Source organism: Lepidochelys olivacea (assembly GCF_965140295.1).
Source record: "Lepidochelys olivacea isolate rLepOli2 genome assembly, chromosome: 1".
Classification (NCBI taxonomy): domain Eukaryota; kingdom Metazoa; phylum Chordata; order Testudines; family Cheloniidae; genus Lepidochelys; species Lepidochelys olivacea.
The window spans coordinates 84,235,667-84,379,845 of NC_140411.1; the positions used below are offsets into that span (position 1 = coordinate 84,235,667).

The 144,179-nt window shown below is 42.1% G+C and overlaps 1 protein-coding gene across 1 annotated transcript; it reads right to left on the minus strand.

Annotated features, from left to right (window-relative positions):
• Positions 1 to 9,559: 9,559 nt before the first annotated feature.
• RBM26 (RNA binding motif protein 26) lies at positions 9,560 to 112,541 on the minus strand. The gene is made up of 22 exons (XM_084646432.1): positions 112,223 to 112,541; positions 86,944 to 87,062; positions 80,179 to 80,315; positions 79,119 to 79,207; positions 77,991 to 78,208; positions 76,444 to 76,704; positions 73,912 to 74,151; positions 72,577 to 72,717; positions 72,015 to 72,155; positions 70,851 to 70,962; positions 70,037 to 70,196; positions 64,306 to 64,470; positions 63,268 to 63,399; positions 60,549 to 60,620; positions 59,005 to 59,133; positions 53,027 to 53,101; positions 47,861 to 48,031; positions 43,802 to 43,906; positions 33,214 to 33,423; positions 28,944 to 29,030; positions 24,409 to 24,522; positions 9,560 to 9,910 (listed from the first exon to the last, which is right to left on the minus strand). The coding sequence occupies exons 1-22, from the start codon at positions 112,291 to 112,293 to the stop codon at positions 9,821 to 9,823; spliced, it is 3,039 nt and encodes a 1,012-aa protein (XP_084502558.1). The 5' UTR covers positions 112,294 to 112,541; the 3' UTR covers positions 9,560 to 9,820.
• Positions 112,542 to 144,179: the final 31,638 nt, after the last annotated feature.

Sequence of the window (144,179 nt, forward strand, 5' to 3'; positions counted from 1 at the left end):
ATGCCCTGAAGCTCCAGCATGTTGATATGCAGTGAGGCCTCCTGTTCTGACCATGACCCTGAACTTTCAGCAACCCCAGGTGTGCTCTCCAGCCCATCAAGGAGGCATTGGTGACAACAGACCTAGTTGGTAAGGGCTGGACGAAAATAGGTGTCCTTAAGGCCCAGAACAGCAAAACAGTCATTTTGAGGCAATGTTGGGAGGACAGTCAGAATCTCATGTATCTGATATATTTGTTGAGGCCGTGAAGGTCAAAAGTTGGTCTTATACTTCCCTTGGATTTGGGCACCAGAAAATACCAGGAATAGAAGCTGTGACCCTGGTGTTCCAGCAGAACCTCCTCCACTGCTCCCAAAGCCAGTAGAGAGCAGACCTGCTTGAAGAGAAGTATCTCATGAGCGGGGTCCCTGAAGAGGGACAGGGAGGGAAGGAAAGGAACTGGATGGCATAGCCCAATCTGATGGTGTTTAGGACCTAGCTGTCCGTGGAGACTGAGACCCAAGCACTGTGAAAGCAAGCAAGCCAGCCTGTCCCCAAACAGAGGGGATGGGGAAAAAAGGAGCCACGACTAGACCACTGCTCTGGATCAGGGAGTCAAAATGGGCACTTGGGGAGTGCCGGTGGGGAAAGCATGTCAATTGGCCAAACCCTGTACCCAAATGCCTCTTCAGCTGGGACCTATGCACCTTTCTGGGATAGTCCCATTGTCTTGAGGGAGGGAAATGCTGCCCAAATACCATAATGCTGCTGCTGACCACTATAGGGGCATCTCTGCACTCCTGGCATGGACACATCTAAGGACTGTAGGGTAGCCCTAGAATCCCTGAAGGAATGCAGAGTCCTATCTATCTTGTCCAAAAAAGCATTCAGACATCAAAGGGCAAATACTATCTATTTTGCTGCACATCAGGAGCAATACTCAAATTTTGCAGCCAGGATGCCCTTCTCTTGGTCATTGCTGAGGCCATCATTCTGGCCAAAGTATACACGATGTCCAGCGTAGACTGCAATGACGTTAGCCACCAAGCAGCAATTGGCGATAACCATCCGATATTCCTCCCTCAAGGTTTTGGACAGCTGGTCTGCAAAGTTAGACACTGCTGTCCAGTTCACAAAGCTGTATTTGGATAGCAATGCCTGGTTATTTACAATCTGCATCTGAAAAGAAGAGGTGGTGTACATCTTCTTACCTATCAGGTCCATCTGTTTAGAGGCTTTATACTAAGAAGTTGACTTAAATTTTCATTGCTGGGCTCTATTGTTCACCATTATTACAGTCAGGGAATCTGGGGTTGGGTGCACCAGAACGAAGTAGTGTTTCTCCAACTGCTTCACAGTAGATGGTATTGAAGCCAGCACGCTCCACAGAACCTTAGCAGGCTCTAGGAGCATATTGTTAATAGGGAGGACGACTCTTCCAGGACAGATGGCTGCAGGATACCCAATAATGTACGGGTATTGTCCTGCAGGAACTCCACTTGAATACTCAGGGAAGCAGTCACATGCTGCAAATGGTCTTCATATGCCTTGAAATCCTCCTGTACGGAAGGAGAGGAAGAGCCAGCCATTGCAGAATTGTCTAGGGATGAAGACAAAGCTGTTAACTGTGCCTGAGCTGGATCCTGGTCCAGGACTGACAGATCTGGACAGGAAGACTCTGAAGACTCGATGAGGGAAGGTTCAGCAGTGCCTGGGCCTGCAGCAAATTGACAGACACAGACCTGCTCGGAGATCTCGCCTTAGAGCAAGATGAGGAGTGGGACTTCCACAACCAAGGAGTGTCCCCTGGATGCCATGGAGATCACTAGTAGTGGCCATTAGGCACTGGGCCAGGGACCCCTGTCCCAAATGCTAGACGACTGTCAATGCTGGTACTCACAGAGCTCCATGAATAGCCCTCAATGTGGGTCAGGTGACGGAGAGCAGAAGGAGGAAGATCCCAACCTGGACACCAAGGAATCCGACGCTTCAGAGGATAAAGAGTGGAGCCAGCTCTGCGGGTATGAGCAACTGGTCTGCCTCATCCATAGCCTAGAATGGAGAGATCCGGCACTGATGGTGGAACTGGTACTCCCGGCACCAAGTACACAACCATTGTTTCTGGTGCCAGAAGCAGTTGACCCCGAAATCAGCAGTGGTACTGACGTGACTTGATGTCAAAATGGTAGGTGGTAAGTGCTGTCACAGTAACATCAGCAGCACGAACAGCAGGGTGCTGAGGAAGTTCCTGGTGCTAAGGTGGTCCTTTGGGCCTGGCATCGGCATCACTTTCACTGACTGGAAGGGAAACACTGGTGTGCAGTGCTGACAGACCCACTGGTTCAACAGTCCATCCAGACAATGGCGCTACAAATGACACCGCCCTGGAAAACTCCTGGGCCCAGGGAGGGGTTAGGACATAAAAGCAGAGTACCATTGCTTCCTGATACACTGCTAGCACAGAAACAGCCAGTGCTGGCATGGCCCTCGTTGGTACGGGACTGAACGGACACCCCAGAGCCGGAACCAGAGACCACATTGATGGAGATTTCCCTTATATCAGTAGCCTGGCTCGTTGTTCCTTCTGTGTGGTTTATATAAATACTTTGCACAAAGCAATCATTGTATATGTGACCTCTCAGTCCTCATCCTCAAAAGAAACCTGCACACCTTCAAAAGATGAGCCAGGGAGCCTAAATTCATAACTTTGCTAGCCACCAAAAATCAGGGACTGAATAAAGACGCTGGATTTATGGTTTATTACAATCTATAATCTCCTTTCCCAGCCTTCCCCGCAACCTTTTTCTCCTCTCCCCCCTATGACTGGAGAGATGTTAACTGGCCACTTCACCTGGAATGATCCCTTGAAATGTGTGTTAATTACTTAGCTGAACAATCTGTTCCACCTTGTATATAGCTGTGGTTCTGAGCACATTCCCCAGAGCTGATGAAGAGCTCTGTGTAAACTCAAAAGCTTGTCTCTCTCACCAACAGAAGTTGGTCCAATGAAAGTTATCACCTCATCCACTTTGATTCTTTAATATCCTGAGACCACCAGGGCTACAACAAAACTGCACAGACAGACAGATCGTACTTCTGGTTGGGATGTGACTTTTAGTTCTGTACTCACTGCATATGTATCTACTCCAGGGCGGGCTTACAGCTGATTAAATAATTAGTTTACAAAAAGCCTTGACTAACTGGAGGCAATTGCCTAGCCTATTATCTTACTGCAGTTTTCATCATGGTCTCTTCAGAAAAAGACAAATTCATTTACAGAAAGGAAGAGGGTAAGTGTCCTGCAAGATGGGAATATTTCTCAATCTTATCCAGATTTAAATATGTGGGGCCACATTTGATCACTGGTGTTTAAATAGAAGCAGATGTAACCAGTGTCCATTCACAAAAATAGAATTTCTGTTTCCCTGGTAGCAACGGACACTATCTTCTGCAAGAACTGCAAATATTAGTATGAGCAGGAATAGCTTGAAATGACAGCATATTACTTCCAATTTTTGGCAGTTTCACTTGTGTACCTATAGTGCCCTCTAGCATTCAAATGAGAAAACACTGTGCCTTATCCGAGCCTTAATAAAAAAAAAGTTTCACAACCTCAGAGGAAGGAAACTTGAAAATGTTTTGAAAGGACATTCTTCCCATGTTAAAAACAGGGTGCTGTAATGGAAATACTTTCCCAGCTTTTATACAGCACTGTCCTGCAGAGTTTAGAAGCTCTGCAGGATGAATTCTTGTGCCCTTAAGGCATTTCTGCACTTTTCTACACCCCACTTATAGCAAATGTGAATTAAGATGATGCATTCTCTTGGCACGAGACTATGGACTTTTACATGCAATCCAAATGGACTGCATATCAAGATACATATTTGTCAAATGTCTTCTATTTCCACACACAGAAAACAGAATTTGGCTCAAATATTTTTTATTAAATAGAATTCTATATAAACTGAAGAATAATTTGTGGTCTTTAGTGAGATAAGACAAGTTTCATAGATTGTAGAGAGCAAATTTTTGTACAGAGAGAAGTCTTAGTTTGCCTCAGAGAAAAGAGACCTTCCACTTAGCTGAAGATTAGGAAAACATTTTGGAGAAATCTCACAGCACTTCCTTCTTCCTTTACAGTTCGAAGGGCACTATGGAAGTCTATGAAAAGCATAAGTCACCATGTACTGATAAAACAGAGGAACTGCTTTGATGCCCATCCAAGACCTGAAAAGAACCAGCATCCAAATGATTGAATATTACACGTGAAATCCACTTCAAAGTGAGTTGTTAAAGATAGTCCTACCATTGCTTATCAAGAGGGGCAATACCTCTAGTTTAATGTCCTCCTTTTTCTTAATAGATTTGGTGAAATAAACAGATCTACTTTTTATAATAAAATTAATTGCTGACAAGCTTCCAACAAAAATTCACATGTGAGTCAGCAACCTACAACAGAGGGGTGGTCTGAGGATTAGTCTTTGTAAAATGGATTGAATAAATGAAGTATTATTAGCGACTTCATGAGAAACATTTTTTCAATATATGTTCCAAAAAAGGCTGAAGAATGAGGGAAATTGCTGCAATAGATACTTCCTTCTTAAAAGAGAAATCATGTCTGAAGAATGACTTCCTCAATTTTGTCTCTCCCCATCTGCTGATAGGAAAGGGTAATATACTGTTCATACACCTGTGCAGCTAATCTTGCACAACCTTGGTCAGAGAAAGGCAAAAAGCTGAATTACTCTATTGGAGTACGGTGGAAGTCAGGAACATGTGACCACGTCAGTAACAAAGTAATACAGGATGAGGTAATATGCAGTTCCAAAGACATCAATAGGCTCTCAGCAGTACAAGACCACTGGAAAAATGAAATCCTGACTCATCTGAACAAAGAAAAGAAAAAAATTCAGTATTAACATTCAAATAACTTCTGATTATCTAATAAATGCTAAAAGCTCAGACAGCATGAATTTCAAAGCAATTATCTATTGGGAAAAATATACAAAGATAAATGACTTGCAAAATGTTTGCTTGACAATTAGGTCTAAATGATTAAAGTGAAATTTATAAATGCAAAATCCATGATACTTGGTGGATACAAATTCAAAATGTGTTTAAAAATAAAATGAAGGATGCAGAAAAAGACATTAAGGATAAAAGCTGAAAAATTATCTATAATACTTATATAGCACCAATAAACATAGTATCCAGGCAGCAATCCTGCTGAGCATATTAAAAATCCTATGAAGATACATGCATAAGCCATACCAGGGGTTCACAATGCTTAAAGAGCTAATTTCCACAAAGAATCAGATAATCAGTTTGATTTTTCAAAGAAAAGCTAGTAAACCATATTGATCTTGAAATTTGTTCTGAAGAACTACAAAAAGAAATCTTTTTTCTTTGTCTTAATAAAATAGCTGCATGTGAAGATGATAATGGAGATGCTACAGCAGCAGCACACTTGCTGTAAAAATCAACATCATTCCAACTCAAGAAACAGAAGGCTAAATATCAACCAAAATTAGGGTAATGATCTCTAAATTAACTCCTGTATTTTCTGAAGAAACTTCAAATTCCTGTGCTATTTATTCCATTTGTTTTAACCACAGTAATTTAACTGGTTAACAAGAGTAACCTAGGATCTGCTGTACTGGGTTACATCTAATATGCTGCCTTCTCCAGTGGCCAGTAGCTGATGGTGGAAGGTGGAAAAAAAAAATCAATGCACCTGGACAATTCAGTAATACATCAAATGAGGTGTACTGATGGAAACTTATGCCAGTTCCTGCGATCACTTTGTGGCCGAAGCGGGAGAAAATCTGAAAATCCCAGTCAATGATATCAAGTGAGCTAACTATAAAGAAAACAAAAGCAAATTAACAAGAGGTTTTGGAATAATTTTTATTAGATCCTTAGTGGGATTAAAAGGATCAGGGAACTGGTAATAAACTGTGTGACATTTCACTTCCAGGTCATTGATTCACATCAGGGCCATATCAGTGGAGAATGAAAATTCTTTGTATCTGATGGCTTTTTGACGTGCTTTGCCTCGTGGACAAATATCCATGTTACAAAACCAACAACACAACTGACTAGAGGAGCATTATTGTTTGCAACCAGAGCAAAGATGCAAAAGGCCAATCTATGAAGATTAAGCTACCACTTCACCTTTAGAAGTGGGTCCTTCACAACAAGGTTAAGATATATTAGCAGATCTGTACAAAGAGGCTTCCTCTGATGTAGCTCATGCTGTACATACAAGATCTTAGAGGATAAATATGTTCATTAAACATTAAAATGTTTAAATACTGAAAAGATTTCAAAAGGTCATTCTTCAACATCAACTATGTTTTCTCCCCGATGCTTTAAACCAAGTTTTCACTTGTTAATTTTACTCCCCTTCTGTGACTCAATTTTTATAACCCTGGCTTTAAGAGCTATTTAAAAGAAACTCTCACTGGAGGTCTTTTGTACATGGCTTGTGAGACAAAGACAAGTTACAATTTCTTGGATTTTCTCTTCCTGCTAGGAAACCTATTGAAGTTGTGGGGTATTTTCTTTTAAATCAACGTTTTCAATGAGTTATAGCTTTGTATTTTTCTGTCTTAAGTCCTTCGTCATTGAACATCTAACAAAAGAGCACCTTAAAGAAAGAAAAATTTACCTTTTTCCTTAGAAGTTGGGAAAAGCTTTCTGGAAAAAACAAGGTAACCTTTCTCGGTGTTTCAGATTAGCAAAATTCATTTGCAGAACTGTTGGATACAAAACAGAGCAATTTAGCTAAGCACACGTGCATACATGAGCAGAATCACATTCAGGAGGATCAACTCATAGGGGAATGAAAGTTGTGAGATGTATGGCTTGTTAGATAAAAACAGAAGGATGCTCCACCAGAGAGAGACTTCAAGTGATGACTCTTTCAACAGTATTCAGACGGTGTGAAAGGAAAGGACAAAGAGGACACTGGTGCTAGGCAACAGGAAGGAACCAGAAGGATGGCAGACATACACAGCATGTCGGTTGGAGCAAACCATAAGGTGTCAAAAAGCAAAAAGGGCAGCTTGAAAATGGTTTAGAAATAAATGGGAAACTAGTTTAGATTGTGAAAGGGTCTATATTCTTTTATGCTGCACAGAACTCAATCATTACTATTATAACTGGGGGGGGGGTCTCTGGGCACTGAACACAAACAGTGGCACACTGGTTGCAGGATGAAATGGCTGTGCTTCTTTCTTTAATGTGTGAGAAAGTGAGCTGAAGCATTGTGACTCTGGTATCCTTCAGTAACTGGAAGAGATACGACAAACAGAGTACAAAATATACTACAGCAACAATTTTTTCATTTTCACCCTAATTTTGGAGGCACATAATCCTAAATTTTTCATAGGATGACCACAGGGATCAACAGGAAATGGAATCTCACACAGCTGTGTCACTAGTTTGAAGTCAGTCCAACTGAGCAACCACCAAAAGTTGCGACCATTTGATATCTAGGTGAAGTGACCTAGTTTCAGCTTCTTTGGACATGGACCCATATAAAAACCTACACCCTAACAAGTGTCACTAACTTTCACTTAATCTGGAAGTCAGTGAAGAGGAAGATTATATCATCACAGAACAAACTACTCAGTCTAGGGAGCATGCACAGTCCTCATCTGCAGTACCTGATATGTGGAAAAACACAAAACTTCAGTCTCCAACATTTCAGTCTGGCAACCTTCAAACTGGCACCCTTCAGAAGTACTAAATAATTAAAAAATAAAAGTTGAAAAGTTTTTATTTATTCAATGAACCAGAATAGCTCATCTAGAACACTGGAGAAATAGGATCTAAAATTAATTTATTTTGCCTGAAATTCAGTGTAAAAAAGTCAATTTCCCTAATAAACAGTTCAAGTCCCTATGATAAACACTAGAAGTTGCCATACAAGCAGACAATTGTGAAATTTCAATATAAAACTAAGCTCTATACAAAAACAGAGCACATTTTTGCAACAAGGTGTGAGCACACACAGAGAGAAAGAGAGCACACATACATAAACTGCAAAAGAACTGGGATTCAGGTCTACAGAACTAACACGAGAAAAACCTCATACCACAGATTTAGAAAGCTGAGGGACACTATAACCTCAGGGATGATACTACTTCCATTTCCCTTCATCTGTTATCTTATGAATAAAAAGCCTGCCAGCAGAGTAATGATGTTCCAAGCAAAGACTTAAGGGGTGGCGGTAATTTGCTCCCAAATAAATGAAGAGTGCACAGTGAAAAATATTACGAGATCCAACTACCACCTCTGCTCCTGTCTGATGAGAGGTGTATTGGATTTATATTACATTTATTTGTGGGTTAGGGGATACACCAGGCTCCAACAGCTGATATGCCTACAAAAGACCTGAGGAGGAGACAGAATGCTACTTCAAGGGATATGAAACACTTTCTTTTGGGCATAGGAGTTTCCATATTTCTACAGGGCTAAGTCTTAGGGTTTTTTCCCTGCTAAGAAGAGAACCACCACAAACCTAGGAAACCAATGCAGAACATAGTTTCCTGTGAAAAAGTGCATATTTAGTATTTTTGCAAGCTCACAGTTCGATTAGCATTTCCCACATTTATACATGTTAAGAACTAAATGAACAGACCATAGTATGGACTGATCATTTTGCCAAATGTAGCTTTAAAATGGAAAAAAAAAATCTTTGCAAGGACAAAGGAGATATATTAATATATAGGCTCAAAGTTCTTAAGACTATAATACCTACCATTCACTTTTCTTAATATATTCTTCTGTTACGTTTCTTTAGTGCATATATCTTCGTGGGATCACGTTTTCTTCTATAGGTCCACAGTATATGCATACAAATGCTCTTCTTATTCATTAAATGTTATTCTATTTGAAGCAGTTTTGATTTAAATTACGTTATGAGTTTTAAAATATGTTTCCAAGGCTTTTATGCAGCAAAACCATACACTAAAATACAATTGTATATCACCTAAAAATGAGACTTCACAGTTCAAGTTATCAGTTTTTTATATATTCAGTATGACACTGATGTAAAAAAAAAAAAAAGACAGTGATTATAGCTCCTTTTGTGAGTATGGGGGTGGGGGGGTCACCATTTGGAATGGTCTTTTTTCTTTCCTTTTTTATTTTTTTCCATTTTCAAGGACCATTGTCTTAGCTTTTTTGGTTATTGCTTTTTTTCTTTTTTTTTTCTTTTTTTTTTTTAAGACCATTCCATTTCTTTATTTTTTTAAACATCTTAAAGTCATAAGGACTTATATGCAAAGCAGTCATACACTGTATCATTAAAACCCATACGTAAAATACGTACACAAATCCAACAAAAGGCTAGTACATAGTAAAGCCTAAGCATACTACTATGCAATATTATGAATACATAACTTTAGAGACTTCAGTTTAGTACTGTTATCTATTCATTTCTGAAAACATTCACAAAGATTTTAAATGCAAATTTTCATTCCATATCTGGAATAGAACAAAAATTATCTATGTTATAACAACTCTTGGTCTTTTTTTTTTTTTGACCAATTCATTAAATTACAAAGAATCCAAAGAATTCTCTAACTTTCAGGAGAAGTATGTAATAAAAACATTGCATATGTTCCTAATAAGATGTCTTTAGCAATCATTTACTGAAACTCAAACATGAATCTGGCAAAATACAGGATTGATCAGCTGCTTTTTAGTCTATTTCTGAAATCCAACTTCATCACATTTACCAAAAAACTTTTTAGTACAAACAAGCAAAAGTACATTAGGTAATACTAATGCAATGTAGGTACAGTTCCAGCACTTTCTCTGATCAGTTGAATCATCTTCTCCATGAACGAGATTCATTATCCTCTTCCTCTTCATCATCATCTTGAAGCAATGAATCATCCACCAAGGATTCTTCCTGAAACTTCAAAAGAAAAATGTTAGGCTCCATTTCAGAAAAGTCAGAGAATGTAAAAGATCAAAACAAAAAGTAGACTTCTGCTACACAGACTTAAATGAGGAGAAAGATTATATGTGGACATTCCCTTTTATACGTGAAACAGAAAATGAAAGTTACTTCTAATCTGAGTTCTTCAAGATTGACTTCATATTCACACTTATGGTACTGTACCACTTGGTGGCACCAAACGGTAGAACTTTTTGATACAGTATCCCGCAGTATTCTTCCCAACAAGTTAAAGAAGTATGGGCTGGATGAATGGACTATAAGGTGGATAGAAAGCTGGCTAGATCATCGGGCTCAACGGGTAGTGATCAATGGCTCCATGACTAGTTGGCAGCAGGTATCACGCGGAGTGCCTCAAGAGTCAGTTCTTGGGCCGATTTTGTTCAATATCTTCATTAACGATCTGCAGGATGGCGTGGATTGCACCCTCAGCAAGTTTGCAGATGACACTAAACTGGGAGGAGTGGTAGATACACTGGAGAGTAGGGATAAGATACAGAGGGACCTAGACAAATTAGAGGATTGGGCCAAAAGAAATCTGATGAGGTTCAACAAGGATAAGTGCAGAGTCCTGCACTTAGGACAGAAGAATCCCATGCACCGCTACAGACTAGGGACCGAGCGGCTAGGCAGCACTTCTGCAGAAAAGGACCTAAGGTTACAGTGGACGAGAAGCTGGATGTGAGTCAACAGCTTGCCCTTGTTGCCAAGAAGGCCAATGGCATTTTGGGATGTATAAGTAGGGGCATTGCCAGCAGATCGAGGGACGTGATCATTCCCCTCTATTAGGCATTGGTGAGGCCTCATCTGGAATACTGTGTCCCATTTTGGTCTCCACACTACAAGAAGGATGTGAAAAAATTGGAAAACGTCCAGCAGAGGGCAACAAAAATGATTGGGGGGCTGGAGCACATGACTTATGAGGAGAGGCTGAGGGAACTGGGATTGTTTAGTCTGCGGAAGAGAAGAATGAGGGGGAATTGAAAGCTGCTTTCAACTACTTGAAAGGGGGTTCCAAAGAGGATGGATCTAGACTATTCTCAGTGGTACCAGATGACAGAACAAGGAGTAATGGTCTCAAGTTGCAGTGGGGGAGGTTTAGGTTGGATATTAGGAAAAAGTTTTTCACTAGGAGGATGGTGAAGCACTGGAATGGGTTACCTAAGGAGGTGGTGGAATCTCCTTCCTTTGAGGTTTTTAAGGTTAGGCTTGACAAAGTCCTGGCTAGGATGGGTTTCAGAGTAACAGCCGTGTTAGTCTGTATTCGCAAAAAGAAAAGGAGTACTTGTGGCACCTTAGAGACTAAACAATTTATTTGAGCATGAGCTTTCGTGAGCTACAGCTCACTTCATCGGATGCATACCGTGGAAACTGCAGCAGACATTATATACACACAGAGATCATGAAACAATACATCCTCCCATCCCACTGTCCTGCTGGTAATAGCTTATCTAAAGTGGTCATCAAGTTGGGCCATTTCCAGCACAAATCCAGGTTTTCTCACCCTCCACCTCCCCACACACAAACTCACTCTCCTGCTGGTAATAGCCCATCCAAAGTGACAACTCTCTTCACAATGTGTATGATAATCAAGGTGGGCCATGTCCAGCACAAATCCAGGTTCTCTCACCCCCTCCAAAAACCACACACACAAACTCACTCTCCTGCTGGCAATAGCTCATCCAAACTGACCACTCTCCAAGTTTAAATCCAAGTTTAACCAGAACGTCTGGTAAGTTCTTGGGTTAGTGGTTCTGTTGTGTGGTATGTGGTTGTTGGTGCTCGGCAGCTCTCCAACACCATTTTCTACGAGCCATTACCCTATCATCCCACTGAGAGTTACCAAAAGCAACTACAGCATTTGCTCAAGAAACTTCCTGAAAAAGCACAAGATCAAATCCGCACAGACACACCCCTGGAACTCTGACCTGGGGTATTCTATCTACTACCCAAGATCCATAAACCTGGAAATCCTGGGCGCCCCATCATCTCAGGCATTGGCATCCTGACAGCAGGATTGTCTGGCTATGTAGACTCCCTCCTCAGGCCCTACGCTACCAGCACTCCCAGCTACCTTCAAGACACCACTGACTTCCTGAGGAAACTTCAATCCATCCAACCACTAACCCAGGAACTTATCCTTGCAACAAAGCCCGTTGCCAACTGTGCCCACATATCTATTCAGGGGACACCATCACAGGGCCTAATAACATCAGCCACACTATCAGAGGCTCGTTCACCTGCACATCCACCAATGTGATATATGCCATCGTGTGCCAGCAATGCCCCTCTGCCATTTACATTGGTCAAACTGGACAGTCTCTACGTAAAAGAATAAATGGACACAAATCAGATGTCAAGAATTATAACATTCATAAACCAGTCAGAGAACACTTCAATCTCTCTGGTCATGCAATCACCGACATGAAGGTCGCTATCTTAAAACAAAAAAACCTTCAAATCCAGACTCCAGCGAGAAACTGCTGAATTGGAATTCATTTGCAAATTGGATACTATTAATTTAGGCTTAAATAGAGACTGGGAGTGGCTAAGCTATTATGCAAGGTAGCCTATTTCCCCTTGTTTTTTCCTACCCCCCCCCCCCAGACGTTCTGGTTAAACTTGGATTTAAACTTGGAGAGTGGTCAGTTTGGATGAGCTATTGCCAGCAGGAGAGTGAGTTTGTGTGTGTGTGTGTGTGTCCCGGAAAAAAAAAGGGGGGGGGGGTGAGAAAGCCTGGATTTGTGCTGGACATGACCCACCTTGATTACCATGCACATTGTAGGGAGAGTGGTCACTTTGGATAAGCTATTACCAGCAGGAGAGAGAGTTTGTGTGTGTGGTTTTTGGAGGGGGGTGAGAGAACCTGGATTTGTGCAGGAAATGGCCCACCTTGATTATCATACACATTGTGAAGGGAGTTGTCACTTTGGATGGGCTATTACCAGCAGGAGAGTGAGTTTGTGTGTGGGGGGGTGGAGGGTGAGAAAACCGGATTTGTGCTGGAAATGGCCCAACTTGATGATCACTTTAGATAAGCTATTACCAGCAGGACAGTGGGGTGGGAGGAGGTATTGTTTCATGATCTCTGTGTGTATATATTGTCTGCTGCAGTTTCCACGGTATGCATCCGATGAAGTGAGCTGTAGCTCATGAAAGCTCATGCTCAAATAAATTGGTTAGTCTCTAAGGTGCCACAAGTACTCCTTTTCTTCTGGCTAGGATGATTTAGTTGGGGATTGGTCCTGCTTTGAGCAGGGGGTTGGACTAGATGACCTCCTGAGGTCCCTTCCAACCCTCATATTCTATAAGCCTTCTCTAAGCAGTGCCTGCTGAAGCACACGTGCACCCCTCCCCCACTTCTATCCCACCCATTGGTGTCTCTGATCATTGAGACAGTGAGGCCACATAAAGTGCATTCAGCCCTCTACTACCGCAGTTCCTTCCACCACCAACCCAAACAACCGTAACAGGACTCTGAGGATATGACTACACTGCAATGTAAGCCCAGAGTTCAAACTCAGGATCAAGCCTAACCCCTTTTATCATCAACACACAAATTGTGCTAATCCAGGGCTTGGACTCAAGGTCGCAAGACCCCATGAGGGTGGAGGGGTCGAGCCTCATTCAAGCCAGGTCCCAGGGTTCAAGTCCTACTGCTTTGCAGTGTAGACAAAGACCCACTGGACTTGCGCTATGACAGTCTGCCAAAAACATCCCACAATCCCACGGGCCAACTTTATTTGTCCTTTGGACAGTGAAGTTTGGGGGACGGTCAAGTCTTCTCACACTAAACCATGAACAAAAGGCTAGAATAGCCACCTTTTTGGAGGGTACTAGGAAGTCTTGGATATGGGTGGCTGACCTAGGGTCCCAACCTGGGGCTCCCACCTCTGCACTATGTTTTGGGGACCCAGAGTTCAACATTTCCTAACTTGGGATTACCAACGAATATAAAACAGTCAAACCCTAAAACAACAAATCCAGGGTCTACTAACTCTAATTCTACTAACCTTGGGTTTACATTGCAGTGTAGACATACCCTGAAAAAGAGGAAAGGTGGGCAAGAATTGTGAATAAGCAGACTCATCTCATAGAAGTCTGGTAACAAGTAACCAACCTTCATTTCTTTTTTGAATGGCTCTGCATATTACTACTTAGCAGAAGTTTAACAAGTAACGCTGAGAAATCCTAGACATAGGAATGGAGTCTTAATCAAACAACGATTGCAACACTGCTCTGCCATATTTGGCATGTGCTCCAGAAGAAAGATTCAGCATGTTTAGTGAAAGTGTGCACTGACTTCCAAGTGGCAGCCTTACAAATTTCCCTGATAAGAAGATGTCTGAGTGATGCAAAAAGACATTGCTACAGCTCTAGCAGAACGAGACTGCACAGAGGGATCAGGAATTTCAAGTAACTCATAACACTGCACAATGCATTGTTTAACTCATCTGGAAACCCAACTGAATGGACACACTATGGCCCATATGATAATTTGCATAAGAAACGGTCTAGATGGCCTCTTAACACTTTTAGGTCTATCTAAATAGTATGCAAGAGCCCATGTAGCATATAAAGCATGTAACAGACTCCCATTTATTAGCATGAGGTTTCAGAAAGAAACTGTCTCATTGAAATGGATCTCAGACACTTCCATAAAAATCTGGGAGCAAGTTTAAGAACTGCCCTATCTTTGTGAAAATTTGTAAATGGCAGCTCAGCTATCAGGGCATGCAATTCACTCGCCTTCTGGCTGTGATATCAGTGATGAAGACCATGTTAGTAGATAAGCATAATAAAGAACACTTCGTCATGGTTCGAAGAATGACCTCACAGGCATAGATGAACAAGGAGTAATGGTCTCAATTTGCAGTGGGGGAGGTTTAGGATGGATATTAGGAAAAACTTTTTCACTAGGAGGGTGGTGAAACATTGGAATGCGTTACTTAGGGAGGTGGTGGAATCTCCTTCCTTAGAAGTTTTTAAGGTCAGGCTTGACAAAGCCCTGGCTGGGATGATTTAGTTGGGGATTGGTCCTGCTTTGAGCAGGGGGTTGGACTAGATGACCTCCTGAGGTCCCTTCCAACCCTGATATTCTATGATTCTATTGTCTCGGCCAAGCTGGAACAATCAATGTAATTTTTTTCCTCTCTTGTCTAATCTTCACTACTTTCTGAATCAATGGAAAGGAGAGAAAAGTATACAGAAGGCCCTTTCCCCAATGTAGAAGAAAGGCTTTTTGTTGATTTCTGTCACAAACAAGTCTATTTCAGGTTGATCCTAATGGGAAAAGATGTCATGACAACCTGATCCTTCAGGGACTGTTGTGAATCTGACAGCTGTCCCTGCTGAGATGATCTGCTAGCACACAGCCTTCCCCTGCTAAATGTGGGGCTACTGGATAGCACTCGTGACAAATGCATCAATCCTATAACCTAACTGCTTCAGCACATAACTGAAGTGAGTGAGCTCCCTCTTGTTCAGTCATGTAAGACAAAGCGGTTGTATTGTCCATTGCTACCTAGACTACCTTCCCTTGTATATGAAGAAAGAATGACTTGAGAGATGAATGGCTCTTAATTCCAACACGCTGATGTGCAAACTTTTCTCTTGAAAAACACAGAGTGCCCTTGGATTGTACACTGAGCTGTATATGGGCTCCCCCATCCAGTGTTGGAAGCATCTGTTATTGTCAATGAAAGCGAAGGAGGACTGAACAGAGCACCTATGAAAAGACTTGTTCCTCCATCACCTTCTGGTACGGACAGGCTTGAATTTAGGAAATCACTTGTTCTATTTTTAAAAACCTGTCTTCTGGAAGAAAAGCTTTTCCTGCTACTGAGATGTTGTCTACACTGAAAATTGGGTCAGACTCGAGTGTGAAAAATCCACAACCCTGAATGACACAGTTAAACCAACTAAAACTTTGTCATAGACAGCTCTAGGTCAACGGAAGAATTCCCCTGTTGATCCAGCCACCGCCTCTCGGGAAGGCAGATTACCTAAGCCACTGCTGTGCCATTGCAGCATTTTAAGTGTAGACAAGCCCCGAATCCAGTACGGAACCTATAAAGGTAATCAGCCTCCCTCAGTTGATAAGTTGGGCTAGTCAGTGTCTGAACCACAGAGGAGAATGATCCTCACTGACTAGTCAACAACTCTTGATCCTCATAAAATCTGAGGCATGGTGTTAGCTGAAGATGAAGAAAAGAGATCTGGTTGCCTCATCTTAGGTCTAGATCTGAAAGACCTTCTTATGCTCAGTCTGAAACAAAGACTGGGATTGCTGCTGCTGACACCTCTGGCTACATGCAAAATAAAAATGATGACTGTGGGTAATACTGTCTCTAGTATCTAAATGATGGAGTAGATGGTCTCTTCCTGATCGTGAGACTCAGACCCAGAGTGCGAACACTAGAGCTAGTCTCCTTCAATTTTTCCAAAAGGTCATCTGTCTCAAGTACTGAAAATACAAAAGTCCTGTTGCAGCCACGCTGGTCTCAGAACTCTGGACACACACGGTGGGTGAGGTAATATCTTTTATTGGAACAACCTCTGTTAGAGAGAGAGAGAGAAGCTTTCAAGCTTATACGTTCTTCTTCAGATCCAACGTAGATACCTCACCCACCATAAGCTCTGCCTCAGAGCAGTTAGCTTATAGCACTGAACATAAATGCAACTTTTAATAGTGTGTAACTTCTAAAGTTGTTTAATATCCTTCATTTTGTACTCTAAAAATCTTCTTTTAAAAATATGGTGAAAATATAAAAATCAGCACCTTGCTCTGTACAGCAACTCCATTCTGCAACATTAATGTGACATCTGCATAGTTCATGAACAGAAACTTCATGAGATTTAAATTACCTTTCCTTTTCATCTAAGTGTATTATGCTTAATGCTCACCTTTTTTGGTGTTACCAAATGCATTTTAAAAAAAACAGCTAAAGATTCCCTTTAAATTGATAATGTATCAAAAAACATTACACATGAAGTGCATTCTGGCAAGGTAATTGGAACAGTGTACAGAAATTGAAATAGGTTGTCAAGTTAGACTTGTGTTACAGAAAGTAAAAATGAATTTGGGATAATTAGACACTGTAAACAGAGAGAATCGGTTGAAGAATGAAGAAACAATGAAAGAAAGTAAGCTTGCGGTAAACATAAAGACAATAGGTGGTTTGGGACATATGTTCATTCCTTCCCCATAATTTTTCTCTAGTGTTGAATTCATTTGTCTCAACTGCAAAAAATACATAATTCTTAAAGGAAAAGCTTTTTAGACATCCTAGTAATTATTTTTAGGTATAGACATATTTACCATGCCTATCTAGTTCAATTTTGAACTTGATTGTAAATTGTTGAAGTGTAAAGTCTCATTTTAGACACATTGATTTGAGGGAGGAAAAATATAAAATGGGATAGATTAAGTACCTTTTGTTGTAAAGAGGCAAAGTGACTATGAACATATGAGTTAACAGATTATTTTTCAGTATACTGTCTTAAAGCTCATGGCAGCATAATACAGTAACTCCTCACTTAAAGTCGTCCCACTTAACGTTGTTTCGTTGTGACGCTGCTGATCAATTAGGGAACATGCTCGTTTAAAGTTGTGCAACGCTCCCTTACAACGTCTTTTTGGCAGCCGCCTGATTTGTCCACTGCTTGCAGGAAGAGCATCCCGTTGCAGCTAGCCAGGCTGGACCCGGTGACCTGGCAGTCCCCCATCAGCTCCCTGCTCCCCTAAGTTCCCTGTGCAGCAGCCACCCAGAAGGCTATCAACTGCCCGCACTTGAGCCGTCCCTCCCGCCACTGCCATGTGCTGCTCCCGCCCTCTGCCTTGGAGCTGCTCCCAGGAGTCTCCTGCTTGCTGGGGGGGGGAGGGGCGGAGGGGGCTAATGTCAGGGTGTGCCCCTCCCCTCTGCACCCCACTTACCCATCTCCATAGAGCGGGGGGCACACACGACAGGGCTCAGGACAGAGGGACCTTCCTGGCAGCAGCTGCTCTGGTCTTAGTCTCAGCTTGCTGATTAACCTAACAAGGTAGTGTACTTAAGAGTGGTATCAATGTACTTAAAGGGGAAATGCAAATCTCTCTCTCTCTCACACACACGGTGTGTCTCTGTCTCCCCTCCCTCCATTCGTGCTGCCTTATAGAGTGTGAGATTACATTAACAACGAGTCAACCCTTGAGGGCTCAGCTAATTGTTAGTTCATCATTTAGCAGTAAGGCATTCCCTGGGAAATATCCCACCCTCTGACTCCACCACCTCAACCAAGCTTCACAATCATCATCACTGTATACAGTATTAAATTGTTTAAAACTTATAGTGTGCGTCTGTCTGGTTTTTTGTCAGGCAAAAAAAAGTTTCCCTGGAACCTAACCCCCCGCCCCCATTTACATTAATTCTTATGGGGAAATTGGATTCGTTTAACATCATTTTGCTTAAAGTCGCATTTTTCAGGAACATAACTACAACATTAAGTGAGGAGTTACTATAGTTTGGACACATGTAATATGTTGAAGAATCATAAGAACTATTAAAACACGAGATGTACATCATCTGGTCCTCAGAGAGTCTCCCATTTTTATGTTGCCCCAACAGAGAATAAAGTTCAACTTCATTTGCGCCTCCCCCCCCCCCTTTTTTTTTTTAAATAAATTACATTGGAAAGCTTTTGTTCAAGTGGCTCTGCACATTTCCATGTATGGATATTTCTCCATACAGTGCCTGCTGGAGTGCACATGTGCTCCATCCTACCGCTCCTCTCGGTGTTTGTGAACGTTCTGAGAGGGAGGCTATGTGAGCAGCACTGTGCCCTCTAGCAACTCAGTTCCTTCCAACCACCATGGAAAACAGAAGTAAGCTGCCCTGGTCCTTTAGATATGGGGCATTTGAAGTGCCTTGTTAGATTTATAGTAGTTTATTTCTAGTACAGTTAGTACAAGGTAAGTGTATAAACTATCTGTATATAATACTATTAAGGTAGCTTCTTTTGTGTTATGGCAGAACCTCAGAAGAAAAACAACTTGAGCTTTGAGATTTTCTGGGTGTCAGACAAGCATGAGAGACTTTTGAAATGTCTGTACGAGGTACATTTGCCTCTGGGTGTTCCGTTTGCCAGACTAGCTTCCTGAATGTGTAAGGATAGGTAGACCAGGCTTCAGGTACTCTGGCTCAAAGAAGGTCTGGCTGCTAAACTAAGTTCCGGAGGTTCATCGTGACTGCAAATGAAGAGGACTGATTTGGCTTCAGTAGCTTCCTTAAGTAAGGAAACCTCAAAGTAGTGCAGATTGCTATCTGTGCAGGGTTCTGATCTTTGGAGAAAGCTACCAATGCTTCAAAAGGCACTGGAGAGAGCCTGTCAGGAAAGTCACAGAACCTAAAGCTATGTTGGTTCCAGCTACATGAGAACAGAAGTAGCAGTTGTGGGAGAAGGCAGCCACTGTTAGCAGTGCCAGATCCCACTTGTCAGACTTATCAGACCCCTCCATTGCTACTCCAGTTACAACAGTAAGCTTAAGTCTGTTCCAGGCTCTTTCAAGCCCAGTGCTGAGCGATGGAGTGTTTTCCCGGATCAGTTAGTTTCCAAGTTTGTGGAGCTGGGCCAATCCTCTGCTCCGGTTCCCAGGGCCACCATCAGATCAGAAGAGGATAATAGTAGTGGCTGATGTCCATTTTCCTCTGCCTGAGAGTCCCTTAACTTTGACTGGCAGGAACTTGGCAGGGGAAGAAATTATCTTTATCAGTTCCACAATCTGCTTCATCTGTATCTAAATCTCAGCCAACAGACTAGGACTATTAGAAACTACTGCCTATTGCCATTGTGGGGTGTTGGTTCAGTACTGCCTCAGAGGAAAGAGTGTAATCTACTGAATTATCTACCCACCCTCTTTGTCTCTTAGGGTATTACTTGTGCCCATCCAAACACACACCCTGCCTGACCCTGTTTAGCCTAGACTTCCTTAGATGAGCTGAAGTGAGTCATGAGGAAAAAAGGGGGATTCTCCATATCTGTTATGGATAATGAAGCTTGTAAACAAAAAGTCAAATACTTAGGTGAATTTAGTGGCCATAGACACTACTAAGGCAGTCAGGTATTTTCAGTTTATAAGAGATAACAAGCATAAAAGTCAGAACCATTTATTACAGAAACAATGAAAAATTTTTGATATTGGCTGGGATAAAAGCAAAACTGAAAGGAAGAAGCTGTGGACTTCATGCAGTTTGATGACCACTGCATTTTCTGAAATGTTACTCTAGACCAGGGGTCGGCAACCTTCGGCACACAGCCCATCAGGGTAATCTGCTGGCGGGCCGCGAGACATTTTGTTCATGTTGACTGTCCACAGGCACGAACCCTGGAACTCCAAGTGGCTGCAGTTCGCCATTCCTGGCCAATGGGCGCTGCAGGAAGTGGTGGCCAGCACATCCCTGCGGCCCGCCACTTCCATTGGCTGGGAACTGCGAACTGTGGCCACTAGGAGCTATGGGGGGGCCGTGCCTGCAGACAATCAACGTAAACAAAATGTCTCGTAGCCCAACAGCGGATTACCCTGATGGGCTGCGTGCCAAAGATTGCCAACCCCATTCTAGAATTTGTCTACTTAAGATCAGCGTATATGTTTCAAATACTCAGGAGTGCATGGGCTAGAAGTAATACAGAAGTTCTCTTCAAGGAAAAGCTGACATTTAAGAAATGCAAAATGCTCTTAAGGAACTTTGATTAGAAATTCATTATGTATGGGAATTTATTGAAGGAAAGAGGGGACTAGTTCAGTAATCATTAGAGAGAATGTAAATTAATGCAACCTGGTTAAATAAACAAGATAAAAGGGAAAGATAAGCCTGTATGGTTGAGAATATGACAGGAAAAAATAGCATAAGAAGTTAGATTGCTTGAACATACATATACCAAAATCATCCTGGTAAGAAGATAATTAGGAAATTTATAAAAGATCCACCCAGTTGGAAAAATTATGAACAACAGAAGACACAATGTAAAATTTCAGAGAATATTTCAGCAATGTATAGCATAAAGATTTTAGGAAGCATACAAGAGCAATGATCCACTAGAACTTATGAAAGAACAGATTTGATCCAAAACCTGCTGCTACCCTCCCTCCCACAAGCGCCACCATTGTACTGATGGCCACAACAGGACTCAAACAAAAGTCAGACCCGAAGGGGCAATTGGGGGGAAAAAAAAAAGTTAACTCCCAAGCTACAGTTTCAGTTCCAGAGAAACAAATATTCTGCATCACACCCTCTTCACTTTCAACTATGAAAAGTCAGGGAGAGTCTCACCCATTCACCAGGGTTTCACACAGTTTGTGAATTATGTTCACAGGGAAAATGCCAACATGTAGCTAGCTGGTCCCTAAACTTTTTCCCCCTTACATTAAGGAAACCTGACCAGTATTCCCACTCGTTATGTGGATAAAAGTCTGTAGACAGAGCTTCTCTTCCCCACAAGGAAGCCCCATCTGAGGTCCCTTTTCCAGGCAGGCAGCGGTTCTCTGGTACCTAGTTCTTTCCAGGACTATGAAGGGTTTTTCCCTCTACCAAGGCATTTACCACATCCAAAAACCTTCTTCTTTGCTCCCAACTTGTGTTTTCCTCCAACCCCACATCACTCTCGAGAGCTGAAGGCCCTGATTTCCAGGCTTGATGTTTCAGCAGGAGTTGTAGAATGAAACTGACTGCAGCCCATCTACAGGACAGATAATTAATCATTTTCCTGCCTCTGCTCCAGTGTTTGTAAAACCTCATTACACCCCCTCACTATGTAAACTGTAGATTACTTTACTTGCCTTTATTCTTTTTCTCAGAAGCGACTAAAATTACTGTTGATCTACAGGGTAATATATCCAGACAACTTCAGATTTCACTTTTCCTCCTTCAAGAAATTTCCTCAGCAGATCCCCACTAATAAACTAGCAAGCACTGATTGCTTTCAGAAAGAAGACAGAGACCAAGACTGAAGCCTTGCTTTCCATATTCAAGCATCTGATCTGGCTTTAAGAATCAAGAAAACAATGCTTCATTAAAATATAAATTGAAATCTAAGTGGCTATTTGCAAATTTCAATTTTGGAGGCTCCAAGAAAACACAGTCTGAACTGAAGTGGTCTCGCCTACCCCTTTTTCTAAACCTCAAAAGATTTCATCTGTTTAAGTAATGAGTACATGGGGAGACACCAATATGATATGTAAATCTGACTTCTCCTGGAAATGGAGAGATAAATGAATTAGTATCTGTCAAACATACAGCTAAGAGTAGCATAAAATTCCTCCTTTACCTATAAGGGGTTAAGAAGCTCAAATAACCTGGTTGGCACCTGACCAAAAGGACCAATAAGGGAAGTAGATCCTTTCAAATCTGTGGGGTGAGGTTTTGTTTTGTGCTCTCTTTGTTCTCTCTTGAACATAGAAGGACCAGGGTAGGAAAAACCATCTCCTAAAATTCTACCTGAAATAAACATCCAAGATTACAAAAATTGTAAGTAATAGCAAGGAAATGCGTTCGCTTATCTTTTGTTTTAGCTTGTGAATTTTCCCTAGGCTAAGAGGAAGGTTTATTCCTGTTTTTTTGTAACTTTAAAGTTTTGCCAAGAGGGAAATCCTCTGTGTTTTAAATTTTAGTACCCTGTAAAATTACCTTCCATCCTGATTTTACAGAGGTCGTTCTTTTACTTTTTCTTTATAATAAAGTTCAGTTTTTAAGAATCTGATTGGTTTTTAGTGTCCTAAAAACCCAAGGGTCTGGTCTGTGCTCATCTTGTTTACCTATTTGGTTGGTATAGGATTCTCAAGCCTCCCCAAGAAAGGGGGTGAAGGGGCTTGGGGGGCGGGATATTTTGGGGAAACAGGAACTCCAAGCGGTCCTTTTCCTGAATCTCTGTCTAGCTCACTTGGTGGTGGCAGCAGTACCATCCAAGGACAAAGTAGGATTTGAGCCTTGGGAAAGTTTTTAACCTGAGCTGGTAGAAATAAGCTTAGGGGGTCTTTCCTGCAGGTCCCCCAGAGTTCAGAGTGGGGAGGAAACCCTGACAGTATCAAATGAAAATAGTAGAAATGCTGGGTACAGCCATAACTATGAAACAGTTTATAAGAAGGTCTAGCCATGAGAGCTTCGATCTCAGACTGCCCTAGCTTAAGTTCAATTTACTTGGAAACACAGATCTTGTGGAATCTTTGAGAAATATTTCTTACTAAGGTCTTAGGCCTATGAAAAAAAATCTAAACCTAGAAAACAACCATAAGCTGATTCTGTGATTGTACTGGTTGATAGAAAAAGGAACCACCTGATATCTAGGGAGCAGGATCTTTCTTTTATCCTCTAGGTCCCAGAAGCAACGTGCATTTGGGCATACCTACTGCTCAACAAGTTTATTGCTATCAATGGTTCTATGACCCATGAAACAGAACACATGACTCAAGAAGGTGCTTTTTATCCTTTAGATTAGTTGGATTAGATTTAAAACTGAACCAGGAAATTAAGTGGAATTAAGAAGGAAACTGTTACAACCACAGTGAAAACCGCTGCACAGCAATTGTGTAGACCTGGAAGTACATAATGCAGGAGGAAGGGTCACGAAGTATGGATATGTGACAGTCGATTGGACTGAAGAGAGGAGATTAGGTAACAGCTTACTGACTGTTACAAGTCCTTTACGTGGAGAAAGATCATATTAATGTTAACAAATGAGCTAGCTATTGGTCACGATGTAGGTAAAAAAACATTTACGGAAAAAAAGTACACCTTTACGGTAGGTAAAATTCTAGCTCTGCACAATAAATGAGTTCTGTAGGAAAGAAATTAGTCAAGTCTCAAATAGTCATTTTTAGTTGTGATTGTAAATCCACTGAATTATAAAATATCAGAATACTAAAGAAAAGAAATGGGAAATATCCAAGACAAAAATACCTGAGTTTGTGGAACTGTTGAGACTGATTCAATTTGAAGGGAAAAAAAGTGTTGCAGCTTAAAAAAAAAAAACCCAAAACATTGGAAAGCCAAGGAATTTACAAGAGACTACTTAATTGTAAATACACTGAATTATAAAATAATCTCCATTGATTGTCCTGGGCATGACCCCTGGGTTTCCCCCGCACCTTAGTATGAGACACTCCTGTTTTGATAAATTACTAAATGGACCATCGAAGTTTTGTTTTTTGCTGTGAAAGAGGTACAATGCTCCTGATAGGATGTGATGGAAGATTTGAACCAATAATAGGTTCACAGTGGCAGAATGGAGAAAGCAAGCTTAGTAGTAGCACAGACAAGAAAGTACACATTATGTAATCAAACTACAAATTCACGCCCCAATGTCAAGTCACCGAAAGTATATGGTACGGGAACAAGTGGGAATCAACAGATGTTACCTACTTTTAGAAAAAAAAAAATCTATATTCTTTCATCTCGCCAGAAAATCAAAAGAAACAAACTTACTTCCTCTTCATCTGGTTCAGCTTCTTCTGTTTCAACAGCAGACATATTAATAACTGGCTTATTCCATGCCAACTTCAAATCCTGTCCTTTGAATCGAGATCCGTGAACAGCAGCCTGAAGCAAGTTAGAAAGTTCTTAGTTTCACATTTCTTTGTGAAAGGGAAATAAAATAATCAACAGTTGATCAGAGACCAAAAGTAAACCGATACTAAGCTTTTACTGGGGGGGAAAAAGGTGATTTTTACACATTTGTGAAACAGATTTATGAGTTATTACGAATAGCTTAAAATTAAATAGATTTACTGAATATACCATTTCAGCATATAATAGTTCAGGACTTGATAATCAAATGTATTTACCTAGCTGTTCAGGTAAGAGTTTACAAAAAGTAGTAGATACAGTATTAATCAAAATGCAAGAAAAGAAAATAAGCTTAGCAAGTCATGGATCAATTCATGACATGGATAACATACGGTCATGAACACCTTATTGAATTTTGGTCAGTGTTTCACACCCTTGAAAGATTGACACAAATTGAAACAACACTTAATACATTTACTTACTGCAAAAACCCAAGCATCCCCCAAATACAAATGATTCAGTGTAACAAAAATTAAACTTTGTGATTATAAAACTTATTCTACTGGAAAATGCTCCACTTCCTGCAAACCCTTTGTAATTGAAATGTAAAAATTTTAACTTATGGGATATTCATGCCTTTCTAAGTACCAGATGCATTAAGTGGCTGCTTTGGAAATAGTATGTTCAAATTAAAGTAACATGAACTAGCATAAATCAGCGTTAGCAACATTTCGAAATAACTGTCACAGTCACAAAAGATTTATAGTACAATCTGAAAGTACAGCATAATGTGAAATGTAGAAACAATTACATGTTCAATGACATCTGAACATGAATTGTGTGATATTAAAGTCCCCAGGTATAAATTTTAAATCTGTACATATAAATTTATGATAAATTTAAAAGATTCCATGCCTATTAAAATGCAGCTCAGGAGTTTTTGGTTCATGGTCTCATCACAATGTCACACAACTAGAATTTTTATAAGTACTTATACATGACATTTAGGTTCAGAAACAACTTGTAATCTTTTGAAGAAATTACTGCTACATAAAAGTGCAACATTTTATAGCTAGGGAATCCTCCTCTCCCTTCCAGACTAAAATGTCCACCATCATAAAACTTAAGCTTTTTTCAGCCAAAGGTAAAATATTACATTTTCTTCTGAATAAGCCCCAAAGAAAGCTTTCATGATTCAACTAGTTCTGCAACTAATCTTCATTACCAATTACTATTCTTAAAATCTGATTTACTAGCAAGCACCAAACAATTTGTAATCCAACATGTTTTGAATTATAAAATGAATCTGATTTCTTTGAAAGTTCTACATTTAGTTTTACAAGTCATACTAGAATGTGTGAGGGAAACCATGTAATAGCAAATTCCTATTTCATCTTAAGTCCAAATGTCTTCTCTCCATCATTATGAAAAAATATTGCCATATGAGCGTGGAGTGAAAAAGGCGCCCTCATGACGTTTACTGTATAGGTGGAGTTTCTCTTCAGTTAACATTATATATACTTCGTATTGCTTACATGTAAAAGTTGTGTTAAAAGAACATTAACATTGCAAAGTCAAGCACTCAAAAGTTATGAAATGCCAAAATTAAGGCTGCAAACAATTCGGCTCCCTTGTGAGTATGCTTTATGATACAGTCTTTAGTTACAAGATGATGTGTTTCCCCTCCCCCCCCACAGAACACATGACTTGTTCAGTGGACAGCTTGGAGGGCACTCAATACATGGATAACCATTCAATATTTACTTTTATTTGAATCAAGTGGTTGTACACACTGTTATTGTGCATAAAAATATATCAAGGTCCTTTATGAAAGCTTGTAATGTTCTGACCTTGGTGGTCATTAGGAGATATGTATACAGACTGTGGTATGAATTTATCTTATTGTGTATATATAAAGCTGTGCTCATAATCTATGCTGCAACATTCAGTTCCACCTCACAACGGGGAGGGAAGCACAGACTACCTTTTAAACTAAGCTAAAAACAAGTGATGGGCCATTACATTAATGGGAAAACACTGAAACAACTTGCAACTGAAAAGAAAACCCCAGTCTTGAAAACTAAGAAAGGAAGGAATTTCCCCCATTATGAATCACCATAGTCTGAGAAATTTAACAAACAAACAACCACCCACCCCTGCAAACATTGTTAAAAGAAAAGGTATTTGAAGTGAAAAATATCCAGAACTGAGGGACAGTCTCAAAGGTGGGGGACTGTCTATGAACTCTAGATCCCTCCTCAGGGCTATGGGATAAACCGGGAATCTGAGCAAAGGCAATAGGTAACTTGTCTTAAAAGGGATTCAAATGTGCAAGTGTAAAACCTGACGTTGCACCTATGTTTATTTTCTCCGTAACTTGTATGGTGTTTGCTTTCCTTATTAATTCGTCTTTGAATCTGTGATTTTTCCCTCAAACAAACCTTTTATTTATTTTTACCCCGAACAGGTCTCTGTTGTGCAAATGGTGTGTAGTGTTGTCCCCCGCAAAATGAAGTAATAACTGGGGTGCAGGTTTCATTACTTTGGGAGTGACAAACCAAAAGGGAAAAGTCAGAGTGTCTGGTACTTAAGAGCTCAGGGTAGATGAATTTGGGGAGACCTGAGACTGGAAAGGCTGTTGAAATCATCCTGCAATGAGTATTTAGGCAGGCGGAAGCCAGGATGAGACCTTTATGCTTGTAAACTGGCTACTGGTGTCAAGGTTCTGAGTCTTGAGAGCATAACATTAAGGTACACAAAGTTATACGGCAGATGGTAAGAGTGCCCCGATCCCCAAAACATCACAAATTGCATATACCAAAGGGTCCAAATCCAAGGGTAATCTTAATGCTGGCATTTCCCAATTTTTGAGTGCCTGACTTTGCTTAAAGTTATTTTGTAGGCAATTTCCTAAATTTTTGAAAAAAGTTAAATCCCATCACATGGAACCATATTGACACTACACGGATCATTACTCTGAGTAAGCGTGAGTTTCCTATACATTCTAACATACTTACCTGTCCTATGTATTTATATGACCCCCATTATAGCATCTAAATGCCTCACAATCTTTAACGTATTTATCTTCAAAACCTGTTAGGTAAGCATCCTGCTCAGCATGCTGTACTGGATCCACTGGAAGGTGTTCACCAGCGAGTAGAGGCTGAACATGGCCAGCCCGGGCAGCCTGCGCCAGGAGAGGAGCCCATTGGGCTGCGGGGCATTTCCCCCTTTTCATCTTCCTCCTCCACCCCGTCCCCAGCCATGGCCATGCCTTCCCCACCCAGCTTCCCACGCCTTATGCCCACTGTGCCACTCACACAGCCCAGGCCCCACCAGCTTGCTAGGAAGGATGAAGTGAGCTGTAGCTCACAAAAGCTTATGCTCAAATAAATTTGTTAGTCTCTAAGGGGCCACAAGTCCTCCTTTTCTTTTTGTGGATACAGACTAACACGGCGGCTACTCTGAAACCTAGGTAAGGAAGTGTCATTCTCATTTTACATTGGGGAACTGAGGCACAGACCACTTGTTCAAGGGCAAACTGGAAGTTTGTGACAAAGCAGGGAATTGAACCCAAGTTTCCCTGAGTCCCACTTATTAAAGCACTGCACTGGCATGCTTCCTCCCATTTAATTAACAAATTAACATTTAATAGTTTCATTAAATGTTTAGAAAGCAGTAATATTTAGGGAAAAGTTTCATACTGATACATTATACCTTAAGCAAGCACTCTAATTTCATTTCAAAGTGAACTTGATGCTCTGAATGTATTAAATGTAACTGCCTAGTAAACACAAAGAATAATGAATTAGTTCCCAAATTAAATTTCAGTAATCACAACCTGTATCATCTGTTAGAAATGTTGGTGAATTGAGAAATTAAAGATACGTAGTCAAAACAAACTTCTAGAACCTACAAATTCCCAAGAAATCAAATGTCTATAAAAATAAGGGACATGGAAAAATACATAAAAAAAACCCTTTGAATAACTTGTTTCATGATTCTGCATTTCTGATGTAAACTACAACGAAAGGGAAAACAATCAAGCCGTGGGGTACTGAGGTAACTCTTATGGGCAAAAATAAGGAACAATGAACAGGTAGGGGGGTCCTGCCAAAGCCAGACATCCATTCATGAAATACCACTGGGGGGATGTCTTGTTTTGACTCATGCAAGATATACTTTAAACTAGCTCAGAATTTCCTCCCTTTTAAGGATTTCAGTTAATAGGCTGGTTTGAAAGATTTTTTGGGAAAAAGAAAAGGTTACTCAGTAATCTAATTTAATCTAAAATCAAACTTATTCCTCTTTGATAATCAACTCAAAAGCAGTCAACATAAGATTTAACTGTTCTGAAATTATACTTAATTCTTAAATTTAAATTTAGTTCAGTTTACATATGACTAATAGGAGATATCCTCTTAAAGTACTTTTAATATGAAGAATATACTTACAGCTTCAGCTTCTGCTCTTGTCTTAAAAGTAATCACTGCATGGAGAGAAGAGTCGTCTATCTGGCAATCTTCAATTTCACCATATTGCTTTCAATAAGAGAAAAATGTAAACTAAACTGAAAGATTCCTCTTCTATGCAAATGCTGTACTAAGGGCTAGTCTACACAGGCAACACTAAAGAGCTGCCGCAGCAGCGCTTTAATGTGGCTTGTGTGGTTGCGGCGCTATGAAAAAAAAAAACCTCCAAGAGGGGCGTAGCTCCCAGTGCTGGTGCACTGTCTACACTGTCGCTTTACAGCGCTGAAACTTGCTGCGCTCTGGGGAGTGTTTTTTCACACCCCTGAGCAAGAAAGTTGCAGCGCTGTAAATTGCCAGTGTAGACAAGCCCTAAAGAATCACACGGACTTGAAAATTATATAGAACTGGAAATGATGCACGCTAAAGAGACCTTAATGGTTAACTTGTCTTTGTGAGAAATACTATAGAATTTTTATATGCACTTTAAAACACTGAACACTATAGTATTTGGACTCCCCTTATAAAAATTTACTAGTGCATACTTTAAGGATGAATCATGGCTCTCCTCTTCTCCTTCAGAGCCACTGACTCCATCAGTCTGTCAGGAAAATGTCTGCACAAAGACTAATCTTGCAATGTGCCAAGACTCAAATTCAGTCTTATCTCCAGTGACAGCAAGTTCCAGAGCTGAAGGTCCTCTACCAAGAAAGCTCTGCTCTGGTCCCTGTGGAGCATACTTGGGCTACATCACCTACAACAACCCTGACAATCACATCTGTGTAGTTAGAGTGCCGAAAGATGTGGTCTCAGAGCTCACAATTAGCTAGAGCTCATGAGGTCTAGCTAATTCAGGGTTTTACAGAAGTGGACCATAAAATATTTTAAACTGTAGTAGATAATATACATATTAATACAAACTGCAAGACAAACTTTTTTCAAATTGCTGTGCAAGAGAAATCTGATCTCACCATTTTTTTCCTCAACTGGAAGTATTTTGGTCTAAAATATAGTTGCAAACACAGTAAGAGCAAAGCTACTAAAAACAAACACTGATGTAGAACTCCATAGGCTACTGACAAAGTACCAGAGGACTCTGCACCAATTTTTTGATGTGTCATAATATTGATGTTTATGTTCAAGGTGTGGTTGGTTTTTTTTTCTATTTTTATCCATATTCAGTTGCACAAAAGTATATATTTTAATCTTTTCCCCCAAATTGTTATCAATTTGAATTGTCACAGTTGCAGGAAACTACAGATGGGGAGGTTGTCAGAAAATTATTTATTGACAGTGGATGTTGAGGTTCAAAAAATTAAAATGTTATAACCTTAAAATACAAACTGTCAACATTGCTTGTTAAAATATACAAAGTAAATATCCTTATATCAAACAAATTCTCAAGCAGTATTTTTCTTACTTTGCCTATTTGTACATTTTTATTACTATCGAGGGAAGTTTCCCCCCCCACATTGGTTTGCGCATATATGATGAAATCGGCATTTACCACCATTTACAGATAATAATCGAATCCTTCCAATCATATGTCATCATGGGCTGCCAACCCAGCACCCACCAGCCAGCACCTGCACATTAAACTCAGCAACCAAAATTAGACCAAAGTATTCTAGTCCACAGGAGACTAACCTATTATGTGTGACAGGCAGAGAATAGTAGGGCCCAAGGTGCACCAATACCAGAGACTTCTGCAATGGCTGGGAACTGGATAAGTGAGATATATCAAGACGATCTCGGCAAGTTACTCACACCCCATGCCGCGAAAGGAGAAAAAACATCCAAAGTCACTGCCAATCTGACGTGGGGAGAAATTCCTTCCCAACCCCGCAGAGTCCCCAACCACACTTATTAAGAAAATAAAATTAGTTAAATGCAACATTATCCTCAATTAAACCCTTTGAAACAGGGAATAGCCAAGTTATGGGAGATGTCATAACCATAAACCAATGCCCACACAGCACGTTTCCACTGACAGATGGAGACTCTGCCTCTTCACAAGGAACTTCCTTCTGTCTCCAGATAAGAGACAATAAACACAATATATTAACTTCCCTCATACTAGAATGCAAAATCTTAAAGGTGACCTTGCAAAATTTTTTGGAAATTTTTTTTAATGATGTTTTTAAATCCTAAAAGGTATTTACAAAAAAAAGTTGGTGTTTTTGAACACACACCTTTGCTTCTGCAGTTTGTGTAATTAATTTCTGTGAAAGTGACATGCCAAACCCAGATTTAAAGACATGTTAATTACTGACTGCAGTCTGAGTTCACCCCCTCTCAGTCTCTCTGTACAAAGAGGCAGCTATTTAGCTGTATTAACAATATAATCTAGCATCATATAAATTAAAGGAGATTATTATTTGCATCCACTTGCCATGCAAATAGCACTGATATCAGAAAGGTTGGAGCTCAAGTTCTTCTCACCCTGGTTTCTTCAGAGGAAGGGGGCAGAGCCACTATTTAGTTTTTTTAAATATGATGAAAACAGAGATTGTCAAAAGCAAAAGCAAAAGCAGCTCTTCATGGATCATAAATTAGTTGAAAAAGTAAACTCAAAAAAGCTTTAGAGGTCCACTTTAATTACAACTTCAGTAATATCAGCAAATATTCAGCCTTGACATATATGCACAGATTAAATGTGAGGTCTAACTTTCCAGAAACTTAACTCTTTACACTAAAAGTGGTATAATTATTATGAATTCTGATTTACATTTATTTTAATGCCTAGCAGAGGAGTTTAAAATATTGTTTTAACTGAAAATCTAAATGTAATGTTGGCTGAAGAGTCTTACCAATATCCTTATAATAACTAGACAAGTTTCCCAATAATAATAAAAAGTCATTTCAATACACCTATTTGTATAGCCATATTCTGCTGCTGGAAATGTGACTGCTATAGAAGAATAAAAACTGACATAAGACGATATGTCTTATCCTCTAAGTCAACCACATCTTGAGAATTGTTGGACCACAGTTTGCTCCTGTTCCTGGTACACAGGCTGTACCTGTTGTGGTGAATGTTCAAAGGCAAACAGAAGGCAGACCTGACTGACTGCTCCACAATCTCACTTGTGACACTGCCTCAATATATCTTTGAGAGCTCTGTACCATCACCAGTATCCACGCTACAAATTCAATAGGTTTCTCCTTCATTGTAGGCTTCAAGAGAAAACACATAGATCAGACAATTTTCCCCTCGTTTGATTTTCAGTCCAACTAAATTATATGCTGATATTACGGACTGCTGACAAATATAATCCCAGTACCAAATTTTGAACTGCAGCCCTAACATTAAGAAGTTAGGAAAAGGGAATTCTGTTTAAAGGGAATTCTGGCTTTGCGTGTGCGCCATTTTGGGGACGCACAGACTTCTGGGAGTGGTATTAAGATCCTGCAGTTGTTGTACAGTTCTGGCCTCTACTCTCAAACTCAAAAAAGTGGGTATAACTCATTGAGACAGGACTGTCAGGCATAAAGAAAGTTGAAGCAAGCGTATCTCCAAAAAGGCAGTTTGTTCACACATTATCCTGTTTTGTTACAGGATAACAATATGGTATTCTGTGGTTTAGAAGAGTGGTCCAAGATTTCTTTTCGTTCTTATACTCCTCCAGTTCTGGCAAAAGCCCATTACCAGTTGTTCTGCATGATTTCTACCCAAGGACTTTCTACTACCACCACTTTAACAGTAGCTTGCTAGGATATTGAATAACGGACGATAGGAAATTTTACCTGCAGATTCTCTCCCTGGTGTACACAACATCCATGTAAACACATAGGGAACAATTTAGCATCACTTATGGTTCTTTCACCCTTTTGCCATGCTCCTTTTCTTTGGCAATGACTTTGGATGATTTTTCTCCTTCTACAGCATGGAGTGTTAGTCACTTTGCAAGATCATCTTAATACATCTCACTTAATCAGTTCCCTGCAATTTAAGAGGCCTTGGGCATTGGCGTACCTTGGTCTGTATCATTTTCTGTCCGTCAAACAGCTGTTTCTAAAGAATGCCACTAGAGTTAAGTAAAAGTTCACTTTTTTCCTTTCCCTACCTTGTATGAAGTCCTTCTATAGTTTAGAAACAGAAAGCTCTTTTTAAAGGTAGAGAACCTACTTTAGGACTCCTTGGTTAATTAAATACTGGATTCTAATTGATTGGAATCACCCCTCGGAAGTTTTTCCCTGCACTTCCACAAAACTACTAAATACAAGGAAAAGAAATGTTGAAGTTACTACATACCGCAAAATGAGGAAGAAGATCTTCTCTATCGCTTTCTGTGAATGCAGAGATCTCCAGTGCCCTCGGTCGATGATCCACTACTGCATGACCTGGAACCCCTCTTCCACGACCCCGGCCTCGTATTCCTCTACCTCTGCTACGTGATGCACCCCGACCTCGTGCATTAATTCCTCTACCACGACCTGAAGAAAGAATCCCTCGTTTGGCAGCCTAAAAAATTTAAACATAACTTCAGTCCACAACACACATGATCTAAACATTATTTTCACAGAATTAAAATAAAATCATGTTCCAAATCACCATCTTCGTTTAATGTCAAATTTTGAGACTTCTTCCTAACAAGAGGAGCAGATGTGGGTTTTGTTTCAAATAAAATTAAGCATTTTAAGATGTTCGCCTTCAAAATTCAAGTAAACTAACTCTCACACTTGTCCTCAGGAACCATTGTGAATACCTTTATGATTCTGAAAAAAAAAAAAAAACAAAAAAAACCCAGTTACCTTTGTTATATGAGACAAGAAAGTATAATCTCGGACCAATCCTGTTTCAGATTGAGTATGACCTTATGTATAAGTGGTACTTGAGGAAACTCATACATCAGAGTTGACCTCCAGGGAAGGAGGAAAGCATCTGAAAGAGTACCTGGGCTCAGACTTGCTCTGGAACAGAACTGATGGCACGTTCTATTCTGTCTTGTTGCAAACTGGTTCATACCGATAATCCTGCACTTGCAAAAAAAAATAAATCTGAGTATACTGGCCTTCAATGGCCAGTCACGATTCTCCCCAAAAGTCCTGCTGAGGTGGTCTGATAGGACATTCTGAGCTCCCAGGTGAAATGCTGACAGAGTGATTTCATTCTTGATGCAAGAGTTATATAGGTGGATGGTCTTGTGACATAACAGTATGGATATTGCACTTCCTTGCCTGTTGACATAAAACATGGGTGTCATGTTGTCCTGGAGGACTTGGATAGTTTGGGCTTTGATTTAAGGTAGAAAGACTTGACAGGCTTTGTGTATGGCTCATAGCTCCAACACACTGATGTGGAGTGATGATTCTTCCTTTGACATATAGTTTGTGTTTGAGGCATCTCTAAATTAGCTCCCTACCCCAGGAAGGATGCATCAGTAGCCAAAGTCATGGATGGAAGAGGAGTTGAGTAGGGCAGCACTACTCTATAATCACTAGTGGGATTCTTCCAGCTGTCCAGTGAGGCAAGTGCTCTGGCAGTTATGCCAACTGTCATGTCCAGAAGACGTTTGATTGGGGGGTAAACAGGCTTCATCCATCCCTGTAAACATCTGAGGCAAAATCTAGCATGCCAAGTCACATAAGTGCAGCATGTTATGTCCTCCAACAATCTCAAACAAGATCTCATTGATGTGTTGGGGGTAAGACTGTAGACTGTTGAACAGGTCCAGGATGACCTGAAATCTGTCCTGAGGCAGATATGCCACTGCTGTTATAGAATCTGTATCCTCTCACCATTAACTAGGTTCTTTGAATGGAAGTAAAAGTTGACTTGACTTTGTTTATTAACAGGTCCTGCTGAGCAAATAAGGGTTGAATCTGCGAGATGCTCATCTCCATTTGCTGCCTGGAACTGCGGCAGACCAATTGTCCAGATAGGTGAATATCTGGATGTCCAGCCTCCTGAGGTGGGCTGCTACCATCCATTTGGTAAACACCCCTGGGGCAGAAGGAAAGACAGTACACTGGGGAATGCTGGTCCGCAATCAAATGTCTCAGGTACTTTCTGTGGCCTGGATGGTTTGCCACACAGAGTAAACATCTTGGAGAGCCAGAGACTGCTAGGAGTGCATGTGGAACCTGATATTTCTGATTAATTTGTTTAACTTCCACAGCCCCTCTGCCTTCTTTTAGAAATGAGAAAACGCACAGTAAAGCCCTTTCCCCAGCATGAACTTCCTGAGCAGCACCCAAATGAAGAGTTTGCACTTCTTGTAAAAGTACAAGCTTGTCCTTGAAAAGAAAAGAGGAAAGAGGGTGGGTATAGACTTGAACTGTGATTTGAGACCCTTTTTGACATTCTTTTTGAGTAAGAATATTTAGGCTGGTAGAAAGGTTGTCATAGTTGTTGCTGTGGTCTGTATTGCTTCTTTCAGGGAGCTATCATGTAGATCCCTAGTGAACAGTGTGGCAAGTGAGTCCTCTAGACTATGTCCGGCCTCATCTCCTCTCTTATCTGACAAAAACGACCACATATCCCTCGAAGGGCAAGTCCTCAATGATCTGTTGCACTTCTGCAGGTATGCACAAGTTCTGAAGCCACAACAATCTTCTTATGGTGATCACGGTAGCCATTACCACAGCTGCAGAATCTGGAGAGTCCAGAGCAGCCTGAAGAGCAGATCTAGCAATGAGACAGCCTTCAGGAACCAGAGACCTAAAAGCATCCAGAAATCTGCCCATGAATTTACTCATGGAGTCCCAATAAATACCATATTTAGACAGAAGCGCCCCATGGTTAGAAATGTGCAACTGTAGATTTGAGTAGAATTATATTTCCTGCCAAATAAATCTAGTTTCATTAGCATTTTTTCTTATGGTGTAGTATGAAAATGACTTTGGCACGATCATCCATTTGCAGCTGAGAACCAGGGAGCCCAAGGTTGGATGTGAACACAATTGCTCATAACCCTGAACAACTACCTGATAGCATCTGTTTGTTGTCAGGGTAAGGGTCGCTGGAGTCATCCAAAGGGACCTGCAAAATCTTACAGTCATCCAAAGGGACCTCATTAATAGGCAGGCTACTCCGCCTGGACCTGAGGACTGCAAAATATCACAGAGTTTGAGGACAGACTCCAGCACAAGCTTGGCTTTCACTCTTACAGCTGCTTCCACCCATTCTCATAAGATCTTGGTAAATCAAAGTCGTCTGGTGCTGGTGACAAGGACTCAAAGAAGGACCTGATCAGGAGAAGAGAAAGTATAAATGGGGGACAGCTCTTCTACTTGATGAGATGGATTCCCATGTGAACTTTAGTCTGCAGGTTGGACCAGGACAAACTCAGGAAGGTCTAGCTGTTGAGAGGCCTGAGAAACCATAGAAGCCCCTTGAGCAGGATGGGGTGGAGAAGATCTGTGCTGAGAGAGATAAGTAGCGCACTTTTGATGGACTCCTCAGGGTGCCCAATAGGGCCACAGAGCAAAGCATAGGTGGCCAGTGAAATGAGTCCCAAGAACAACTCTTGCAGTAAACACAGCTATAAGTCCACTTGGTACATGATCTTGACATCTCACCAAAGATTAAGTAGACCAATAAGATTTTCTGGATCTGGTACGGGGGGGATCGCCCCAGATATATTCAGAGTCAGACACTAGTCAATCATGTCCTCCCTCAATTTTTGAGTCCTCTTTTTAAAGGAACGACAGATGTCACTCCTTTCCCTAATATGACCTTCACCCAACCACAACAAATAGCAGTGTTAGGAACAGAAAAGTGTGGCAGTGCTTTAACATCGTTGCCCCTTTTGACCCCTCCCACACCCCCCCCCCCAACAGGAGGAGGAGAGGGGCAGCTGCTCCGGGGCCAGCAATTTAAAAGGGCCTGGGCCCTGAGTCCTTTTACATTGCTGCCAGAGCCCAAGCCCCGCCCCTTCCGCGGGCCCCCGTACCGGTAAGTGTTTAATATGACTTTCATCCCTGGCCTTTGTCTCTAAATAGGTCAATGGCGTATAGGCTGATGAATGGGGCAAACTATAAGATTTTCTATTTATTCCGTGAACCCAGAGACAAGTAGTTTGCAGCCTTTTAATCCAGTTTCCTAGAGAAGCTGAGAGAGTATGTCATTGAACATAAAAACACAAGAACATAAGAACGGCCATACTGGGTCAGACCAATGGTCCATCTAGCCCAGTATCCTGTCTTCTGACAGTGGCCAAGGAGAGGTGCTTCAGAGGGAAGGAACAGAACAGGTAATCATCAGGTGATCCATCCCATGTTGCCCATTCCTAGCTTCTGTCAAATAGAGGCTAGACACACTTCATAGCATAGTTTTGTATCCCTGCCCACCCTGGCTAATAGCCACTGATGGTCCTATCCTCCAAGAACTTATCCACAAAGTTGTTACAAAGTTTCCAAGACTTATTGTCCTAGGACACCTCAGCTACTATTGTGACAACATCTTTAGTACAATGGCCTTTACCCATGGCTTTACACTTTGCACTCTTGGTTGCTCAATCTCAGGAACTACACACACACAGCTGATCACACGCTGGAAATGGAAATATGAAGCATTCCCCCTATCCTGGGTTTTCTACTATCATATCGAAACGAAGATTAGAATCTACTCTGGCTCCAGACAAGAAGCATAAACACAGTAATCCATTTCAATACCCAGTAAATGCTAGTGAATCCTCCTCAATAAGAGACCATAGCAAGTCAATCTAGTGAGTTACTGACCACACAAGGAAACCCATAGAGATTCTGGCTCTGAAACATCTACTTCTTCTTCACTAACCTCACAGCTCTCCATAATTCTTTGATAACTGCAAGAAAGAAGGAAATTTAAGAGTTTGTTGCTGTACTCTGTGGCAAGGTGGACTGGTGCCAAAGTAGGGAGGTACATGTCATCTATCACCCTACCATAGTTTGGGAACCTTGTTGCTGAAAATCCATCAATTATGTCCTGCACATTGCTGAGGGAAACTATTAATGGCCTTACACACTTGCATGAAAATGACCACCACTGTGGATTTCCCAATTCCAAAATGATTTCCCACTGACTAGTAGTAACCCAACGTTGCAAGGTTCCAGAGTGTGATGGCCACTTGCTTCTCCCCTGTCAATGAATCTCTTTCGCATCCAGAAGTTCTGCAGCCACTGCTCATTGTCAAACTTGTATTACAATGTGAGCCCACTAGTCAATGCTCATTTCTTGGGCCCAGACTTGGCACACCATCACCCACAACTGCTCCATGAACACAACAACCTTGAATTATTTGTAATTGTCATGTCCTCTCATTGTTGGAGAACTTTCTGCAGGTCTGCAAATACAGGAGAAGCATGAGTCCTGCATTTGCAACGCTCATGAGAATTTATACCTCTTCAGGTTCCATGCTCTTTGTCAAAGATACTGGACACTGAAGTGCCATGCAGGTTTGTGGAATATAAAAAAAAGACAAAAATTATGGTATATGGAGGACATTATGGGATGGAGAAAGTTGCATGCTGAGAACTTGACCACTAGCTCTCAGGAATGCCTGCATGACTCATTTCTATTCCACACTGTGAATCCAGATGACAGCATGTTGCACACTGGGTTACCTATCCATGGTGCACCGCTCTTTGCGTCGACACAAGCACTCCTAGTTTGTACATGCAGGGCTGATGCAAGCAGCTAAATACGCACATACACAAGTGATATACTAACTTTGGTAGCTGTACGCTGATGAAACTTGTGTCAAACAGTTTGTAGCGTAGACATGGTCTTAGATACTGCCAACATGCTACAGCCCTGTTAATCATGAGTCAGGCCAAGACATGGAACAGAGCACACTGGTGACTCTGCAGAATGATCTCCTGGTCACGGGCATAGGTCAGACGACTACTCTTTGCTGGACACCTACAGTATTTGATACAGTTGACTATGCAATGTGCTCCTTTTACGCCACTCAACCTGAGAATAAGGGGGGATTCTGCTCCCCAGCCTCCAGAACCCTCACCTGTGGGTCCCAAAGTCATAAAAGGAGATCATGAAATAGGAGGGACTAAAATGTGAGCAATATGCAGAAGACATCCAGTTCTACTCCACATGCACATAAGATGCAAGCAACATCCCTCCACACGAGTTTTCCAAGGAAAGGGCCTGTCTGCGATCAGCAACTGACTTAACTGCCTAGAACTGAATCCAGAAGAGCTTAAATTAAGGTAATGATGATGGGATGAAGGAAGCACTCCAAAAAACTTGCCTCCGCTATAATATCACCCTCCACCCTACTCTTCTGCTTTGGTGTTCACCTCGATTCCTCATTTCCATACACCCAAACAGCCACAGTCATACAAAATGCCCTAGTCTATTCATGGATACCAAGACAAATGCCAGCTCCAGTCAATTTTAAATTTAGCCACAATGATTCATTTACCCCTGGCCTCTAGGCATGTTTACTCTAAGTCCCTGTACCTAAGAATGAAACCTTGAATCTAAAAAAATACAGATAAACACAGGACACTAGAAAAAAGTCCTCCACTCTCCATAGAGGCTTCAAACAGGGTCAAACTTGAAGTTCAAGTCCTTATCTTCAAATCTCTCCACGCTCTGGCCTTCTATGATCATGACCTCCCAGAACAGCTGTGTTCCACTGAGACAACGGAGTTATCTATGTCAAGGGTGAAACTAGTGTGTAAAAAATTACAAATGGGAAGTACAACTCTATAGGCCAGAAGTCATGACCATATGAACACCATTGTCTTTAGATTAGGCTGCAACACAACTCTTTGATTTAGCCTTCCTGTATTAAACACTAATCTCCTCTCTTGAACCTGCAAAACAGAGTCCAATTTCTGGAGACACGAAGGAAGAGACTGACAGATTTAACAATACATTTGTGTATAATTTATAATTGTGAAGTACTCATAGCACAATGATGGGTGCCAGAGTAAGAATTTACACAGATCAATCTTGTAAGCACCATACTGAAGTCCCAAGATGGAAGAGATTCTGAAGCTGGTGTATACACATCAGTGCTTTCAACTATCTTGTAATCCTACAATGACTGAAGGCAGAAAAGCTTTGTACTAATGGATGGTAAGCAGAAATGGCTGCCAAGTGCACTTAACAATAGCAAGACTGTCTTACCTTTTTTTTGCAATCCAAGAAAGGTGACAATTTGACAGGCAAGATCCATAGCGAAAATCTCATTCAGTTTAGAACACATTTTCTTGTAAATGGCTTTTGAGAGTGTAAAAATATGTTGTGCACTTCCTCAGAACACCTTCATTTCTAACAAGGTACCATGATCCAAGCAACCCAATGATGACAGAGAATTTGTCCTTATTCTTAGACAGAAGATGCAGAAGTACAGGAAGAATTAGAAACTGAGGACAGGCCCGGAAGATCTGAATACCAGAACTGATACACCCAGGGAATCCAGTAAAGTATCTCTCATTGTTAATATTTATATTTCAGTAGAGCCCAGAGGACCCTTACCAGCACTGGAGCCCCATTTTACTAGGCACTATACAAACGCAGAAATAGACACAGCCATTGCTTCAAGCATTTTGAAGTCTCTGTGGAAATAGGGATAATGGAAGATAAACTTTATAGAAAGTCCTGATCCAAATCAAACAGGAAGATATCCTTCAGGAAATCTGGATCCCTCTTTACTTAAGTTATGAACAGTATATACATTTAGTGGTCCTTGAAACATCAGTCTATTTACCAATCACTCCACTTTCTGAATAGAGACTATACTACCAAGTCTTTTAGGGACCACAATGCCGCTTGTGACTCGGCCTATAAGAATGCCTTTCCCTGACATCTTGAGGACTATTAGATAAATCTGAACTCTAATACAACAATCCTAAAATATCACTGCTGAGCAAAGACAACGTGATTCCTTGTTTCCTCCTGTAATATTGGAATATTGTTAACAACTGCATCACAAATCCTTCTTTTCCCTGAAGGAAAGACTTCAGAACCACTCATATTGATTGAGATTCCAAAACATGTTTTCCTTTTCCATAAATTCCAATCATCATGCTTGTGAATCCAAATATTTGAAGCAGATCAACAGTTAAGTGGCCACGTAATTAAGCATACATATTTGACATAATGTGTATCTTATTAGTCTCTGCAATTTAGAAGCATATTATAGGTGCAGCTGGTTGCACCACACACAGTGAAGGTGACTTGACACTTCCTATAAAAGAATGTGTTTACAGTAACTTAACTTTCCCACTTTTTAAATGGTCAAGATGATATTTCCCAGGCCACATGTCTGCCCTCAAGCTAACTTATTTGGGAAAGTTTATTTTTATAGATTACAAATATTTTTTCCCCCTAAAACTACCTCCCTGTTGAAATTCATAAGAAAAGCCTCAACATATTGCAGTGTATGATCCACACATCTCTCATATGAAATGTAAATAAAAGTGACTATTTTTGCTGCAGTAAGTATTTCAGAAGTATAAGTTTTACAACCTAGCAGCAAGGCATTACAAAGCCATTTGGAAACGAAAAATGCTGTAAGGAGTTAACAGTATTGTCTCAGCATAAGTGAAAGAGAGGCTTACAAAAGTGAATTTTCTTTTTGGTTATAGAAATTATTTTAACAAAAGGGAATTGTCAGAAATAGTTTACACAGTGCAAATGAGAGCACCAATAGGAAAGCATAGAGTCAGCAAGAAAGTAATAATCAAGATGCAAGTAAAGCACAATAACTTCTTCAGTTTGTTAAAATCTAGTATTTCGCATATTGGTAAGCAGTTGAATTATGTAAAATTTCTTTCACAGCTTTAATGTACACTCCTAGTACATTTATGAAAGTACATTTATTTTCCTTAACACTTAAAAATATATTCTTTGAAAATGTATGCCATTTCCATGTGGTCTGCTCAGTGTAACTACAGAAAGACATGTTATCAATGGTTAGCATTGCCCAGCAACTATAGTTAAAGAGCAAGCTATATTCTACCTCGATACACACACTATCAGCAAAACTTTCAGTTAATTTTTAATTGCAGACAATTAAGCCCCATAAACTTATGGTAAAGAAAAGAATAAATATATTCAATATGTAGATATTGCACATTCCAGACCATTTTAATATTTATCAATTAGTAATCCTGAATGGCACATAAGTGCTTAAAAGTAAATAATATGAAAATCAAAGACTTTTAAAAGCTGGTATGACTATCCTTCAAACAAGCCTTTCTAAAAGAAATGCAGGCATATATTTTTGTACATGGAACATTTCTTGAACCAATTCTATTTACATATTGTATTTGTAACAGAATTTTAATCTCAGTACAGGAGTTAATATACAACCTTTTAAAACAACTATTAGAGAAGAACACTGTTTATCTCTAGTACTTTTAACACTTTTGTTAATATTAGGCTATTTTTAACATGCTGACATTCCTTTAAAGGAAATGTTCCTTTAAAGAAAAGAATAAGCGAGGACAGCTTTAGCCTGTATAAACACCCACAGCACCACCTTCAGACACAATTTTAAAAATGCATGCTAACAAAAGTTACCTCCTGCAAATCTATAAAATATCAGTTGACAATATCCTTTAAAAATCTTTACACTGAATCAGCAGCTGAATGATCAAAATGGAAGACAGCCAGAATGGCATACTTCTGAGTACTGTCCGGAGACTGAAGATGTGAATTATCCCTGCTAACTGCCCTAAGAGGAAACATTTGCAGTGTTGTAGCCACATTGCTCCCAGGATATGACATACACAAGGTGGGTGAGGTAATATGTTTTATTGGACCAACTTCTGTTGGTGGAACAGACAGGCTTTCAAGAGACCAAGAGCTTGCCCTCAGGGCTGGAAAAAGTAATCAGAGTGTCAGAGATAAATGCAAGATGGGACAGATTGTTTAACATAAGCATGAACATGTTGCAGGAGAGCAGTTAAAGTGAAACAGACAATCAACAATTTTTTGTGATCTCCCATGTCGGTTCCACTGTGGGGTGGTTGGTGGGTTGCATTTTTTCCATACCGAAGCCAGCTCTATTGAGGTATATTGAGGTATTTGTGTGGCCAGTTCCATGACATGATCTACTTCTCTGGTGGAGTGTCCTTGTTTGGTGAAGGCAGATTTAAGTGTCTTAAGGTGTCTATCCTGGACTTTCTCCTCAGAGCATAGGCTGCGGTAACACTGTCTGGCTGTAGATAACAGATATTGTGGTGTCTGGAGTGGTTCCTGGATCCAGAGAAGTAAGCATGGGATCTGTGGGTTTCTTGGATATAGTTGTCTATAGTTAAACTTTCACAGAAAAATTATAAAAGACAAAAACACCCTATCATCTGTGGGCAAACACTTTTCACAAAGTGATCACTCTTCATTGGATCTCTCGGTCTTCGTCCTCAAACAAAACCTGCACAACACCATCAAAAGATGAGCCTGGGAAGTTAAATTCATAACTTTGCTAGATACCAAAATTCAGGGGCTTAGAGACACTGGTTTTAGGACTCATTACACCAATGTGTAACCCACTAATTGTCCCTGGCCCCAGGACTGCACAGGTGTTAACTGCCCACTGTCCTTCAACTGGTCTCCTGTAACTTGTTAATGACTTATGCTTAACAATCTGTCCCGTCTTGGATTTATCTGCAACATTGATTACTTTTTGTAGTTTTGAAGAGCCCTGTGCAGCTCAAAAGCTTGTCTCGTCCAACAACAGAAGCTATTCCAATGGAAGATACTACCTCACCCACCTTGACTAAGAGAAAAGGGTTGTGTAATACTTACCAAAAGAAGATTTTTTTAAAAACTACTTTAATTGCACAACAGATTGCATGTTACTTTACAATGTAAGTTAAGCAAAATATACTAAAGGAAAGTTTTTGTAATACATGGTTAACTGAAGAAATAAAAACCAACGTACTTCAAGCTGCAGTTCTGTGTACTTTCTTCTTAGTTCAGCCACTTCTTCCCCAGCCTGCATCTTCTTATACAAATCAAGCTCAGTATCCAGTAATTCTTTCTGCATCTAAGAAATTGTCAAGGTGAAGTTATTAGTTTATACATTCCTTACTCCTGAATGGGGAAAATACTCCACTGATAATGACGAAGGTTTTGATTGCCCAGAATAACACTGCTAATAGTGGGCAGTCGTGACTGGCTATTTTAAAAATAAGCAGGGCCTCCAAGTGAGTTAGATTACTCTTAAGGCAAGAGAAAGTTTCCCCTTTCTCTCTGTACCTGGAAAATAGAAATTCAGAAACCTGAGCCAAGACAGAAGAAAAGGGTCGGGAATCTAGATGATGGGCTTTTCATTTTTGGCTTAAGTTATACTATTGTTGTTTCTTAGTAGTACTTAATACTGGTATTGTGAGCAGCATCCAAAGAACACTGCATGAGGTTAGGAGGTTAAGACTGGAAGGTGAAACTCAGTGTTTAATAATGGGAAGTCTCCGAAAACTTTATGTTGTCATTGCCTCCAGTACTGATTTAACTGCCAACCATGATGATGGAATTTGGTGTTTCTTCTTTTAAACCAGGAGTTACCCCAACTAATGGGTTGCAATTTGTGTGGTGGTGGAAAGATCCCCAACAATCTAAAAAGTTCTGCAAAACATAATTCAGTACATTTTAAATGACAAATGAATACACAATACACACTCTAATGGCAAGTTCTTTTAATACCACAATATTTTCATAATGTGAGAAAGCCAAATGGTAGCTCACTGCAGACTAAGGCAGGACACAAATATAAGCAACTACTACTAGCACCTCTGCTAATAAAAGTCAGCCTCTTTGTGTATGTTGTTTTTCCTTCCGGAACACAGCATATGAACCATTAAAAACCTGTTATATACAAACACCAATTGCAAGTACCCATGCACACAAATCATGACAAAATGTGTCACTGAACTGAAATCCACACATGTTGGCTGCAGCTTCTAAGGTCTGAGCGCACAAATGAGCTTCATATGATCATGTTGCATATGTCAGTCTTCACTGGAGTTTGGTTCCAATTAAGGGGTGATTTTAAAACATGGGTTGGTTTTGTGAGGAGGACCATGTCCAGATGTTCCAAATCATGCCTCAAAATAAAAATAAAATGCACAAATAACAAATAGTTTCTGAAGTTACAGTTCATGCAGTGATTACCAAATTGAAAAACAGTGCTTTTGATAAATATTGTTTTGCAGGTGTATCAGCGATATGTGGATGTCCGAAAACAACTGCTTTCAAAACTCATGAAAAGTGATTATTTAGCAATTCAAATTCCTTCGTCAGAAACTCTGGTGCTTCAGAACTTCTTAAGTTTGTTAGGTATATTGCTGATGCTTCTACTGAAGATTCTTTTGTAACATTGTGCAATGTCCCTCAAGAAGAAAATGATTACTTGACATATCAGGAGACAAAGATTTCCACATTCAATAGGAGCAGTGTATTGTAATCTACTTAGATTGCACCAAGGCAAGAACAAGCAAAACTAATGGCCTGGTCACATATATGCAATGCATTATGCTTTCAGGACTTCATGCATGACCAATCTTTAACTGTTCAGAAAATGCCTGAAAACCTGTGGCCAAGACCTTCATGAAGCTGTCAAAGTAGTGAACTTCACCAAAGCTACACTAAGAAAGCTGGCTCCCCGCTCCGCCTCCTCTCCAATCGCTCAGATGACACAGGTTTCTTTCACCACCTTGTTCGCATTACAGCATTCTTACAAGGCAGACTGCTAACTTTCCTCTTTGAGGCAAGAGTGGAAGAGCAGGTTTTCCCTCATGATGAAGTCTCTCCATGCTAATATCTTCAATAATTGTCTGTGTGACAAAGCTTAACCTACCTTGCAGACATCTTTGGACACCTAACAAACTGAACTACTCTCTTCAGGTGAGAAATACAAATGTTCTGTCCATGCAAAACAGTAAAAACATTCAGCAAAAAAACTTGGAAATAAGTCTTCTTGAGGTGCTTCATTTTGTTTCAGTCTTCAAGGAAAATGAGGAGCCAGTCAAGCACTATCAGAATCTGATCATTCAGTATCCAATCTTATTTCAGACTTACTTGTAGGACGAGCTTCTTAACTACTTGCAGAACTCACTGAATCAGTGTAAGACAAACTGACATTTCTCCTGTAATAGAACTACAGGAGTATAGTATAGTATAATGTAGTATACTATAACAGGATGTTTTCTAGCCGGGAATAGAGCAGATTTTGGCTGTTTATTCTTAAGTTTTAGTCAGATTGTTTTTCAGCTGCAGTAACAAAAAAATCCCCAAAAGTGCTGGTATCAACCACCTAACAAAAACTATTTAAAACTATTTCTGCAATTCAACTTCATTGAACATCATTCATCAGCAATACAGTTCAATCTGACAAATATTCTTGTAATTTATCTCCATAACAGAGATCAAATTCCAAAACCTGTTATTTCTAGTATGAAAAAGTTCACCCTATGGTTGGGGTAGGTGGTCTTGGGGGGAGAGAGGTCATAAAACATTTCCTGATCTGAAAGGGGTTATCAGCTCCTAAAAGATTAGGAAAACCCTGTTTTACAATTTCTATCCAAGAACTAGCGCCACCAAATTAATCCTTTTCTTAATATAGCGGTCTTAGGAGTTTAATAGAAAGAACTCAGGTTGAGAACTAAGATGTGTTTCAGAAGTAGTCACACAGAAGCGTAAGTCCAACTGCCAGTCCCAATTATTATTTTATAGTTACTATTTTTCATCATCATCTTCCTATTAAGTAAGGCTGCCTTGTATTTTCTCAAATATGATGGCAAATTTAAAGCTGATGATCCTTCCTAGAATCCAGTCTAAGGTGAAGTCATGAAGTCTTCGGAGTAGCATCCCAAAACTAAAACTTTAGAAGGGAGAAATAAACATACTAAGGGATTGGCATTCTGAACAAACTGGAACAGATGAAGACTGGCTGTGGTCTTCCAAAGAAGTATCTGGTAAAACACTCTACACTACACTATTTTTTTTTTTAAAAACCCTTCCCTGTTTTTTTTTCCTATACGTTTCTGTGTCTAAGTAGGGTAGAACAGAAAATGTGTGATTTATTTGTTTAGAATGACTTGTTTAGAGGAACATTTTAATTCCTTAATATTGATACTTTTCCAGGGCTTTTAAAATTGTTCATTCACTCTAATCTGGGGTTGAAGATCTCACCCTAGAGATAACAAAATATCAGGGTCATAAAAAGGTCATGTAATTGGATCAGAAAGCAAAGGTTTACAGACCAAGTCTAACTCTTGAAACGACAAAAGGGAGTTATTAGCCTTCTGTAGCATCAAAAAGAGAAACCACTGAAGAGAAACTTCTCTCACAACTAAAACCTCATTATGACCAGTGAATTCAAAAGACTGACAATAAATACGTTAACATTGTCTCCAACCTAAAAAGTATGGCATATGGGACAAGTTCACAGTGAAAGATTAATGCAGTACTATAATTGCCCACCCAAATGACTATTTAGTTGATAGCACTGTATAATACAATCAAAACATGACGGGACAGCAACTTAATTCTAGTGAGTTTAAGTAGTTATTTGTTTCTTATTCTAAATCTAACCCTTACAGTGAGAGCTTCCTTTTGTTTAAAAAAAATATTCCTCTCCCCCATTGCTGCTGGAAAGACCCACAATGAAAAGGAGAACTTGACTGACTATTCAGGAGAAGCAGCAAAACTAACAAAGTGCTGTCAAAGGTAAGAGAAAAAAAAGTGAAAAATATTTTTCTTCTGATATATTTCAGATGATGTACTAAATTTAGGTATACAAGTAACAATACGAGGTAAAAAACAATTTCAGACAGCTACCTGTATTTTAAATTGACAACGTCCCTTTATAGTGAGGGAAACTAATAGAATAATCTTACTTACTTAGACTCACAGTGGTGGGATTTTTTTTTAGCTGAGTGGCATCAGCACATGACGCAATTATATAACTTATTTAAAAAAAAACAAAACAGAAATTGAGTACCTGAGCCTTAGTTTTCAAGCTTTTCAGAGGAGCACCTCCAGATGAGACACCTTTTAATTCATCCTTTAACTTGGTAATGCTATTAGTCAAAGTCTCCAGTGTTTTCATTATTTCTGCTTTGTCTTCTGACTTCATCATGGGTTTATTTTTCTCCAACTTTGAAATCAGCATCTGTCCAATTTAAAACATTTTTATTATAGTTGGGAGGATTAATGCATCAGTATTCTAGATGTAATTGTGGGTTTTCCTAGATATGTTGATTAAAATGTTAGAACAGAGAAAACACACTTGGCTTTCAAGATCAACATGGCACCTTAGAGACTAACCAATTTATTTGAGCATAAGCTTTCGTGAGCTACAGCTCACTTCATCGGATGCATACTGTGGAAAGTGTAGATGATCTTTTTATACACACAAAGCATGAAAAAATACCAACCCCCACCCCCACCCCACTCTCCTGCTGGTAATAGCTTATCTAAAGTGACCACTCTCCTTACAATGTGTATCATAATCAAGGTGGGCCATTTCCAGCACAAATCCAGGGTTTAACAAGAACATCGGGGGGAAGGGGGGTAGGAAAAAACAAGGGGAAATAGGCTTGAATAGAGACTGGGAGTGGCTAAGTCATTATGCAAGGTAACCTAAGTTAATTGTATCCAATTTGCAAATGAATTCCAATTCAACAGTTTCTCGCTGGAGTCTGGATTTGAAGTTTTTTTGTTGTAATATCGCAACTTTCATGTCTGTAATCGCGTGACCAGAGAGATTGAAGTGTTCTCCGACTGGTTTATGAATGTTATAATTCTTGACATCTGATTTGTGTCCATTTGTTCTTTTACGTAGAGACTGTCCAGTTTGACCAATGTACATGGCAGAGGGGCATTGCTGGCACATGATGGCATATATCACATTGGTGGATGTGCAGGTGAACGAGCCTCTGATAGTATGGCTGATGCTATTAGGCCCTGTGATGGTGTCCCCTAAATAGATATGTGGGCACAGTTAGCAACGGGCTTTGTTGCAAGGATAGGTTCCTGGGTTAGTGGTTCCTGGTGAGTATTTGCTTCAGGTTGGGGGGCTCTCTGTAGGCAAGGACTGGCCTGTGTCCCAAGATTTGTGAGAGTGTTGGGTCATCCTTCAGGATAGGTTGTAGATCCTTAATAATGCGTCGGAGGGGTTTCAGTTGGGGGCTGAAGGTGACAGATAGTGGCGTTCTGTTCTTTTCTTTGTTAGGCCTGTCCTGTAGTAGGTGACTTCTGGGAACTCTTCTGGCTCTATCAATCTGTTTCTTCACTTCCGCAGGTGGGTATTGTAGTTGTAAGAATGCTTGACAGAGATCTTGTAGGTGTTTGTCTCTGTCTGAGGGGTTGGAGTAAATGCGGTTGTATCGCAGAGCTTGGCTGTAGACGATGGATCGTGTGGTGTGGTCAGGGTGAAGGCTGGAGGCATGTAGGTAGGAATAGCGGTCAGTAGGTTTCCGATATAGGGTGGTGTTTATGTGACCATCGTTTATTAGCACTGTAGTGTTCAGGAAGTGGATCTCTTGTGTGGACTGGTCCAGGCTGAGGTTGATGGTGGGATGGAAATTGTTGAAATCATGGTGGAATTCCTCAAGGGCTTCTTTTCCATGGGTCCAGATGATGAAGATGTCATCAATATAGCGCAAGTAGAGTAGGGGCATTAGGGGACGAGAGCTGAGGAAGCGTTGTTCTAAGTCAGCCATAAAAATGGTGGCATACTGTGGGGCCATGCGGGGTACCCACAGCAGTGCCGCTGATCTGAAGGTATACATTGTCCCCAAATGTGAAATAGTTATGGGTAAGGACAAAGTCACAAAGTTCAGCGACCAGGTTAGCCGTGACATTATCGGGGATAGTGTTCTTGACGGCTTGTAGTCCATCTTTGTGTGGAAGGTTGGTGTAGAGGGCTTCTACATCCATAGTGGCCAGGATGGTGTTATCAGGAAGATCACCCCCCTCCTCAGACGTTCTTGTTAAACCCTGGATTTATGCTGGAAATGGCCCACCTTGATTATGATACACATTGTAAGGAGAGTGGTCACTTTAGATAAGCTATTACCAGCAGGAGAGTGGGGTGGGAGGAGGTATTTTTTCATGCTTTGTGTGTATAAAAAGATCTTCTACACTTTCCACAGTATGCATCCGATGAAGTGAGCTGTAGCTCACGAAAGCTTATGCTCAAATAAATTGGTTAGTCTCTAAGGTGCCACAAGTCCTCCTTTTCTTTTTGCGAATACAGACTAACACGGCTGCTACTCTGAAAGATCAAAATGGTTGTTCATATAGTTTATATTCAGGTAAATGGGTATATTTAACTATTACTTTTTGTAATGATTAATGAGGATCTTTTCAAGAGAGAATTCAAATTCTGCAATAGATAGTTCAACATACTAGAAAGTTTTTCATGCATTCTACCCAACCTAAATTATGACTTTGCCTTTCACCTCCTACCCCGACTGTTCTATGCATCTTTTGTTGTGCTCATGTGATAAATAAAGTGGGGCGATAGCTCCCTTTGATGGGCACCCAGCCAGCCAGCCAACTGTAAAATCCCTCTTGGTAGCTGTTCTCTACTTGCTTTACCTGTAAAGGGTTAAAAAGTCCCCCAGGTAAAGAGAAAGAAAAGTGGGCACCTGACCAAAAGAGCAAATGGGAAGGCCAGAACTTTTTAAAATAGGGAAAGAAACTTTCCCTTTGTCTGTACTCTCTGGGCTGGAGGGAGCCATGCTATAAGCAGCTTTAAGCCAGGTATGATCATAAATCATCAGATCATACCTAGAACTACTTATCGGAACTCCAAATGTGTAAGTAGATCATACTGTTTAGCTAGACGCGATCAGGTTTATTTCTGTATTTTTTAAGGCTTGTGGAGCTCTTCTGTGCTAACCTTTGATGCTTTTGTTTGCTTGTAACCCTTAAACTGAACCCCCAAGAAAGCTGTTTTGGGTGCTTAAATTGTGTAAATTGTTTCTTTTAAGATCTAGCAAAAAGCCTAAGTTCCAGACGTAATCTTTTCCTTTTTGTTTTTAATAAAAAATTACCTTTTTTAAGAACAGGATTGGATTTTTGGTGTTCTAAGAGGTTTGTTCATGTTGTTTGATTAGCTGGTAGAAAACAAAGGAAATTAACTGTGTCTTTCTCAGCTCTTCCCCGGAAGGGGTGGTGAAAGGGCTTGAGGGTACCCCACAGGGAGGAATTTCCAAGTGCTCCTTCCTGGGTTCAAAGGGATTTTTTTGCATTTGGGTGGTGGCAGCGTTTACCACGCTACAGTCAGAGAAAAGCTGTAACCTTGGGAGTGTAATACAAGCCTGGAGTGGCCAGTATTAATTTTTAGAATCCTTGCGGGCCCTCACTTCTGCACTCGGAGTGACAGAGTGGGAATTCAGCCTTGACAGCTCATCTCAACAGCTCTTAGGGGCAGGAACTGTCTTTGGCCATGCCATTAGTACAAAAATAGGTGTTTTCTTAACTTGAGTTATCAAACTCAAGTTAAAATCCTAGTGAAGACAAGACAGTTTGTAGTTTGCAAATGAGATAGTAGGTCCAGTTAAAGACTTTGGGGAAGACTAATTTAACTCAACCTGCTAACTCATGTAAAAATTACAAACTGCTTAGATTTTTACCAGGATTTTAACTTAAGTTAGCTAACTCAAGAACACACCTTTCTTTCATACTGAAGACAAGAGTTAAGTCTGTTTCTATGTAGTGCCATGCACATCATAGGTGAATGTCAGGTTTAGATTTTATATCCTATTACCTCAGTATTCTTGTAGATCAAGGTTCTATCTATAATCAACATGCCAGTTTCTACCACCTTCAATTTTAACCTCAATAGCTCATGTTTGTACCTACTGATTCTGTGTGTTTGAAAATACTATTTTAGATAAAAACAAGCCTAACTTTGATCACTAGTGTCTAGTCTGCAGTAAATATAGCGCCTTTTTTTTTTTTAAAGATATACCCCCAGTTTACAAATAGACTCCCTTTCAGCCTTCCCAACAGCAATGGAAAACGACCACATGGGGAAGTGTGATGATGCAGGAGGTGTCAACACCAAGTTCCAGGGCTCAGCAAAAATGACTATACTCAGGCTTTCATTTTAAAGCATTCCAAGCCAGGTGTTGGCTGAATTTATGTTTCCCATGAGTATTTGGGGTATTTGATGGATCCCGTACAAAAGTAGACTGCTCTGGGTGAAGTTTCCAGGCGTACTTGACAACCTCGCATGTCATGATCAATTATGAGGTAAAAGATGTAGCAATCAGGTTAAACTGTATTACAATTTTTTGCCCCAAGCACATATCTTGGAACCACTATCCTAAAATTTCCGAAGATGAACAAAGGAAGCAGAAGAAATGATCCTTCTTGAACAAAGAATACATCATTAGAAAAAGATGTGCCAAAGTGCTGAGGAGCAGTGCCAGAGCACTTGAGTATCAACAAAAAGCAGCACCACAAAAATGCACTAAGAAACATGGAAGTGCCAACAAGAAAAACTTAGCATACAGAATACAGAACTCCAATATACTGAGCAACTGGAACAAAATGCCAAACAATTCTGGAGACAAAAAAAAAAAAAAAAAAAGAGCAGACAGACTTGGCACTTCAAGAACAAGCAAACCAGAGCATCAATAAAAGCACAACAGCACTTCTTCCTCTCTCTTTACAGAGCTGACTGCAAGGAAGGACACCAGGAAAAAGACACCTAGAGAACAAGGCTGGCAAGATGGTCAGATGCAGCAACAGGTGGAAGTCCACATGTGGCTCCTTCGCTGACCACAATCAAGGAAGAACTGGTTAGATGGTTCTAGGGATTGAGGGATCAGCAGTGCATGATAGGGGAAACATGGGAAGCTCAAACACTGGCCCCCACTAACAAAAATCTTAGAGATAAAAGAATCCCACACTGTCTAATGAGGGAAGCATGAGAACCAACAGTCAGAACACTTTGTGATAGTGACCTCTTTTGCATTGAGATTTATGGATGAAAAGCACAAAAAGTTGGTGGTATTATATATTTACATACCATTAATTGCAATTTATGATTACGACAAACTATTATAATGATTTTACAACTCATGCTGTCAACTGTTACTTTTATTATCTCTGCAGAAAGCTCCAATCAGGGAGCATCTAAATACTTTACCTTTTGTGTTTCAATGTGCTTTTCTAAGATCTCCTGTTTTTTCTTTCTCACATCTTGTTGAAGTCTTAGTGCTTCCTAGGGGCATAAAATAAAATTACAGAAAGTTCCTAAGATTTTTGGAATCAAGAATTCATCAAGAGAATATTCTGTCACTGAATAAACTAGTTTGCCTACTGTAGTAAGTGATTACAAAAAGAAATTCTGACAAAAATAAATTCTAGTAATAGAAATAGGCTCACCTGACGTACAAAAAGAGGGTTATCAAAGCTATCCTTAGCGTATCAAACATCAGGGTTAGTGATAAATCTGACAACCAGACTTAGTTAAATAGATGCCAGGAAAGCGTCAATCTTTATCACTTATCTAGGACTAGGGTAACCATTTTACAGATCACTATTCCAGTGTGAAAAGCAGAATATTTTACCACCACATTACCAGAGGAATTTTGGTATTCTTTATAGTGCAACCATGATTTTATTGCAGGAGTTCAGACACATAAGGGAAGTATCCTAGAAGCAACCGTATGTTGAGTCCTACAATAAATTAGACATATTTCATAGTACAGTCTCAGGCCACAAAAATCAAAAGTTCATAGGAAGTTCTTAAAAAACTTTGATAACATCGCCAAAAACTTGCTACCTGGAAAGTAACATTATGATTGGCTAGTGTAACTTGTAAGGAACATAACTTTCAATTTTTGAAGTGGAATCTTGCCACATATTTATGAATACAGAAGTATGAAATGTAAATTTGTCCATTTCAGAATTGTATTACTGTATTTCTAAAATACTGTACTTGGAGGAGGGAGCAGAAGAGATGCCAGAGCTTCTATTCAGCTTCTGCTGCAGCTGCTGTAAAGAAAGCAATCACTTCCTGCTCTCAGGCACAGAATGGGAGCAGAAGCTCATGATTCAGCACATTTTCAAGAAGAGCTAAGGAATTTTATACAAACATAGTTGATGAGGGAGAAGGAACATAAGAATCTGCCTGCATTTCTGGGTCAGCATTTCCATGCCAGCTGGACTCGGACTGCAAGGTGAATTACCTTATACAGAATGCAAATGTGTCGACAGCTACAAAATACTAATATTAATACTAAGCTATGTTTGTGTCTCTCTTCTCCCATACACCAACCTGACTTCTGCTTGCTCAGAATGTCTTATTTGCTCTAGTGCGTGATCCTGTTCTCCAGTGGCTGCAGTCCATAGAGGGATTATAAACACAGGGGAATGAGGAAAGGAAAGGGAGATGCGGAAAACAAAGGAAGACAGGAGGAGGAGGAGGAGGAAAGGGGAGCTACCTTTGACATCCGTCCCAACAAGCCATGAATTTCTCACAGGTATTGTATTATAATAATACCCATCTCTTCAGACAGCAAAAGGGCAGCAGAAAAAATGAACCAGCAAGAGGGCAAAATTTGTTGTTTCTTTTTATCTTTAAGACTTATTCAATAAGTCTGAAGTCACTGGAAGCTACAGGTGCTCACGTCTTCCGAAAAGTCAGGTTATAGCTGTATAATGTTGGAGACCCCATATATCAGAGGCAACTTGAAAATCTGACCCCATATTACAGGTGAGATGCAGTTACAAAGGCATGTGTGTTAAATTTGAAGATCTCTGTAGTTAGTGTCTATTAACTTAAACCCTCTATACAGAAGTTATGTCATCCTCAATGCTTTTTTAGGAACCTAAATTGGATGGATTCAGCTCATTTGTTATGAACTGAAAAAAGACAGTTACCTTTTTCTGTAACTGATGTTCAAGATGTGTTGCTCGTGTCCATTCAACTTAAGTGTGTGTGCACGCGCACATGCACACACCACATGCTCCCGTGTTGGAAGTTTTCTCCCTCAGCAGTAACCGTAGGGGACAAGCTCTGGCACCCCCTGGAGTGGCGCACACATGCTGTGGTACGTAGGGCACCGTCGGCTCCCCCCACCCTCAGTTCCTTCTTGCCGGAAATTCCAACAGTGGGGGAGGAGGGCGGGTTGTAGAATGGACATGAGCAACAAATCTCGAAGAACACCAGTTATGGGAAAATGTAAATGTCTTTTCTTTGAATACTTGCTCATGTCCATTCAGTTTAGGTGATCCCCAAGCAGTACCCCGTGGAGGTAGGTAGGAGTTCACAGACGTGTAGATTGTAACACAGCTCTGCTGAACCCAGCGTCGTCTCTGGCCTGCTGAGTGATGGCATAATGGGCTGTGAATGTGTGCACCAAAGACCACGTTGCAGTGTGACAGATGTCCTGTGCCAGGAAGGCCGCCGAGGATGCCTGCGTTCTGTCAAGTGGGCTATGACGAATGGCGGCACAGGGACTCCCGCCCACTCATAACAAGTCCGAATGCAAGAGGTGATCCAATTAGAAATCCTCTGTGTGGACACCGGGAGGCCCTTCATCCTATCAGCTGCAGAGATGAAAAGCTGAGTCAACTTACAGAAAGGCTTTGTCTAACCTAGGTAGAAATCCAGGGCTCTTCTAACGTCCAAAGCATGAAGGTGCCGCTCTTCACTAGTCTCATGGGGTTTGGAGCAGAAGACCAAAAGGAAGATGTCCTGACTCACGTGGAAAGTAGACACCACCTTGGGAAGGAAGGCCACGTGGGGCCGGAGCTGAACCTTGTTCTTATAGAAGACCATGTACAGCAGCTCTAAGGTCAAGGTTCGCAGCTCAGAGACTCGCCTCGCCAATAAGTGAGAGAGGGAGCACGAGGCCAAAGGCTCAAAGGACAGGCCTGTGAGCCTGGACAAAACCAAGCAAGATCCCACTGCGGGTCTGGGGACCAAACTTGTGGAAAAAGTCTCTCAAGACCTCTGAGGAATTGGACTGTCATGTCATGGGAGAACACTGTCTGACCCTGGATTGGCAGATAAAAGGCAGAAATGGCTGCCAGATGCACCTTGATAGAGGAGTGTGTCAGGCCCTGGTTCCTCAAATGAAGCAGGTAGTCTAAGATTGACTGCATCGAAGAATGCAAAGGGGAGATGCCCCGTTTGCCTGTCCAGCGGGAGAACGTCGTCCACTTTGCCAGGTAAGTCTATTTAATTGAGGGCTTCCTACTCTCAAGGATGACCTTCTGGACGCCTTCTGAACAGGCCCGTTCCTCAGGGTTCAGCCACGCAACACTCACGCCGTGAGGTGGAGGAACACAAGGTTGGAGTGCAAGAGTCTACCGTGATCCTGTGACAGTAGGTCTGGTCGGTTTGGCAGGGGCCACGGCGGGATCGCTGCCAGGCTCGACAGCATCCAGAACCAGTGCTGGTTCATTCCATGGTAGATACACAAGTCCCAGAGATGGAGTGCCTCTTGGCAGAAGGCCGTGGATCATGCTCCCCCTTGTCTGTTGATGTAGAACAGCGGTTCCCAAAAACTTGTTCCGCTGCTTGTGCAGGGAAAGCCCCTGGTGGGACGGCCGGTTTGTTTACCGGCCGTGTCCGCAGGCTCAGCCTATCGCAGCTCCCACTGGCCTGGAGCAGCGAACCGCGGCCACTAGGAGCCACGATCGGCTGAACCTGTGGACATAGCAGGCAAACAAACTGGCCCGGCCCGGCCCACCAGGGGCTTTCCCTGCACAAGCGGCAGAACAAGTTGGGGAACCACTGATGGAAAACATTGAGACTCTGTTGTCCGTCAAGACTCTGACCACTCTGCCCGACAGGTGAGATAGGAAGACTGTGCACCGCCCTGAGCTCTGATGTTTATGTGTATTGTCATTTCCTCTGGGAACCACATACCCTGGGTCTGGAGAGTGCTGAGACGTGCCCCCCTGCCAGTCGAGGTCCGAGGTGTACGAAACCAACTCGACTGAATGAGAAGTGCTGACGAAGGGAACTCCTTCCAGGACTTTCCTGGGGTTGGTCCATCATCACAACAAGGTAAGTACTGCTGTGGAGATGGTAACATCCGGAGCTTGGCGTGGCACACCACCCATGTACACGCTGCCATGTGACCTAGTAGGCGCAGGCAAACCCCGGACGTGCTCAGGGCAAACAATGAGACTTCCGCGATAAGGTCCATCAATGCCCTGAATCTCTCCAGCAGCACGTGCGGGTCGAGTCAAGCACCGCTCCGATGAACTCTATCCTCTGAACCAGAACTAATGTGGATTTTTGTTCTTCTTTACCAACAGGTCGAAGCAACTGCAAGTGGCTAACAGCATCACAACATCTCTTTGGACCTGGAGCTGCCTAGGACTAGCCAGTCGTTGAGGTTCGGGTAGCTCTGGACACCACAACGTCTGAGGTAAGCAGCCACCACCGACATGCACTTAATAAATATCTGCAGTGCTGTTGCTAGGCCAAACGGGAGGACAGCAAACTGATAGTGATTTGGACCTACAGCAAACCAGAGGAAGCATCTGTGTCCCTTGAAGATGGCAATGCGAGAGTACGCATCTTTCAGATCCAGCTCAGCGTACCAGTCTCCCGGATCCACGGAGGCCAGGGAGACCATGCTGAACTTCAGCTTCACTAGGAAGCGGTTCAAGTCTTGCAGGTCCAGGATAGGTTGTAAAAATAGCAAGAACAGAACCCCTTGTTCCTGTACTCTGGAGGAATGACCTCCACCGAACCTAGCTGCAGTAACCCCTCTACCTCCTGCACAAGGAGACTCTCGTGAGAAGGGTCCCTAAAGAGGGGCAGGGAGAGGGGGTGGGAAGGAGGAGTAGAAAGCAACTGAAGGGTGCAACCCCGCACCACCGTACTGCGAACACATTGGTCTGATGTTACAGATGCCAACACAGGGAGGAAAGGAGAAAGGCAACTGGCAAAAATAGGGGAGGACGGATCCTGGAACAGTCCGGTAAGTCACCTTGGGCGTACCCTCAAAATGGGCATTTCTCCGCCTGCTTATTGCAAGTAGAGCTCGACTGAGAAGCCTGCAAAGGCTAGTGGCTAGGCAGCTGCTTGTAGCCTCTGGATTTCTTTTGGGGAGGCTCCTGGCGAGGGTGGCTTCCCTGGCCCTGATGCTGCTGTGGCTTGAACGGCATGCAGGCAGGGTCAGGAACACACAGGCCCATTTTAAGAGTTGTGTGGGAGTCCTTGAGGCCATGGAGCTTATTGTCCATCTGTTCTGCAAACAGGGCTTGCCCATCGAAGGGAAGGTCTTGCATCGACTGCTGAGCCTCCGTGGATAAGCCGAAGAGGAGCAGCCAGGATGTCCGGCACATAGCAACGGCCAAAACCATGGTTCAGGCGGCAGTGTCCGCCGCATCCAACGCTGCCTGGAGTGTCGCCCTGGCTGCAGTTATGCTCTCCTCCACCTAAGTTGAATGGACATGAGCAACCACTTGAAGAAGAACATTTATTCTACATTTAGTTGACATAAATTAGAAAAGTTAATTACAGGAACCTAAAGCGTTTTTTTAAGCCTAACTTTAGCTGAGACGGTCTGACCCATTCAGAGATTAGCATGCTTTTTTTGCTTTATTTTCTGTAATCTCAAAGTAGAATTATAAGGACTCCAAAATTCAGTTTGATTTAAAAATAAAAAAGATTCTGGATGAATGAAGTGCAGTTAAGAAACTGTAGAATGAACAGCAGGACAGTTTTCAGTTGAGAATATACTTGGTCACTAAGAATCCAGAATGTTGCAAAAAGGCAGGTGAGTTCTAAATGGTTTGGAAGATAAAGTTAGGGTTGTTCTGTACTTCCTTCTCACAGTTTATCTCCCAGTTTATGTCTCAAACTGGAGATTCTATTTCCATGAAAGATGCTTCTGATTTTGAGTCCCTATAGGATCTTAAGTCTACCGTATACTTATACTGCTAGAAAATATACTGAAAAAAGTAAACAATGGGAACAAATGCTGAAAGCATTTTTTTGTTCTTTCAACACCAACTACACTATTATTAGTGAAGGTAATTTGATTAACTTGTTCCATTATGCCGTTCTGAGGAAATATGTTGACACTGTCTCTATCAAATACAGAACTCCTCAATGTACTGTACCCATTTTATAAAGAAGCATATTTACTTTACCTGTTTTTTCTTCTGTGCTTCATTAGAGTCTAGAATGGAAGTGGAAACAACAGGCAAAGATTTCTGTGCTGCCTTCAAAGCAGCAGGATTGTATACAGTTTTAGTCAAGCCAGTAGACGTGGACAATACCTATAGGAGGAAATCATTTTATTATGTCAATTTTTAGATTTTTTTTAAACAAGAGTGCTTCAAAATGCATTGGCTTTTCCACAATAGACACCTTTTGCCTCCTTTGATTATAATTCATTACCATATCAAAATTAAAGTAAACATGTTTGCAGTAGATTGGAGTTAAATGATAAACAAAAATGCAGCATTACATCAACTATCTGCTTTAGCTAGTTAGGCTACTTTGGAATGGTCATACCCATGTATAAATAAATACCACAAAAATGCAGGTATGACCTTACTTGCCTCATTAGGAGGCCACTGCATCTATATAAAGGGCATTTAAATAGCTTCAATATAACTTAGGAGAAAGTTAAAATTAAAAGCTGCATACAGATTGCTGGTGAGTCCACTGGTCAGCCATGTATGTACTCCATAAAAAAAAAATGATACCAAGAGAAAACAGTAACAGGAAGGAAACAGCAGAAAGAAATGAATTAGAAGGTCAGCTACAAATAAAAGAGGGATTTACAACTGAAACGTATCACAAAAAGGGCATTACAACTTTTTTCTACTATTACCTCTACTCCTTCCACTAGAAAAGTATTTTCTAGAGTGGATGTGTTGAGAGTAGAAAAAAATCGAAGCTTTATTATCAATGTCAATTGTGAAAGCCCATAAGAAGTGCCTTAGTGGGCCAATCAGAGATGAGATGAAATGCTGCTTTAACTAGTTACAAAAAATTCCACTCCTCCAAACTGTACTTCTACAAATGCCTTCAGGACAGTCTGCTTCACAAACAGCAGGAAACCAATGAAAGAAAAAAATGCTGATATTTGCCTTAAATCCAGTCTTATCTCCTGAAATTTTGGCTACTACTGCCATGACACACAGAAACAAAGATTAATCAGAAGCCATTTAACAAAAAAGGAGAGACCAGCTAAACTACTTAAATATTACTTAAAAATGTATTTGCAATTTAAGTTCAACCAAGTAACGTGCTAACAATTTAGGCTCTAGAATAGATATTCTAGAAGGAGTTCAGACAAATTGTTTGTAGTAGAAAGCATACAACCCAATATCTGAAGTTCAAAATGTGAAATAGTAGTACATGCCCCATTGCATTTTATTCCCATTGCAATTTAACCATTCATTAAGCAAAGCATACTTGCTGTATACTCTCTCTGAGATTACTTTTAGCAGTTAATTGCAGGGCTTTGGAGCAGAGCCCGCGGAGCAGCTCCGGAGCAGTGGAGCCGCAGGTTTTTGCCTGGAGCTGGAGCGGAGCTGGAGCACAGCTCCAAAGCACTGGTTAATTGTGCTTCAATTAGGTATTTATGATAAGGACAAAGTTGAAACAAAATTAATTTTGTATCAAGGATACAGCTGATATACAAATGTGAGTAGAAGGAATAATCAGACATGCATTTTCTTACCTTCTCTGTTGCTGGAGCAGGCAGTTTTGACACAAAACCCAGTCTATCTTTCACAGATAATTTAGTCACATTCTAACAAGAAGAAAAAATAATTGGTTCTTTTCTAACCCTGTGTAATTGTATAAGATTATAACTAAGTGCTAAAGTTTTAACTGTACAATGCTGAATGCAGACTATAACAAAAAGGGTTCTGCAAAGTCTGGAGGATTTTTTTTAAGATTAAAAATTATCAGATTTTAAGTGTGACAATCCAGGTAAAATGGTATAAGATATATTCCTTGAATATAAGAACTGTCTGGTAAGATAGGCACTGATTCCAAAATGAACTGACATGACAAGGATTTGCCCAAACGCATCCAACTGTAGCATCAGGGGGCCTTATTTTGGAAAAAGTATGTTTCACACTAGCAGACCAAGGAGTATCTCTGTAGGCACTTACAAATAAATCACAATTTAAAAGGAAATCCTGCTCAAGTTAGAACATTATAAGTTGCAGTTTCCAGATATCAATTGCAAAGAGGTGCTTTCAGGACTTCTGCATTTTCTGAATTCTAAACTAAGGTTTTCGGATAAAGTAATTGTCCGATGCTGAAAATGTCTACTTATAGACATGATCCAATACTTGAAGAGTATTTAAAGATAGAGATTAATCTTGCAATCTTTCAGGAATCATAGTGTGTACTATGGTGCTTTGCCTCCTTAAAAATTCTTGGAAACATTTCCAAACCACAAGCTGACCATCTGTTCGTAATGCTGCTGGTGAGCTGGCAAAGATATTGACTGTCAAAAGCCTGAAACATCGATTAGATCTGTTGATTTTTGGCAGGTGAAGATTCTAACTGCTTCTGCAGACAAGTTAAGCACCATATGAACTAGAATCTGACCTATCTCTGCCACCTGTTAATGACTAGTCCCCTAAAACAGTGCTCCAAGCAGTCTAACTGTGAAGATAGGACAAAACCCACCACAGGATAGCACCTCATACCATTTTCAATGCAGGTTCAACAGGAGCAATTACTGACAACCATCATCATCAAGAATCTAAGTATGTGACTTCAGGAGGAGGAGACAGTTAAAACCCAAAGATAATGGTTACTGAAAAAAGTTGGCAACACTAATAGCCCATCTTCATTTGGAAAGCTCTATCTCCTCTAAGAATATTCTGCATTAGCACTCAAGTTAGGGAACAAAGATCTTACATTTAGATGCCCCATCCTTTTCCAACCTGCACAGGTATGAGTTCTCCCATGTATTTGGTACAAAATGAAAATACATGTTCTCTTATTTAATGAGAAAGCAGCTGTCCTAGACCTGCTCCACACCTGAAAATTAGATCAGGCTAACTATGTCGCTCAGGGCTGTGAAAAATTTCATGTCCTGTGCAACACAGTACGGTCAACCTAACCCACACTTTAGACGCAGCTAGGTCAACAAGAACTCCTCTGTCAACAAAGCTACCCCGTCTCAGAGAGGTGAATTAACTACATTGATGGAAAAACCCCTTCCATCGATGCATGAAGTGTCTACACTATATCGGCATTGCTGCAGAACTTGTAGAGTGCAGACGTGGCCTTACTAATGTGTTTAAAATTTTGCTCATGCAGACAGTTTGGGTCCAGCCCTGCAAGTCAACAGGGCTCTATGAAGGCACAGTGAATTCCAAGAAAGTGGACTCAATAGTTTCCACGGCTTTTACTACAGTGGACTGACATTTAGGAGATGAATTGGACAAGTATATTTGGTTTCCTATTTATCTTGATTTCTACCACATATTTTGCTACCTAAAATAAATGAGTGAATATTGAAACAAAAAACGTTTAACGTGACAATTCTTAACAAATGCTACACTGTGCAAGTATTAGCTGTTTCACAATTTAATGCAAATATTAAGAAAATACTTGTACAATCAGAACAGGATTATATACAACAAAATAAAAGGATATCAATTGTATGACCTACGTTTGTTCCAATACATTAGAAATTTAAAGGTGAAAGCTTTATTTGGTCAAGCTTTTAGTTAACCTATTTTATTAGAGGGTTTTTTTTTTCCTGATAATATGCAAATTATTCTGTTGTGAAATCTTTATACTACTGTTTTATTATTCTGTGAAAGATTACTTTTCATGATGTGCCCGAGTGCTTTAGCAATGGGAAGATAGAAATAGCTCAACAAATTTAATCCATTCCCCAGAACCGTGACAAGATTTACTCTGTCCAACATAGCAACATATAACAAAAATTAGGTATTCAGCATCTAAAAATTGGTCTTTAAAATGAGTTCAGAGCCACTGCCATACCAACCACTATGTTGCAACTCAGGGTGATGCAAGAGAGATAGCTAGGTTATCAAAAAACAAAAGCTGATTTCAAAATGCTGAAAAAAGTAGTTTCTTTATTAAATATATAACATGGACAGAAATGTTTTCAAGTTTTTAGAAAATTTCATTGAAAAACTATGAGATAATCTTCTGCAGTGCTGCAAACCCAAACAGAACTAGCCAAATATCATTAGATTTAGAAAGACTCTCCAGAAATGTTACTCATACAAAAATACAGATACATTCATGTGATAAATGCACATTTTTATATGGTGTCCTCTACAACTACATTATATCTATGCATACATTTTTGAGTTATGAAAACATTACAAACATATCATGAGGAAAGATATTATTTTAATTACTTATCACAGACATTTCTCTTGGCAAGCTATACATACCTGAGCAATTTCTGTACTGGCACTCTGAGCCTCTGCGGGCTCAATATTACTTGCAGGTACAGGACCTAATCGCTCTTTGACCGACTGCTTCACTACTGGTAAACTGGGCTGCTGAACTAAAGGCTGTATTACCTTCAAAAGAAGAAAAAAAAACATCTTTTAAATCAAAGCACACTAACATACTAACAATAGGGGATTGCTGCCTATGTAGACCAATAAAGGTACAATGAAGCTGCTACTGTTGCCTTTTAAATTTACAGTATTTCCTTTCTACCATTATAAAATTTTACCCTTGCTACCAAAAGAAGCACCTTCATTGAGTAATTGCATAGTATTTACAGTAATTGGACTTAACACTCAAGGGATTTTTGTGCATAAATTCATATTCATGGATACCTATATATCTCAGACTCAGACTTTAATGCCCGGAAGGAACTATCGTGATCATCTAGTTTAACCTTCCCATCATAGGCCACAGAACCTCACCCACCCTCTCCTATTATAGATCAATAACCTCTGGCTGAGCTACTGAAGTCCTCAAATCATGATTCAGAGACCAAGAATTCACCATTTACTTTAGGTTAAACTAGCAAATGACTAATAAGGAGAGCAGCAGGAGAGTGAGTTTTTGTGTGTGTGTGTGTGGCCCAACTTGATGATCACTTTAGATAAGCTATTACGAGCAGGAGAGTGGGGTGGGAGGGGGTATTGTTTCATGGTCTCTGTGTATATAATGTCTTCTGCAGTTTCCACAGTATGCATCCGATGAAGTGAGCTGTAGCTCACGAAAGCTCATGCTCAAATAAATTGGTTAGTCTCTAAGGTGCCACAAGTACTCCTTTTCTTTTTGCGAATACAGACTAACACGGCTGTTACTCTGAAACCTAAATAAAATCAGTTACTCCTAGTGTTTGTAGTTACTGTTCTTTTAAAATTTATACTATTAAACTGTCTTGTCTATATTCTAGTAATTTAATTGCAATGACAAATTTTAACAACATTTAGATAAATTCCAGTACACAGATTTAACTCCTTTACCTTTTGCATGGTAGCTGACATTTGTGGAGCACTGCCTTCTCGATGCCAATAGACTTTAATAAAGCGATTATTTAATACTGCTTCTGTGCTTGATATAGCTTTCTTTGCTTCTTCATGGGTGGCAAACTGGATAAGGGCACCTTCTGGATCACCATGATAGGCAACCTAAGATTTCATACTGAAAAGTCAAACTTACACAGCAGTTCCTAAAAAACATACTTAAACTGACATGTCGGTCAATACTACCATGAAACCATTATTTTCAGGAACTCAAAAGCTTCCAATTTAAATGCAGTATCAGTTAGGTATTTGGTGTTCGTAACTTTAATCTTAAAAGATTTATTGTTAGTATTAGTTTACAGAAGTCAGTTTGGCTGTTATTAAAGACAGGGAGTCAAAGAAAAGATATGAGGTTACTTACATACCTGTAAATTAAAACACACCAATTTTAAACCAGACACCTTTATATACAAATAGTCCTTACTGAAAATTAGTGCCTCTTGCTATTGAACAATTAAAAAAAAGAAGTACAAACTAATCTTATGGGACACAATATTATGGAGTTCATATATATCTGCACTCTGATTTAACGTGGTTTCTGTATATATAATTGTATGCGAGGACACCCAAGGATAACAAGCCTGCTCTCTTTTCAGTCAATTACAAATCTATGTGCAACAAATCAAGCCTAAGAGAAATTTTATTAGTATCTTCCCAATGTATTATTAAAACTTCACCACCATCACGCCTTCCAAGATTGCTTTTTTGTATTTTAAATTGAAATATCCAGCACACAATTGAAATATCCCAAGTTTCTACAGTATATATAGCTTAGTGATGCCAAGATATATACACAACATCGCAGTATAAAAGTAAACCTATATACTGGTCTCAGTATACATACACATGTAGACCAGTGAGTAGTCACTTGGCAAAAAGTCCTGTATCTTCTGTATCTTCCAAACAGCTGAGAAAAATGACTAATTATTCCCTCTTCTGGCATAACAGAACTTATTCAGTAGCAGCTTCATAATGATGGTTATAATCAGAAAACTATGTATGGAAAACTATACAGGCAAATTTTTGAAGAATCAAGTGTGGATGGAGCCACGACGACAGTGGAGGTGAGAAGATATAAGAAAGCAGAATGGCCCCAACCAAAACACATGGAGGTTAGTTGAAGAGATGAAAGAACTAAAGAAGAGAATTCAGCACGCATGAGACCATAGTAAAAGAGCTATCCTGCAATAAGAGCATGCAGACAAAGACAAGGAAGTTAAAAGATCAGCCAGAACAGATAAGAAAATGGATGGAAAATGAAGCAAAAGAAACCGAGGTGGTGTACAAGGCAAGGTATTCTAAAAATCTTTTTCAAAGAGCTAAACAACAGACATCACAATTCTCAAACTGTTGTGGCATCATGAAAGCTCGAGATGGTACAATTTTAATTGGAGAGGAAGGTTTGTGAACAGATTGAATGGAATATTTCGAGACTGTGCTCACCCAGCTAGAACCACTAACACACTCAAAGAAGTGAAGAAATAGCAGACTTACCTATATCACTAGAAGTAATTGCCTTTGAGGAAGTAACTGAGGTCATAAACCAGCTGAAGAGTGGTAAAACATCAGGTTATGATAAGACAGATGATGTTAAAAGCAGGAGAGGAAATTATGGTGAATTACATGGGTAGCTTGTATAGAATAGCTTGGGGAAAGGAGATCTGTCCTGAAGACTGGAGAAGATATGTCATCTATGAAATCCTTAAAAAGGGGGACTAGCTTATTTGTGATAACTGCAGGGAGGTACCACTCCTATCGGTATCCGAAGAACTGTTTTGCACTACCATTTTGAATAGGATGAAAACTGCTTTTGAAAAAGTACTCTGGGACAGGCTAGATTTCAATCTGGTAGGTTGTGTTCAGACCAGATTTTCACACTGAGAAGAGCTATTGAGAAAGAAAGATTATTTTAAACTTTTGATTTTACTAGAGCATTTGATAACGTCCACAGAAAAGCCCTCTAGAGGATACTCAGACACTATGAAATTCCAGCAATGATTGTTAATTTGGTAAAAACTGTGTGTGACAAATGGAGACAGAATAGTTTAAAATTGTTACTGATGTATACAGCAGGGTTGCATACTATCCCTGTTGCTCCCGTGCACTGTCACAGACTTTGTGATGAGAAGAGCAACTGCTGCTGCCAAAGACACAGGTATTGTTTGGATGAGAGATAAGCTGCGAGACTTAGATTTTACAAACTATATACAGTAACTCCTCATTTAATGTCATCTTGGTTAATGTTACGTCGCTGATCAATTAGTGAACATGCTTGTTTAAAGTTCGGCAATGCTCCCTTATAACATCATTTGGCAGCTGCCTGCTTTGTCCACTGCTTGCAGAAAGGGCAGCCTGTTGGAGCTAGCTGGCAGGGGCTTGGAATCAGGGTGGACCAGCTCCCGTAAGTTCCCTGTGTGGCAGCCACCCAGCAGGCTATCAATTGCTGAGCAGTTCAGCTGTCCCTCCTCCAATTGCTCCTGCCCTCTGCCTTGGAGCTGCTCCCGGGAGCCTCTTGCTTGCTGTGGTGGGGAAGTGAGGGAGGGAGAGAGAGAGAGAGAGAGATAGGGGTGCTAATGTCGGGGTGTCCCCCTCCCCCTGTACCGCATCTCCACAGAGCAGGGGGGAACACACAACAGGGCTCAGGACTGAGGGAGCTTGCTGGCAGCAGCTGCTGTCTCAACTTGCTGATCTACTTAAAAAGGCAATGTGGGGTCAGCGTACTTAGAGGGGCAATGCGCGTCTCTCTCTCTCTCACACACACACACACGTCTCTCTCTGCCATGCTGCGTCTCCTCCCTCCATTAGTGCTGCCTGGTAGAGTGTGAGACTACATTAACAATGTGTTAATCCTCGAGGGCTCAGCCGAGTGCTAGTTCATCATTTAGCAGTAAGGCATAATTTCCCTGGAACCTAACCCTGCCCTATTTCCATTCTTATGGGGAAATTGGGTTCGCTTAACACAGTTTCGCTTAAACTGGCATTTTTCAAGAACCTAACTACAATGTTAAGCGAGGAGTTACTGTAGTCATATTGGATACAAACTTGGATGGAATAAAAAGAATTGTTAATGAGCATAAAAGCAGAAGCTGCTAAAGTGGGATTCATTCAGTATGCAGAAGACCAAAACCACGGAGATAAGAGAGAGCACTGTCAAGAGTTGATGACTTCTGTCTATCTTGGAAGTACAATATCTGCTAATGGCCAGCTCACTAAAAAACTGAAGGCAAGAACTGAGAAAGTAGTGGATCATTTTCTCATCTGTCAAACATCTGGGGAGTAAGATGACACAGCTACACATTAAAATGATATTATACAAAGTTACTGTTCTTTTGACAGTACAGTATGCCTCAAAAACATGGCAGATGGTGAAAGTACACAACAGAAAGCTGAATATATTCCACCAACTTTATTTAAGAAGAATCTTGGGAATTTATCAGACAGACTGTGAAAACAAAGTGGAAGCGCTGTGCTGCATGTGTCAGTAGACTGCCTTCTCAATAATTAGACAGCTACGGTGGTTTGGCCATGTCATCAGGCTATCCTGTGGCAGAAGTACAACCTAAGTCTTACACTGGATTCCACCTAGAGGGAAAAGAGCATGCAGGACAAAAGACAGACTAATCAAAGGACAATCAGAAATAATGCTGCCATTATGGAGACAACTTGCGATGGAATCAAACATCTTGCGCTGGACAAGGGTGGGAATACTGGGCTGCCTTACGTGTCACTAGGCGTACGAGATTACGTCCAAGTCACTCAAATAAAAAAGCAATTACTAGATCAAACAATTTATATTACAGTTAGTTTAAAGTTATATTTTGAAATTTTAGAAGTTTTTGCTGTCTAGCAAAAATAGCGTATCTGGAAACATTTTATATAACTAAACATAGTAAAATGCAATGCATAGGCCAATTTTAACAAAATGAATTGTTTTAAAGTCTGCCTTGTCCAACGTAATGATGTGCATTAGGCCTAGGTATATTTTATAAATACTATACAGGGCAAGGAGAGGTGGAATCCTTGTAATGATGGAGGAATTCAGGCTCCTGAGAAAACTTGAAGAGCTGTACAAGCTTCCAGAGACCAGACAAAGCCAGCAAAGCATGTACGTAAGAGTTTCTAAGGAGAAGCGTGGGGACCCAGCAACAATGCAGAGCTCCTACATTTTGCAGGCCACGAAGAGATGGGGACATTGCAGAAGCTCGGAACTCTACTCCAGCCCAATGTTTTGAAAGCCACAAGGAAATTAACAGATAAACATCCTTAATGTCAAGAAGCAACTTTATCTGAAAGCTGAAGTAAATGTACGCATACCAAAGATTGTTTAAAAAAAACTGAACAAAACAAAGAAGGCTGCTAAATGGTCAAATACCCTAATATTTCACACAGTTTTAAATTAATGTACAAAAAAAATGTAGCCACTGGGAAGGCTGAGGGGAGATTACCTCACAGTAAGGAAGATTCTATACATAGTCATTACAGGAATTACGTGGAAACTCAATCTCTTTACCAGGTTTTGATGTTTGGCTATATAAGACCAGTTCGATTTTTAATATATATTTGCACACCTTGAAGAATAAAAGCCAAAGCCTTTAGAAGTAACATGAGCAGCCAGAAAGACTTGGGTTATTCATCTTGCTGAATCATACTACTTGCTTAAACTATGGTACTCTGATGTATAAGATTTTAAGAAAGAGAGAGTTAGGATAAAGGCAGCTGCATGTTATAGTGGAGTTTCCTGTATGTATAGGGAGAATGGAGAGGGTAGACTAGGCTGTCTACCTCGTAGCAGAAAGGTGGATGCAGAATATTTTTTCTAAATGGCACCACTATATAAAAAGATAAGAGTATGTTGTGGTCTCTTCACAATGTGAAGTTGGGGCAAGGGAGTGTCTGTACATATAAAGATCTGGCACCTCAGGTTAACTAGAGGATGGTCTGTGTACCATGCATTGAATGTGCAGTCAAACATGATGGAGGGCAACAGTGAGCATCTCTGATCTAGTCTGAGAGACCGGGTACAAGAGCAAAAAGTTAATATTGATATTTCATATGTATATTTCTAAGCAGCAATTGATGTGACGGTACTTGAATATTCATCACATATCTACACTCCATTGTTCATATTTTCTATTTTTAAATATGCTTGGTTAAAAAGTCTACCAGTCTTCTGTGTACGTGTCAATGTCAAGAAGAAACCATAAATTAATTATGGAAGTTGAGAAATCCAGGTCTTGTATACTCCAATTATCCTGAAAAACTGTGGAAGGTTGGGAAAATAGCTTGATTATTACAGTTGAGGAGGGAAAGGACTGTTTGGTCAGATTGGTTTTAAAAGTTTTAAATTATTTATCTTAAGTGCCAGACTAAATAGCTGAGGGGAAGATCTTAGTAAAAATATAAACCTCTGGAACCTTCATTTAAGGACTGAGGAAGCTCTCGTTTTTGAACTTACAAGGAGATTTCCATGAAAAACAAAAGAGAAGACTTTATATTAATAATAATTTGAAAGTAAAAAAAAAAAAATAGGTAGAAAAAATGCAAAAGCTTTCAGGCTTTCATTAATTATAAAGCAGAAAAAAAAAAAAGAGCCCACGCTTATTTTTTTCCCAATTGTGAGTCCCTTTAATCTAAGAAATTATCACAGAACACTGAATTTTGTGGCTTTTACCTGTAAGTTGACTAAGTTTCCAAATTTGCTGAAGTGCTCATTAAGTTTGCTGATATTGTTAAGTTCTGGAGGAACTTTCCTCAATTCAAGCTTCGTATTCTCGTTTCCAAACTGCACCTTCTTCTGAAAACCTGGATTGTTTGTTCTGTTAAAGTTTTGCCTGCAATAAAATTGAAAATCAAGTCAATCAGAATTCAAGACATTTTATAGACTTTTAAGCAACAAGTGGTTTAAAAAAATTTGAATCGTTGGCCAGATGCAAAATATTCTAATCTAATTTTTTCACTCCCAAGTACGCAAAATCAAAATCCTGACTGATGTATGAAGAATCCGACACTACTACACTCCTGTCATTAAAGAACAGTTTTTGTGTGGAAAAGGTGATAGGTTGGCTAAAAAGAGCAGAGTGATAAGTTTTCAATGTTTATCTACTCAAGTCAATATTTAAGTCAAAACAATATCAATTAGATATGTAAATCACATATGTAAATAAGAGCATCCCACTTGGAAGGTAACTTTTCAGACCTCTCAACTTTATCTCACCATTAAAAGGAAGGGAAATAAAATGGAAACTCATGCTGGGCTATCACACTTAGTGTCTCATCCCTCTAACATGAGTCATGTTAAATCACCTCATTTTTAAGATATTTGATCTTCTATGCCAGCTGTACAAGCTTGAGGGCCTACAGAATGTACGGTTACCTCAGAGGCCCAAGAACATTCCAACCAGTTCATTTCAGAGCAGGAAACAAGAACTCCCCTAAAGTTCAACAGCATTATTAAACTGAACATAGTTTTAATGACGAGCACTCACTTGTCAAACCAAGCCTTCTTTGTAGGAATTCCTCCATCTCCTGCACCAATTGATCTTTTCCTGGACTCAGAATCCACCACAATTCTCATACTGTTTTTATTCTGAGGTTTTTCTATAAGTAAATGGGAGATTGCATAAATTTTTAATTTATATTTTCTGTGCATTTTGTTGTCGTAAGACTTTTGTTGTTCATAACTATTAACTGACTTCACCCTGAGATTACAAGATGCCTTTTGATTTTTAGATCATAAGAACTCCTTTATTTGCTCAAACTAGTGATCTCAGCTAATCCAGCATTCTGTTTAATTCCCATATTGACAATTAAAGAAAGATTTCATCTTGCTCATACAGGAAGTTTCCTCCTAATCTCAGTTTATCACTGTATCATAAAGAACCTAATCTCATCTATATTGCCTCTATTCGAGAAATTTTTGTACGAACGCTAAATGAGGCAGAAGGCATCTGCCACAGACTGGACCCATCCTGTTCACAGCATTCTGTGCACTGCTCTGATCCTGCCACTATTTTTGTGGGAGTCTATATTACACTATGAGGTAGCAGAGAATTGGAGAAGGGGCTAATTGTAAATGGGGCACTACCGAGAACCAAAAAACTAGGCACTAGCAAGGGAGTGGAACTTGTGACTATGAAAGAGAAGCCAAACTGCGAAGCCCCACCCCAACCCCACACCAAAATGTACAGATCTAAATTTGGATTGTATCCATCACCTCCCATTCTTTGTATTCCCTTGTCTTATTGGACAGTAAGACCTTTAGGGCCAGGATTGTGCCTTCCTACTTGTGGACAAGTACATAATGGTTTACTTGTTTTATTTGCTATAAAATGGAGGAAAATTATCTGAATTTGTCTCATGATGTATTAAGCGAACACTTATAACAGCTAAAAAATGTGAAACCTCTACATTATCTCAATAGGTTTCATTGTACTAGCTTTCCTGAACCTTCAAAATAATGGATCAGTAACACGGAAGTCCAGATTATTCACAGTTTACCTATTTATAAACTGGTTTTAGTAGAAAAACAGAAAGCTTTATAATATTGCTATGATTTCTAACATTATAACTCTGTTTAGTTACCACTATTTGTATTAGCACTAGAATACGAAGAGTATGAATACGAATAGTATAAAAATCTTTTGCAGTACCTCTGGGGGGCAGATCCATATCACCTGATGTAAGTCCTATCAAATTAGGCCTTTGGGCATGCACTCTGTGCCTGTACATGGGCCTTGAAGTGTTCGTTATACTTGGAGCTTCAGGATTATAGGCATCTGTGTCATATGTTTCTGGTAATAAAGAAACTGTTTAGTTAAAATTACCTAAAGATTTAAAAATCCAAGTTCTCAATGGCTTAACGCTTTCTCAGATTAATATGAGAAATTGAAGAGTCAATTGTATAATTATAGCACTCTAGCAAATAGCCAAGTAAAGAATTTGTAAAATAGATTAAAATAGATTTTAAAAATTCTTCCCACCCTGACAACCTGAATGCAAAGTTTCAGGACAGAGTTAACAAAAAGCAGGGGGTTTCAAATTGATAACACAATGTGACCTTCAGAGGTACGAACCTATCTTTCCAAACAAAAGTATAACATCAAGCACCGCCATACGATTATATTATTAATGAATATTATTCTATTTTGCAAACACAGAATGCAGTGAATTTAGAAAGTTATTTCTGACTGAGAGCAAGTGTCAGTACTACACCTGTTGCAAAGAGAGAGGGTGGAGCAGGAGGTGGCTGGTGATGAATACCAGTTGTAACAACAGTAGGAACGGAACTGGTTGCTGAGTTTGGAGGAGCATCCATGCCAGCAGGTTGTAAAGGTGGAAGTGGAGGAGGTGGTCCTGTCAAACCAGAAATAAAGAAAAATACTACATTAATATTTTTATTTGCTTGATAATGGTCTCAGCTACGCAAGGCCCCAGCTACCTCTGCAAAGAAATATGTTTGAAAGAAGGGGTTAAGAACAGTTCAAACATTCTATTGAATTGCACATAGTAACCGTAACTGCAATCAGTACCTCGTTATCTGTCGAAATAAATTTTTGACTAGTCAAATTGTTATGTTCCATACAGACTACAGAAGCTTTATTTTACTGAATTTGTAAGATCTAACTTGTCTTTTCTCTCTTTTGTGCAACATAATGTTAGGAAGATTCAGGCCTTATGAACACTTGCAGAGGGACAAAATTTGAAAGTTTATTAATCTATTCACATGCTTTTCTCTGCGAAGTGGATTCTAACAATTTCAAGTGCTAGTGAGGATGGTTGTAATATGATATTGGCCCATCAATTCATTTTTAGTATTAAAATTGGATCTGGCAAAAAGACACTCATCAGAGAAGTGATCTTTGAAAAAAATGAAATAGTAAGATTTATCATGAAAAATTACACCATCAATTTGAAATTGAGACATTTCAAGAGTTTAAAATAATTTCAGGTACTAATTGTTCTTGAATAGTTCTCCCAAATTATTGTGATTTGTACTTTGTTCTGTTTTTCTTCTTACTCATCAACAGAGGGAAAGTCACAAAACCAACAACAAACCAAAGCTGAATATTTCAAAGCTGCCTAAAAGGTTTGGACACCCAATTCCCACTAAAATGAAAGAGTAACAGGCATCTAAATCTTAGACAGCTTTGAAAATCTCAGCCAAAGCACTTCCAAATGCACACTTTTTTCCCCCTCTTTTCCCATTCTATAATGTTGGGCATCCCTAGTAAAAATAGGTTCAACATTTTTCAGACAAAAGTTTAATTTTTGAAGTTGCCTGTGTTCCTTTAACTTTGATAGTTCAAATGAAGTGCTCCATATGTTGTGGATTCTAAAGTTTTCTCAGAAGCTGGCAACTTGAGCTTTGGAGATCAAATGTTTCAGGGATAGTATCATTAGAGCCAATGAAATGAATCCACTTTACCAATATTAACACACATATACTGCAGGACTCACAGGTTAAGATGTGCAAATTAGAGTCCTAAAAGCACTTTAGAAAAAAAAGCTACTTAAGGCCATTTTAAAGAAATTTTATTTATTTTTTACCTGTAACAGGTGGAAGACTAGGTGGTAAAGGGCCTGGAGGTGGCACTGGCGGTCTAAGATTAACAGGTGGAGGACTTAAAATTGGTGGCGGGGGAGGAAGTCCAGGTGGAGGTGGTCCTTCAACAACAGGGGGCTGTGCTGGAAAAGGCAGGATGCCAGGAAGATTGACATCTTCTACAACTACTGGGTCACTTCCATGATCAAAGGGACACATGTCTCCTCTCATACAGAAACCCTTTTCTGAGAAATGAAAAGCACAATTAAATGTAACAAGCATTTAACAGGTGATGTTTGATCTTTAAGCAGATACTAAATATTCTGCACATAACGTAGCACTTAGAAATGTGAGACCTTTGCATAACAATATAAATTACTTAAAAATTAGGAAGTGAACATCTGGTCATTTAGCATGATTTCTACCTACTCAATTTACAAACAGGCTTTGTTAGAGAGAGAGCCAATTTCTAACAAAGAGGCAAAAGAGGGGAACTTGGATGTTATGAAGTAGTATCCGGAAAGAGCAAGTTCCAGACTTTTGAAGTATAATCATGGATTTTTCCATGATCAGTAAGTTCCATGCAAACTTGGGGGGTAGGAGGGAGTGTTAACTAAGTGCAGAAAAAACTGGGATTGACAAAACATCTCCCTTTGAAAATATTTAGTATCTAATTATTGACTATTCAACACTAGTCAATGGTCGAAGTATAAAAATATTTCTATCCTGCAATATTTATCCAAAAGCATCAAAATTCTTTGTTGCACTTTACAATGTACATGCAGGAGAGTAAACAAAAACAGTTTTTTTGTTTTGGTTTTGGTTTTTTTTAATAAGTACAGTAGACAGTTAAAGCAATTCTCTTTTCTTTTTACTGGTAGCTACAATGTTACTGGGTCTAGCAATATTCTCCATAAGCATTATAGGAACACCTGCTAAAACAGATAATATCCACAGGTAAAATAAGAGATACAAGCTTTAATTCTTCTCCATCCTTACCATTAGCAGATAAGGGTAGAAAAGGGTACAGTGGCCCGGCCTAGTTTCAGGAAGAATGATAGAACAGAAACTGGAAAACTCAGTTAGTAGGATTTCACTGTTTTACTAAAGTAGTTAGACTAAGGAGAAGAAATGTGTCTGGTAAAGATAATAAGGGTGTCAATTAGATTTAAAGAGGCAGAAAAGCTGCTCCAGGTGGTAAGGGCAGCATAACATAACAATCTAACCACTGAAGGAAGAGAGAGGAATGTAGGTAACAAGCATCAGAACAGAGAGGGAGACAACGCCAAGGAAGATTCTGAAGACTGAGATCTTAGTATCAGATTTTGAAATGGACAAAACACAGGATGATTTAAAGGATAATAATTTTCAGACAATGATTAGGCGATCTTCGATATTTTCAGAAGACTGAACTTTGTAAAGTGATATCTAGGTGACCATAGAAAATGAGAAGAGAAAGAATCAGGTTTCAGCAATCGCAACTGATGAAGATGATACTTCAGAAGTGGAAGTACATAAATTCATGCACCTGAGAAATATGGAAGTTGAGTAGGGGATCAAATCAAACTTCTAGGGCCTAGTCCACACTAGAAAGGTATACAGGTATACCTACACTGACAAATGCTCCTAGTTTAGAAGCAGCTTAGAGCTACAAAAGCACTTCTTTGCCAGGATAACTGCATCTACACTAGGGCTTTTGCCAATATAAAAATCTTGCAAAAAAGAATCACACCTGTAACAGACGTTACTACTTCGGCAAAAGTTTTAGTGTAAACCTGGCCTACATCCTCAACAGCTGTTGCCAATGTGAGATTTGACATGAGAAAATAGCTGGGACTGGTGGAACTCTGGCTAAAAACGCAATTCTTATTGGTTAAGAGGATATCTGCTTTGGATCAATCTGACTCACCAAGACAAATGCCAATTGTGCCAGAAAGATGAGTTGATAGAGGCAGAAAGTGTGCAAAATGATTAAATAGTGTAGAAGATATAGATTTCAGGTATTGCCTGTATAAACACAGCACTTAAGTTGAAAAAAAAAAAAAAAAAAGAGTGGTGTACCGAGAAGAAGAGCCTAAAATGTGAAGTTTAAGGTGGTCACTGACAGTGAAAAAAATAAGCAGATAGGTAAGAAAAAAACCAACACCACAAAATGTCCAAGAGTTCCGTGAACAGGATCATGCCATAAGGTGATGATTATGCTCAAAACTATTAAATACCGAACTAGGTTTGAGAGTGGTACCGAGTAAGAGATCACCACCAATAAGTTCATGTAATAAAAGAACAATGCCAGTAATGTGGAAGGGACAGAAACTATGCTGAAAACAACCAATGAGGTTGTTTAAGGATAAGTGATTATAAAGGTAAGTTTAGCTTTTAAGAATTTTGCTAGAAAAAGAGATTGAAAATGGGATGTAGAAGGAGACTGCTTTTGGGGTGGGAGTGCTAAAAGAAGGGGGCAGTACAGATGTGAAGGGCAAAATTACATCAGTGACTGGCCACTATTGTTGCACATATGTTTAAGTATCTGAACTTACCATCATAATCTCTGCAGCGTTTCTTTGGCAGTGGAGGTCTTCCATATGAGTTGTGGTCCAACTGTTCTTCGTGGAACTCTGACCAACTTTCAGTAGTGTTATTACCATGATGAGTAGGAGCAATAACTGTAATAGTGCTACTCAGCGTAGGGACAGGGTAATGGCCAGATGAAATGTTTGTTACAGATGGAACTGGAGTATAATTGTTTTCTAATGGATCTGTTCTATCCAAATCATATTTTGGCTTTCCCAAATCTCTTTCTGTAAGAAAATAATATACTTGTTTAAAAGTAACAATATGTCGAAGATTGTAAGCTCCAAAATTAGGCCAACTGTTGGATTTGTATGTGTCTGTAAAATACATACAATTCTTTATATACTGTTTCTTTCTTCCCCACTCTTGGGTTGATGGGGAGAAGAGGAAGAAAGAGGGAGGGAACAATTTCAATGCATGTTTGTAGTCAAGAAATAAATGTATTGGGGTAGTTCGTGTTAGTCCACAAAAAACAGCAAGGAGTCTGGTGGCACCTTAATAAATAGGGAATAAATGCATCACCAACAGTCCAGCACTCATGAGCAACTCTAAAACAAACCTGTATACAATGCTAGAGAAAATAAATATGGAAAGTAAATACATAGTACTTTCAAACTTTTAAGGAATTATCAATCAGAAAAAATTATGAAGTTATCAAAGCACCTTGGCTAGGGTGTTTTAGATCTAAGATCATTATATACAGTGATGTGGATATACACCATTAAATGGAGAATTTAATTGTCAGTTGGAGTGGGAGTTTCGTGGGTGAATACTGTAAGGTAGAACTTCACATAGAGCTATATTTGGGCCTTACCAAATTCACAGACCATTTTGATAAATTTCACGGTTTTTATATTAGTCAACCTCACAATTTCATCTGAAATGTCAGGGTGTTGTAACCGTGGGGGTCCCAACCCAAAACGGGATGGGGCGGGGGTGAAAATTATTGGGGGTGGGGGGGAAACAGGACACAGGATTGCCACTCTCACTTCTGTGCTGCCCTCAGAGCCCAGGTCTGAAGGCAGCAGCCACCAAGCTTCCTGAAGCTAGAGGAGGTTCCGAGAGATGGAGATGGGTCCAAGCTGCTGGCAGCACCTCAGCCGGAGGCTCCTAGCTGCTAGTCCCCTGATTAATGCAGGGGCCCTAGCCAATTTGGGGGACCCCAGAAAAATGGGCACCTGTGCTCTGGCCAAAATTTCCAAACCTAGTACCGAAAAATTAAGTTCCTAAATCCATTTAGGCACATAAATAAAAGTAACTTGAATTTCAAAGGTGCTGAGCACCTCAAGCTCTCATTCACTTAGATTTGTTGACGCACATCAGAACTCTGAAAAAAAAAAATCAGGATACTTGGTGCCTAAAATAAGGATTCTATCTTTAGGCACCTAAGTTTTAACATTTTGAACAACAGTCTTGTAGATACATGTATTAAGTAAAGAGCTGTTGTACTTCAAGACAAATACTGTTTTTCATACTAATCAACCCATATTTTTAAAGATTAACAAACACCTACCTCTGCTTCGTGTTCTGCTTCTACTTCTGCTCCTGCTCCTGTCCCTATCCCGGTCCCGCAATCGTTCCTTACTCCAACTTCTGCTTCGACTCCTGCTGTAGCTCCGACTCCGCCCTCTTCTTCTGTTGTACCTGTCTCTATATGAATCCCGTCTAGGGGGGTTACGGTCATAATCTCTCTTGCGAGAACGTTCATCTTTTTTTCTTTCCTCACGGCTTCTAAATATTTGGGGAATTAATTGTTATTTAAAAATAAGAACATTTTGAAAAGATAATTTAAAATGTAAACTCAAACCTTACAATAGCTACTAAAATCTCATCAAAACCATACTCAAAGAAACAAACACTGGAAAAATTCTGAAGTGCTTAAAGCAGGAAATGAAACATTGGAATTTTCTGTACTGTAATGTAAAACTTTTAATAAGTGCAGGTATTAAAAAGCCCAGTTCCCAGAGAATACAAGCACATACACATCTGGAGCTGATGTTACATTTGTTATGGACTTTTGTGCAGTTCTGATTGATTTTGAATGCATGCCTCTCACAGAGTATGAAATCTTTAACTATTAGTCCTCCTTTCTTCCAAAAGGACTTGTTCAATCGTCTGATTGTGTAATTTTTTGTTGTATGAAAGCCTACTACCATTTCAGAAAAATGTAGGTAAAATACTGATTTTGTGCCAGGACTTATTGTCCCAGTACGGCATCTTCACCAAAGTAACAGCGTAACAACTGAGAGTTACGAAGAGAATGACAGTGCTGTATTAAACAAAGTATTCAGATTAAATTTCAAAATTAGATGGGATATAGGTTGTAATATAACCAACCATTAACACTCAAATCTGTTTTGTAAACATTTCTTAAATTGAGTCCTGATGATTTTTAGTTAATAAAAATCTGAACACAGTCTGCATTTTTACTTGTAAACTGTATTTATGTCAAGATTGCATATAAAAAAAGCAATCCACAAAAGAGCTTGCTTCACAAGTACTCTATTAACATTTAGAAGCATAACACTACAGCAAAATGAAACACTGGATATGTCAACACCGCAAAAGGAAAATTTCAAAATTTAAGCCAATATAATTGGTTCTTGATATAATGCAAGAGTCAAACTAAGTTTATAATTACCTAGTTTCTCGGTACCGAGAGCTTGACTGAGGAGGGCTGTGATTTAGTCTTCTAGAAAACTTTTTTTCTCGCTCTTCCTCTTTAATTAACTGGATTTTAAAGTGTAAACAGGAAATCAAAGACAAGCACAACACACAAGGCTTTTTTAAACAGACATAACTAGAATAAAAATCTGAAATTCAGTTGTAGCTAAGTGAAGCGAGGCCTAACACTCAACTCGATGGCATCTCTATAACATGCTTTTTGAGACTGTGCCCGATCTATTCCAAAATTTCAGGAAATATTCTGAGCATCAATTGGAAAACCCTATTATTTTGATGACAGTTGTAAACTGGAACACCAGAATAGTCTAACTCCCACAAAGCCCATTTAGTGGAACATTGTGACACTCCCTTCAATTTATCTGCATACTTCAATCCCATTGCTTGAAATGAATCCGGAAATAACATTGCAGGTCAGGACTGAGGTGATTGGACACAGTTGGGAGGCACAGGGTTTGGGACTGGAATAGCAGGAACTGCTTCAGATCAGATGCTTATATCGAACAGGTTTAGGAGATCTGCCCTTTGTGTCGACACTATGTCTGACTCAGGAGTAGCAGTTACGTTTGCCCAGTCAAAACTGTTACAAAATGAGCACTGTCAACGGGAGAGACACCAAGGCAGGCAGGAGTGTTAAAGGTTAAGGTTTTCTCCAGGTCAAAACAATTTTTTTGTTTTGTTACTTTTTCATTTGCTACAAGTTTTAAAAATATTTATTTTCAGGTCAACCCAAAATGAATTTTGGTTTCATTAGGGAATTAACAGCAAACCCAAAAAACAGTTATTAGCATAAGTCTAGTGATGACTGGCTGACCTACCTCTGATGTCACAATGCTACTGCTCAGGCTCCTCTGCCTGTAGCACCAATTGGCACTGAAATGGGGAAGTTGTTAAGAAACTGATAAAAGAGAAGCAGCGTGGATGTCCAAATGAAATTTAGATTTAGTGGAAGTATCCTGTAAAACTGCTACAGGTTCAGGGATACAAACTGCACTGCAAAGTATGATTTAAATTTTTACCTCTTCCTTTTTTATGTCTTTTTCTTGGTGTTGAAAAAATTCAACTTTTAGGCTTCCTGATGAGGGCTGCTCTGGTGGTGGTAGATAGCTCTTCGTATTCACAGCATCAAAAAGTTTTTCAACAAATATCTGGGTCTCTAAAGATTAAGGGAAAAACAAAGATACCAAGAAGCCATGAATGAATTCCTCTAACATCTGGCTATTTCAATCCTCTGCAGTCTGTTTAGATATAATGCAACTCTTCCCTTTGCTTACATTTACAAACTGCTGAATACTAGTCAGAAATATTATGCTTTTACTGGCAATGAAAATAATGGATACCAATTAATCTTCCAAATATATAGCTCACCAGGAACTGTTTCATAACAGTATGAACTGCATTGTTGAAAGTTATTTAACTTAATTGAAGATAGGGAAAAAAGCAGTCTGCTACATAAACTGTTTTTAATTACTACAGAACATACTGCTCTAACATACTGAACAATTTAGGCAGTGCAAATGTATTTAAAGATCAGTTTTGGGTATCTTCCATTCCTGGACAACCAAGAGACAAAGAAAATAGAATCAAGATCATAAATATGGTTTTAATAGGACCATATATACACATGGTACTTTAAATAAGGCACTGCAAAACATTTAGAGATGGATTTTTGTACTAGGGCACTTACTCTGATTAAAGACATTAAAAAGTAGATCTTTAATACAACTGGTTTAAGAGCAGCGGCACAGGTGTAGCAAACAGAGCTGTAAACAGGGGAGTTTGAGTGGTAGTTCTGTTGGAGAAGGGAGGAAACAAGCTTCTGGTCCTTAAGGGCAGTGAGTGAGTTTTTTGTGGTTGTAGTATGTCTTTTTCTGCTTTGTGCCAGTGGCCTTTTCCCCCCTTCTTTGTTCATTTTGTAGAGGCTGGTAATGGGCAGTGTGCTATGAGAGAAGCAGAGCCCTGATTAGGGGACGGAGCTTCCATGATTAGGGGGCTTATAAAGGTAACCAGTCAGCCAGCGGCTCAGGAGAAGCGAACAGATCTGTAAACAGGGGAGTCTGAGTGGGAGTTTTGGAAGGGGGGTGTGTGGCATTCTGGTTTTGTTTTGGTTTTTGATTGTTTTTATTTTTCCCCCTTGGCAGGAGTTTAGGAAGGAAGGCTATGACAGGTGCAGTGACAACAGTGGTAGTGACTGAAGACATGGAAGAGACAATGAATATGACTGGATGTGGAAGCTGCAGGATGTACATGATCCTAGAGCAGGTACCTGAAAAAAGCTTCGTTTGTATGAAGAGCCACTTGATAAAGCTCATGGAAGAGAAGACTCGAGGCTTGGAGATGCAGGTGGAAAGTATGGGTGAGTTTCGAAGGGGTTTTGAGTAATGATGAAGCAAAGGCAAGAGAAAGCTGAAGGGAAAAGTCAAGACTAGCACGTGCAAACTGGACTGAAGAATTCAGAGGGGAGACTACTGGGTGAGGAAATTGGTTAGTGGAAGGATGTGACTATAAGAACCAAGCAGAGGAAAAGATCAGTTAGTGAAGGAGAAATAGAGCTCAGGAACAGGTTTTCTGAACAGAATAATGAAGGAGCACAACAGGCTGCAACTGAAGGAGGGAGGGAAAGGAAGAAGAGTAGAACAACTAGTCCTGTAAGAAAAGGGGAAGAGCTAATGGAGATACCCAGAGTTCAGAGCCACAGGAGGATACAGGATGACTTGGAGAATATTGTAAGGGAGAATAAAAGATAAGAGGACTTGCAGCCAGAAAGAACAGGAGGAAGGCCAGCAAATCATACTATCACTAGTAAAAGGTAGGTCTATGTGATTGCAGACTCCCTGCTAAGAACAGACAGGCTTGTCACCAGAGCTGATGCAGAGAACAGAAGGGTGTGCTGTATACCAGGAGCTAAGACATGGGATGTGGACCTGAGGCTGAAGAGGATCCTAACAGGAACAGGAAAGAATCCACTGATTACCCTTTTTTGTGAATATGCCAGGATGGGGAAGTTACTTAAGGAAATGGAGGCTCACATGATCTTCAGTGGGATTCTGCCTGCCCCTAGAGGAGGAAAACAAAGGCGAGACAAGACTATGATGATCAACAGATGGCTCAGGCAGTCATGCTCTAAGGAGGGCTTTGGAATGTTTGACCACCAGGAGGTATTCATGGATAAAGGACAGTTCTCATGGGATTGACTCCATCTAAGTAGGGAGGGAGATTGACTTCTGGGATGGAGGTTGGCACAACTCATTAAAAGAGCTTTAAACTAGGAACTCAGAGGAGACTTCAACAAATAGTTGCTAAAGCAACAAGAGGTGATGCTATTTTAGATGTGGTATTGGTGAGTAGAGGATAACCTTGGTTTGAGTGATCATGAGTTAATTCAGTTTAAACTAAGTGGAAGGATAAACAAAAACAGATCTGCAACAAGGGTCCTTGATTTCAAAAGAGCTAACTTAAAAATTTCCTCAATTTTTTAAGGAAAGTGGACTGGACTGAAGAACTCAAGGATCTGAATGTGGAGGAGACTTAGCATTACTTTAAATCAAAGATGCAGAAGCTATCTGAAGCCTCCATACACCAAGCAAGGGGAAAAAATTCACAGAGAAGGGTTTCAGACCAAGCTGGATGAGCAAACATCTCAAACAGGTGAAAGCCGAAAGCCTACAAGGACTGGAACGTAGGAGGGATCAGCAAAGAAAGCTACTTCTTGGAGGTCAGAAAATGTAGGGATAAATAGAGAACTGCCAAAAGCCAAGAAGAGTTGGACCTTGCAAAGGGAATTAAAACCAATAGGAAAAAGTTCTACAGCAATATAACTACGAAGAAAACAAGTAAAGAAGAAGTGGCACCATTAAGCACTGAGGATGGGGTGGAGATTAAATGTTATCGCGGCATGGCCCAACACCTAAACCAATACTTTGCCTCAGTTTTTAATGAGGCTAATGAAGGGTTTAGGATTAGCAGCATTGTAGCTAATGGCAACAAAGATATGGAGTTAGAAATTACCACAGTTTAATGGGACTAAATCAGGGGGCCTGGATAATCTCCATTCTAGAATATTAAAGGAACTGGCACATGAAATTGCAAACCCAATAGCAAAGATCTTTAATGAATCTGTAAACTTGGGGATCATACCTTATGACTGGAGAATTACTAATACAGTTCGTATTTTTAAGAAAGGGGAAGAAAAGTGATCCACAAAACTACAGGCCTGTTACTTTGACCTCAATTGTATGCAAGATCTTGGAACAAATTTTTAAAGAGAAAGTAGTTAAGCACACAGAGGTGAAAAGTAACTGGGATAAAATACAACATACTTTTACAAAAGGTAGATTGTGCCAGACCAACCTGATCTCCTTCTTTGAGAAGATAACTGATTTTTTAGACAAAGGAAATGCAGTAGATCTAATCTACCTGGATTTCAGTAAGGCATTTGATACAGTTCCACATGGGAAAATTATTAAATTGGAGAAGATGGGGATTTCTATGAATAGGGCCCTATCAAATTCATGGCTGTGAAAAACGCATCATGGACCGTGAAATCTGATTGTGTGTGCTTTTACCCTATATTATACAGGTTTCACAGGGCAGACCAGCATTCCTCAAATTGGGGGTCCTGACCCAACAGGGAGTTGCAAGAGGTCACAAGGTTATTTTAAGGGGGGTTACGGTATTGCCACCCTTACTTCTGCACTGCCATCAGAGCTGGGGGGGAGGGGCGGTGATCTGGAGAGCGGCGGCTGTTGGCCAGGTGCCCAGCTCTGAAGGCAGCACCCCACCAGCAGCAGCGCAGAAGTAACGGTGACAATACCATACCATGCACCCTTACTTCTGCGCTGACGCCTTCAGAGCTGGGTGGCAAGAGAGTGGCAGCTGCTGACTGAGGGCCCAGCTCTGCAGGCAGCAGTGCAGAAGTAAGGGTGGCCATACCATACTATGCCATCCTTACCTCTGTGCTGCTGCTGGCAGCGGCTCTGCCTTCAGAGCTGAACTCCCAGATAGCAGCAGCCACCACACTCCAGCTGCCCTGCTCTGAAAACAGGGCTGCCAGCAACAACAGCGCAGAAGTAAGGATAGCAGTACCACAAACTCCCCCACCCAAATCCTTTTTGGGTCAGGACCCCTACAGTCACACCACCATGAAATTCCAGATTTAAATAGCTGAAATCATGAAATTTATGATTTTTAAAATCCAGTGACTGTGAAATTAACCAAAATGGACCGTGAATTTGATAGGGTCCTAACTATGAGAACTGAAAAGTGGATAAGGAAATGGTTAAAGGGGCAACTACAAAAAGTCATACAGAAAAAATGAACTTTCAGGCTAGAGGGAGGTTACTAGTGAAATTCCTCAGGGATCAGTTTTGGGATCAATCTTATTTAACATTTTTATTATTCACCTTGGCACAAAAAGTGAGCGTGCTAATATTTGTGGAGGACACAAAATTGGGAGGTATAGCCAATAAGGAGGAGGAATGGAATATCTTACATGAAGATCTGGATAATCTTGTAAACTGGCGTAATAGAAATGGGACGAAGTTTAATAATACAAAGTGTAAGGTCATGAATTTAGGGACTAACAAGAATTTTTGTTATAAGCTAGGGACTTATCAGTTGGAAGTAAGTGAGGAGGAGGTGTATTAGTTAATCACAGGAGGACTATAAGCCATCAAAGTGATGCGGCTATGAAAAAGGCTAATGCGACGATGCATCAGGCGAGGTATTTCCAGTAGAGTCAGGGAAGTGTTAGTACCATTATACAAGGCACTGCTGAGACCTCATCTGGAATACTGTGTGCAACTATGATCTCCCATGTTTAAGAAAGATGAATTTAAACTGGAACAGGTGCAAAGAAGGGCTACTAAGATAATCCAAGGAACAGAAAAACTACCTTACGAAAGGAGCCTCAAAGAGCTTGGCTTGTTTAGCCTGACCAAAACAAGGCTGAGAGAAGATATGACTGCTCTCTATAAATACATCAAAGAGATAAATACCAGGGAGGGAGAGGAGTTACTTAAGTTAAAGTTAATGTGGATACAAGAACTAACTTCTATAAACTGGACATCAACAAGTTTAGGCTTGAAATGAGACAAGCCATCAGAGGAATGAACCTTAACCATCAGAGGAATGAAGTTCTGGAACAGCTTGTCATGGGGAACGGTGGGGGGGAAAAAACTTAACTGGCTTCAAGACTGAGCTTGATAAGTTTATGGAGGGGTTGGTATGACGAGATTGCCTACTGTGGCATGTGGCCCATTGCCAACTGTCAGTAACAAAAGTCTTCAACTGCTGGAAATGGAACACTAGATGGGGAGGGCTCTGAGTTACTACAGAGAATTCTTTCCCAGGTATCTGTCTGGCGGGTCTTGCCCACATGCTCAGAGTCTAACTGATAGCCGTATTTGGGGTCAGGAAGGAATTTTCCCCAAGGTCAGATTAGCAGAGACCCTGGTGGTTTTTTGCCTTCCTCTCCAGCACGGGGCACAGGTCAAACTTGCAGGTTTAAACTAGTGTAAATGATGAATTCTCTGTAACTTGAAGTCTTTAAACCATGATTTGAGGACTTACGTAACTCAGCCAGAGGTTAGGAGTTCATTTCAGGAGTGTGAGAAATTCTGTGGCGTACAACATGAAGGAGGTCAGAGTAGGTGATCATGATATTGAACTTTATGAGTCAAGATGGTGAAAATATTACCAAATGCTAGCAAGTATACAATCACTGAAGTCCATCTCCATATAAGATGGCCCATGGTGCAAACATTTTGGAATGGAGTTTTAAAGACGACTTGTCAACTAACACAGCTAGCCTTGTGATTGTACAATAGCCTTTTATTTCTGCTATTTTTTTTCGAAATCTGAAGTATTCTTTCGTAATAAGGGGGGAATATGCAGTGTGCTTACACTGCCAAACACACAATAGAAATATGATCCCCAAAATGATGTAATTTTAGTGATCAACCAGCCTACTTGGAAGCAATAATAGAAGGCTTATTGTTAACTGTACTATAAAGTACAATATGCCCTCATATTGTATACTGAAGAGGAAGATGTAGTCCCTGCCCCAAAGATCTTACCTTATAACTCATACAGCATGCTGACAAAAGAATGGGTAAACAGAAATCTGTTTTAAGGAGGGACTTTAACAGAGGCTAAAAGGTTGGCACATGAGCAGTACAAAGGATGAAAACTTGGAAAAATTAAAAAAACTGAAATGGGTGGATAAGATTGTCTGAGAGTTGCCCTCTGTAGTTATATCCTGAGAAAGAACAGAATTAAGGTTATTTAGCTGTCTTATAACGGCACTGCCATAATCAAAAATTTTTGTGTTTCTTTTAAATTTAAACTTAATGACTTGCTTGTATTTCCAAACCATTTTAATTAATACAATCTTACCTCAATTTACCCTAAAATTAGTGATGTATGCTCTCAATCTTATCTCAAGTTTAAATTTTTTGGGGAAAGTAAAGGGACATATATTTCACACTCCCAAATACGTACTCAGTTCCAGTATAACTATTATGATAACCTTTAGTGTCCTTATTTACATAGTTGGTGGAAAATTTAAGCTGTACCCATGATATATATAATACTGATATCATACAATACTGCTGTTTTTTGTTAAATTTTATAAACTATTTTCTTCACGCAACTCAATTAACTGCACTTAACGAAGGCTCATAAAAAAGATAAAAAGCAGTTAATCCTAAATTAAGTTGAGTACACGAACATTAATAAGCAAAGCAAATCACTGAAGTTTTATCGTCACAGTGAAGACTTCTTACCCTTTTGAAGAAATACATCCAGCTGATCAACACATAATGCCTTCAGCTCTTTCTCACTTTTATCCTTCTTTACCAAGGCAAGAACGTATTTAGCTAGGGCTGAGGGATCTGCATCACATCTGTAAATAATTGATAAAAATATAGAATTCAGTAATGAAAAACACAAGACTGCCCGAACCTGGCACAATACACACATCTAGGGCTCAATTCTGCTGCTATTAAAGTCAATTAAACTTCCAATCAATTTCAGTAGGAAATGATAAGATTGGGCCACAAAAAACGCCACCAAAGTTACCTTAAAATATCGAATGTTTTGGATATTAGCAATTAATCTTCATCTATCTACATTACACAAGAAGATGTCATTTAACCTCCTTCACAGAAAAATAAAGGGAATGTATATTACGTTACACTTTTACTGATGCAAGTAGACAAAAAATATTAATAATCATGTTGCAGTTCATCTCTAAATATAAGATTACAGCAGGGGATAATAATTTACACCTGGTTAGTATAAACTTTTCTGAGGTATGCTGATATGAACTATAGCTGCTATTTCTACCTGCTCTCCAAAACATGGACTGCCCCTTACTTGAATCAGCACTGACCACAAACATTATTTTGGACCTTCTGCCATCTAGATATCAGTGTTGAAGTGTTACCAGAGTGAAAAATTTGTGCATAATTACGAAGGCAACATGAATTGTAATGACAAGTAAAGGTTAATTTTGAAATATGGATACTACTGAAGTTAAAGGAAATTTTGCCATGGACTTCAATAGTGCCAGGATTTCACCCTTGAATACCTAGTCTCCTCTTCTTGATCCCTATACCAAAAGGGCTGAAAATGCTAGAGAGAGAACACCTCCCACGCAACCGAGACCTTGGGTCAGTTAAGTTGTGGCATGGTGAAAAACTTTCTATTCACTCCTCTTCAAATGTAAGGGAGACAGAAATGTTGTCTTGAGCAGCAAATGTAAAGCAGGAGAGATTCTTGGTATTCTAAGATCCTTTAGTTCCATCATATTGCCAAAGGAGGATTGTTCCCTAGAGCAGAGGTTCTCAAACTGTAGACCACAAAGCTCTTGGTAGCAACATGCAGAGTTAGTCAGTCAACATTGTACCAGATCTTTGTTTCCAGCTGCTAAATGGCCTTAAAAGAAACTAAAAACACAATAAAAACTCCCCTACTTTTTCACATAGGAATTGCTGAAGTTGCCACAGGGAAAGTCAAGTAATGAATGGGAAGAGAGAGGATCTACATAGTCACAAATGGGTAGAATGGGGCACCACAATATTGTATTAAAATTATTTACATTTTGAATACATTTGAGAACCCCTACCCTATATTTTCTAGCACTTTATCTAGTCTTATTTTGTCATGTATTTGGTAACAGATTGAGTTGGCTAAAAATCTGTTTTCAAAACCCTTGGAAACAGTGTTCATACACGATTATTACATAAAGGCAAGTGCACCAACACATGAGAAATGCGGTGTTCAAGTTTTAGTGAAAGCTCAAAATGCCAGAGCAGGAAAAGAAAACAAAAAAAGGTTTCAAGGAAGAGCATTGAAGCACTAAGGCAAAAATAATCAAAAACACTAATGCAAAGGCTACAAAGCATGAAAGCTCAGCCTTCAAGTAAAGCACTCGAAGGACAGGCCTATACTAAGTATGTTAGATTGACACAGCTATGTTGAAAGATCCAGACTCTGAGCAATGTTGGTAAGCCGACCTAACCTCCACTGTAGATCAGCACAGGAGAGATCCCTCAATTAGAGGATGATCTCTACCACAGATGTATATATGGGTCCTGAGATGACTCAGGAGTCCAATCCTGGAAAACACAAATCCACCCCCTGTAGTTACAGACATTTCCTGGTGGGCCAGCTGCCTGCTGGGAGAAAGTTTTTTCCTTCCTTCTCTCTTTTTCAGCTTCGAGGGCAGGACACTTCTCAAAGCGGGCCACTGCCTGATGGGAGGATGTGGTGCCAGTGGGGTCGGTCGGTGGCTTGATCCTCCTAGCTTATGATATCTGCACACAATGTCCAGCCCAGCCAAATCTCTACATCAGGTGGATTTTACATACATATTTTAAAGGCTCAGCAAAAAAATCAACTAAACTGTTTCCAAGAAGGAGATTAGAGAAAAATAAAATGTCAGTATTAAACATTTCTTTCAACTGTTTCTCTGAGATGCTCTAGTGCCCCCATGTTTTAGAGCAGCAACTTGAAATTTGACAGGAGGGATGACCTCTGGAGGAAGGGATGTCAGTATGGTTCCACAAAATGAAATCTTGACAGGTCTCAGAGTAGCAGCCGTACTTTGGTTTTTTTTTTTAATTTTTAAAAAACTAAGGAAATACATGAAACTTAAGCTAAAATAATGATGCTAGAGTTTGCATGATCAAGCACTCAAAAACTGGGAAATGCAAAAATTAAAGGTGCTCCTGCAAACTTAATTCAATACCCTCAATGACTATGCATAATGATGCAGTCTTTATTTACATCATCACACACTACTTGTCCTACAGAACTCGTCTTCATTCAATGGATAGACTGTGATTAAGAAGAGATGCTCTTAAACATCTGGCTTGACATTTGGGAGAGTTTAATAGTTTTCCAGGCTTGACCACAGACTTTCTATAAGGTAAGGCTTATAGAAGGTAAGGTAAGGCTTTGGGTAAGGCTATCATAATACATACACACAATGGGGCTGAATTAAGACTCTAAGATAGGTAGGTTCTTATACCACACATCACTGTAGGATGTGAGCATCGTCCAGTATTATATTAAGTGAGATGACGAACGTCTGTGATTTATTGTTTTCTCTCTCATCCTCTCACCAAGGGGAAACATGTATACTGTACAGCTATGGTTTTCAACATTTTTTTATTTGAGGACACCTAAAAGGTTTCAAACGGAGGTGCAGACCCTTTTGGAAATCAGAGACAGTCTGCGACCCTGATGGGTCCGCAGACCACAGATTGAAAAACCACTGTTCTACAGTAATGACCAAATTTCACAGATCCCTTAGTCATAGTGTGCAGACCACCCCAGGGTCCACAGACCACAGGTTGAAAACCACTGCAGTAGAGCATTATATTTTGTTGCCGCTGGATTTGGGGGTTTGTTTTTTTTTAAAATATATAAACAAGGTTCTCTTTGCTCATATTTGAGAAGGTAAGGTCAAAAAAATGTGCCTTCCACTTGGAGTGGACAATCGAGAGATTTGTTGTGGTCCTTAGTTACTGAGGGAGTTTGTTTCACAGTTTCAGGCTTGCCCACAAGAAAATTCTGTCTCCCACACAGAACGAGCTTACTCTCCTCATAAAGCGTTTCATTGTGCCAGAAGAGGAAGGTGTCAACTCCAGTCTTCACCATGAGGCATCAGGCAAACTTTTAGATATGCTGGGCCCAGGACACTGAGTGCCTTCAAAATAAGGACCAAGTGCTTGAACCTGACTCCATATTATATAGCAAGCCAGTGCAGGGAGTGGAGGCCAGGTCTGATGTGTTCACTGTAACCTGTGTTGCTCAGAAGACATGCTCCAGTGTACTATGGAGCTTCCTACAGAAAGTACTATGGAGTTGGAGTTTCCCAAGTGCTGAAAGCTTCATGCTCAGGTATATTGCATTGCTGTAGTCCAGTCCACAGGCAACAAAGGCATGAACAACTGAAACCAGGTCATGGTCTCCCAGGATAAAAGTCTCCTGGTCAGCCAGGGATGGTAGAAAGTATTACTGAAGCATATTAATATTTAAGAACTTATGTCAGAGAAATCAGAGCACTCCCAAACTACGGACTGAATTGACTAATTGTAGCTATGTACCTTCAGCCACAGGAGACTGCATAGTGGCTGCAAACTTCAGCTCTGCGCAGCAGCATCACTTCTATCTTGCTTCAATTCAGCTTCAACTAGCTGTTCTTCGTTCATAAGCAGATTTGGTCCAAACATTGGGCCAGCTTTGTTGTAGTAGCATGGTGTACTACTGGGGGAATTCTGCGGCACTGCGCATGCGCGAAATTCATTTCCCAGCAGATTTCTTTGTCCCGCCGCAGAAAAATGACTGACAGGGAAGCAAAGGGAAGTCACAAAAGCGGTCATGCGACCCCCCCCCCCCCCCACAATATGTTTCGGGTGCCCAGGGCAGCGGCAGAGAGGTATATCACTGTGGGGCGGTACTGGAGAAGACGCGGCTCCTACGCTGCGCTGGGCTCAGCTGCTAGGCCTGGCTGGACTGGGGAGGACGGGACTTCCTCTTATCACAGAATCATGGAATATGAGGGTTGGAAGGGACCTCAGGAGGTCATTTAGTCCAACCCCCTGCTCAAAGCAGGACCAAGAACTAAATCATCCCAGCCAGAGCTTTGTCAAGCCTGACCTTAATCATCCCAGCCAGAGCTTTGTCAAGCCTGACCTTAAAAACCTCAAAGGAAGAAGATTCCACGACCTCACTGGGTAACACATTCCAGTGCTTCACCACCCTCCTAGTGAAAAAGTTTTTCCTAAACCTCCCCAGTGCAACTTGAGACCATTACTCCTTGTTCTGTCATCTGGTACCACTGAGAACAGTCTAGATCAGCGGTTCCCAAACTTATTCCGCCACTTGTGCGGCGAAAGCCCCTGGCGGGTGGGCCCTGAGGACGCAGCAGATAAACAAACAAACTGGCGCGGCCCGTCAGGGGTTTTCCCTGAACAAGCGGCAGAACAAGTTTGGCAACCACTGGTCTAGATCCATCATCTTTGGAATCCCCTTTCAGGTAGTTCAAAGCAGCTATCAAATCCCCCCTCATTCTTCTCTTCTACAGACTAAACAATCCCAGTTCCCTCAGCCTCTCCTCATAAGTCATGTTCTCCAGCCCCCTAATCATTTTTGTTGCCCTCCGCTGAATGCTTTCCAATTTTTCCACATCCTTCTTGTAGTATGGGGCCCAAAACTGGACACACTACTCCAGATGAGGCCTCACCAATGTTGAATAGAGGGGAACGATCATGTCCCTCGATCTGCTGGCAATGCCCCTACTTATACAGCCCAAAATGCCGTTAGCCTTCTTGGCAACAAGGGCACGCTGTTGACTCATATCCAGCTTCTTGTCCACTCTAACCCCTAGGTCCTTTTCTGCAGAACTGCTGTCTAGCCATGCAGTCTCTAGTCTGTAGCGGTGCATAGGATTCTTCTGTCCTAAGTGCAGGACTCTGCATTTGTCCTTGTTGACCCTCATCAGATTTCTTTTGGCCCAATGCTCTAATTTGTCTAGGTCCCTCTGTATCCTATCCCTACCCTCCAGCATATCTACCTCTCCTCCCAGTTTAGTGTCATCTGGAAACTTGCTGAGGGTGCAGTCCACACCATCCTCCAGATCATTAATGAAGATATTGAACAAAACTGGCCCCAGGACTGACCGTTGGGGCACTCCGCTTGATACCAGCTGCCAACTAGACATGGAGCCATTGATCACTACCCGCTGAGCCCGACGATCTAGCTAGCTTTCTATCCACCTTATTGTCCATTCATCCAGCCCATACCTCTTTAACTTGCTGGCAAGAATACTGTGGGAGACCATATCAAAAGCTTTGCTAAAGTCAAGGAATAACACAACCACTGCTTTCCCGTCATCCACAGAGCCAGTTATCTCATCATAGAAGGCAATTAGGTTAGTCAGGCATGACTTGCCCTTGGTGAATCCATGCTGACTGTTCCTGATCACTTTCCTCTCCTCTAAGTGCTTCAGAATTGATTCCTTGAGGACCTGCTCCATGATTTTTCCAGGGATTGAGGTGAGGCTGACTGGCCTGTAGTTCCCAGGATCCTCCTCCTTCCCTTTTTTAAAGATGGGATCCAGGACCTCCCCTGATCGCCATGAGTTTTCAAAGATAATGGCCAATCGCTTTGCGATCACATCCGCCAACTCCTTTAGCACTCTCGGATGCAGCGCATCTGGCCCCATGGCCTTGTGCTCGTCCAGCTTTTCTAAATAGTCCCGAACCACTTCTTTCTCCACAGAGGCTGGTCGCCTCCTCCCCATGCTGTGCTGCCCAGTGCAGTAGTCTGGGAGCTGACCTTGTTCGTGAAGATAGAGGCAAAAAAAGCATTGAGTACATTAGCTTTTTCCACATCCTCGGTCACTAAGTTGCCTCCCTCATTCAGTAAGGAGCCCACACTTTCCTTGACTACCTTCTTGTTGCTAACATACCTGAAGAAACCCTTCTCGTTACTCTTGACATCTCTTGCTAGCTGCAACTCCAAGTATGATTTGGCCTTCCTGATTTCACTCTTGCACGCCTCAGCAATATTTTTATACTCCTCCCTGGTCATTTGTTCAATCTTCCATTTCTTGTTAGCTTCTTTTTTGTGTCTTCCCAAGCACGGCATCCAGGGCTGGGTCAAACCCATTTCCAGATTTCTCCCCCAGCTGTAGGAAGCTCTGCAAACTCCCCTCCCCACAGGCTTCCTGCACCCATTGCTCCTCAGCTGCAGCGGGAGGGATCAGTGTACAGGGAGCTGCTCCCACATCCGTCCAACCCCAGTGCATCCAGATACCACCACTGAGCCTCACCCCCCCCAGCACCCAGAAACACCCCCCCCAACGAGCCCCATTCCCCCTGCACCACCCTGATGAGCCACCCATACCCAGATCCCCACCCTACCGAGCCCCAACCAGCTGCACCTGGATCCCAACCCTACTGGGCGCCACTCCCCCAGCATCTGGACCCCCCCACTGAGCTCTATCCCCATCCACACTCGGACCCCCCTGCTGAGCTCCAACCACCTTCACGTGCACCCCCCTGCAGAGTCCCATTACTGTTGCATCCACAACATCCCCAACAAGCCCCTGTGCATCCAGATCCCCCCCTTGTACCCAGATCCCCCATTGAGCCGCCCACACAGAACCCTCTCCACCCACATCTGGATTCCCCCCACACTTGGATCCTGCCTTGCCGAGCCTGCCTGCCTACAACTGGTACACCTGGCATGCAGGGGCAGGGCTCTGGTGTGTTTCTGGGGCAGGCATAGTACATGTGCTGTGTTAGGCCACACAGTCGTCATCTCCCACCTCTGTGCAGCCAGTAGCCTGTTCCCCCCAGTGCCATGCTGGAGCTACCACATTTATCTGACAAATAATATTTTCAAAATTTTAAACTATTGTGTGCAGAATTTTAAATGTTTTGGCGCAGAATGCCCTCAGGAGTAATGGTGAGAGACAAGCAGAGCGGTATCTCATCTGCACGCAGCTGGCACGTGAGTCCACATCACCTGACCAGTTCAACGAGCGGCTGCATCTAGAAGTTGAATAGGGCCGAAGGAAGAATTGATCTTTGTGGGCCTACACAAATGAGGAGTCTAGTGGTGGAGATGCAGTTTCCCTGAGCAATCTTAATTCTAGTATTTCCTACCTTTGGAGTGCTTGACTTGGCAAGATTAATATTTTAACGTTCCTTAATGCAATTTTCATTATAATGTCACTTCACATATAAGCAAGATTCTTTTCCCTCCCTCTTCAAAAGGTGTATACCAGTTACTTTTAAGAGAAATAACTGTGTGGGGATAATAAGAAACACACCAGAATATTTTTTTTTAATCTTTATTAGTACCTATCCTCACTAGTCTTAATAAAATTACAACATTTTTATATAGAATCAGAGAAAATGCTCTTAAGCAAACTAAGCAGTCATGGGATAAAAAGGAAGGCCCTCTCATGAGTAGGTAACAAAATGCAAAGCAATGCACTGGAAAAACATAATCCCAACTATACATATAAAATGATGGGGGGTCTAAATTAGCTGTTACCTCTCAAAAAAGATCTTGGAGTCACTGTTTTCTCTGAAAACATCCACTCGATGTGCAGTGGCAGTCAAAAAAGCTAACAGAATGTTGGGAATCATTAAGAAAGGGATAGCTAATACTACAAAAAATATCACATTGCCTCTGTATAAATCCATGGTACATTTTGAATACTGCATGCAGATGTGGTCACCCCATCTCAAAAAAGATACATTAGAATTGGAAAAAGAACAGAGAAGAGCAACAAAAATTATTAGGCGTATGGAACAGCTTCCATACAAGGAGAGACTAAAAAGACAGACTGTTCAGCTTGGAAAAGAGACAAATAATGGGGGATATGATATAGATCTATAAAATCATGGTGTGAAGAAAGTGAACAGGAAAGTGCTATTTACCTCTTCACAAAACACACAAAAAAGGGGTCCCCAATGAAATTAATAGGCAGCAGGTTTAAAACAAACATAGGGAAGTACTTCTTCACACAACGCACAGTCAACCTGTGGAACTAATTGCCAGGGAATGTTGTGAAGGCCAAAAATATAACTTGGTTCAAAAAAGAGTTAGATAAGTTCCTTGAAGATGGATCCATCAATGCCTATTAGCCAAGATGGTCAGGGACGCAACCACATAGTCTGGGTGTCCCCTCTTGAATGCCAGAAGCTGGGATTGGATGACAAGGGGTGGCTCACTCAATAATTGTCATTCTGTTCATTCCCTCTGAACCATCTGGTACTGGCCACTGCCAGAAGACAGGATATTGAGTTACCGGTCTGACCCAGTATGGCAATTCTTAGATTTTTTTTAAAAATACAAGAACATGTTTTAGGATGCAAAACAATCTATGAGAAATTGTATATACATGAGGAGTGTTATGACTACACTCCCAATTAACTGTTGTATTGCTGACTTAAGTGTTTCACTACACAACTGACTTTTTTTTTTTTATCAGTTTTGTGTATGAAATTTTCTTGGTTTTATTTAACTAAATAAACTATACATGCACCAAAAGAAGAAGATTAATAGGGAAGAAATCAAAACTAGAAACTCAGTGCTTCCGTCTAAGAGGCTTAAAAGCTTTGCTGCCTCTGACTTGCTACATGTTGCCAATTCCTGCAATTTTATTCCAAGTTTTGAGATATTTTTTTCTTAAAGCTCCAGCTCCTGGAGCAAAGACATAATATGAGCATCTCGGCTTCAATTTTTTTTTTTTAAAGTAACTTTCTAGCTCTCACAGTGGCAGTGAAAAGCTGAAAAATGTATCTCAAGTGTACCCTAAAGACTCAGAAACCAAAAGGTAAATAATCCCAACTTTAAAAAAAAAAAACAAAAAAAAACAAAAAAGCAAAAATGCAAATAAAATAATAAAACCACTCAATTTTTAATGTAGTCATGATTTTTGCGGACCTGCCCCACTGTTTTTGAATACTTGGTTTTGGCAATACTGTTCAAGACATGAAATAGCCAGCAGGTAATCTGTTACTGGTGCCAGCCCACCCTGTCAGACCACCAGCAATCCTTCCTAGTGGAGAGAAAGCTTATTCCAGCAAGAAAGTTCTTTTGCCGGAACAACACATACCAGCTCAGCAAATGAAATAAACTAGACCAGTGAAAGCACTTTTATGTTAGCATTACTGCATCTACACTAAGGGCTTTTACCTGTATAGAAATGTCTCCAAAATACCACACCTAACCAACACTGGTATACTGGCAAAATTTCAAGTGTAGACCAGGCCTAAAATTTAATTTTTTAAAAATTATATTTCTAGCCCTTATGGGTACAAAGCTAAGTTGCTTTGAAAATTTGAATCAAGCATAAAGCATGCAGTAATCTCTCCCCAAGTCGCAGACAGCATGGAGCAATAACTCTAAAAGATATATAACTGTTCCATTGTTTAACTGGACTGTTAACCCTGATACCTAAAAAAGGACAATTGAATGTCAGCACTTAACTATTTTACTGCTAATCATTTCAGAAGTATCCAAATAATGTGTTTAACACAATACCAAAATGCCTCCTCTGCCTTTCCAGGTACCAAAAGCCTCATGTGTCTCCTACTCATTTACCAAAATCTCCAGGCTTCCCCCGATTGTTCCCAAATTGCAGTTAAACACTGCTAGTACAGAACTTGCTGCAGCATACCAAAACTAAAAATTTTGGGAAAATGTGAAATAAATTCAGTTATCAAAATACAGAACACTGGACTGCATTATTCATTTTCATATTACAGTAACTCCTCACTTAATGTTGTAGTTATGTTCCTGAAAAATACAACTTAAAGCAAAACAATGTTAAGCGAATCCAATTTCCCCATAAAAATTAATGTAAATAGGGGGGTTTAGGTTCGAGAGAAATTTTTTTTTTTGCCAGACAAAAGGCATCCTATACATTTTAAACAAGCAACTTAATACAGGTATAAGTTTTAAACAATTTTAAAGAAACAATTTAATACTACGATAATCATTGCTGATTATGAAGCAATGGGAGGTGCCCCTGCCTTACTCCACACAGGCACAGCTCACTGGTACTGCAGACAATGAGGCAGGCAAGGAGGCCGAAGGTGCCGTAGGGTTGCGCAGCAGCAGTGGCTGCTTCCCCTACTGTGAAGCACCAGGGGAGGGGGGCTCAACCCTCAGCCCGCCCACTGCACCCCTTCCCCCAAGCCCCCCGCTTAACCCGCCTCTTCTCCCCCCACACCTCCTCCCCCTTTACTCTGCACACTGCGTCCTTGCTCCTCCCCCCTTCCTCCCCTGCTTCCTGCCTGTGGCAATCAGCTGGTTTGCAGTCTTCCGGAGCCAGAAGCGAGGACTTGGCATGCAGGCTCCCCCTCCCTTCCCTGCCCCCTGAAAGCCACAAACCAGCTGATTGCCACGGGCAGGAGGAGCAAGGGAAGGCACTGATCTGTGGGGTCCGCCGGTGGGTGGGAGGCGCTGGGGGGCGGGGGGAGCTGATAGGAGGCTGCCAGCTGTGGACAAAGCAGGCAGCCAAACGATATTATAGCGGAGCATTGCACAACTTTAAACGAGCATGTTCTGTAATGGAGCAGGGACGTACGATCGAAACAACGTTAAGTGAGAGGATGTTAAGTGGGGAGTTACTGTACTTTCACTAATACTCAATTTTTAACAAACTGCTACAGAATCCAGACCTTTACCACAAAATTTGGACTCAACATGGCACAGAATTCAAATGACCCTACCTTAGTTCACCAAAACACACATACAGGTTCTCGGATATAAAAATTTCAAGGCCAGAAGGGAGCATTATGATCATCTAGTCTGACCTCTTGTATAACAGGTCAGCAAAAATTTTCCCAATTATTCTTGCACTGAATCCAATAATCTGTGGTTGAACTAGACCATGGTTTCTCAATTGGTGAGTCATAACTGGCAACTGGAGGTGGAAGACATCGAAAGATGTATTACAAGCTAACGCAAAGAAAATCTCAAGTCCTGACTTCCGGCATACTCTTCCACTTTAAGGTAAGTATTCTCTGTCAAAATCATATAGGCTTATTGTTATTGATACATATTTAAATATTACTTTTATAATAAACATAAGGTAGCAATGAACATTTTTACTTTGAATAAAGGGCCTCAAACTAGGGGTATAAATAACGTGCAAAACCAGCAATCATGTAACCGATTAAAATTCTATCGGTTACACAGTTAAACGTTTACCTGCAGCACCCCAACGTTTTACGTGAGGCTCCGCTGCCATCCCTGGGGTCCCGGCTGCCAGCCCTGTGCCCGGGGTCCTGGCTGCTGGGATGGACCCTAGGCGTGTGGCCAGCAGCCGGGAGGTACCCTAAGCAAGCGGGGCGGCAGCTGGGATCCTGGGCACGGGTCGGCAGCTCGGACCCTGGGCGGAATTTAACAGTTACCAGAAAGCTTCAAGCTTATTGGTTAACCAGTTAAACTCTTACATCCCTATCTCAAACCTAAAAAGGTTGAGAAATACTGAACTAGAGCATAACTTTTATCAAGATACCCAATCTTGATGTTAAAATGAATACATCAGAAAGGGACCAGCATGTCTGGCAGCCTCTGTTGGACTGGATACAGCAAACTGCAAACTTTCAGGAATCTAAGCCCCACAGCATACAAACTTTGAATATGTAGGCACCAAGACCCAATAGGAAGACTACCAGAGTGTTGAGCCCCCCTGATGCATTCTTAAGGCAAGGTGTGAGGGAAGCAATTCAGGGAATTTGAGAAAGGACTGGCCAGGATGCAGGAAAGGTCAAGAATGGTTCTGTTATAGAGATTCATTTAATAAAAATGGGCATATTTAGTCTTGAAAAAAGAAAACTGAGGTGAGACTAATAACAGTCTTCAAATATACTAAGGACTGTTATAAAGACGACGGCGATCAATTGTTCTCCACGTCCACCGATGATAGGACAAGAAGTAATCACCTTAATCTGCAAGGGAGATTTAGGTTAGATATTAGGAAAAACTTTCTAACCATAAAGATAGTTAAGCACTGGAATAGGCTTATAAAGGAGGCTGTAGAATCCCATCATTGGAGTCTTAAGAACAGGTTGGACACCTGCCAGGGATGGTCTAGGCATACTTGGTCCTGACTCAATACAGGAGGCTGGAATAATGACCTCTTGAGTCCCTTCCAGCCCCACATTTCTATAATGCTATGAAACATGCATCCATTAAAACAGTTATGCCAGGTCTACATTATACCATTACAACAAAAGGGGATACAGTTGATAAGTGCTTAAAATTGTTACAGACAGTAACTACTCCTGGGGGAATTTTGTGGCAAAAAATTAAAAATTTTGTGCACAATATTTTAAAATTCTGCATATTTTATTTGTCAAAATAACACAATAGAATCACATCAGTTTCAATTATTTTGATAATTTATTTCAAAATACCTGTCAGCAAGTATGTCTGTAACAATACAGACAACAAAAAAGATTCAGGAAATGATTTTTGACAAATAGATTCCTTACTAAGCATATTAATAAACAACTCTGAGTAATAATTCATTTAAACTACAATACAGAAAAGTATTTACTGTACCACTCAGAAGCAGTGCAAAGGCTTGGTGGAGTCAGGGCTAAAGGAGGAGCTGAAGGAGAGCGAAGAAATTGCTTGGAAGAAGCCTGGGAGTGAAACTGGAAGGTGGTTGGGTGTGGGTGGGAGAAGTATAGAACAGGATATTGGGTTTTTCTGGGGGACGGGATTGTGGGGGAGCTTGAGCAGCGGACTGTTAGGGAGCCTCCCCCATGCAGATCCTCGCTGACCCCTAGCCTCTCCTATTCACTCAGGCACATCTGCTCCTATCCCTCTGTGATCCTGCACCCCTCCTTCTCTCCATCCCCACTTGTCTTTGCACCCCCCATTTCCATTCAGCCCCTGGCTCAAAGCTGTCACCCCACTAGCTCCTCTGTCCGTCTGTCCCCCTCCCCACTAGCCCTTCTGAACCCCAGTCTATGTGACCCCCCTCCACCCCCAGCAGCCCCACGTGTCCCACTCTGTCCATTCACGCACGCACGCACACACACATATATATATATATATATATCCTGTGTGTCCTCTGGCCCTGCGAACAAGGTGCTGTGAGGAAAGCAGCATCTGCTCCCTCCCTTTTCATAGCTGCCTGCTACAACCTTGAGCCTGCTACCTCTCTTCTGGTGCCACAGAAGGCCCTGTTGGGTGAAAGGTGTAATTGAATCACCTCCCCAGCAGAATCTATTTTCTGCAGAAGTAAAATAAAAAAAATCTGCGAGGGAAATTAATTCTGTACTTGCGCAGTGGTGCAGAATTCCCCCAGGAGTACACACTGAATGAACAATGCACTGTTCTAATTCCTTTGTAACTATTTCTCAAGCAAATTTTTTCTAACCTGGAAAAGCATGGAGGGAAGCAAGGACACAAACTGACCATGTACATACCAAGCTGAAACATTTAAACTACTATTTAAGTCATTACACGAAGAAAGGCCTGAAACATTTAGATGGACAGAATGTTTTCTCAGTTTCCAGCTCAGACTGCAGCTTCTACCAGCAAAGGAGAGGGGGAATGGGTCATCATCAGCCTTTATCCTCACAACTGTCAACACCTCTGAATTCCACAGCTTATGAGTACTATAGATCATCACTTCATTCAATTATTCATACCTAATGTAAACTCAGATTTGCCCAAGATTTGAAAATATGAACATCAATAGTTTTCACCTGTTGGTCAAAATTCCTGCAGCCTCATTTTCCTCTTAACTTCGTCTACCTGATTTTGTTCTTGCAACACTTAGGGAAACCTGCTATTAAAGTGCAGCAGTAGCTAGTACAAAGTTCATTTTTAACAGGAGCTCTCAACCTTTATTTTGCTAAAATCTCATGGAAATGGCAAAAACTAGAACAAGAATATAAACTTTGGACACTGTTTAAATTTTTTAATGGTGTTTTGATAAAAAACAAAGTGAGAGGGAATAACAGGACAATGAAAGCCACCTCTTGGGGCAATTTTGAACTGGATTATCTCACTTTTCTTGTACCCTTCTGTAAGAAACCTAATGTTCTGGGACAGGCCCATCTGGCCACACTGTTGCTCCTTCTTAATTAGATTCCTAGAATAAGTTATACATAAGTAATGTTTGTTTACAAAATATTTTATAACTTTTTAGCCATCACAGAAAACATCTGCCAAACTGAATCTAATTTTCATTTGACAAAAACTCTGCCACACCATGAACACCGTCACTCACTCAGGAAAGTAGGAGAAGAGAGACAGATTCCTTCACCACATACCCCTGAACTCTAGAGCTAAATTTTTAAATTCGAATGCAATTAACTATCATTATTATATTGACTAAGGTCAAGAACCTCAACTCAGCCCTGGTCTACACTAGGACTTTAGGTCGAATTTAGCAGCGTTAAATCGATGTAAACCTGCACCCGTCCACACAATGAAGCCCTTTATTTCGACTTAAAGGGCTCTTAAAATTGATTTCCTTACTCCACCCCTGACAAGTGGATTAGCGCTTAAATCGACGTTGCCGGCTCGAATTTGGGGTACTGTGGACACAATTCGATGATATTGGCCTCCAGGAGCTATCCCAGAGTGCTCCATTATGACCGCTCTGGACAGCACTCTCAACTCAGATGCACTGTCCAGGTAGACAGGAAAAGAACCGCGAACTTTTGAATCTCATTTCCTGTTTGGCCAGCGTGGCAAGCTGCAGGTGACCATGCAGAGCTCATCAGCACAGGTGACCATGATGGAGTCCCAGAATCGCAAAAGAGCTGCAGCATGGACCGAACGGGAGGTACGGGATCTGATCGCTGTTTGGGGAGAGGAATCCGTGCTATCAGAACTCCGTTCCAGTTTTCGAAATGCCAAAACCTTTGTCAAAATCTCCCAGGGCATGAAGGACAGAGGCCATAACAGGGACCCGAAGCAGTGCCGCGTGAAACTGAAGGAGCAGAGGCAAGCCTACCAGAGAGGCGAACAGCCGCTCTGGGTCAGAGCCCCAAACATGCCGCTTCTATGATGAGCTGCATGCCATTTTAGGGGGTTCAGCCACCACTACCCCAGCCGTGTTGTTTGACTCCTTCAATGGAGATGGAGGCAATACGGAAGCAGGTTTTGGGGACGAAGAAGATGAGGAGGAGGAGGAGGTTGTAGATAGCTCACAGCAAGCAAGCGGAGAAACCGGTTTTCCCGACAGCCAGGAACTGTTTCTCACCCTAGACCTGGAGCCAGTACCCCCCGAACCCACCCAAGGCTGCCTCCTGGACCCAGCAGGCGGAGAAGGGACCTCTGGTGAGTGTACCTTTTAAAATACTATACATGGTTTAAAAGCAAGCATGTGAAAGGATTACTTTGCCCTGGCATTTGCGGTTCTCCTAGATGTAGTCCTAAAGCCTTTGCAAAAGGTTTCTGGGGAGGGCAGCCTTATTGCGTCCTTCATGGTAGGACACTTTACCACTCCAGGCCAGTAACGCGTACTCGGGAATCACTGTAGAACAAAGCATTGCAGTGTATGTTTGCTGGCATTCAAACAACATCCGTTCTTTATCTCTCTGTGTTATCCTCAGGAGAGTGAGATATAATTCATGGTCACCTGGTTGAAATAGAGTGCTTTTCTTCAGGGGACACTCAGAGGAGCCCATTCCTGCTGGGCTGTTTGCCTGTGGCTAAACAGAAATGTTCCCCGCAGTTAGCCACAGGGAGGGGGGAAGGTTGAGGGGGTAGTCACGCGGTGGGAGGAGGCAAAATGCGACCTTGTAACGAAAGCACATGTGCTATGTATGTAATGTTAACAGCAAGGTTTACCCTGAAAGAGTGTAGCCACTGTTTTATAAAATGTGTCTTTTTAAATACCACTGTCCCTTTTTTTTCCTCCACCAGCTGCATGTGTTTCAATGATCACAGGATCTTCTCCTTCCCAGAGGCTAGTGAAGCTTAGAAAGAAAAAAAAAAAACGCACTCGCGATGAAATGTTCTCCGAGCTCATGCTGTCCTCCCACACTGACAGAGCACAGACGAATGCGTGGAGGCAAATAATGTCAGAGTGCAGGAAAGCATAAAATGACTGGGAGGAGAGGTGGCGGGCTGGAGAGAGTAAGTGGCGGGCTGAAGACAGGGCTGAAGCTCAAATGTGGCGGCAGCGTGATGAGAGGAGGCAGGATTCAATGCTGAGGCTGCTGCAGGACCAAACCAGTATGCTCCAGTGTATGGTTGAGCTGCAGCAAAGGCAGCTGGAGCACAGACTGCCACTGCTGCCCCTCTGTAACCAACCACCCTCCTCCCCAAGTTCCATAGCCTCCACACCCAGACGCCCAAGAACGCGGTGGGGGGGGCCTCCGGCCAACCAGCCACTCCACCACAGAGGATTGCCCCAAAAAAAGAAGGCTGTCATTCAATAAATTTTAAAGTTGTAAACTTTTAAAGTGCTGTGCTTAAAGTGCTGTGTGGCATTTTCCTTCCCTCCTCCACCACCCCTCCTGGGCTACCTTGGTAGTCATCCCCCTATTTGTGTGATGACTGAATAAAGAATGCATGAATGTGAAGCAACAATGACTTTATTGCCTCTGCAAGCGGTGATTGAAGGGAGGAGGGGCGGGTGGTTAGCTTACAGGGAAGTAGAGTGAACCAAGGGGCGGGGGGTTTCATCAAGGAGAAACAAACAGAACTTTCACACCGTAGCCTGGCCAGTCATGAAACTGGTTTTCAAAGCTTCTCTGATGCGTACCGCGCCCTCCTGTGCTCTTCTAACCGCCCTGGTGTCTGGCTGCGCGTAACCAGCAGCCAGGCGATTTGCCTCAACCTCCCACCCCGCTATAAACGTCTCCCCCTTACTCTCACAGATATTGTGGAGCACACAGCAAGCAGTAATAACAGTGGGAATATTGGTTTCGCTGAGGTCTAAGCGAGTCAGTAAACTGCGCCAGCGCGCCTTTAAACGTCCAAATGCACATTCTACCACCATTCTGCACTTGCTCAGCCTGTAGTTGAACAGCTCCTGACTACTGTCCAGGCTGCCTGTGTACGGCTTCATGAACCATGGCATTAAGGGGTAGGCTGGGTCCCCAAGGATACATATAGGCATTTCAACATCCCCAACAGTTATTTTCTGGTCTGGGAATAAAGTCCCTTCCTGCAGCTTTTGAAACAGACCAGAGTTCCTGAAGATGCGAGCAACATGCACCTTTCCCGGCCATCCCACGTTGATGTTGGTGGAACGTCCCTTGTGATCCACCAGAGCTTGCAGCACTATCGAAAAGTACCCCTTGCGGTTTATGTACTCGGCGGCTTGGTGCTCCGGTGCCAAGATAGGGATATGGGTTCCGTCTATAGCCCCACCACAGTTAGGGAATCCCATTGCAGCAAAGCCATCCACTATGACCTGCACATTTCCCAGGGTCACTACCCTTGATATCAGCAGATCTTTGATTGCGTGGGCTACTTGCATCACAGCAGCCCCCACAGTAGATTTGCCCACTCCAAATTGATTCCCAACTGACCGGTAGCTGTCTGGCCTTGCAAGCTTCCACAGGGCTATCGCCACTCGCTTCTCAACTGTGAGGGCTGCTCTCATCTTGGTATTCATGCGCTTCAGGGCAGGGGAAAGCAAGTCACAAAGTTCCATGAAAGTGCCCTTACGCATGCGAAAGTTTCGCAGCCACTGGGAATCGTCCCAGACCTGCAACACTATGCGGTCCCACCAGTCTGTGCTTTTTTCCCAAGCCCAGAATCGGCGTTCCACAGCATGAACCTGCCCCATTAGCACCATGATGCATGCATTGGCAGGGCCCATGCTTTCAGAGAAATCTGTGTCCATGTCCTGATCACTCACGTGACTGCGCTGACGCCGCCTCCTCGCCCGATATCGCTTTGCCAGGTTCTGGTGCTGCATATACTGCTGGGTAATGCGTGTGGTGTTTAATGTGCTCCTAATTGCCAAAGTGAGCTGAGCGGCCTCCATGCTTGCCTTGGTATGGCGTCTGCACAGAAAAAAGGCGCGGAACGATTGTCTGCCGTTGCTCTGACGGAGGGAGGGGCGACTGACGACATGGCTTACAGGGTTGGCTTCAGGGAGCTAAAATCAACAAAGGGGGTGCCTGTACATCAAGGAGTATTTCAGGCAGGACTGCACGGAGGGTTCCAATAAGAAATGGTGCACCTAAGTTATCGTTCTTATTGGAACAAGGAGGTTAGCCTGGCCTCTGATTGATACATGGCTAGATTTACCTCGCTGCACCTTCTCTGTGAGTGACTGCAGTGTGATCTAGAGGAATGAGTCCCCTAGACAGGGGAGGAGGCAAATGAGTACAAAACAAATCTGGTCTATTTCTTGTTCTGACCCACTCCATCTATCTTTTACATCTTTGGCTGGCAGCAGACGGTGCAGAAGGACTGCATGCCATCTTCATCTCTTGCCTGCCTGGCAGAAGATGGTACAATACGACTGCTAGCAATCCTCATCTCTTGCCTGCCTGGCAGAAGATGGTACAGTACGACTGCTAGCAGTCCGTATCGCCTGCCCGCTCACCATAAGACGGTTCAATAGGACTGACTGCAGGACTAAAGAGAATGACCTGGTCAAGTCACTCCAAATTTAGTCCCTGCGCCCATGTCTGCCCAGGCGCTCCCAGCTGACGTGGCCAGGAGCACCTCGGACATGACGATGACGGCTACCAGTCGTACTGTACCGTCTGCTGCCACAAGGCAAGGGGTTGCTGCTACTGTGTAGCAATGCCGTACCGCGTCTGCCAGCACCCAGGAGACATAGGGTGACAGTTACCTGAGCGGGCTCCATGCTTGCCGTGGTATGGCGTCTGCACAGGTAACTCAGGAAAAAAGGCGCGAAATGATTGTCTGCCCTTGCTTTCACGGAGGGAGGGAGGGAGGGAGGGAGGGAACGGGGGCCTGACGATATGTACCCAGAACCACCCGCGACAATGTTTTAGCCCCATCAGGCATTGGGATCTCAACCCAGAATTCCAATGGGCAGCGGAGACTGCGGGAACTGTGGGATAGCTACCCACAGTGCAACGCTCCGGAAGTCGACTCTAGCCTCGGTACTGTGGAAGTGCTCCGCCGAGTTAATGCACTTAATGCACTTAGAGCATTTTCTGTGAGGACACACACACTCGAATATATAAAACCGATTTCTAAAAAAACGACTTCTATAAATTCAACCTTATTCCGTAGTGTAGACATACCCTCAGAAAAAAAGGAATAGGTACTGTACAGTCCCCATTATTTTTAAAATTAGTTTTCTTAGTGTCGGCGCAACGTGCCTCAAGGAGGCCCATGATCAGGATTCATCACTGAATTTGGTCCGCTGGATGGATCATTAGTTTCCCCGGCTCAGGCCAGGAACTGACAGGGAGTGCAACATGAATGCTGATCCGTACCCATCAGAGAGGTTACCCAGGTCTCTAACATGAAAAAGCCAATCTTATCCCAGTGCATCTGATTTTCTTTCAAAGTCACTAAAGCAGTGTCAGTTAACTTACCTCTAACCACTGTAAATCCTACACTTTCCCAGAGCCAGTGATAGAATCTGGGGTTCTTGATCACCACTGTTCTACTGCTAACTGGTAAATATTTGTGTAACACACTGGGAATGTGTGTCAATCTTCCCACAGTGGCTGGCCTACAAAGTGCCTCACTTGTCAGAATATGCTTGCATACCACTCTGTGCCCAATCCAGAGGATGAGACTCCATGAGAGTGTTTTGGTAGAAGAGCAATGACAGATTCCTTCACAAAGGTTCCCTCCAATTGACAAGTCATGTTGTCAATGCTCAAGTGCAGGGCTGTTCTTGTTGTGCTCACTTTCAGTAAACTTTTAAATGGGGATAAAGTGTTATAAACAAAGAATTAAAACTTTTATTAAAGCTAATATTTAAAATCAAATTTACACAAGTTAAGAGGGAATGTACTGTACATCTGGGGTCAGGCTTGAGTTATGAGGGATTACAAGTGTCGGTTACAAGGTTCACCGGATACATACGTAGTATATAACCAAGCATAGACCCAGATTACTAAATCACTTCACAGCCACTCTCACTCTTCAGGAGGGCAAACTAGCAGTAACAGCAGCAGTTTCTCCCTGATTCCCAAGTAGGTACAGGTCCCTTTTTCCTGATTCTAGAGAGCTGTCCACTGAGGTACACAAAAGAGGTATATAAAACCAGGAAATCAGCAAACAAAAATTATCTTCAATGGCAGTTAAGATTGCAGCACAACACACTCCAGTAAAGTCCATTTACCTCAGCAGTGTTAATGAAGAGTAACTTTCCAACCTTACGGGATGTGAGCCCTGGTCTACACTAAAATGTTAGCTCAACCCTGCTACGTCACTCAGCAGTATGAAAATCCACACACCTGAGCAAGGTAGTTAAGACAACCTAAGGCCCTGTGTACAGCCAGCATTAGGTCAACAGACAAATTTCTCTGCTGATCTGGCTACCACTTCTTGGGCAGGTAGATTACCTACACTGAAGCACTACAGAAGCAAGTAAAGACAAGCCTTGAGACAATCAGATGTGCTGATCTGTTGCTAGTATTGATATAAATGCACTGTTTACATTAGAACGTAAGTTTGACAAAGTTGGGATACATAATCGCTTTTTGGTATCTATTAGAGATGGAAAAGAAAGCTTTGTGGCATTCTAGAGTTAGTTGATTGTATTACCTACTATGCTATTAATTAACACTAAGGTAGAAAGGATGCACAAGTCTTTCATTTTAAGACTGTCCAATCTTTTAATGTTTTGGGTGGTATCCAGCCACAACCTTAACGGTCACTAAACAGTTGACTTGCTCATTCTATTAAGCAACAGAGTGGGACAGACCACACCACTCACCTAATTTACGAATTTACAAAAGAGTTGGGACTGAGCAAGAATTTGAGTACAGTTAATTGAGAAAGCTAGCAATATAGAATTGGATACGAGTAAAATGATGGAAAGAAGGAAAGACTGTTTAGAAACTAATAATGGTCGGAGTGCTTTGACAGATTCTTTGCCATGTAATATTGTAAATGAAAGTATTATATATATTAGTTAGAAATGGTGTTTAAACAATTTGTTTTTTATTCTCTTTGTAATAAGTAGTTACAATCTGAAAATCCATAGCACAGTGAAAGGAACACTTTCCATTTTAATGAGGCTTTGCCTTTATGGCATATAAACTCTACTTTAATTCACATTTTAAACAGTAAACTTTTTCTATATATCTGAATTAGCAAACCAAGTAAGCCTGCACAAAGATCCCAAACCAAAAGAAAAAAAAAAACTAAATACCGTATATACTCGTTCATAAGCCTAATTTTTTTTAGTAAAAAAGGGAAGCATTAGAGAAAGGGGTCGGCTTATGAACAGGTATAGAGACGGAGAGGCGGGACACAGCCCCTCCCCCCAACAGAGGGAGCAAGAAAAGGCAGCAGAGCCAGAGGGGAAGAGGTGGAGCCAGAGTCTCTCCGCTTCTGGCCACGCTGCTCTCCCCCCAGCTGCAGCTCCGGGGCTGGCAGGCTGCAGCCGTGCCACTCGGCCCCACCCCCCAAAGCAGGCTGTGGCCATGCTGCCTGGCCTGCCGGAGCAGGCTGCGGCTCTGCTGCCCAGACTGCCAGAGCAGCTCCATCCAGGCCAGAGACATCCTCACCAGATAAGGTGGGAAGGGATGGGATGGGAAGAGTGTGGGGGTCCCAGGCTACGGGTAGGGTCACGTGGGGGATGGTCACAGGGGTTACTCACCTGACCCCCAGCTTCTCCCCCCAAAAAATTTCCCCACCAGTTGCTGCCCAGCCCATCAGGGTAAGCCGCTGGCGCGCCGGGACACTTTGTTTACTTCGGTTTACCTCTATGCCTGCGGACGCTCGAGGTAAATAAACCATCTCGGCCCGCCAGCGGCTTATCCTGATGGCCCGGGAGCCAAAGTTTGCCAACCCCTGAATTATAGGGTCGACTTATGAATGGGTCATAAAAATTTTCCATTTTTACTTATCCATCTTTTGGGGGGGGCTGGGGGAGAGTAGGCTTATAAACGAATCAGCTTATAATCAAGTATATATGGTACCTGGGAGTCTTAAACCATGTATGGAGGAAAGTCAATGTGCCAACAGAAGATGTTTAACTAATTTTGATTTACAAGAAGGTAATTAAAAACAAGACATTTATGCTATAAATAAAGAACCACAGTTTCACCTAAGTACTACCACTGTCACTGATGTTACCACAAAGCAGTGTTTTCAAAACCAGGAGACTAGACTGTAGAAACTTCCTATTACAGACTGGTGGCTCAAACTCAAGGAAAATGAAAATAAAAATAAAAAACTGCTTAGACCTTTGCTAAACCAGAACTTGGTTCTAGTGAATGTTAAACACAAATGATGAGATCCTCACCTGCACTTCAGCCCCTTTACAAAAAATGAATAGGGTAGAATGACATAAAGGGGCTCTAAAAGCCAGAGATATGGCCTGGGGAGGAGACTCTCCTGGCACAGGAACTGCAAAAGTCCAACCTAAGGCTGTTTTCTGAAGACCCCTTTGCAAGCCCTGTGTAGAAGATATGCCAGGGACACAGTATTTCCATTACAGAGACCACACAGTGCTGTACTTCATAAGCAGGTGGAGACAAGCTGCATTTGTCACAGCATGTCTGCACTACAGTTAGCTCAATATATCTATGCCCAAATTAATCCCTTTATTAGTCCAGTTTGAATGAGAGCAGCCACACCCGGAAATACTGGAGCCGCTGTGTCCACACCGGCACTGCACTCATTCATGTGTGGCACTAAGACTTCTAGGAGGACATTCCATGGTACATTCTTTGCGCTGAGATGCTCTAGGAACTCTTTCTCAGTGAATTGTGGGAGAACTTCCGTCTTTCCTGAGCACAAAGAGGGAATTGCTGGAAGACCTTGGTATTTGTGGATAATCCAAGCACTATATCCAGATGCACAAACACTCATTCCTCAACCTGTGTATTATATGATTTTAACATTAGCTTTAATAACATTTTTATTTCTTTTATTAGGTCACTTACTCCTATGGGCAGGGTTATATTTGAAATGCCGCATCGGTGCAGCTGCAGTGTTTAAGTGAAGATGTGCTATGCTGACTGAGAGCTTCTCCTGTAAGCTTAGTTGACCCACCATCATGAGAAGTGGTAGCTATGTCAACCGGAGAAGTGAGTGTGGATTTTTCACACCCCTGAGCAGCGTTATTATACCGACATAAGTCTGTAGTGTAGACATGTCCTAAGAGTTCCACCTTCATATTGCGTACAACACAGCTCCGAGCTATGGGGTTTTTTTTGGCAAGGATGACAAACTCCTTTGCACCATTTGAATTCTGGGCAGCTCGACAGTTTTGGCATAACTAGATAGTCCTGTAAGTCTATCTAAGAGTGTCTCTTCATCGCAAAATTAACTTGAATTAAAACTTGATTGCCTCTAACTTGAGTCCTTTCCATACACATAACCTCTTAATTACCATGCAATGGTATTTTCAGTTCGGATTGGATGATTTGTCAGGGAGTATAGGCTAAAGCTTGAGGTAACACAGTTCAGCAGCTGCTACCATGACCACATTTGCGTTGTGGACATAGAATAGCCCCACTTGAGTGCTACCAGTCCTCACAGGACTTCCAGCAATTCCCTCTGTGTGCATACAGTGTCTCATAACAGAATTACGCATCATTTCTCCAGCAAAAACTTTTGCCCCTTTTTTAGAAATGTTCACACACAAAATAACTCAAAACTAGCTTTTAACCATTCCTAAATTAAAATTAAGCTTCTTGAAAAACAGAACTCAAAAATAAAACAACAAATCTTAACTCCAGTGATACATTTTTCTAATTCTTTTCTACACTTAAGTTGCTGCCTGTGGTACACAACTACATGTTCTGCTTAAGAACTACCCTCCATCTAAGAGCTTTCAACCCACATCTCTTATACTTAGAATTTTTAAAACCCACTGACCATTTGTAAAAGCGCACCAGCTCAGTGGGGGAGAAGACAGTGTTTTAGGAGACTTATCCCAGTAATTCCCACAGGCTCTATAGGGGAGGGGTGCAGAACGCTGCAAGGTTTACCCAGTTGCTCACACGGGCTGTTATAGAGGAGATGTTACCCTGGCTACTCACATACACTCTGAGGAGGAAGGAAGGGAATTATCCCAGGGGGTTACCCCAGTTACTCACACGGGCTCTGTGGGGGGAACGGCGTCCCGGGAGGGGTAACCCCGGTTACTCACACGGGCTCTGTGAGGGGAGCGGTGTCCCGGAGGAAGGGGGGGGGGGGTAACCCCGGTTACTCACACGGGCTCTGTGAGGGGAGCGGTGTCCCGGAGGAAGGGGGGGGGGGGTAACCCCGGTTACTCACACGGGCTCTGTGAGGGGAGCGGTGTCCCGGAGGAAGAGGGGGGGGTAACCCCGGTTACTCACACGGGCTCTGTGAGGGGAGCGGTGTCCCGGAGGAAGAGGGGGGGGTAACCCCGGTTACTCACACGGGCTCTGTGAGGGGAGCGGTGTCCCGGAGAAAGGGGGGGGTAACCCCGGTTACTCACACGGGCTCTGTGAGGGGAGCGGTGTCCCGGAGGAAGAGGGGGGGGTAACCCCGGTTACTCACACGGGCTCTGTGAGGGGAGCGGTGTCCCGGAGGAAGGGGGGGTAACCCCGGTTACTCACACGGGCTCTGTGAGGGGAGCGGTGTCCCGGAGGAAGGGGGGGTAACCCCGGTTACTCACACGGGCTCTGTGAGGGGAGCAGTGTCCCGGAGGAAGGGGGGGTAACCCCGGTTACTCACACGGGCTCTGTGAGGGGAGCGGTGTCCCGGAGGAAGGGGGGGGTAACCCCGGTTACTCACACGGGCTCTGTGAGGGGAGCGGTGGCCCGGAGGAAGGGGGGGTAACCCCGGTTACTCACACGGGCTCTGTGAGGAGAGCGGTGGCCCGGAGGAAGGGGGGGTAACCCCGGTTACTCACACGGGCTCTGTGAGGGGAGGTTTACCCCAGCTACTCACATGGGCTCCAAGGTTTTGCTGAGCCAGGATTTCAGGGCCTCGAAGTTTTCTATGATCATTTTCGCCACCATCCAGAGCGGCCCGGGCCCCCCGCCTCCCTGGCAGCAGCAGCGGCGGTTCCGCCCCGGCCGCAGGCCGGGTCCCGGCTCCTCCGCGCCCCTCGCCCGAGCTGCCTGCCCAGCTCAGTCTAGATCCCCGGAGACGGGACAAGGGCCCGACGCCGCGGAGGGCTCGGAACCCGGCGGGCCCCCGCTCTCGCCGCAGCCTCCCCGAAGATCCCGACCGCACGGGGAAGATCCCGGACAAACGAAGGACCCGAGCCCGGATCGTGGCTCCCAGACGCGCGGTCCCCGCCCCTCCCCCTTAGCCGCAACACGAACAGGTAAGATGGCGGCCCTGAAATGTCGCGAGAATATAAAAGCCTCGCGAGGAAAGAGAGGGCGCTGGGAATGAGCCCGAGGGGCGGGGCGCCGAGGAAAAGCCGGGGCGGGGCGAGAGAGGGAGACGCGGGGGAGCGGGGATCCGCCCTGTGGCGCTCGCGGGGCCGCTCAGGGAGAGAACGGGCGGGGCGGTGGAGTTTCATGGGTCTCACGGCCCAGGCCCAGGCCCTGCGGAAGGTGTTGCTCTTCGGCTCTGGCGGGGAATGGGTTTTGTTGGTAGCGTTCCACCAGTGTTTCCCCCCAGGAATTGAAATGGCGGGGGGGGTTGAATATACAGAGGGGTGAGGGCCCAGGCGTGGTGAGCCCGTGAGGGTGAGGATGAGCTGTGTGGCTCCCTTGTACGTTTTGCGGCCATTTAATTAGATTTAGTTCGTGTTTTCAAATCACAGAGATTAAAATTGGCTACTCAAGCCTATTGTTGTGAAGCACTACAGCTGCATCCTTCTTGGTGTCTTGTAATTTTGCACAACTCTGTTCATGAACATCTCAAATGCAGTGCCTACATCTTTGGTGGCTTCTCGTGTCTCCGGTATTTCCAGTCCTTCATGACATGCTCATGATCAGGCAGAATGTATTCTATTTTTTCGGAATACAGAATTCTATTCAATGAGGATGAAGAACACTCTACTTGTGATGGGGAATTGCAAGAGATTAATCCCTACGTCTTTCATTTTAGGAAACCTAGCACAAAGAATGGGTTGAACCACTAGTGATGATGAAGTTGAAGTCAAATCTTCATTCGTTCATCATATTATATTCCACTCTGTGTTCAAATTCTCTATTCTGTCCTGATCACACAGCAGCCCTGTCGCTGGCAACACTTCACTCTGCTCAACTGTCAGTGTTTTATAAGTTTCAGAGGGATAGACATGTTTTATGACAGTCATCTGTAAAAGCTTTATGTAGAGGTTGAGTAAAATCCAGAAGTCGCTGTTGTCGATTTGTAAGAATGAAGTATGTGTGCTTTTTCAGATGGCTTAACGAAGACTTCTTTTCCTCTTCCCTTAAGGAGTCAATATAAGTGCCTTAATTAGTCAACTTCTGAACCAAGCCTTTGCTTCTTCCAGTATGTTTTCAATGGATTTCTCTCTGATTGAGCCAAGTGTTGTTTCTATTGCTGGACAAAGATCTACTACTGCTGTAGCAGATGTGTTGTTTAATGACGCAAGTGGTTTCAACGGTAGAGTTACAAGAGACAGAATGGCGATAGTCTTCTCTGAACTTAGTAGCAAAAGTAGTCCACCAGCCTCACTACTTAGATCCGTCCCATCTTGATAGATGCTTTCCAAAGCCAGTAGTAATGGTTGCAGTAATTTTAAGACAACAGTCATGGATCGCTCATGAAAAAGCCAGCAGGTTTTGCCAAATTGGACTAATTTGTACTTTATTCCCAGTGTATCTTCTATTTTTTCCAAGACGTTTAGTCCCTCAGAACTCTTGCGGAAAAAAAGAGTATAATGAAGATGTTAAATGTATAGCTTTTTTAATGTCTTTTGGAGATTCTGCAGCTCATGCTAGTGCTAGTTGGAGTAGATGGCTTCTGCAGTGTATATAGGAGACATTAGGGTTACACTTTCCTCTGAGCAAAGCTTATACTCCACTGTGTCTTCCAGAGAAGTCTGGAGCTTCATCAAATGCATAAGCAGCCATCTGTTTAGAGTCCAGTTTAGAAGCATTTAACTCTTCTATAATGCGAGTTGTCACAGGTGCAGCCGATATGTCTTCTAATACCTGAACATCTACAAATGCGTCTTCCGGACGGCCACTGACATCAGGATAATGTATGCAATGACGTAATACTTGACGCCAATTTCTATCGGTGCATTCATCAGCCCACGTGGGCACATTTTTTGAATGTGAAGAGAGAGTTCTTAACTTTTTCAACTGCTGAGTCCTTCGTTGTTGTATTGCATGCTTCTAATCAGTCAGCTAAGTTTCTTGCAGAAAGATAGCGAGCATCTGTTGGTGTTGTTAGGAACCAATATTGAACTTCAGGATTAACAAGTGACAATGGACTTAACATTGGCCTCTGGCTTGTAGCATGTGGTATCTCTTGCTTAAATAGAAAGTATGATGCAACAGCGACATTTGTTTGCATAAACTGTGTTCTGTCTCCAGCATTCTTAATAGCCTTATTAAGTACTTCTAAAATTGTCTTTGACAGTGACTGTTTTATAAGGCTTTCTGCATGTCAATGCAGTTCAGAGGCTTGGTGTTTTGCAGCCTTTTCACGTAGGCTCTCATCATTGGCTTTGCTGATTAGGCTGGCTGTCAAGATTCCTTCCCCACTCTGAACTCTAGGGTACAGATATGGGGACCTGCATGAAAGATCACCTAAGCTTATTCTTACCAGTTTAGGTTAAAAACTTCCTCAAGGTACAAACTTTGCCTTGTCCTTGAACCCTATGCTGCCACCACCAAACATGTTAAACAAAGAACAGGGAAAGAGCCCACTTGGAGACGTCTTCCCCCCAAAATATCGCCCCAAGCCCTACACCCCCTTTCCTGGGGAAGGCTTGATAAAAATCCTCACCAATTTGCATAGGTGAACACAGACCCAAACCCTTGGTTCTTAAGAATAATGAAAAAGCAATCAGGATCTTAACAGAAGAATTTTAATTAAAGAAAAAGTAAAAGAATCACCTCTGTAAAATCAGGATGGTAAATACCTTGCAGGGTAATTAGATTCAAAACATAGAGAATCCCTCTAGGCAAAACCTTAAGTTACAAAAAGACACAAAAATAGGAATATACATTCCATTCAGCACAACCTATTTTACCAGCTATTTAACAAAAGTAAATCTAACGCATTTCTAGCTAGATTACTTACTAACTTAACAGAAGTTCTGAAGAGCATTCCTGACCTGTTCCCGGCAAAAGCATCACACAGACAGACCCTTTGTTCACCTCCCCTCCAGCTTTGAAAGTATCTTATCTCCTCATTAGTCATTTTGGTCAGGTGCCAGCAAGGTTATCTTAGCTTCTTAACCCTTTACAGGTGAAAGGATTCCACCAAGTTCCTTCACTTTTCCAAGTGAAGAACCAAGTTCCTTCATTTTTACTATATAAATCTATGGTATGGCCACATCTTGACTTCTGCCTGCAGTTCTGGTCACCCCATCTGAAATGAGATACCCTTCTCTGTACCTTTCCCATTTCCAGTGTATCTAAAATGATTAGGGGTGTGGAACAGGTGAGGAGATATTAAAAGGACTGGGACTTTTCAGCTTGAAAACGAGAAGACTAGAGGGAATATGATTGAGGTCTATAAAATCTTGACTGGTGTGGAGAAAGTAAATAAGAAAATATTATTTACTCCTTCACATAACACAAGAATTAGGAGTTACCCAATGACATTAATAGGCAGCAGGTTTAAAACAAAAGAAAGTACTTCTTCACACAACGCACAGTCAACCCGTGCAATTTTTTGCCAGGGGATGTTATGAAGGCTAAAACTATTACAGGGTTCAAAAAGAACTAGATAAGTTCATGGAGGATAGGTCCATCAATGGCTACTAGCTAGGGTGGGCAGGGATACAACACCATGATCTGAGTGTCCCTAGTCTCTGTTTGCCAGAAGCTGGGAGTGGATGATATGGTATGGAACACTCGATAATTACCCTATTCTGTTCATTCCCTCTGAAGCATCTGGTATTATCCACTCTTGGAAGGCAGGTGTCAGGGTTCCCTCCCCACTCTGAGCTCTAGGATACAGATGTGGGGACCCATATGAAATCCCCCTAAGCTTATTTTACCAGCTTAGGTTAAAAACTTCCCCCAGGCACAAATCCTTTGTCCTTGGATGGTACACTGCTACCACCAAGTGATTTAGACAAAGAATCAGGGAAAGGACTACTTGGAATTCCTATTCCCCCAAAATATCCCCCACAGCCTCATGCCCCCTTTCTGGGAAGGCTTGAGAATAATATACCAACCAAAGAGGTAAACCAGATTCTTAAAAAACAGAACTTTATTATAAAGAAAAAAAAAGTAAAAGAAGCACCTCTGTAAAATCAAGATGGAAGGTAACTTTACAGGGTCATCAGATTCAAAACACAGAGGATTCCCCTCTAGGCAAAACTTTAAAGTTACAAAAAACAGGGATAAACCTCCCTCTTAGCACAGGGAAAATTCACAAGTTGAAAACAAAAGGTAATCTAACACGCCCTGCCTTATTTACTTACTCTTTTTGCAATATTGAAACTCACTTTAGGATGGTTTATAGGAGAAGGAGGTTTCTGACCTGGTGCATCTCTGCTTCCCAAGAGAACACACAGACAAAGAGCACAAAAAAGCCTTAACCCATCAGATTTGAAAGTATCTTCTTTCCCCATTGGTCCTTTTGGTCAGGTGCCAACCAGGCTTCTTAACCCCTTACAGGTAAGGAGGAATTCTGGGCTACCTTTAGCTGTATGGTTATGACAACAGGATACTGGGCTAGATAGACCATTGGTCTGACCCAGTATGGCCGTTCTTATGTTCTTATGTAAAAATTAATTACAGTATAATAATAAAAATGTTTAGTACAGAAACTCCCCAAGATAATGACCTCTCAAGACAACAACAATGTGAGATAATGACCTTTGAAAATAATGTATTTTAAAAATCTTGGCCTCATAGGAAATGTATATTTATATCAGTTTCCCAGTCACAAATCTAACATTCTGGAGCTAAGTCACTAAAACATAGTCCAAGAAGCAAATATCCCTTTAACATGCCCCCTCTCTTCTCCCTCCACTACATCCCACTCATAGTTGTTGTCCTTGAGACCCAGAGTTCAGAGGTGCTTTCACATGAATTCACCTCCCACCCTGGAGAGTGGAGGGGAAAAGGCACCTTGCTTGCTCCTCCAGCCACTCACCAATCGCTCTGACCGCTCGCTCGCTCTGGCTGCTGTTATTTGACATGCCACCATTCATTCCGCTGCTCTGTTGCCGATGGCCATGCACCATCACTTTCTGCAGCCACCTGCCACTGTGACCTCTGAAAGTCAGTCTCTTGAGGTTCCATCCAGCTCTCAGTGATTTCAGATCTCAGTGGGGAAACCTAACTGCTAGTGAAGGCTGGGCTGTCTCTTCCACAGAAACACTGTCCTGCCTATGACACTGCACCCCATACTATTCACAGTGATATTATTATGATTATGATGTATTTTATGCAAGATAGGTCATGAGAGATGTCATTGGAAAAGTTATGATTTGCTGAATATGATTATCCTATTTGTATGCATGTATCATTTTTGTATCTGAAGTTATGAATATCAACGATGTATCTGTATTTCAAATGTGGTTACACCTGGGTAATGCCCACTGAACAAGATGCTTTCAGTCTAGATAATGGGTGGGGAAAGGCCTATTCAGAGCAATGGGCCATTAGAAAAAAAACAATAGGCCTTAGAAGAAGCTTATCTCCCACTTGGTGAGCCTTCCCGTGAACGCTCCAGACAACCTCCAAGTAATGGCTGCTATGACTCTACAAGGACATGTGACCAGACCACATGTCTCTGGACTCCATCTTGGGATGTCAGTATTTTTCCACAGACTGGTCTGGGAATCAAGCTTTGGAACAAAGTGTTCCCACCATATGCAAAAGTTATATAAGGGAGGGAATGACATCAGCTAGTGTTTTTCACTCCCACACACAAGAAGACTCCTGGAAACACCTGAGGAACAAAGACTAAAATGGGGGAAGTGCTGGACCCAGGCTAAAGAGATTTCTAGCCTTTGTATGAAACACCTGGGGATTCCAAGCTGTAAAGCAAGTGCAGCTTGTCCCTTAAGAATCTGCAACCTGCTTGTATCATCTGTTAGGGTGAGAATCTGCTCATTCATTTCCAATCTATCAAGTATATTAGGCTGTTGGTGTTTTTTGTTTATTTGCTAAATAATCTGCTTTGATCTGTTTGCTGTCCCTTACAATAACTTAAAATCTATCTTTTGTAATTAATAAACTTGTTTTTGCTTTATCTAAATCAGGGAGTTGGAATGAAGTGTTTGAGAATCTTAGCTTAAGGGGTAAAGGCTGTTGCATATTCCTCTCCACGTTGAGGGAGGGGGGAACTTTATGAGCTTATGCTGTACAGTTCCCTGTGCAGTGCAAGATGGTATAATTTTGGGTTTATATTCCAGAGGGAGTGCGTGCTTGGGGAGTTGGGAGTTGCCTTAGCTGTAGCCTTTCCATTGTTGATTCATTGCAGGGGCTAGATAGAGAGCCTGCATGTAACTGCAGCTGGATATGTCCCTACCTATGTGAATGCTGGTGAAAGTGTAGGCTGAAGGGCTTTGCAGCTTGTCACAGAAGTACAGTGTGAAAACCGAGGCTGGTGCGTCAGGGGACTCAATGGCACCCCAGTTCCAGGTGGTACCCCAGGGGGGAACCCATCACACCGCAGCAGATCTACTAAGAACTTAGACCTGATTATCAGTGATTTCAGCTCCTGTGATCATTTAAAAAAACAAAAGACTCTCTATGGAGCCTAATCAGCTCTATCTTTTAACAGGAGAGGGAAGCAGGTCAAATAGTGCCTGTGACTCTTAGGCAGAGCCCACACCACAAGCAAAACACCTGTTGTCCACCCTCTCTCTTTCTTCACTGAGATCAGGCATCCAACACCCCTGCTTAGCGAGTACAGTTCAGTTGAGGGTAACCAGTGCTTAATTTGTAATAGAAGAGGTGCTGGGGCTCAAGCAATTAAGTGCTGGGGCTCAAGCAAGTTTTTTACTTTCATAACTCATATGGTAAGCCCAGAGGTCCTGGGACTATGAACTGCCAAGCCTAGAGGTGCCGGGGCTCAGCACTGGCAAGCGCTGGCACAAATTAAGCACTGAGGGTGACCCCCCTCAGTCAGGACAGCCTAAGTACAGTTCTGCTGCCCTTTACTCATATTGTAAGGACAACATTCCATTACCTCCACACTCAAATTTAAACATTTTTATTAAAGCTAATGTTTAAATTATCTAATACACAGGTTTAAGGAAAGAGTGCCTATACATCTGAGTATAATGCTTAAATTATCCAAAAGTACAAAATTTGGTTTGAAGGTCATAAAATACATATAGTACACAAACAGCAATATCCCAAATTAAGGTTAATCAATTTAACAATACGCTTGAAAATATTAGCATCCAAATACTCAGGTACATCACTCATAAAATTTTATAGTAAGAGTAGCTTGTAGAAAGCAAATGTAGCAGTGTAGATTGTCCCTCAGTAATTGAGACTTTAGGATAGGTTGTTCCTCAGTAAATAGACTCCACCAGAGAAGTATTTCAGTTACTTCCCTGACTTTGCTTCTCAGTGGCACTCCAGTTCATCTCTCCTGCCAATGTCTAGTGATGTGTTCTAAATAGATTATTCTAAATAGATGTGTTCTAAATAGATGGATCTAAAGTGATTTGTAAACCAACACCAGCCAGAATTTATCCCTTGGGCAACACAGCTCTGTTTGTTGGATACCTAGGCAGGGTAGGTGTGTTCATGTAAATACAGTCTGGTCCTGAAGCCTTTTCCTCCCCTCCCCGTGGCTCATCTCTAGCTGTCAAGGGAGAGTTCATTCAGTCCTTGCTTACAAATCATAATTTGAAATTATTGGGTTGACCAACATCGCTGAAATGAATGCACCAACATTGTCATAGAAACCAACAGCTGTGTGAGGAAGCTAGTCTTTGTTCATACTTCTCAAACTTAGCTTTTTCAGATACAAGTATTTTATCATATAGTGTATATGCTTTTAAAGTGTGTATTAATGTTTCTATTTCCATTCAAATTTCCAACCAACCACTAAATTGACAACACTGCATGTAACTAGTTGAGCACTGGGGGGGTGATGGGGAAATTTGGGGGTGTAGGGAAATTCTTGAAAGCCCTTTTCCCGGGAACATGATGGTACCAATGGCAGCAAACCTAGAACATGCCTGTAGCTATATTTTGGAGAAAATGTGTGACCATCACCTTTTTTATTAGTTACACTTGAAGACACAGGTATGTGAAATGAGCAACTCACCCTAAGGTTAACTGTGGCTGGCAGTAGTACTGTGTTATCAGTTACTGCTCAGAGCATAAGACCCATAGCCGACACGTAGGGGAGGGGGCAGGAGCAAGTGCCCTGCCCCCTCAGCTTTCTGCTCGGCCTGCTGGTGGCGGAAAGAGCGGATCAGAGACCTGGAGCGGCCAGCTTCAGTCAGCATGAGAAGCAACTCCATCCCACTCCCCGCCCGGGCCAGGCTGCCAGGAAGAGCAGCCGAACATGCTGGGGGAAGGCACAGTCAGAGAAGGACAGAACTACACCCCGCAGGTAACTCTGGTGGGGATGAGGAGAGCACAGTGGCCCTGGGCTAGGTGCAGGGCAGAGGGTCTCTGGGGAAGGCACTGGGAGCAGTTTTCCTGGCCTCTGCTCAGCTGGAGGTAGGGGCATTGCCTGTGCCCCTCATCTGCCCTGCTGAGGTGTCCGCGAGCTCCAGGGAGACACTGGTGCTGTGCATCTTCCTGGGCTTTGGCTGGCCCCAGCTGATCCCAGAGGCACATGCTCCCTGCTCCTGTGCCCCACCCCCACCCCAAGAACCAGCGGGATTGGCTTCCCTGGCCCAGAGACATGGGGCTGGAAGTTCCTCCCAGAGGCAACAGATGGGCCAATCACATGTTTCCCCCTTTACATTGTGCCCTCCCGGTATAAGGAGGCACTAGTCGTCTATGATGAGACCTATTTTTTTTAATGTGACAGATTAATGTACATGCTGATTGGCCATTATGGGCAAAAAAATAAGATATTCAGTGGTAGATTATCATCTTTGATTATGATGCCAAGTGAGTTGTAATGAGGCACTGGTTAAGATGTCAGCATTCAGTCACACTCAAACACTTGTTGCCCTTCAAAAATGCTTCTTAGATGTCTTCTTTGCATTTCCCAAAGGGTACAGGACTTGCAAGACGGGTTCCACACATCCAGTGTACATTGTGCTGTCAAAGACCTACTGTGCATGATGGATTGCTGCAATATCACAGACCAGATCAAGCAATTTGAGGAGGTTGAATTGGTGAGAGAGCCAATTTTCAGGGTGGTGTGATGTTGCATGAAGATAGTTGAGTCTTTGCTGTCCATTATTCGATCTGTCAGGTCTGTCAATTGGAATTTGCACCTCATAGCACTGGAAGACTTTGTGAAATCTTTTTTGCTTTAGAGTTAACAGATTATTCTGTACAATTGCCTGATACCTTGCTGAAATAAAAGTTGTAGAAAAGTCTGACCCTGACTTGGGAAGAATTTCAAAAAGGAAACTCATTTATCAAAAGGTTGCAAGTTGCCTTCTTTGTACTTGGTTCAGACAAAGACCTAGAACATGAATACAGAACAATGAAAGTCATTGGGGGCTTGGTGGGCATAACACAGCCTCCAAATGATCTTTCCCAGTTTTTCCTGACAATACCAGAACTCCATCACATTTCAAACAAAACATTAAGCTTGTCTGGGATGACTTCTTCAGAAGTAACCAAGTACCAGCAAGACTCATTCGGTGTTGTTAAATGCAAAAAAAAGGGGCCATTTAAAAAATACAGGATGAGCTTACTCACAATTTCAGCCCATTCACGAATGACTAACTGGAGCTCATTAATATGATGAAAGCAGTTGTCAGTGATGAGATAGCTAAAGATGTCTGTCAAATGGATACTTTGGCTCATGACTTGTATGAAGTCTTCAAAATCCAAAGAATTATCCAAAGCTCAGTCAATCTACAAGCTCCAATCAAGAAGAACAGACTAAAGCTGTGCTCAAAGACAAGAAAAACGTCAGAGTGAAGGTGGCAGGGACTATTACAGAACTAACCACACAGGCAGGTCATTGTTTGCTCTTCTCCTGGTTATGTCCAGATCTCAGTGTGATGTTGATCTATGTGATACTTTGGGAAAGTATGAGTTATCCGTGGTACCATGATCAATGTTTGAATGTGACAAAACAATACATATGTGGTAGGCAAAAAGCAAACAAATGCACATCTTGTATGATCTTCCTAAGCCAGCACCTACTGCCAATGTGATCAATACTTTACACCAACAGAAGCCTTCCAAAGTAGCAATCATAGATGGCATGGCTGAGGTACAAGCTATAAATTATAAACTTAACACCTGCCAACATTTGGCTGAACACTTCATTATGAGGCTACAGAGAAAATACTGGACTTATGATGAAGTCCACCTAGTGTTTGACATGTATGCAGAGGAATCAATTAAAAATACTACCAGAAAGAAGAGATTCCATGGTATTGTCCTGTCCAGTACCAAATCCTTGACTCCATGAACATGTCCAGTCTCACAGTGAAGAAGCTACTCTGATACTTGCACAAAGGACAAGTTAACTGCATATCTTGAAGGAAAAACATTCCAGTATGTGAAAAATTGCTCGGATTTCCTCATCACATGGTATAATGAAGCTACTGCCTCGCACTGTTCAATTGTCTTTCCTCATATTTCCCATGAGGACGCTGACACCAAAATGATTTTGAATGCCATCAATGCCACACAGGGAGGTTCTATAAACTCTAAATTTTTGCACAAGACACAGATGTTCTATTGTTTTCTGGGAGACCTTGCATAAGACTTCCACAAAATTCTATTTTGGTGCTTGCTGCTGGGCAACAGAATCACTGTATATCCCTCAGAGATGTGTTCCTGTCATTTGAACCATTAAAAGTCACTGCACTGCTAAGTTTCCATGCCCTTTTAGGATGTGACACTACTTGAAGATTGGCTGGAAAGACCAAATTATCTTACTGGAAAGCTTATGATTCAGCCTCCAGACTCTCTCCTCACTCTGAGAATGCTCAGAATGGCTGAGACCATCACTGATGGGGTCATAAATGCATGGAAGGTTTTCATATGCCGAGTTTACCATTTCAAGACCAGCATTATGACACTTGCAGAGCTACGTTGTTGGATGTTTTCCAAGAAGCAGACAAAATGGAGGAAAATTGCCTCTGACAATGGGTGCATTTATGCCTGCTATCCAGAGGGCAAATTATCAAGCAATGAAACTGCTCTGGTATGATCAAGGACATCCAAAACTATCCTCCCCTATCAGGCATGGATGGATTTTGGAGGATGGACTGATCACACCAGTTATGTGTGAAACCCTATGTGCTCCCGAATCAGTCCTTTAGTTAATCAAATGCTGGTGTTCAAATACCCATTTTATGAAATTGTATTATCAAAATTTCTACCAACTGGAGAACCTGGAGCTGGCATAGGTGCCGACTGCGTGGGTGTTCCAGGGCTGGAGCACCCATGGGGAAAAATTAGTGTGTGCTCTGCACCCACAGGCAGCCAAGCTCCCCTCCCCCCACCTCCTCTTTGAGCGCGGCGCATCCCCGCTCCTCTGCCTACCTCCCAGCATTTCCCACCTGTGATTGTGGTCATGATTACAATCACTTTTTGTCTCTTTTTCTGAAATGCTTTCCCAGCCTTCAAAACCTCAACAGCTTAAGTGTGTAGCCCCTAGGATTACTTTGCTAGCTATTATATCCTACTAATCCAGCCAGCGTATCAAATATGTTTTTCTTTCTGAATTAATCCATTTTATTCTTATATTTTATCAGTATTAATTCCTATGAATTTAAGATGTATGGAGGCATATGATATGTGTTTGGTAATATACATAAAATAAGTTTTACTGAAATGCAAGAAGCCTACTGGCCTGTATCCAGTAAGATCCACTTTATAGCTAAAAGTATAATCAGTTAAGAGTAAATCAGCATAAAAGCTGGTAATCTTTGGCACAGAGAAGAATGGTCCCTGAACTTTGGAGAACAAAGAGAGGAACTATACACAACACTGAACATGTTTATCAGGCATCTACAACCGGCTGGTAACTGCAGGGTATAACACAACCTGGAAGTCACCAAGAGAGCCTAGGTAGGCAGTTTTTGGAATGAGATAACCCTTATTAATATATAGAGAGTAAGTACTATATATTATATCATAATCCACTAACCTATAGGATAAGGGTACCCATACATTTGTTAGGGTATGGAAATAAGATTTGGGTATAGTAGGTTGGGCCTGAATTACATAGTGTCAGGATCCTATAAAATACCTTGTATGGAAGAAGTCTGGAGCTCTCTTTTAGCTTTCTTTTAGTGGTCTTTCAGTCTTTAGCTTTCTTTTCTTTGTTCTCCTATATTCTATAGACTATCTTTTTATCTACCTATCATTCTATCTTCTATCATTCTATCAGCTCAGCTTGTGTAGTATAGTATAACTACTAAACTAAACAATCCTGACAGCAGGATTGTCTGGCTATGTAGACTCCCTCCTCAGGCCCTACGCTACCAGCACTCCCAGCTATCTTCGAGACACTACTGACTTTCTGAGGAAACTACAATCCATCCGTGATCTGCCTGAAAACACCATCCTAGCCACTATGGATGTAGAAGCCCTCTACACCAACATTCCACAAAAGTTGGACTACAAGTCGTCAGGAACAGTATCCCCGATAACGTCATGGCAAACCTGGTGGCTGAACTTTGTGACTTTGTCCTCACCCATAACTATTTCACATTTGGGGACAATGTATACCTTCAAACCAGCGGCAGTGCTATGGGTACCCACATGGCCCCACAGTATGCCAACATTTTTATGGCTGACTTAGAACAACGCTTCCTCAGCTCTCATCCCCTAATGCCCCTACTCTACTTGCGCTACACTGATGACATCTTCATCATCTGGACCTGTCATAAATATAAAGGGAAGGGTAAACCCCTTTAAAATTCCACCTGGCCAGAGGAAAAATCCTCTCACCTGTAAAGGGTTAAGAAGCTAAAGGTAACCTCGCTGGCACCTGACCAAAATGACCAATGAGGAGACAAGATACTTTCAAAAGCTGGGAGGAGGGAGAAAAACAAAGGGTCTGAGTCTGTCTGTGTGATGCTTTTGCCGGAGACAGAACAGGAATGGAGTCTTAGAACTTAGTAAGTAATCTAGCTAGATATGTATTAGATTATGATTTCTTTAAATAGCTGAGAAAATAGCTGTGCTGAATAGAATGAATATTCCTGTCTGTGTGTCTTTTTTGTAACTTAAGGTTTTGCCTAGAGGGATTCTCTATGTTTTGAATCCAATTACCCTGTAAGATATCTACTATCCTGATTTTACAGAGGTGATTCCTTTTTACTTCTATTAAAAGTCTTCTTGTAAGAAAACCGAATGCTTTTTCATTGTTCTAAGATCCAAGGGTTTGGGTCTGTGGTCACCTATGCAAATTGGTGAGGATTTTTACCAAACCTTCCCCAGGAAGTGGGGTGCAAGGGTTGGGAGGATTTTGGGGGGAAAGACGTGTCCAAACTATGTTTTCTCAGGAACCCAGATAAAGTTTGGTGGTGGCAGTGGAAATCCAAGGGCAAAGGATAAAATAATTTGTACCTTGGGGAAGTTTTAACCTAAGCTGGTAAAAGTAAGCTTAGGAGGTTTTCATGCAGGTCACCACATCTGTACCCTAGAGTTCAGAGTGGGGAAGGAACCTTGACAGGACCCATGGAAAAAAAGCCTTTGAGGAATTCCACCATGATTTCAACAATTTCCATCCCACCATCAACCTCAGCCTGAACCAGTCCACACAAGAGATCCACTTCCTGGACACTACGGTGCTAATAAGCGATGGTCACTGTCAAGGTTCCTCCCCCACTCTGAACGCTAGGGTACAGATGTGGGGACCTGCATGAAAATCTCCTAAGCTTATCTTTACCAACTTAGGTCAAAAAGTTCCCCAAGGTACAAAATATTCCACCCTTTGTCCTTGGATTGGCCGCTACCACCACCAAACAAATACTGGTTACTGGGGAAAAGCTGTTTGGAAACGTCTTTTCCCCCAAATACTTCCCAAAACCTTGCACCCCACTTCCTGGACAAGGTTTGATAAAAAGCCTCACCAATTTGCCTAGGTGACTACAGACCCAGACCCTTGGATCTGAGAACAATGAAAAAGCATTCAGTTTTCTTACAAGAAGACTTTTAATAGAAATAGGAGTAAATAGAAGTAAAGAAATCCCCTCTGTAAAATCAGGATAGTAGATACCTTACAGGGTAATTAGATTCAAAACATAGAGAATCCCTCTAGGCAAAAACTTAAGTTACAAAAAAGATACACAGACAGAAATAGTTATTCTATTCAGCACAATTCTTTTCTCAGCCATTTAAAGAAATCATAATCTAACACGTACCTAGCTAGATTACTTACTAAAAGTTCTAAGACTCCATTCCTGGTCTATCCCCGGCAAAGGCAGCATCAAGACAGACAGAGACCCTTTGTTTCTCTCCCTCCTCCCAGCTTTTGAAAGTATCTTGTCTCCTCATTGGTCATTTTGGTCAGGTGCCAGCGAGGTTACCTTTAGCTTCTTAAACCTTTACAGGTGAGAGGATTTTTCCTCTGGCCAGGAGGGATTTTAAAGGGGTTTACCCTTCCCTTTATATTTATGACAGTGACATAAACACCACCGTATACTGGAAACCTACTGACCGCTATGCCTACCTACATGCCTCCAGCTTTCATCCAGACCACACCACACGATCCATTGTCTACAGCCAAGCTCTACGATACAACCGCATTTGCTCCAATCGCTCAGACAGAGACAAACACCTACAAGATCTCTATCAAGCGTTCTTACAACTACAGTACCCACCTGCTGAAGTGAAGAAACAGATTGACAGAGCCAGAAGAGTACCCAGAAGTTACCTACTACAGGACAGGCCCAGCAAAGAAAATAACAGAACGCCACTAGCCATCACCTTCAGCCCCCAACTAAAACCTCTCCAACGCATCATCAAGGATCTACAACCTATCCTGAAGGATGACCCATCACTCTCACAGATCTTGGGACACAGGCCAGTCCTTGCTTACAGATAGCCCCCCAACCTGAAGCAAATACTCACCAGCAACCACACACCACACAACAGAACCACAAACCCAGGAACCTATCCTTACAACAAAGCCTGTTGCCAACTGTGTCCACATATCTATTCAGGGAACACCGTCATAGGGCCTAATCACATCAGCCACACTATCAGAGGCTCGTTCACCTGCACATCTACCAATGTGATATATGCCATCATGTGCCAGCAATGCCCCTCTGCCATGTACATTGGCCAAACTGGACAGTCTCTACGTAAAAGAATAAATGGACACAAATCAGATGTCAAGAATTATAACATTCAAAAACCAGTTGGAGAACACTTCAATCTCTCTGGTCACTCGATTACAGACCTAAAAGTGGCAATTCTTCAACAAAAAAAAACTTCAAAAACAGACTCAAATGAGAGACTGCTGAATTGGAATTAATTTGCAAATTGGATACAATTAACTTAGGCTTGAATAAAGACTGGGAGTGGATGGGTCATTACACAAAGTAAAACTATTTCCCCATCTTTCCCCCTCACACATCCCCACCCTGCTCTTCCTCAGACGTTCTTGTCAACTGCTGGAAATGCCCCCCCTCGTCCTCCCCACTCTCCTGCTGGTAATATCTCACCTTAAGTGATCACTCTCCTTACAGTGTGTATGGTAACACCCATTGTTTCATGTTCTCTGTGTATATAAATCTCCCCACTGTATTTTCCACTGAATGCATCTGATGAAGTGAGCTGTAGCTCACGGAAGCTTATGCTCAAATAAATGTGTTAGTCTCTAAGGTGCCACAAGTCCTCCTTTTCTTTTTGCAAATACAGACTAACACGGCTGCTACTCTGAAAAAAAAATATGATACTTGACAAGAAACAGCATATGAAAGATAAACTGGATTCCTCCCTGAGACACAAAACACCCACTTACAGACTCTTATTTAACAAATATATACCAAAATACAAAATAGGAGATTATATATGCCTGTACGCTAAATAAGGCTTGTTTTATCATAGGAAAAAAATTGGGGGAAATCACCATTTTAGTGATTAAAAAAAGCCCCATAGTTATAGCTCATTTCATAGAACATCATAAAAGGGACCTTAACGTAATGGAGAATCTGTACAGGAAAGTGAAGCAATTTACGAAAAGTTGCAATGTTATATCTGCATGCCAGAAGTAGGGGAAAAGACTTGGTCTCTGAAGTGGTAGATCCCTATCTTATCCACTGCACTACAGTGACGCAAATTGTTTCAAATATGTGCACTTAGGTCCACTGTAAAATGGGGATAATAATGCTCACCTATCTTAGTAAACTGCTTTGAGATCCATGGATGAAAAAGTACTGTGTAAATGTAAACCACTAGTTCAGGGGTGGGCAAACTTTTTGGCCTGAGGGCCACATCTGGGTGGGGAAATTGCATGCAGGACCATGAATGTAGTGCTGGGTCAAGGGATTGGTGTGTGGGAGAGAGTGTGGGGTGTGGGTGGGGGTGTGATGTGCAGGAAGGGGCTCAGGGCAATGGGTTGGGGTACAGGAGGGGTGCGGAGTGTATAAGGGGGCTCAGGGCAGGGGGTTAGGGGCTGAGGGGGTTGGGGTGCAGGAAGGGTGCGGGGTGGGGCAGGGGGCTCAGTGTTGCGGGTTTAGGGCAGGGGGTTGGGGAGTCAGAGGGGGTTGGGGTGCAGGAGAGGTTCAGGGAGTGGGCTCTGGCCCGGTGCCTCTTACCTTGAGTGGCTCTGGGGTGGTGGCAGCGTGCAGTGGGGCTAAGGCAGGCTCCCTGCCTGCCTGCCCTGGCCCCATGCCGCTCCCAGTAGCTGCCAGCACCACGTCTCTGCGGCCCCTGGGGGAGGGGAGGCAGAAGGCTCTGTGCGCTGCCCTCACCTGCAGGTACCTCCCCCAAAGCTCCCATTGGCTATGGTTCCCTGTTCCTGGCCAATGGGAGCTGCAGGGGGTGGTTCCTGCAGGTGAGGGCAGCATATGGAGCCCTCTGCCTCCCCTCCCCCAGGGGCCACAGGGATATGGTGCTGATCGCTTCCGGAAGCGGCATGGGGCCAGGGCAGGCAGGGAGCCTGCCTTAGCCCTGTGGCGCTACGCAGGTGGCAATCCCATGGGCCGGATCCAAAGCCCTGATAGGCTGGATCTGGCCCACAGGCCGTAGTTTGCCCACGCCTGCACTAGCCCCTTTTTTCAGCCAGGGTAACTATCACTTAGAGGGATTCTATAACTTGGATGAGAGGCAGTTTGGTTAAGTACATTGTGTCATGAAAAGATGCAATTACATATGCACTTGCTTAGCTTTATGCTATGAGTTCATTTCTTGCGTTTGTATAATGAATACATACAATGGATAATACAGAGATCTACCACCTTGCGGAATCCAGGAATGAAATCCTGGCCCCAGTGAAGTCAGTGGGTGTTTATGTCATATTCATTGATTATTTTTAACATTTTTATAAGTACAATGTTAGTACAAGATTCCCCATGTTGCCCTGCTAATGCCTCACCCTTGATTTGGAGGGACCAGTGTTAGGAAACCATTACAATCATCTAGTCTGATCTCCTGTATAACACAAGCCATAGAACTTCCCCAAAATAATTCATAGAACATATCTTTTAGAAAAACATCCAATCTTTATTTAAAAATTGTCAGTGATGGAGAATCTATCATGAGTTAGTAAATTGTTCCAATGGTTAATTATTCTCACCATTAAAAATTTACACTTTATTTCCAGTCTGAATTTGTCTAGCTTCAACTTCCAGCCACTGGATCTTGTTTATTCCTTTCTCTGTTAGACTGAAGAGTCCATTATTAAGTATTTGTTCCCTGTGTAGATACTTATAGACTGTAATCAAGTCACCCCATAACCTTCTCTTTGTTCAGCAAAATAGATTGAACTCTTTGAGTCTATCCGTGTGTGGCATGTTTTCTAATTCTTTAATAATTCTCGTGGCTCTTCTTTGAACCCTCTCCAATTTATCAACATCCTTCTTGATTTTTGGGCACCAGAATGGAACAGAGTACTCCAGCAGCAGTAGCACTAGTGCCTAATATAGAGGTAAAATAACTTCTCTACTCCGACTCAAGATTCCCCTGTTTATGCATCTGTGACACATGGCCAGAAAGGGTTAAACATCCTGCAAAATAAATGACTCAAATTCAACCCTTAAAGACATGTGGGAAGATAATGTTTGTGTTTTCGTGTATTTACTTATGTATGGGTAGTGGTCAACAATGTGATCGACAGTCCCTGTCTATGTTGTATGCTGATCATTCAGAGATCAAAAGAACATCCTAGCATTTAAATGAAGTGTAAACATGGGATATCTCTGTATTCATCTCTCTTTGAAATGTATAATAAATCATCGGTGAATGGTGGAGGAACAGGCGATTGTCTTATTTTAATTCGCATAGCTAAATACCTGTGATGGACCCACTTTAAAGACACTTTAAAGCTACCTATTGTTCCCCGAGGGGCTCCAACTTGTCAAAGAAGACCTGAAATTGTACAAAAGATTCTTGGGTCCTAATCCTTTTTATAGCAGATGTGCTTGAGGTTTCATGCAGGGGAAGCCTAAGCCACAAGGACTGAGATCCCAGTTCTGACTGGACCGCCCTGAAATATAAACATTGGACTATAACCTACATACTATTTTTGAAATAACTCTTTGCAACTACAAAGCTCACCATCTCTGCTATGAATCTGAACCTCAGGAATTGAACTCATGTCTGTATGTATATTGATCTTTTAACCATACTCTCTCTTTTGTTTTTTAATAAAGTTTAGTTTAGTTAATAAGAATTGGCTGTATGTGTGTATCTGGGTAAGATCTGGAACATTCATTAATCTGGAAGGGATTGGTAGAATCTTTTCTTTTATACGATGAAATAAGATTTTCAGAACTCTTCATCATATTTGACTTGGGTACCTGGATGGAGGCCTGAGGTTGGGTTACTTCAAGGGAACTGTGTTGTTGGCTTCTGGACAACCAGTGAGGTTATAAAGAAGCTGTTTTGTGCTGGCTTGGTAAATCTAAGTATTGAAAATATCCACCATTTTGGGGGATTATCTGCCACATTCTTTGCAGTTCATCCTAATTGCATGACCTCAGCAGGCCCCACTGGGACCCTGGTCACAGCATCCAAGGATTGCAGTAGCTCTTTTGGGCACATTATCACACTGGGAGCTCATGTTCAGCTAATTATCCACCAAGAACCCCAAATATTTTTCAGAATCACTGCTTCCCAGGATAGAGTCCCTCTTTTTGTAACTATGGCCTACATTATTTGTTCCTAGATTTATACATTTACATTTAGCTGATGTGATCCAGATTGCACTGAATCAGTGACCTGTCCCCTTCATTATTTACCACTCCCCCGGTTTTTGTGTCATCTGCAAACTGTATTCGGGATGATTTTATGTTTTCTTGTAGGTCATTAATAAAAATGTTAAATAGCATAGGGCATTTCAATCTCCAGGTTGATTTAATCCTACTCATACTACAGCCAAGGTTGTCTATGGGTATGTCTACACTACGGAATAAGGTTGAATTTATAGAAGTCGTTTTTTTAGAAATCGGTTTTATATATTCGAGTGTGTGTGTCCCCACAGAAAATGCTCTAAGTGCATTAAGTGCATTAACTCGGCGGAGCGCTTCCACAGTACCGAGGCTAGGGTCGACTTCCGGAGCGTTGCACTGTGGGTAGCTATCCCACAGTTCCCGCAGTCTCCGCTGCCCATTGGAATTCTGGGTTGAGATCCCAATGCCTGATGGGGCTAAAACATTGTCGCGGGTGGTTCTGGGTACATATCGTCAGGCCCCCGTTCCCTCCCTCCCTCCGTGAAAGCAAGGGCAGACAATCGTTTTGCGCCTTTTTTCTTGAGTTACCTGTGCAGATGCCATACCACGGCAAGTATGGAGCCCGCTCAGCTAACCATCACCGTATGTCTCCTGGGTGCTGGCAGACGCGGTACTGCATTGCCACACAGCAGCAGTTTATTGCCTTTTGGCAGCAGACGGTACAGTACGACTGGTAGCCGTCATCGTCATGTCCGAGGTGCTCCTGGCCACGTCGGCTGGGAGCGCCTGGGCAGACATGGGCGCAGGGACTAAATTTGGAGTGACTTGACCAGGTCATTCTCTTTAGTCCTGCAGTCAGTCCTATTGAACCATCTTATGGTGAGCGGGCAGGCGATACGGACTGCTAGCAGTCGTACTGTACCATCTTCTGCCAAGCAGCCATGAGATGTGGATGGCATGCAGTCCTTCTGCACCGTCTGCTGCCAGCCAAAGATGTAAAAGATAGATGGAGTGGATCAAAACAAGAAATAGACCAGATTTGTTTTGTACTCATTTGCTTCCCCCCCTCCCCTGTCTAGGGGACTCATTCTTCTAGGTCACACTGCAGTCACTCACAGAGAAGGTGCAGCGAGGTAAATCTAGCCATGTATCAATCAGAGGCCAGGCTAACCTTCTTGTTCCAATAAGGACAATAACTTAGGTGCACCATTTCTTATTGGAACCCTCCGTGAAGTCCTGCCTGAAATACTCCTTGATGTAAAGACACCCCCTTTGTTCATTTTAGCTCCCTGAAGCCAACCCTGTAAGCCGTGTCCTCAGTCGCCCCTCCCGGCGTCAGAGCAACGGCAAACAATCGGGCATCTGAGAGTGCTGTCCAGAGCAGTCACAATGGAGCACTCTGATGGGGCTAAAACATTGTCGCGGGTGGTTCTGGGTACGTATCGTCAGGCCCCCGTTCCCTCCCTCCCTCCGTGAAAGCAAGGGCAGACAATCATTTCGCGCCTTTTTTCCTGAGTTACCTGTGCAGACGCCATACCACGGCAAGCATGGAGCCCGCTCAGGTAACCATCACCCTATGTCTCCTGGGTGCTGGCAGACGCGGAACGGCTTTGCTGCACAGTAGCAGCAACCCATTGCCTTCTGGCAGCAGACGGTGCAATACGACTGGTAGTCGTCCTCGTTGTGTCCGAGGTGCTCCTGGCCACGTCAGCTGGGAGCGCCTGGACAGACATGGGCGCAGGGACTAAATTTGGAGTGACTTGACCAGGTCATTCTCTTTAGTCCTGCAGTCAGTCCTATTGAACTGTCTTATGGTGAGCGGGCAGGCGATACGGACTGCTAGCAGTCGTACTGTGCCATCTTCTGCCAGGCAGGCAAGAGATGAGGATGGCTAGCAGTCATACTGTACCATCTTCTGCCGAGCAGCCATGAGATGTGGATGGCATGCAGTCCTTCTGCACCATCTGCTGCCAGCCAAAGATGTAAAAGATAGATGGAGTGGATCAAAACAAGAAATAGACCAGATTTGTTTTGTACTCATTTGCCTCCTCCCCTGTCTAGGCGACTCATTCCTCTAGGTCACACTGCAGTCACTCACAGAGAAGGTGCAGCGAGGTAAATCTAGCCATGTATCAATCAGAGGCCAGGCTAACCTCCTTGTTCCAATAAGAACGATAACTTAGGTGCACCATTTCTTATTGGAACCCTCCGTGAAGTCCTGCCTGAAATACTCCTTGATGTAAAGACACCCCCTTTGTTGATTTTAGCTCCCTGAAGCCAACCCTGTAAGCCGTGTCGTCAGTCGCCCCTCCCTCCGTCAGAGCAACGGCAGACAATCGTTCCGCACCTTTTTTTCTGTGCGGACGCCATACCAAGGCAAGCATGGAGGCTGCTCAGCTCACTTTGGCAATTAGGAGCACATTAAACACCACACGCATTATCCAGCAGTATATGCAGCACCAGAACCTGGCAAAGCGATACCGGGCGAGGAGGCGACGTCAGCGCGGTCACATGAGTGATCAGGACATGGACACAGATTTCTCTGAAAGCATGGGCCCTGCCAATGCATGCATCATGGTGCTAATGGGGCAGGTTCATGCTGTGGAACGCCGATTCTGGGCTCGGGAAACAAGCACAGACTGGTGGGACCGCATAGTGTTGCAGGTCTGGGACGATTCCCAGTGGCTGCGAAACTTTCGCATGCGTAAGGGCACTTTCATGGAACTTTGTGACTTGCTTTCCCCTGCCCTGAGGCGCATGAATACCAAGATGAGAGCAGCCCTCACAGTTGAGAAGCGAGTGGCGATAGCCCTGTGGAAACTTGCAACGCCAGACAGCTACCGGTCAGTTGGGAATCAATTTGGAGTGGGCAAATCTACTGTGGGGGCTGCTGTGATGCAAGTAGCCCACGCAATCAAAGATCTGCTGATATCAAGGGTAGTGACCCTGGGAAATGTGCAGGTCATAGTAGATGGCTTTGCTGCAATGGGATTCCCTAACTGTGGTGGGGCTATAGACGGAACCCATATCCCTATCTTGGCACCGGAGCACCAAGCTGCCGAGTACATAAACCGCAAGGGGTACTTTTCGATAGTGCTGTAAGCTCTGGTGGATCACAAGGGACGTTTCACCAACATCAATGTGGGATGGCCGGGAAAGGTGCATGATGCTCGCATCTTCAGGAACTCTGGTCTGTTTCAAAAGCTGCAGGAAGGGACTTTATTCCCAGACCAGAAAATAACTGTTGGGGATGTTGAAATGCCTATATGTATCCTTGGGGACCCAGCCTACCCCTTAATGCCATGGCTCATGAAGCCGTACACAGGCAGCCTGGACAGTAGTCAGGACCTGTTCAACCACAGGTTGAGCAAGTGCAGAATGGTGGTAGAATGTGCATTTGGACGTTTAAAGGCGCGCTGGCACAGTTTACTGACTCGCTTAGACCTCAGCGAAACCAATATTCCCACTGTTATTACTGCTTGCTGTGTGCTCCACAATATCTGTGAGAGTAAGGGGGAGACGTTTATAGCGGGGTGGGAGGTTGAGGCAAATCGCCTGGCTGCTGGTTACGCGCAGCCAGACACCAGGGCGGTTAGAAGAGCACAGGAGGGCGCGGTACGCATCACAGAAGTTTTGAAAACCAGTTTCATGACTGGCCAGGCTACGGTGTGAAAGTTCTGTTTGTTTCTCCTTGATGAAACCCCCCGCCCCTTGGTTCACTCTACTTCCCTGTAAGCTAACCACCCGCCCCTCCTCCCTTCAATCACCGCTTGCAGAGGCAATAAAGTCATTGTTGCTTCAGATTCATGCATTCTTTATTCAGTCATCACACAAATAGGGGGATGACTACCAAGGTAGCCCAGGAGGGGTGGTGGAGGAGGGAAGGAAAATGCCACACAGCACTTTAAGCACAGCACTTTAAAAGTTTACAACTTTAAAATTTATTGAATGACAGCCTTCTTTTTTTGGGGCAATCCTCTGTGGTGGAGTGGCTGGTTGGCCGGAGGCCCCCCCCACCGCGTTCTTGGGCGTCTGGGTGTGGAGGCTATGGAACTTGGGGAGGAGGGCGGTTGGTTACACAGGGGCTGTAGTGGCAGTCTGTGCTCCAGCTGCCTTTGCTGCAGCTCAACCATACACTGGAGCATACTGGTTTGGTCCTGCAGCAGCCTCAGCATTGAATCCTGCCTCCTCTCATCACGCTGCCGCCACATTTGAGCTTCAGCCCTGTCTTCAGCCCGACACTTATTCTCTTCAGCCCGCCACTTACTCTCTTCTGCCTGCCACCTCTCCTCCCGGTCATTTTGTGCTTTCCTGCACTCTGACATTATTTGCCTCCACGCATTCGTCTGTGCTCTGTCAGTGTGGGAGGACAGCATGAGCTCGGAGAACATTTCATCGCGAGTGCGTTTTTTTTTCTTTCTAAGCTTCACTAGCCTCTGGGAAGGAGAAGATCCTGTGATCATTGAAACACATGCAGCTGGTGGAGAAAAAAAAAGGGACAGCGGTATTTAAAAAGACACATTTTATAAAACAGTGGCTACACTCTTTCAGGGTAAACCTTGCTGTTAACATTACATACATAGCACATGTGCTTTCGTTACAAGGTCGCATTTTGCCTCCTCCCACCACGTGACTACCCCCTCAACCTTCCCCCCTCCCTGTGGCTAACTGCGGGGAACATTTCTGTTTAGCCACAGGCAAACAGCCCAGCAGGAATGGGCTCCTCTGAGTGTCCCCTGAAGAAAAGCACTCTATTTCAACCAGGCGACCATGAATTATATCTCACTCTCCTGAGGATAACACAGAGAGATAAAGAACGGATGTTGTTTGAATGCCAGCAAACATACACTGCAATGCTTTGTTCTACAATGATTCCCGAGTACGCGTTACTGGCCTGGAGTGGTAAAGTGTCCTACCATGAAGGACGCAATAAGGCTGCCCTCCCCAGAAACCTTTTGCAAAGGCTTTAGGACTACATCTAGGAGAACCGCAAATGCCAGGGCAAAGTAATCCTTTCACATGCTTGCTTTTAAACCATGTATAGTATTTTAAAAGGTACACTCACCAGAGGTCCCTTCTCCGCCTGCTGGGTCCAGGAGGCAGCCTTGGGTGGGTTCGGGGGGTACTGGCTCCAGGTCTAGGGTGAGAAACAGTTCCTGGCTGTCGGGAAAACCGGTTTCTCCGCTTGCTTGCTGTGAGCTATCTACAACCTCCTCCTCATCATCATCTTCTTCGTCCCCAAAACCTGCTTCCGTATTGCCTCCATCTCCATTGAAGGAGTCAAACAACACGGCTGGGGTAGTGGTGGCTGAACCCCCTAAAATGGCATGCAGCTCATCATAGAAGCGGCATGTTTGGGGCTCTGACCCAGAGCGGCTGTTCGCCTCTCTGGTTTTCTGGTAGGCTTGCCTCAGCTCCTTCAGTTTCATGCGGCACTGCTTCGGGTCCCTGTTATGGCCTCTGTCCTTCATGCCCTGGGAGATTTTGACAAAGGTTTTGGCATTTCGAAAACTGGAACGGAGTTCTGATAGCACGGATTCCTCTCCCCAAACAGCGATCAGATCCCGTACCTCCCGTTCGTTCCATGCTGGAGCTCTTTTGCGATTCTGGGACTCCATCATGGTCACCTGTGCTGATGAGCTCTGCATGGTCACCTGCAGCTTACCACGCTGGCCAAACAGGAAATGAGATTCAAAAGTTTGCGGTTCTTTTCCTGTCTACCTGGTCAGTGCATCTGAGTTGAGAGTGCTGTCCAGAGCGGTCATAATGGAGCACTCTGGGATAGCTCCCGGAGGCCAATACCATCGAATTGTGTCCACAGTACCCCAAATTCGAGCCGGCAACGTTGATTTAAGCGCTAATCCACTTGTCAGGGGTGGAGTAAGGAAATCAATTTTAAGAGCCCTTTAAGTCGAAATAAAGGGCTTCATTGTGTGGACGGGTGCAGGTTTACATCGATTTAACGCTGCTAAATTCGACCTAAAGTCCTAGTGTAGACCAGGGCTATTAGTGCTAAATGTAGTGTTAGTTTTATGATGTGGACATACATCTACTTGGAACAGACTGAGGCCTCTAACTCATTTTGCATAAACCCCTAAGGAAAATATTTAAATGCTCCAGACTTGGGATGGATCTGGACTGACAATCTAGAGAGCAAAGCCTCCATGTCCTTTAAAGCAGTGGTTCTCAAAGCCGGTCCGCCATTTGTTCAGAGAAAGCCCCTGGCGGGCCGGACCGGTTTGTTTATCTTCCGCATCCGCAGGTTCAGCCGATCACGGCTCCCACTGGCCGCGTTTCACCGCTCCAGGCCAATGGGGGCTGCGGGAAGTGGCGTGGGCCAAGGGACATGCTGGCCGCCCTTCCCGCAGCCCCCATGGGCCTGGAGCGGTGAACTGCGGCCAGTGGGAGCCACAATCGGCTGAACCTGCGGATGCGGCAGGTAAACAAACCTGTCTGGCCCACCAGGGGCTTTCCCTGAACAAGTGGTGGACTGGCTTTGAGAACCATTGCTTTAAAGTATCAGCGCTGCTACCAACAGAGAGCATTGCTAGAGTGGCAACTGCTTGTTATTAGAGAGTGTGTGGAACTTGGTGGCAAGGATGGTAGTTTGGAATGAAAGAATTTAGTTTTGTTTTGATTTTATTTTTTTAAGTGCGTGATTTTTGGTTTTGACTCCAGGCTGGTGGCTGATGGTGAAGTGTAGGAGTACATCAGAACCAAGGACTGAAGATGCTGACCATGGGTCCCATTCTGCTTTGTCTTTCTGTAGGTATACAGTATGTGGGGGGGGGAGGAGGGAGGGCAGAGAACACAAAGAGACTTCTCCCTCCTTGGGTAAAAGATAGGCAGAATTATGTCTCTGCACTCTGGAGAGTTCAGGGACTGCTCTGTCCCTGCTCCCTTGGAAGCACAGAGTGCCCCATATGGTGTGAAGTAGGTTGTGGAGGAGGCAGGATCATGTCACTGACCCTTCTTACACAGCAAATTGAGGGCAGAATGTGAGCAAAGTTAGATGAGCACTCCTCATAAGTAGCAGAATTCTCACTACCCCTGGATGTTTTAAAGCTTGAGGAGGCATTCTGACTCCCAGGACCTGAATGCCTCCCAGTGATACCCTAATGCAGTGCACCTACACATTACCCCTTACTTGACTGCCTCAAAGTCATATCTAGCTGTGCATGTATGTACATTCCCCAGTGCTTCTCTTTCTCTGGCTGTACATATTGGCACCTATGTGGTAAGTCACTTGGCCAGATCCACCTAGCTCAAGTTGTTGGGCTAGATGCAGCTATCACTCACTGGGTGAAATCTGTGGTCTCTATTATGCAGGAGGTCAGACTAGGTGATCCCTTCTGGTCGTAATATTTCCTTCTGATCTTAAAATCTATGAATCCTTAATTGTGGTGCAGTTAAGGGAGGATAACTCCAGTAAGGGTGATTCGATTCCCCAGTAGTGTATAATGGACACGGGGGATTCTGTGCCATTCACCGTCTCTGCTGCTTGAGTAAAAGGAGAAAGGTGGCACAGCTGGAGAAATGAGGGTGTGGTCAGAATTTCTTTATGCCAGGCTGATCTTAGGCTGCATTTCAGCTCCTGTGAGGTGTACTGAAAGGGGGCTTTCTCCTCCTGCCCCTCCCTGGGATCCAAGCACATATGTGTTCCCTGAGCTAGCCCCCGCAAATGGGGCAGAGTTGGCTGGGAAGGAGGTGAACCATGACCCTGCCCCTATCCCACACCAACCAGCAGAGCTCCACTCTCCTGAAGGTAGCACACGCCCTTCTAGAACTTCCCTGGGGCAATGCACATTTATACCACCTTCAGCATGGACTCATGTCTTAATTTCACAGTCTGGTCCTCGGGGCAAGCAAACAAACATAGGATATGATTGTGACATGTGGTATATGCTTGTGCCTGGGAGCAGAGGCCTAAAGTGCTCCCATACTCAGAGGTGCAGGAACTAGGAATGTGGGGGGGGGGTGCTGCAGCACCCCCGGGCTCCCGGCTGCCGCCCTGTGCCCAGGGTCTTAGCTGCCACCCTGCTCCCGGGGTCTGCTGCCACCCCGCGCCCGGGGCTTTGCTCCCGGCCTCAGCTGGGGCAGGAGGAGGGGGTGGACAGGGGTAAGGGGGCTGGCTTCCAGCACCCCCACTATTAAAAATGTTCCAGCTCCACTGCCCAAACTCCCCTGTGCTGTCTACCTGTGACACAAGTGACAGCAATTGAAGGAGAGCACTCTCTACAAGGCTGTTACACCCCAAGGTGAATGGGCCAGGCTGGGGAGTGGGCAAGGCCTGGATTCTGCCTTCCCTCCCTCCTACCCAAAATGCTGTCAGACCATCTGGGCTGGTGCAGAGGGAGAAATAATCTTTACAAGGTATGGTTGGTGCAGATTACGTCCCCCCTGGAGCAAGAGGGATACTCCGTGTCACAGTATGGTCCCTGGTCTGCTCCTGGGACATCACAACTATATAAAGCCATAATCTAGCCCCATTAAAAAACAAACAAACCAGGAGCTATCACAAACTGTACGCTGTTCATTTATTTTAAAACTACTATTTTACTTTTAAGTATTGATTTTGTAAGTAATTGTTTAGTTGAAATGTAATACGGAGAAATCAGCAACTTTAAGTGACCACTCAGAAGAGCAACATAAATCACTTATTAGCGGATGCAACAGAGATGTCCTTCTACTATAGATGGAGGAGAACTATACTCAATACATGTAGGGATACTTTGAAAGGGGTTGGGTTTTTTTTCTTTTTCAAGTTGCCTGGTAAGTATGAACTCTATTAGAGGTTAGTCTTCATTGTATTTCATACTAATCCATTAAGTGTACATAATTATAAATCAGTGAAGTCTTTGAGACTTTCCTATGGCACCTTATGAATAAATTACTGCTGAGAAGTGTGCTGATACTTGCTATTTTTTATTTAGGTTAGCTGTTTGTTTTGTGGGAGTTACTGGGTTTGTAGACTAACCAAACTGAGAATTGAAGACATTATTTTATAGTTCTGGTTAAAATATTCTTCATGAGCAATTTGGCAATTTTAGTTCTCTATTTTGTTTACAAATTGTCCACACAAATCATTATTTTTATAACTATGTTCATTTATTCAAAATTGTTGAGAATCGTTACATTGGATTTAATACAAAAATATTTAAAATGTCATTTATCCTCCACTTTGTTATATTTTTTACTCTCAGGTGTTGGAAAAACTTTCAACAAAGTTTGTAATTGTTAAGCCCTTTTATCACTTTTCATTTGATATTGCTTTTATTTTTTCCCTTTATTTATAATGGAGTTGAAATGAACATGGCTCTTAAAGTTTATTTTCTGATTTATGCTCAGGCCCCATTCACAATATCAGTAAATCTCTGGGAAGTGTTTGCTTAGTGAACCTCTGCTCCAGAGCCAGCAGAGGGAGCTCAAACATTGTTTAATGTTGGTGATGCAGTAATGCTTGCTGGGTTTATTTACTTGTTCTGCAAAGGCAAGGTGGCGAGGAGGTATTACGAAAAAATCTGGAAGTCATCCCCCATCATATTATAACAAAGTATATTTTAGGCAAAACTGGTGGTTGGATGAGACAAAATTGCAGAACTGAAAGTATCCTCATAAAGTATAAAATCTGATGGTGTTTTTAATGAACAGCTAGCATGATGACATTAGTACAAATACAGCGTTCTCACTTTTATCATGTGATAGTTTTATTTTCGAATGCTTGCAGTTTTGTTATAAGGAGGTGATGGTGTAAGGACTGGAGAATACTACTCTACAAGTGTGTATTATTGACCTTAAACTATTACAATAAGGTGCCTTTTACTATGTGTTATTAACCCTTTCAATTCTGGGCTATTGTACCTTGAATTTAAACTACAGATTCTTAATTAACTCAAGATATGCATATTGACAACCATTGTGATTTTTGTTTTGTTTTAAATACATAAAGGAAAATACCGGTATATCAAAATCCTCCAACTGTTGAATGATTGTTTTTGTAACTTCTTATACTGCCAGAGGTATGCTTCTAGTGAAAGTCATCTGCTGGGGTTTGTGACCAATTAAAATCCTGTGACTGGCCATCTCTACTAAGTCCACTGAGTCCAGGACAGAAATTAGGGGCCTGAAATCAGGGTTATAACAATGTTCATATATCCTTTTCTACACTCCATGTAGAGCCAGTAATCTTCTCTGTACTCTTTGCCAATCAATTATTTTCATATAACAGATTATAAACTTTAACAACAGTGAAACAACTGTGAAACTTCTTTATAAAGACTTCCCTAAGCAAAATTAAAAACATAATCTATGTGACTCCTTTGCACTGTTGAAAAGAGATTCACTGTGTGCCTTTGATTATGGCAAGCCTGTTTTTTCTTTAATAAGATTTATCATACAGCTGAACCATCAGATCAGCTCTTGCACTTCTGAAGTGTAATCCATTCTGTGCATTCTATGTAGTAGACAGGTTGCTCACTAATCACCAGATTCTACCTACCTTACACTGACTGAATAATATTTTATTCTGTGACTAGCCCCATCAACTTTAATGAAACTACTCATGGAGTAAAAAACTATTTTATGTAATTAAGATGGCAGAATCTTCTCCTAAGCTACAAAACTGTACAGTGGTTCAGTTCTGTGCATTATACAAAAAAAAGGACAGAACAATAAACAGCAATTGTGAAGCTGTCTGATTGAAATATGACCATTTATATCATTAATATTGCCACTGGTAAACAGTTGCAACAAATCTTGTACAAAGTATGTCATATACAGTATCAATGGAAAAGTTGCAGTCTATCAAATATGATTATCCTGTTTGTATGCATGTATCTTCTTTGTATCTAAAGTTATGAATATTGACTATGTACCAGTATTTCAAATGTGTTTCCTCTTGGAGTAACACCCACAAGGTAAAAAGAAAAGGAGTACTTGTGGCACCTTAGAGACTAACCAATTTATTTGAGCATGAGCTGTCTCTAAGGTGCCACAAGTACTCCTTTTCTTTTTGCGAATACAGACTAACACGGCTGTTACTCTGAAATCCACAAGGTAGTTTACATTCAGTCTAGCCACCACACTGTGAATGAACCATTCAAGCTGATGGCCTATTGAAGAACACAGTGGGCCATAGAAGAAGCTCGTCCACGCCCGGTTAGCCTTCCTATGGACGTTTTAGCCAGAATATGGGTAATGGCTGCTCCTCTGAGGGAAGCGGGCCACCGCTTCCCGGAGCTCCCATTGGCAGGGAATAGTGAACCGCAGCCACTGGGAGCTGCGAGCGGTTGTACCTGCGGACGCTCAGGTAAACAAAGTGTTTCACAGTCTGCCAGGGGCTTACCCTGAACAAGCCGCAAACCAAGTTTGGGAACCCCTGGTCTAGAGTGTAAGCTCCTCAAGGTAATGGCATAGGTACTCTCTATAAATAATAACAGTTTGAAAGAGGACTTTTGGTTGACATCTCAAGGAGTGTTAGAAAGGATGTTCCTCAAGGACATTTTCCTTTTATTGTATTCTGTGTACAGTATTTAATGAACTATGGTGTTGACAGTCATACTGTGAGATTGCAGAATAGACATATTCACAAACTGTTTTCTTACCTTTGTTAATTTCACTGGGCCAAATTCATCCCTAGTGCAATTCCACTAAAGTCAGTGGAGTTACATCAAGGATGAATTTGTTCTTGAGTCTATTCATCCCTGCTGTAGTTCTACTGCAATGAAATTACACCAGGAATGAACTTGGCCCTGTCTCACTCTGCACCCATGAAAAAAAATTAAAAACACAATAAAAGGGGGACATAGTACATGCTTATCAAGTGTTATTGTCATGATTAGATCCACTGTCTTCAAGCTCACCGAGTGCTTGGCTAAGACCAACATGTAAATGAAGAACCACTGGTCAAATCTGAACCCAGGCATGATGTAGTTTGTGTTGGTGGACAAAAGAAGACATTTTGAGGAGTCTGCAGCTAGAGTGTAGTGTCTTTTGGTTGACAATACACATCCACAACTGGTCAGTTGAGTCAGTAGTTTAGGAGTACTACTGGATGCTCTGTTGATGCTGAGCTCTCACACAGTAACTATTCTACCTGGCCTAAGTTATACATGTTTTCATCACCTTCCAACTGGACTGCAGGAATACTAACCACCTGGTAGTGAAGCCATCAGCCCTTAGAAAACACCAACACATAATTATGCAGCATGGGTTACCATGAGCACATCAAACCTGCCCTCCATTCACTACATTCACTTCCCAGAGAATATCAAGTCAAATTTAAGGCCTCAGTCTTTATCTTCAAGGCTGTCAATGGCCCAAACCCAGGTTACCTAAAAG

Coding starts and splice junctions, on each gene's coding strand:
- RBM26 (XM_084646432.1), bottom strand. CDS start 112,293: ATGGTGGCGAAAATGATCATAGAAAACTTCGAGGCCCTGAAATCCTGG. Junction 79,208..80,178: donor AAGACATAAAAAAGGAAGAG/GTAAAAATTTAA, acceptor TTTAAAATCCAG/TTAATTAAAGAGGAAGAGCG. Junction 64,471..70,036: donor GAAACTTAGTCAACTTACAG/GTAAAAGCCACA, acceptor ATGAAATCTTAG/GTTGCCTATCATGGTGATCC.